The 144,179-nt window shown below is 41.1% G+C and overlaps 1 protein-coding gene across 1 annotated transcript; it reads right to left on the bottom strand.

Moving 5' to 3' along the window:
• Window positions 1-83,784: 83,784 nt before the first annotated feature.
• TUBA1A (tubulin alpha 1a) lies at window positions 83,785-135,236 on the bottom strand. The gene is made up of 4 exons (XM_044083777.1): window positions 135,096-135,236; window positions 118,981-119,203; window positions 114,521-114,669; window positions 83,785-84,981 (listed from the first exon to the last, which is right to left on the bottom strand). Exons 1-4 carry the CDS (start codon window positions 135,096-135,098, stop codon window positions 84,001-84,003), a joined length of 1,356 nt encoding a protein of 451 aa, XP_043939712.1. The 5' UTR covers window positions 135,099-135,236; the 3' UTR covers window positions 83,785-84,000.
• Between the last annotated feature and the right edge of the window lie 8,943 nt (window positions 135,237-144,179).

Below are 144,179 nucleotides of genomic sequence, written 5' to 3'. Positions count from 1 at the left end.
TAAATAATGCTGGTGGTAACAGTACCAAAGCAACAAGGCACAATTGTGCACTATTAATTAAACTTAGTACCATTACAATCAACAAATCAAAAGTGAATAGCAGTACAATACCAACACAGAGCAGAAGTGCAATGCTATTTAAACTCAGCAGCACAACTGCAGAACAAAAGTACTAATTTCAGCGATGTGTTCATGAGAAGTGCAGTTAATATGTTAGAGACAATGATTTCCCTGTATGAAAAAAGGCAGTATAAAACTCAGTCACAGTAGTACAAGAAGGCTATGAAAAAGAAGGCACTGAAATTTATATAACTTAGAACAAAGATAAGAGGTTCCCTTCCATGTTGTAGACTAGGCTCTCTTGTTAGATAACTAATAGGATGAAGACAGGCACATGCTCCCCTAAACCTGAGGTGGCCATGTTTAAGCACAGACCATCATTCTGTCCAGGTCAAGATACTATCTGATGGCTCAGACCCACTTATCAGTGTATGCTATGGAGCTGCCTGTCCCCAAGCAGTTATTACCAATCTGCTAAACTGGTAAGTGTGTTCACTCCTGTTTTTGTGGATGTACCACATAATCAGGGTGTTGTCTGATATTAGTTGGAGGGTTCCTTGCTGTAGAACTGACTGGAGAGATTTCAAAGCCAGATGAATTGCCATCACTTATTTTTTTTTTACATATTTTTTCTTTTGTATAATCAGTCCTTAAAGTTGGACTCCAACTGTAATCTGAAGCATCCATGGTTAGCATTTGATCTGAGACAGTAAATAAGAATGGAAAATCTCGGTTCAGAGATGACAAATGGGTCCACTAGAGGAACTCTTTCACCAGAGAAGACAATAGAGGAGGGATGTAATCTATTGGCTGTGACTTCTGATTTCATAAATTCGTCAAGTACCACTGAATCCTTCTCATAGTATCTTGTGTGCAAAACCATTTGGAGTGAAGAAGACACCAATCCCAGTGCCTTCAGAAACATTCTGGATTTTAAATGTTTTTTTTTTTTTTTTAAATATTTGATTGAAATAGTTAATCATCATTTGAAATTTGCCCAGAGAAAAGGAGACTACACAAAATTTTGTATCCCAACTTTTCCCTAGAAACTGTTTTTTGGGGAGGATCTGTAGATTTGATTTTTGGGGTCTGGGGGCTATGCCTAAGTTTTAAGAAAAGCAGAGTCTGTTGCAAGGCTGACACAAGTGTCTCTGTTGAGGTTACTTGACTGGGCAGTTTTGCAGACAAAGTTAAATATGAATAGGTGCTCAAATATTGGAACTAGGCACCTCGTAAAGACTCCTGAGTGAGGCTCTGAGTGCAGTAGAAAGGCCAAAAAGCAAAACAGCAAATTGAAAATGGGATGCCCTACCAGAAAATTTTTCCTCTCTTAGATTCCAATTCCCAGTTTGAGGGACATGATTTAGACTGTTTCTCAAATTGCTTTTCCACAAAATGGGTAATCTGATTCTGAAAAAAAAAATTTCTTTAGATTCCCCGCTTGAAGAATTGTCCTTTTCTGATATTATTGCCAGAATGGACTTATTTCAGTGGGAACAAAAGAAAATACCAGAATCCCAGCAAAGATATTCTGTTTTGCTGCAGATGGATTTTCTTCAACCTACAGCTGTTCCTCCTGTTTTGTCAGGTTTAGGGGATGCTTTCTTTACAGCCATCAAATTGTCTTACAGTTAGCTATCTGCTCCCACAAAGTCTGATAAATTATATAATGTGCCCCAGTCCCACAGTTACTTTTTCCCAGCCCCAGGTCAGATCCTGTGGTAATTTCTCTGTCAAACCAACTTCTGGCAAAGTCCTTACAGCAGCTAGCCCTATTCCTTTTAACAAGCTTAAAAAAGTCTTTGATAGGTTTGGGAAGAAAATTAATACTCCCGCCACCTTAGCCTTCGGAATATTGAACTGGCAGCCTTACATGTCCAAGTTTCTGCTGACTTCCTTTGACAGTATGAGAAAGTTAATTGCTGACCTCTTTTCTTTACATACTAAGGCATCTCTGAATTTATTGGTATCCCCTGTCTCAGGGAGCCAAACATTCTTTAAAACATGCTTATAACACTGTTGATGCTGTTTCTAGAGCAGCCGCCACTAGGTCCATGATTAGAAGATTTGCCTGGCTACATTCTCAGAATTTACCAGAGAATTTCAAACCTGAGATCCTGTATGCTCCCCAGTCCTTCCTCTGCTGACATTCTTATAAGGTTTGATGAAAGGGAGAAAGTTAATTTTGGTGGTGGTAGTGGAGGGGTAACCCAAATGTTTCAACTTCCTGCCAAAATATAATAGAAACATTTCTTCTGATTTAGATTGCTTTTTCATGAAACAGAATAAGCATTCCCACGAATGCCAATAGGGATGACTGCAAGTATGGGTACAGAAAATAGGCAAGAGGGGGCTGGAATTTATGGGAGAAACCAAGCAAAGGAACTAAAATATTGGGAACAAATAACTCAAGCAGGAAAGTTGATAGAGAGGGATGAGGCCAAGAAGACATTTGGATTGCAGGCTAGATACTACGTTCCCTGCTAGGGCTTGATCTCAGAGTACAGGAAAAGAGAAAGGGATGGGAAAATGTTAAGTGAAAGACCTGCTCTGGTAGAGTTTTAAGTTGAATCTAGAACTGAAGCAGCTGTTAAAAAAAGGGATAATTAGTAGGGCATATACAATATTTCATGATGACTATAAGAATCAATCAGAGGAGATTATAAAATATTGGGGAGGGAGACTGGCAAAGCAATTTACAAAAAAAGTAATGGGAAGACATATGCATGGCTCTCAAGTATGCAGCCAAGTTCAGAAGGTTTAGGATCTTTGCTTGAAAATGTTTTCATAAGTATTGTTATACCCCAAGCAGACTTCAATGGATCTTTCCTCAGGTAGATAGCAAATGTTGGAGATGTGATGGAGAAAAAAAAGAGGTAACTGGGAACATATGTTGTGGGAGTATAATAAATTGGCATATTTTAAAAATTCCCTACAGAGTACTCTATCAGATATATTGGCTGAGCAAATGGCTTTAAGTAAGGAAATTATTCTCTTGAGCTGGGATACGGGATCTTAATTGCTAGACATAGTAAGGCCTTATTAAGTTTAATTCTGTTGGCTGCCAAAAAAACAATTACTGGAAAATGGAAATTAAAGTCCACACCAACTGTATTTGAGGCACTGAATATTATAAAATAGGTAAAAGAACTGGAAGAGGGATCTTTAGAAGAGCAAAGGAGCAAGTTACATAGAAGTAAATGGAAATTGTGGGAACAGTTGTTGGAACAGTACATGCAAAATAATGTTCAGGAGAAGGAGTGAGGTTTAAGGGAAGGCTGGAATTCAGCAATTTCTTTGTAAAGCTGGACTGATGATGGTAGAAATGAAACTATATGTGATGCACATAGCATCAGTATAGAAAATCGTTAAAATGGTTTGTTTGCTTTTCTGTTGATTTATGTTTGCCTATATCTTAAGCGATAATTTAATAAAGATATTTAGCTGACAAGGTTATCCCACTACCTATTTGATCCCTCAGATGGGTCACCACATTTTTTTATACTGCTTGAGAACAGAAAAATTATTTACGTTTCAAAGCTCTAACACCTTAAGCCACTTTCATCTCTTCTGAGGTATCCAGTTGTGATGGTAATGCTAAGTACTGTATTTCTCACTGTACATCCCTCTGTTTAAGATTTTTCATAATTTGCTTTGTCTTTTTTTCTGTTACCCTTATTTTATCACAACCTGTATCTTTTCTCCTTGTTTTATTACTTCCTATACCTATAATCCTTTGAGCTATATATTGGGCCACATTCCATAAGAGTTGCTCTCATAGGTTCATAGGATGATACTAGGCTATTCCAGAAGCCCTTGTAAACCTACCCAAGAATTTCACCCATGTTCCACAAAGTCAGCACCTGTTTCCCGTGTCCAACAGGGACACAGGTGGGATTCCAGGGGTGTATTTTCTGTTTCCCATCCAATCATCCAGGTTCTACTTAAAGAGGGCTAGAGAGGTACTCTATTACAGCCGAGTGACATCTCCAGGCGTTTCTGCAGTTACCTCCTACTGCTCCTCTAGACGTCAAATATTGCCTGTTCATATTTGCATTAATAATTCCAAAACCATGCTACACACAGGGCATCAGACTATTTTATCTTGAAGCATATACGATGGCAAACAAAATTGTATTGATATATGACCTCTGTCAATAAGTATTTGTTAGAACTGTAAGCTGAAGCCACACACACTGGGAGTTAAAGGTACACACTCAAAATAGCTCTACTGGAGGGAATGAGTTGGAGAGGGAATCTATTCCACAGAGGGAGGAGTCTCTGGGACAGAAATCTATCCCACCAACAAGTTCTATTAATGTCACAGACCAGGTTAAGGCCTTGTGTGCGGGTTGCCCAGGTGGATTTTGACTTATGGATATGCAGCAACTCCATGAAGGCTGGGTCTGAGATGGCCTTGTATGCCAGACACAGGTCACCTCTGAGCAGTCTGTAGGAGACTGAGTAGAGGGACAGGGCTTATAGCTTATGTGTATAGGACAGGTGTTTGAGACCCTGGATTTTCCTGGTTAGGAACCTCTGTGGTCTCTCCAGTTGCTGCATGTGACTGGCAAGGTACATGCCGAAGGGGGCACTGTACTTGATAATGGGTCTGATAAGGGAGGAGTACAGGGATGTTATGACCTCCCTTTTCCTGGATGACATACCCTTACTTATGAGGTGGGCCATGTAGAAAGCCCTCCATAAAACAGAGGCAACGTGGTGGTCAGAAGTAAGGTTGCTGTCAACCTGGGTGCCCAAGTCCTTCACGACTGATTGCATGCTTAGTACATTGTTATTAATGTGATAATTAGTGGGGACACCATTTTCCCCAAAGGGGATAATGATGCATTTCTTGGCATCCAGTTTGAGGCCATGCTCCTGGTACCAATCATGAGTTTGGGTAAGACCCTCTTGGAGGATATTCACATATCTAGGGGAATTTAAGACAGCTCATTGTCATCTGAAAACATGGTCAACCACAGACTACTGGTTTGGCTTGCACCTCAGAAAAGTATATCCTAAACAACAGAGGCCCCAAGACCGATCCTTGGGGTACACCACTTGTTATGGGTCTACTACTAGATGTGGCTTCCCCTATTTTGACTGAGTGGGTTCTACCAGTGAAGCAGTTAGCTACCCATCTGGTAACATACAGGTTGAGAAATGGCTGAAAGAGTCTATCTGTTATACCTGAGGAATAGCGTTGAGGCTTTGGCTAGGTCAAGGTAGGCAGTGTGCACCGTCTTCCTTTTGTCCATGGCTTTGGTGACTGTTTTGAAGAAGTTGACCAAGTTTAATAGGCATGATCTCCCTTTGACAAAACCAAACTGTGTGGGGGTCAAGCGTATGGAGGTTGCCAATGTCCTTGTTTATAAGGTACATGATAATGCATTCCATGGCCTTGCAGATCAGGCTAGTTAGGCTGATGGGCCTATAATTGCCTGGGTCAGTGGACACTCCAGGTTTGTGTAGAGGGATGACAGTGGCTGTCCTCCATTTGGCTGGGATGAAGCCAGTGCTCAGGCTTTGATTGAATAGGGTGCCTAACGGAGCTGAGAGCTCATGCCTGAGTTCATGTAGGATGCAGCTAGGGATGTTGTCTGATCCCATGGAGACTGTATTTTTTTGCCTTTGAGAGGGCATTAAAAACCTGTTCCCTGGTGATGATGGTCATTGCTAGTCTGCCCTGATTCTGAAGGACCTGCTCTCAGTGTGACCTACTTTGATGTAAGGCCTGTCTATAAACAGGATTTCAAAAGTATCCAGGTTGCAAAACACCTGTTTTTAGCCTGCTCTTAGTGTAAGTGGCCACTTACACTGAGAACAAGTCTTTTGGAATCAAGGCCACTGTTGCAACCAACTTCCTAAAGACCATTTAAGTGTATTCCAAACTGCCATACCTACAATTCCTTTCTTACCCTTAACTCTGTAGAATATATCACATTGCTTTTGCATCCTCAGCTTAAATTTCTCAACTTTATGAAATGTCAAATTCATCCTCCATTATTGTTCCGCAATATGAAATTAGACTTAAGGGTCTATATGACTGTAGGTTTGTCTTACTCCCCTTTCCCCTTAAAGACAGGTTTAATGAGTGCATGTCTCCAGTCTTAAGTAACCTCCTCATATTTATATGACCTAGTAAATAATAGATATAATGGTACTGTAGCTTTTTGTTGAAGTGTTTTCGGGTCATTATTACTAATTCCACCTCCTTCCTGTGCTTTGTTAGATCCAATTTGCATAGTTCTTCAGTATAATCTAATTTGATTTCAGTATCTGAGATTACCTGAATGTCACTAGGACAACTTATCACCCCTTTTTGTGGAGCCAAACTGCTTTGCATAAGATTTTGTAAATATAGCTATAATTTGTTGTGTCTGAGAATAAATTTTAGAATCTACACACAGTTTATCAAGTTCTATGTCTTTACTCCTTTATCTATAAAATGGTTTCCTATTATGCTCAATATCTTTTTATAAATGTTCTTCAAAATTTGTCTTGATCATGTCTTACACTATGCTTAATTTTTGTCCGGCTTGTTTATTTCAGTTTTGAAAGCTATAGCTTAACCCCTTTTCCATTTCTTATATTTTTTGTCTATCACCCTAATCAGGTATCTTGTTCTTATGGAAATATATGTTGTGTGCCTAGATCCTGATGTTAAACATTTTTTTTGGTACTCAAACAAAGTTCCATTTAAAAACTCACATTCCTTCTGTGATTTTTCCTCTGAAAGCATCACTCCAATTAGTTTTAGATAATGGCTGTTTTGTTTCCATATAATCTACAATACATCTTCTGTGCATTGCTTTAGATTTCAGTTTGGCAGAATTATCTAGCAACAAATTAACCTTTATAACCCATTGATCACTGCTCATCAATGGTGGCAAAACTTGACATGAAGTACAGTAATTTCTTCAGGAACACAAACAAAATGTCTGGTATGTTCCATTCCCTTGTAGTTTTTTAACAATCTGAAGCAAATGTTGTCCCTGAACGGGTCTACCTGACAACACCAACGCACTACAACACCGACAACGAAATCACCGACATCAGATAACCGAAAGTTCACAAACATGAAACCTCACATGCCCGACACACCATAATCCCGACAATCAACAAACAAAACAAATCCCCTGTCCAAAAAGCGCACGCACAACACAAGCACACCAAAATCCTTACAAACCCACACTAAACCTTACATACACAACTATCTACAACCTTAACCCAAACCCTAACCCTAAGGTCCGTCACTATCGCACACTCACCTAACCCGCGCCCTAACCCTAACTCACTTAACCCACCCCTAACCCTAAAGACTGTCACTATCGCACACTCACCTAACCCGCGCCCTAACCCTAACTCACTTAACCCACCCTTATCCCTAGAGTCCATCAATATCGCACACTTACCTTACTCGCACCCTAACCCTAACGTCCGTCACTACCGCATACTTTCACAGTCTTTTCACATGTCGGTGTTCTCAGCGTTGGGGTTTTCATCCATCGGTCATCTCAGTTTTCGATCTTCTGGTGTCGGTGTTCTCATCGTCGGCATTGTCAGCTTTCGGCATTGTCAGGTAGACCCCCCTGAACATACATTGTGAATAATTTCCTTACTAATGTTGTTGAATCAATATTATTCCTGTCTGCTTATGGTAAATTTAAGTCCCCAGCCACTATTGTTCTTCCCCCTGTTCATGCAAGAAATGTATGAATTCCTCTAGCTCATCAGCACTTGACTTTGGTGGTCTATACACTCCAATATATCTTATATGTTCCAGGGTTGTCATTATTGTCACGGTTACACAATCTATGGTATTGGTGTTATCATTGAACATGTAATAATGACAGGTCTCATAACTATCTTTAATCCCCATCATAACACCTTCGTCTGATTTTTTGTTAGAATGTTGGTTACGGTGAAAACATTTATATACTGACAGAACTGGTTTCCAGTCATTGTTCTTTAATTATGTTTCGCAAACAAAAACAACATCAATCTTATGGGAACATAGCACATTTTCCAATAAAAAACTTTATTATTAATGCTCCTAGAATTAATAACCATCAGAGATGCTTCAAATGTTGCTATCTGTAAACTTTTGACCTGCAAAAATCCTGCCTTGTGTATGTCAAATATTGCAAAATATCTGCTGCAAAAATTCCCTTCTCTGATCTTGATAAATTTTTATGATACTATCTGAAAACACGTGTGCCCAAAATTAAGCTTGGATGCTCCACACACTTCTGTTTTTTTAAATGAGACATTTTTTTCATGTCGGTGTTTACCCAAAAAATCTTTTCATTCAGAGTGACCTGACTCTCCTTTCTATATGTGATGTGTGAAAAATATGTCCTAGCACCTGCATAAGCTATGCTCTCTAAGAGGGCTGTAAGTTCCCTGCTAACGGTCAAAGAGTTCTTGCAGATGTACCAACATGAATAAAAACAGATCCATACTTCCTTACATTAAGGCATCCTCTATTTTTGCTCCTGGCAAGCATAACATTATGCGATATTAATTACCTTCACTGCAAATGTAAGTATACGTTCCTCTAATAATTGAATTTCCAATTACAAGAACACCTTTTCTGACCAGATCTGAAGAATCTTCAACTTCTAATTCAGTAATATCTGTTCTATCAATAATTACAAAGTAATGATCATTAGTGCAGTTAGTCTTATTAATTTCACTGTTTTCACTGTGTATTACATTTCCAAGTATACCGTTTTCATCCATCTGGCTTTGTACAGCCTAGGCTTGAGCCATGTTGTCAATGCCTGTCTTTCTCATCTTTTTTCTTACAGAATTGTTCTTCAATCCTTCCATGCTCAATTTCGATTTCTTCCTTTTCACCCGCACCTTGCCTCTGTTTCTACCTTGTCTTTTGAAAAAGAAATGCTTTTTTTTGTAGATTGAAGGTCTTCTGGTAGAAAAATATTACTATTCCATGTAATCTGTGTGTTACATAACAAAGCACTGTCCTTTTTAGTATGTATTCTCTTTATTTTACAGACATTTGTCAATTTCTTTTTCTTCCTTAACTGTTGTGAACTTCTTCCTTCCTTTTTTTTTTTCATTTCCTTCTAAATGCTCTGAATCTTCACATTGCTGAATACTTGTATCCAGAATTTTAAAGTTGTCAGGGACTTTGTCTTGTTTCATAGGGGTTGAGTGATCTTTACAGACAATAGACACATCATTTCCTAAATGTGTTCTATTTGCTCTTTGTCTAACATTATTTGTCACTAGTCCAGTGATTAATATATGTAACAACAGATCTCTAAGCCATGCTAATTGCACAAGCGCAATCGTCATCAGTAAATCTAAATTTACGACAAATAATGCTAAGCAAATCATCCAACTTTTGACATAAGGAACACAGATCACTAGTGTTACCTAAATATTCATTTTATTATACTGTACAAGATATTTGTGCTTTAACAAATCATTAATGGTGTACTCATTTATGGAATCCATGTTCAGCTGCAAATGAATACAAAAATTCTAATAGAAAAGAATAAGCAAAATCAGTTACTACAGAATTCAAAGAGAACTTAAATAAACTTTTATGAGAAAAATCACACAAACAGTATGCAACTAAATACTAAATGAAGTACGGTAAAGTTGTTGCTCGGACCGTACAACTTCTGATATTCACACAAAAGCTGGAATTCCTTTACATTGTGTGTGAATGTGTGCAGTAGCTTCTGCTCGCTATCACTTGCAGTCGCACCTCTTTTTAACACTAAAGATTAATAAATCACAAACCAGCACTGGATTGTTTAGATAAGCTCAGGATTCATTGCCATGTTCTATCCCCCCGCTATTATTGTGCAACTTTCCCCAAAACCCATATATTATTTACACAAAAGGGAAACAGTTTTCCTACTTGACCCAGAGGGATATACATTTAGTACTGTAACCTAAAAACAACCCAATCACCCTTTCCACATCATATATCTGCCATGATTATCATCCATGTTGTCCTGGTTGGCAAATGGTATGCCCTTGCAAAGTAATATATACACACTCCTCTCCCCTTCCTGTTGTCACTACATGTATAGTATAACTCATTATAACCAAACTTAGGGTACTTATTTTGTTCACTTTGATTTAAATGTGTTTCTTGAAGCAGTAGGGAGGTGAGTTTCTTCTGCCTTATATATGCAAATCTAGCACGCTTAGCAGAAGTCAGCCTGTTAGCATTCCAACACATGATAGTATATTGCTTATAGAATATGGGAAGCTTATATAAAATAACTGATTAAATATAAGGAAATCTTACATAGAATAACTGCTCTTTTGTTGTAACCCTTTCAAGCGTACTCAACTTTTCACCTCTCAGATACAAAACATAAAATTCCCTTCCTTTATCTACTGTTTCATTTCCTTGCAACTGACCATAGATTAAACAAAAATAGAACAATTTCAGTTAACAAACTCTACTCTTTATGTACAATGGCTTTCAAGAAGAGGCAAACCAACTTTTCTAGGAGAAGTGCTTTTCTTGTACCATACATTTAACCCATATAATACAAATCAGTTTCCAACTACTCTTAAGGTCTTCAACTCCTTAATGATTGTCGGTAGGCTTCTCTCTCTTGAAATTTTTTATCCTCTAAAAGAGTCATGTATCATACTGTCCTGCTCAAACACTGTATTCAAATTATCATGGAACGAGCTTTTATAAACGTTACTGCATTGCTATTGTTTCATCATCTTTCTGTGAAGCAAGAAACCCTTTTTTCTGTTGAAAGACCCTTATTACTTCACACCCATTTCTGTTACACTATGAGTAAAATACATGCATGGTGCCAGGGAACTAGTCCATCGGCAGTTATCCTCATATCTCCTTGCTCTGTTCCAACAATGTAGTTAAGCTATAAATTTCAGATTGACCCATTACCAATGGCTACACTGTAACATTTTAGTCCTGCTTATACTTTTCATTCTTTCAAACTTTTTGTTTATAATATAAAAAACTTAGAATAATAACTTTCAAATCTGACAAGCCGAAAACTCTTAAAACAACAATATATAAACCATCGAAAAGTATACGGAAAAATTTAGTGTCCATCATTAAATATCACTGGTTTCCAGTTCAAGAGTACAATGCAGTTTAAAAATCTAAGTTACTGAAGAAGCAATGTGTCTCAGACATCCTATAATAGTAAAAAGATGGAAGCAATGTGTGGAATTAATGGAAAAGCTATCTAGTGATATTGTGTAACAACAACTCCTCACCCACTCGAAATTACTTGGTAACCAAAGTATTAAGCAATTGTGAACCAGGAATATAAGATATTTGGTATTAAGAGAGGAAGGATTAACCTGACAATATTTTATACTCCAAGTATAATTTAAGATAAATGACAATAAAGTGAAAGAAAGTAATCTATACATAAGCTGAAATAGAACAATAGAGTGGTCACCCCTAAGAATCAAGTTATTTGTGATATAATTATTAGTTAGAACAATGTGTATATGACAGCTGGAAACATATGTGGATGTAAAGGAAGGCTTAATTTTGTTCACTCTGTGCTGGTAAATGAACAACATTCAATAAAGTTGTTATGCAAAAAAAAAATTATCTAAATTCCAAATACTTCTCTCATTGCTTATTTGTAATGGTCAGCCAGGGGTTCTATCTTTCTGATTGCCTCCTCAGACCCTTAGGAGTTCCTGTCTCTTATTCCCTTCTTATCTCCTCCACAGTATGAATAGTCTCATGTCTTAATGGGCTCTCCTGTTTCCATGATTTGCTTATTCCTTTTTGCCTACTAGTACTCTAGCATCTAACAGTTCCATTAACCTCTGAAATAATCCCCCTTGATCTTTTCACAGCCCTAGGAAATAATTGTCAGTTATCCTGCCCTCTTGACCTATTATTTCCTGAATTATTTCCTTCAGTTCAGCCCTTGATCTTTGTAGTTTTCTGTAGTACCAAAACATGTGCTGCCAGTCCCCAGGCTCCCCCTCCTCATATCTCCAACAACATCCTTCTATCAAGTGGAAGGTTCTGGTGTTCCTATGTGGCATATGAAAATACTTGTGCAGACATTTCAATGCAAAGATTATGAACTTCCTGCTTACTATGGTCTTATTCAGGATTAAATGATGTATTACTATCCAGTTTTCAACTTCTTCCTGTAATAGCCTTCCCCACCCTTCTATAATATTTGTACTTACCTCCATTTGATTTTATTGATGCAATTGTATCATCTGAATTATCTGTCTCCTGTTGGTTAGGTTCCCTTCTCCTATTTGAATTATTTATTTTAGCATTTCTGGCAATTCCATTTCATCACCGAGAAACTAAATTGTTCCCTCCAATTCCAAACTCAGTCTATGATATTCACCTTCAAGTCAGTGTCTTAAATCAAATCTCACTTGGATTTCTCCCTGTGTTAGTACTATACCATTGTCCTTCATTTGGTCCCAAAATCTAAGGTTGGTTCTCCTTTTGTACCAGTTCCCAGCAACAGTTCTCTCTTTCAGGTCCATCTGCCCAGCCCCTATGGGAAGAATGGGGTCCAAATGGAGAGATGAAAAGTCAGCAAGCAAGGGAGAGTAGTAGTGCTGAAATTGAATTCACCCTCAAGTCTTGGTGAGTACCTTCATAAGGTGGACCCTGTTTTTCACAAAATCTCACCAAGGCAACACTGATATATAGACTATATTTTTATAGCATATATCATGGACAGAAGTAAGTTAAAAGTTAAAAAAGACAGCTGGGTGCACAAGACCCAGGATAAAAAAGTGCCCAATCTTGCTAGGCACACTGGTGCCAGGACTGGAAAAGATGACAGTGTAGAATCCTCAAAATATGGAAACATTCCTACAATGGGGTAAGGCCAGGCCCAGGGGGGAAGAAAGCCCCCTGTTGGAGAAGGAAGTAGTAGTCCACAAAAGTCACAAAAACGGATAGACCAAATAAGAACCATAAAAACGATAAAGTAGACTATTGAGAATAAGAAAGAAATTATGTATTGTTACTATTATGCAAAAAGCCCAGAATTTCCAGACACAAGATATACAAAATGATTAAGAGAGAAATTAGAGGAAAGAAAAATACTTCCACAAGAAAAACTGTCAGAAGCTTCAAAAAAAATTGTATTCATTAATAAGATTTGTGAAAAACAATATAAAGATCAAGAAACTTTGATCTGTTTGGAAAAAGAAGCATCTGAGGAAGTGCAAAAATATAAACAACAAAACCTAGAGATTTTTGAAAAGTATAAAAAAGAAATATGGACACGAGAAAGAAAGAGGGATTTGATATGGTGCAATATTTATGCAAAGAAGAAAGCAAAATAAAGAAGGCAGCCCCAAAGATATTCAAAGAAAAATACAGGCAAAGGCATCCAGATACAGAAAATTTCACAATAAAAAAAATCACAAAGAGGGAATGTAGAAAAGAAGATTAGTAAAGTAGAAGTTAAAAAAATAGAAGTTGAAGTTATGGAGTACCTGTGACGTGAAGGATTTGGTGTAGAAGGTCTAATACAGGTTACATCACAGCATGATGGAGTGAGTCACCAAAGTAAGGAGAAGCAGGAAGAGCAGGAGACATCTGAAGAAGAAATATGGACATGGGAAAGAAAAAGAGATTTGATATGGTGTACTGTTTATGCAAAGGAGAAAGTAAAGCTAACCAATATAAAAAGAGCAACACCAAAGGTATCTGAAGAGAAATACAGGCAAAGGAATCTGGACATGGGAAATTTTACAATATAAAAAATAAGAGGACAAAGAAGAAAATTAGAAAAGCAGATTAGTAATGGAGAAGTTAAAGAAATAGATAGTGAGATTATGGAGTACCTGTGAAGTGAAGGATTCAGTGTAGAAAATCTAATTCATAAAGCATCACAACAGGATAGAGCAATGGATATCCAAATTAAGGGGAAACCAGTGGAACGGGAAGCAATTGGTCAGGTGTAGGGTTGCCACCTTTTGTTGAGGCTACAACCTGAGTAAGGCCACACTCCTCGCATCACCCATAACCTCACCCATTCCCGCCGCTCTCCCGCCCGTGATCCACCCATTTTGTGACATCACTATGACATCATCGGGTTGGAATGCCTTCTTTTTCTGTTCCTGATACCTGCTTTCAGCCGATTTACTATGCTTTTCTGTAAAAAATCATAGTAAATCAGCCGATTTAACAAACTCTGGTAGTCTGTTTCCCTTTTTGAAACAGAATACCTGAGTTTGTACAGTGTTTTCTGAACTACCAGAGAGTCAATTTGATTTCTGGATAGCCTGGAAAAAAAAAAGGATAGGTGGCAAACCTGGTCGATTGCCATATGAAGATATTTTGGAGCTTTTCACAGGAAACCAGTTTAAGTGTTCACTTGAAGCTGGACAGCAAGGGAAGGAACAGGAATCTGTGGAAACCCTGATGCAGTCAATGTTGAGGAGTGATAGGCCAGTGAGTTCCCATATGACAGCGCAATGGATGGCACAGGATGAAATTGAAGAGAATGTGCCACAGGAAGATGCTATAGAACTTTCTAAAGAATACTTGCAGGAAATGGAAAACAAAAAATGTGCCTTTATTTAGAAAAAATGAGTTAACAGAAGAGTTGCTTGATTTAATAGACATAGATAGACATATTAAGATCAATGAAAGAAATAGACTGCAGAAGGTTGATAAAACTCAAAATGTCAGAAGTTTGATAAAACAAATGAACACAGTGATTAGGACTGTCCATAGAGATCCATGCGATATAATAGAAGTAAACAGGATATATTACTGTGCAGCTAAATTAATAGCTGATAAGTTTCTACCACAAGAACACAGGATAGTGAGGGAAAGGAAGGGGAGAAATCGAATCCCATCATGGAAGTATCGAATAGAGAAAACTATAAAGCAATTAAGACAAGAAGAGTCACTGTTAGAGGAATACAGAAGAGGGAAAAGATCAACAAAAATACTAAGAAAGACAGATGTGATAAAAGCAATGCGGAGTATTAGAACAGCTCAGGATCTATCATGCACTATCACAAATAAACTAAAAATTTCAGCAGAGGCAGAAAAACTTAGAAGATACATAGAAAAATATAAAGGCAAAGTACAAAATAAGCAATTTATTGATGACCCAAAAATATTTTATAGAGAACTGGGAAACAAAGTAAAAGGAATTGAAAGACTGTCAAAAAAGAAGAAATAGATACATTTTGGAGAAAATAGCTGCGGTGGTGGTGCTGCGGCAGCGTTGTCGCCTCACAGTAAGATGTTGTCCTGTTCAATTCTCAGCTAAAGCGTCTTCTGTGTGGGAGACATGCGTGAATGGGCGTACCTTTGTTGAAGGTTGTGCATCAGGCCTGGCAAGTCAGTACGTAAAAATCTACTGCCAATCATTAGCGGACCGGAGTTCCACTGTGGCGACCCCTAACCGGGAAAAGCCGAAATATACAACAACAACAATCTATGAAGATCCTGTGGAACATAACAAAGATGCTAAATGGATCGAAGAAGTAAAAGAAAGAATAAGAAGTTTAAAAATACTGTATATGAAATGGGATGAAGTAACAGCCAGAGAGATTGAAACAAAGTTAAGAAAAGCCTCTAATTAGAAAACCCCAGGCTCAGATACAGTACCTAACTTTTGGCTAAAAGTATTAACATCTTTGCATGAAAATTTAGCCATGAGTAAGAACTATTTATATGTGTACCCTGAACAGACACCATCCTGGCTAACAACAGGAAAAACAATGTTCCTACTTGAGAGTGAACCTGCAAGCTACCCTAAAAATTATAGACCAATAACTTGCCTTCTGACAACGTATAAACTACACAGGAATTGATGCCGACAGAGTTTATAGTCATTTAGAAGAAAACTCAATTATGGCAGTAGAACAAAAAGGCAATAAAAGAAAATCATATGGAACAAAGGATCATTTGTTGTTAAATAAAGTTATAATGGAGAACTGTAAAAAGGGGAAGAATCTAAGTATGGCGTGGATTGACTACAAAAAAGCATTTGATAGCATCCCACATTCATGGATAAAAGAGTGCTTAAAAATGTATAAGATACATCCTACTCTGATTGACTACATTACAGTGACTATGAAACAGTGGCAGACTACTTTGCAATTAAGCCATGATAAAGGGCAAATTATTTTCCCGGGGATAAAAATTCAAAGGGGGATATTCCAGGGTGACTCTCAGTCACCGCTACTATTCTGCCTTGCCCTTAACCCATTAAGCTGTCTACTTAAACAGCTTAAGCCATGGCTATAATTTGGCTCCTAGAAAACAACAAAGTGTAAAGACTTCTCATCTTCTCTTTGTCAATGATTTAAAACTGTATAGCTCATCAGATGAGGAACTGAAAGCACAACTGCAAGTTATCAAAACTTTTTCAGATGATATAAGAATGTCATTTGGTCTTGATAAATGTGCAAAAGCAACCTTTGAAGCAGGAAAATTAGAGCACCAGGAAAACATCAGTTTTTGACAAGAATGTGATATAAAAGAACTTGAGCAAGAGGGACTGTATAAATATTTGGGAATTGATGAAGGATCAACAATAAAACATGAACAAATGTAAATAAAACGTAGTAAGGAATACTTTAGAAGACTTAAATTAATCATGAAAACAGTGTTGACATCTAGGAACAAAATTCAAGCTATAAATCTATTTGCTCTTCCTGTACTAACATACAGTTTTGGAGTGATTGACTGGCCCCAAAACGTGTTGGATAGATTAGATAGGAAAACAAGAAGGATGCTTCATGCTCACCAAATGATTTATAAAAATCAGTGTATACCAAGATTATATATTCTCCATTCTGAAGGAGGGGTGGGCCTCCTTGAAAGTGATTACATGTATAGATCTGCAATCGTGGGACTCCACACATATCTGCTGACCTGACAAGACCCAAACGTAGTGCAAGTTTTGAAACATGAGGAGAATAAATCTAAGATTACTTCTCTGCTTAATCTAGTAGATGCATATTGGCGTCAAGCAGGAATGTAAGTCAAATCAGAAGTAGATAAAAATCAGGCAGCAACTGAGTGTGCCAAAAAACAAAACAAAAGAAAGAATGCATGTGAAGGACCAGATGAGCAGGGAAGAAATGTGGAAAATGCATAAATATAGTTGCAAGTATAAAAAACTTTTGGAAGAACCTCATGTTGATCAGGAACAAATGCAGGAATGGCTATGGTTAATATTGGCGGCACAAGATAGTGGGATATCTACTCATTAGTTTACAAAGTCCATTGAACATGTGGGAGAAACAGACAAATGTTGGTTTTGTAAAACCGAATTGGAAACAGTTGCACACCTCGTTGCTGGGTGTGACATACTAATGGCAGAAGGACTGTATACTGAAAGGCATAATATTGTGGCAAGACTGTTGCACTGGTGATTGTGCAAACATTATGGTACTGAAGTGGCTGAAAAACATTGGAAACATGAGCCACAAAGCATCATAGAAAATTATGGTTTACATCACATGGGATCATCCATTACCAACAGTTCAAAAGATAGATGCTAGAAAACTGGATATAGTGGTCCATGAAATGAAGACAAAAGTAGCAGTGACTACAGTGTCTTGCATACAGAGAGACATAAAGTCAGAAAATACCAGGATCTGCAGGCAGAAATGAGAGCAATGTGGAAGAAAGATAGCCAGATAGTTCCAATAGTAGTAGGAACAACGGGGCTTATAAAAAAGAATTTAAAATCATATTTAGATATGTTACCAATACATGTAACCCTGTATGAATTGAAGAAGGGAGTCATTATTGGGCACATTGTGGGTGCTGCGAAGAGCATTTCTGGCTGACGTCAAAGATTGAAACAATGCTAATTTCATGAACTTTAATCGTACTTTGACTTAGGAATGGGGTGCATTCCCATCATGGTATTAGAAACTCAAAAGACGTGGAGAAATTAAAAAAAAAGGAAGAATGTCCTGCTTCCAATTAGCTAAAGCTGCCTGCTTAAAATCCTTATTTACTTCTCTCCTGAGAGTCACCAATAGCAGGTGAGTAATGTTTTCTCTACACCCCCCCCCCAAAATACTTCCAGTATGTCTTTTTGACCTAACCATGTGCTTCTTTCTGTTAGCATTTCCTTCCACACCATTGGTATTTGCTATTCTGACATTGTACTAACATTGCCCATTGTATCACTCTGAGATACTTCGCTAAGTCCAGTGCTCCCAAAGTCCTTGGGAAGTGTTACCTTTTCCCGTGCCACATTTTGAGGTAATCTCACCTGGAAAAACTCTCTTATCCATTTTTTATTCTTACTAAGATGTTAACTCCAAGTGTGGATTGGAAGTATTGCCCTAAATATAACACGTGTTACAGCATGTCATTTTAACACCTGCACCTTTTGATTTACACTTGTACCAAGATGTTTCCACTTTTTAACAGGTTTCTTAGTTTTTATAATATTTTTTGGTAAGTTTGTGTCTTGGATTCTTCATATGAAGTTTTTAACCATACACCAAGGCATCTCATGCCAGTTTGTGCCCACAGATTTAGTTTTTTTGCTCGGAAGATCTGGACTGTCCCTCACATTAATATCTGTCACCATTAATTTATCCAGGTTTATTTTATAACCTGACATTTTCCCATATTTTCCCAGTTGAATCAATAGTCTCTCAGTATCTTCCCCTGGATTACTCAAAGTTAGAATTGTGTCATCTGCATATAAGGCTGTTTTAACTACCTTGGCCCCACCAATGCTCTTTAATATTTAGCATTCATATATGTACCCCTAAAGACTATAGATATATAGGTTCATAGGTAGGTACTAGGCTATCTGCCCAAAGGCATTTATAAGCCTAGCTAGAATGTGTTGGCTTTCGCCGCCCCCTTAGATTAGTTCCCTGTGCCTCTGTCCAGCAGAGCCATTGAAGTGATCCCCGGGGTAAACTTTCTGTTTCCCATCCACTCGTCAAGGTTTCTCTTGAAGAGGGTTAGCGAGGAGCTCTGCCTAATGCAGATTGGAATCTTGTTCCAGAGCATGGGAAGTCTCTGGGACAGGAATCTATCCCTCCAGCATGTCCTATTTATTGTTGTGGTGAGGTTTAGATCCCTGGAGCGTGTGGCTCGAGGGGATATGGTTTTCTTTAGGTGGAGCATGTCCATCAATTCTAGGTTGGACATGGCCTTGTATGTCAGGCAGAGATCACCTCTGAGTAGGCGGTATGCAACCGAGTACAGCTGGAGTTTCTTCAGTCGAGCTGCATAGGGCATCTGCTTGAGGCCAGTGATCCTGTTGGTGAGGAACTGCTGTGGTCTTTCCAGTTGTTGTAGGTGTCTTGTAAGGTACATCCCAAATGGGGCATTGTACTCTATGATGGGTCTGATGAGTGATGCGTAGAGCGGCCTAATGACCTCTTTTGATCTGGATGCAAACACTTTTTTGATTAGGTGGGCCACATAGAAGGATTTTCTAACCACTTTGGCAATGTGATTATCAAAGGAGAGGTTACTATCTGTCCCCAGATCCCTTATTACGACTTCCGTATTTAAGGGGCTACCACCTATGTGGTAGTTTGTGGGTACTTTTTTTTTTCCAAAGGGGATGACTATGCACTTTTTGGCATTTAGCTTGAGGCCATGGTTTTGACACCAGGTATCTGTCTCAGTGAGACCCTTTTGGAGGATGTCTGTGTCATCCGGAGAGTCAGTTATAGCCCCTAGTTTGCAGTAGTCTGCGGACTTGTCAGCCATATTCCTCCTGTGCTTGCCTGTACCTCTGAGAAGTATATGCCGAACAGGAGGGGTCCTAGGACTGAGCCCTGGGGAACGCCACTTGTAACCGGTTTAGAGTCAGCCCTAGCTCCCACAAGTCTTACCATGTGGGTTCTGTCCGCGAGCCAGTTGGCAACCCATGTCGTGATGTAGGGGTTTATGTTCAGGCTGATGAGCTTGTCTATAATACCTGAGTGGGGGATGGTGTCAAAGGCCTTTGCGAGGTCTAGGTAGGCTGTGTGGACCACCTTTCCCTCGTCTATAGCCTTGTTAACTGTCTCAAAGAAGTCCATCAGGTTTAGGAGGCATGATCTTCCCTTAACAAAGCCGAACTGGGTAGGGTCCAGTGTTTGGAGGTTTCCAATGTCTCTGTTATTGTATTAATGAGATCCATTATGATGCGCTCCATAGCTTTGCAGACCAAGCTAGTCAGGCTTATAGGGCGATAGTTCCCAGGGTCCGTTGTGGCTCCACCTTTGTGGAGCAGAATAACCATTGCTGTGCGCCACCCTGTGGGCATGTAGCCTGTGGAGAGGCTGAGTTTAAACAGTGTGTTTAGGTGAGCGGTTAGTTCATCTTTGAGCTCATGTAGGACGCAGCCTGGGACACCATCCGGTCCCATTGATGATGTGTTTTTGGCTTTGGAGAGGGCTGTTTTAACCTGAGTGTCTGTGATTTCAGGGGAACTACATTCTTCTGGTATAGTTATGGACCCTTTTGGGGGTGAGAGGAGGGTGAAGTTTGCACTGAATCTGTCTGCCAGGATGTTGGCTATATTGGTCGGTTCAATGTATTTTTTGCCATTCTGCATTAACTCCGAGCAGATCTGAGAATTGCCACTTAGATTCTTGACATAGCTAAAGAATGCCTTGTGGTTATCTTTGGAGTCCATGGCAATTTTTCTTTCATAGTTAGCCTTGGATGATTTTATGAGGGAATGTAGTTTCTTGCTGATACTGATCAGGGATGTCTTCCCTTCTTGGGATTTTACTCAAGAGTGAGTCTTGGTTTTGTTTGGAATATCACGATCCATGCATTCTTCTAGGTGTCCGTAGAGTGCATTAGTAAAGGATTTTGCAGCTTGGACAGCGTTATCCTTTAGCATGGGGGCTTTGAAACTTCCCACCTCGGTCTCAAGTAACGTGAAGTTTGCTTTTGAAAAGTTTTTCATGGTATTTTCTTTGACTGGGGGTGGTGGCAGAATGTGGATATCCAGAGTGATTATTTTATGGTCAGATCTCACCAGCGTGGGGTTGACCTCCAGTGTGGAACACCAGTTACCCATGTTGGTGATGACCAGGTCCAATATGTTGTCACCTCTGGTGGGGGTGTTGACCAGTTGATCCAGGGCATTTGAGTTTATAAATTCTAGGAAATGTTGGGCAATGGAGTTCGTACTTGAGTAGTTCTCCCAGTTAATGTTTGGGTAATTGAAATCACCCAATATAAGGGTGTTTGGTAGGACCTTTATGTTTCCCAGTGTTTCCAGGAGTGCAGAGTGGGGGTCCTGGGACATGATGGGTGACCTATAGTAAGCTATAATTTGAATAGCAGTTTTGTCCTTTGTTAGTTGCATGTGGATGATCTCTGAAGCATCGTGCTGTGCCGCTAACCTGGAGGTGTGGGTATCCTTGATGAATATGGATACTCCCCCGCCTTTTGTATTTCAGTCTGGGTTTTGTGGCCGAAATGTATGGTATGAATTGTAGCCTGGTAGTGCTGGGGTGTTCTCTGGAGCCTTAAACCAGGTTTCTGTTACTGCACATATATCGATTTTCTCCATACTGAGGAGTGCCTCGAGTGCGTGCAATTTGAGGTTTAGACTTCTGGCACTGAGCAGCATTACCTTCAGTTTTTTGTTATTTCTGCTATTTACGGCAGTCGGTTTGTCTTTTGAGCCTTGCCTAAAAAAGGCACTATGGGGGTGGCAAGAGCTTTGGCCAGTATTCAAAAGCCTAAGGGTGACAGGTGCAAGCTGTCTCTAGTGAAGCAGCGTGGCTTGTCGAGCATGTCATCCCAGGCTGACAGACACTGGATCCCCTTTGAATGACACCAGAAGCTTAGCCAATTGTTGAACTTGATATTTTTTTTCTCTATACCGTGGTATCATTCTTGGAGAGGGCAGGATGCTACTCAGGGTCAGGGTTATACCGGCCTTGGCTATGTGATCAGAGAGCTCCTCCATGTCTCTTTTCATGTAGTCCAGGGAGGTACGGCTCAGGTCATTTACACCAACATGGACAATGACAGAGTCATATTTGTACTTGTTCTGGAGTGACCTGAGTGCTTGTGTTATGTGGTGGATCCTGGCACCTGACAGGCAGATAACAGTAACCTTCTCCTTGTTTAACCTAATGAGTGGGATGTCAGTGTGCCTGACTATAGAGTCACCTATTACTAGTGTGTTGGGTATGTTATTCTGCCTTAAGGGCTGTGATTGTGTGGCACACTGGTTTTGTGAAGTATGTGCTTCAAGGTTTGTGTTGGGGGGTGGAGGTTGCTTGGATGTCTGCTTTGGAGGTCTCTGTTGCTTTTAGAGATTTTTATTTAGAGCCTCCGAATATGTTTTTGTGTATTTATGTGTGTTTTTTGCCAGTGCTGGTTTCATAGGTCTATGTGAGACTGGTGGTGTGATGCAAGTAATTCCAGTCTTGGGTTGAGAGAGCTTAGCCTCCAGTTTGGCTGTATAACTGCATCTCTCGCATGTATTAGTGTTTGGTGGAAGGAGGAGAGGGTCGTCTGTGTACATGAGGCAATTGTAACATTGCCTCAAAATGCCCAGATTCATCAGTTGGACTGGAGAGTACACCTGAAACTGCCCTTTGGACATGCCTGGATAGGTACAGTGAACTGTTTTACTGATTGGCTGGTAAGGTTGAATAGAGAGCCTTGTCCTTCTCTACAGTATAGGGGGGGTCTAGTGCTAAGGTTTATTAGTGCTTGCTATGAGTTTTGGGCAAGTGCCTGGATGAGAAGTGAATGATTTGAGTGCTTAAGTTGAAAGTTTGTCTAGTTCCAAGGGAAAAATTGAAGAGTAGACTTTGTGGAGCTGGGAATAGTTATACCCTAGATAACTGGCACGCAAAACCGTGCAAATGCAGGTTTTATAGCAGGGAAATGAAAGACAGAGAAATTAGCCCAAAATGGCCAATAAACTACTAATTTCTGGGCTGAAACTACTCCTCCAGGGACAGATAGGCTGCTCAAAGCTCTCTCTCTCACAGTGAACAGTAAGGTATGGGCAAGCACAGAAACTTGTAACACAGCCCTAAATTCAGCACTAAACTGAAAACTGGACTAAACTAGCTTAGAAAGGTGGGAAAACAAGTTTTTTTTTTTTTTTTTTTTTTTTTTTCAGAAAATAAAGCAGATACAATTAAAAAACACTTTAAATGCACAGAAATGGCTATCACACTTGAGTGTGTAGCCTACAACAGTTAAACAGGTAATTTAAACACAAAAACAACTTTGTTAAAGTGCAGGCAGTAAAATAAGTACAATATGTAGCTGAAACAAGCTTTTTAAATCACAAAAACTGTGAGTACAATTGACAGCATTGCCTTGTTCCCTTAGTTACTAGGAATTTTTGTGACAACCCTACCATAGCCTTTACCTATGCACTTGAGCCCCAATAAAAGCGTCTTAGTAGATCTATAAATTGTTTTGGAGTGTCACTCTCTTATAATACTTCTAACAAAAATCCCCACTATAATGTCAGTCAAAGGCCTTCTCTATGTCTAAGCTTAACACTGCTACTAGATTCCCATTTCCATTAACATCATGTATAATAATTTGAGTCCTTGGTATACTGTCAGATATTCTCTACCCCCTATAAAGCTGCAGTGATTGTCATGTATAATTTTTGAGATTATTCTAGTGGCCATAACTGTTATACATATGTTATAATTACGATTTAGAATGGTTATATGTCTCCATGAGTGGGGGGTCTCTCAAATCCCTCCCCTGCTTTGGGGGTGCCACTATAATTCCCCTTCCTTAATTCTGACACTATTCTCTGTTCTAGAACCGTATTCATTCATTTTTCCCATATGTACACTAATGTGACTCCCCCTGTCTTCCAGACTTTAACTGTAATTTCATTGAGTCCCAGAAAGGTATTTAAAGCAAGCCTCCTTATTGCTTGACTAATCTCAGGGTCTTGTAACCTCCTGGTTACCTAGTCCTTATGACCTTCTTGCAACTCTGGGATTGGAAACAGTCCCAGGCATGCCTTCATAGAATCCCCAGTTTCTCCCATTACTGGCCCCTGTAACTGTAAGTTGAGATCATATTGCAGCACCTTCCTGGCAGTTTATAATATTCCTGTTTGTCTAACAGTGTTTCCTGCATAGCTCCTACAGCTGCATTTTCTGTTCAGAGATGGTTGATTATTCTGTCCCTTTTTTACTTGATTTGTCAAACCATTGACATTCCAGCTCATCACTTGTAGATTACTCATACCCAATCTTGTTTTAACTTTTCCTCAGTCAAATCGTAGCATACGTTATATTGTCCTTTTTGCTTTGAGATTAGTGCATGCCTACTATTGTGTCCTTTCAGTATTTGATGCATACTCTGTTTCTTTTCTTTTCCTTTTTCACACCACACCGCCTGTCACCTTCCTGTAGCCTTCACCTCACCACCGATCAGGTCCATGATTCTAACGTAAACTGCCTGCTTATTATAACAAATTAGAAACAACAAAAATGATCCTCTCTCTATAGATACATTAGACCTAGTATAAACAATGAAAATGATCCTCTCTCTATAGATACATTAGACCTAGTATAAACAATGAAAATGATCCTCTCTATAGATACATTAGACCTAGTATAAACAATGAAAATGATCCTCTCTATATAGATACATTCGACCTAGTATAAACAATGAAAATGATCCTCTCTATAGATACATTAGACCTAGTATAAACAATGAAAATGATCCTCTCTATAGATACATTAGAACTAGTTTAAACAAAGAAAATGATACCCTCTATATAGATACATTAGACCTAGTATAAACAATGAAAATGATCCTCTCTATAGATACATTAGACCTAGTATAAACAATGAAAATGATCCTCTCTCTATAGATACATTAGACCTAGTATAAACAATGAAAATGATCCTCTATAGATACATTAGACCTAGTATAAACAATGAAAATGATCCTCTCTCTATAGATACATTAGACCTAGTATAAACAATGAAAATGATCCTCTCTCTATAGATACATTAGACCTAGTATAAACAATGAAAATGATCCTCTCTATAGATACATTAGACCTAGTATAAACAATGAAAATGATCCTCTCTCTATAGATACATTAGACCTAGTATAAACAATGAAAATGATCCTCTCTCTATAGATACATTAGACCTAGTATAAACAATGAAAATGATCCTCTCTATAGATACATTAGACCTAGTATAAACAATGAAAATGATCCTCTCTCTATAGATACATTAGACCTAGTATTACTTCCTGGGGGCATTTGCCCTGGGTTAGGCATGAAATCTATGCCTCATCTCTACTCATTATCGAGATGTCTGCAACCTATAAAGGTTATTGAGACATATAGGAAACAGCACTGGCTGAGCAAGCAAGCCTCCCTTTTTCCCTTCTCTTGCCACTATACTTTCAGCCCAGTTTCCTTTGTGCCTGGCTTTGCATGCATATAATATTACTACCATTTCAGTGACTGTGCTTTTCAAACTTTCCTACTTCATGTTCCTTGCACCCTTTAATCTCCCCTACAACTCACCTAGCTGTGACCCTTGCTTCATTTTCACATTTTTTTTTTAAATTCTGTTATCTTCTTCTCTGCACAGTTTCAGTCCTAGAATAAAAAAAAAACGAGTCCAGAATACAGGCAAGTGCAGCAAAAAATGTGCAAAAAATAGAAATATGAACTGCACATAGACTTACAAAGCAGAAACTTTAATAAAACAACAAAAGAACAGAGGTAAGCGTCTTCACGACTCACAGGTCGCTTCTTCAGACAATTTTACTTGCTAAAGACATTCATAGTATCATTAACCAATTAACTGAGCTAATAATTTAATAGAATACTAAAAAAGAGAAGGAAAAATATGAGAAACTTTTATAAAAAACATCTTAAAAACATATGGTATGTTAAAAATAAAAATAAAAACTAATTATAAAGTAGTGTGTAACTACTTATGTTTAAGAGGGCGTGCTTTCAAAAGGGGTTTTAAAGAAAACATATTGTTCAACCCAGGATGTTTTTCTGCATTTAATAAGAGGATCCACTTTTGCTCAGCAGCCTCTGTTTGGTTCTCTATATCACCCCCTCTATTGGAACAAATAAGAACTTGTAGAATTAAAAACTTGAAACTATGTGTCAAGTCTGTATTCATAACATGTACTGCCAATGCATTTGTTTCCTTTTTGTTTCTAATGTCTCTGATATGTTCTAAAACTCTGTCTTTGAAGGTTCTATTTGTTTTTCCAACATAATAAGCATGCCATTTTTGGCAGAAAACAAAATAAACAACATTCTCAGTTCTGCAATCTGCATAGTGATGTAAAGAGATTTTAAAATGACATGAAGGATGTATATACAATGCTTGACTATAAATGAACTTACAAGCAGAACAATTTCTACATGGGAAAGTACCTATCCTCGTGGACTTAGGTGCATGTGGATGCGTTGATTTGTAGCACAGATGTTTTAATGATTTATTGTTTTTAAAAGAGAATGAAGGTGTCTCACCAAACATTTCCATAAAACCTGGGATGTCACGTAAAATATTCCAATTTTTCTTGATAATATTGCAATAATTATCAATGTCATTAGAATATTGCAGTACAAATCTAAAATTTTTTGAAGTGCTACCAGATGATGTAGATGGAAGCGATTCATCACTAGAAAAATTAAAAAATGGTTTGCACCTAGTGGATCTCTGTGTCCATGCTTCCTTAATAAACAGGTCCACTTCTGATTCAGAATAGCCTCTTTCTAAAAATTCTGATTTTAGCTCTGTAAGGGCATTGCTAGCATCCACATCATTATTATGCAACCTTAAAGTTCTATAAATTTGACCTTTAACCATATTTTTAGTAACATGTTTGGGATGCATGCTCCTTTTGTGTAGAAGGATATTTTTTCTAGTTGGCTTCTTATAAATAATACTATTAACCTTCTGTAAGTCAGATTTATCAAGAGAGACATCTAAAAATTCTATATGGTTATATGAATGTTGATACGTGAACTTGAGGAAACTGGTAGTATCATGTAAAAAAACAACAAAACAATCTAATTCAATAGTGTTACCTTTCCACAACATAAAAACATCATCAACAAAGTGTACATACCAGAGTATGTTGTAAAAAAACTCATTAACAGGTGGGAAAATGGCTGTATGCTCCCAATGTGCTAAAACAAGATTGGCATAGCTATTGGCACAAGCTGTGCCCATAGCCACGCCAGTCTTTTGAAGAAAAATATAATTTTCAAAAATGAAAACATTATTTTCGAGAAGTATTTCTAACAGAGCACAAAGTAGTGTGACTTTATTACTAGGAAAACACTTATTAGTTATGAGAAAATCTCTAATCATCTCTATACCCATATCATTGGGAATACAAGTAAAAATGACTCAACATCTAATGTAACAAAAATAAATTCACTGTTGATAGTTGAGAGATGATTACACAGTCTCTCTAAGAAAGACTTAGTATATTTTAAGATAGTGTGAGAAGTATCTAAAATTGGATGCAAATTATTCTCTAAAAAAATGGAGAGTGGTTCCATGCACCAGCCTTTGCCGGCCACAATAGGTCTCATAGGTGGGATTGTTTTATTTTTGTGTATTTTGGGCGGTCCATATATAGATGGAATAAGAGGATGAGCTATGTTAAAGAAATCAAATAATTCTTCAGTTATAAGCGTGGTCTTCAACAAATCGAAAACTAAGAAAGAAACTTTTTCCATAACACCATTTGCAGTAAATTTCATTATATGTTGGTAAGTACTTGAATCATTTAACAGCAACAGCATTTGATTAATGTAAAGAACTTTATCTAAAATCACTATTCCCCCACTTTTGTCAGCAGGTTTAATAACAATTGACTGTAGATCTTTAAGTTCATTCAAAGTTGTGATGTCATCACTAGACATATTATAAAAATTACAATGTGTTCCTGCCCTGAAAAGCTGTCTAAATTCATATTCACACACATTTATAAAAGATTGGACTACTGCATCAAAATTAGGGCTAAAAGTACTAGGTTTTTTTATAAGGATGAATATTTCTATTTCTGTCTCCAGTAAAAATAGTTTTAAGCATTAAGCTTCTCCCTAAAAGTCTCAGGTGTTTGAGCATCTCCGCATGATCTGCTCTCTTAGAGGAAGTAAAGGATGAGCCATTGTTCAAGAATGTTAATTGCTCGATAGTAAGTTCAATAGATGAAATATTAAAAATAGCACCTGTATCTACTGGCGTCTTCTTTTCACCATTGGTTGGTTTCTGTCCGTACTCACAGGCCATTGTGAGCTTCCCTTTCTTGTGATGCTCCTCGATCGACTTTTCATGGGTAAAGGGCTTGCCAGTAAAAAAACGCTGGTAAAGCTATTGTTCTTCGGTCTAACCGAAACACTGCTACCTTTAGTAGCTCCATTTGGAACAGATGATTTTGTAATATTTAAATTACAATTACTTTAGAAGGTGTAACTGTTTTGTTAGAGTCATTAGAAGCACTACTATTCAGTAAAGGGGGTGCTTGTTCCATAACAGAAGTTGTTGCTAAACAGCGTTCCTTATTAGTAGTACTATTAATGAGTGCACTTTTGTGCCACTGATTCATAGCAATGTCCGTTCATTCTAAAGATGTGGGCGTTGGCATTGCATTAGTATTATGATCAGTATCAGTGGGAGTGATAAGCATTAGGTAACTTGTCTACCACCTAAGTAGTGGTTCTGGCCCAGAATTTGCAGTTATTGGCCGTTTGGGCAATCTCTTCCATCTCTCTCAACTTTCTGATTTGAAAGCCTGTATTTGCACTTGTTTCTGTCCTGTAACTCATCTAGTGCAGATACAGATTCTTGGTTTTAGCACTTAAATAGTACTTAAATTTGCTTGTTCATGCTCATGCACTTGTTCAGAACTTGTAAGCACTAAATAAGCTACTAATTACTATAGCACTCTATCTTCCTCATTACCTAGAGGAAAACAGTTTTTGTACTTACTTTTCTCATTTGCTTAGAGAAAAACCTCAGGGCTCTATCCTGGGGCCCCTCCTGTTTGGCATATACTTCTCAGAAGTACAGGCAAGCATGGAAGGGCTGTGGCTGACTAAGTTTGCACTGCAAACTGGGTGCTATAATAGAGTCTCCGGCTGACATGGAGATCCTCCAGAAGGGCCTAAATGAGACTGATGCATGGTGTCAAAGCCATGGTCTCAAGCTAAATGCAAAAAAAAATGCATAGTTATCCCCTTTGGAAAAACAGAGTACCCGCAAACTACAACATAGGAGGTAATCCCCTGAAATCTGAAGAAGAAATAAGGGATCTAGGGACCCAAGTAGATAGTCAGCTTTCCTTTGATAACCATGTTGCCAAAGTGGTTAGAAAATCCTTCTATGTGACCCATCTGATCACGAAAGGGTTCGCATCAAGATCTAAGGATGTAATGGTGCCCCTCTACTCTTCCCTCATCAGACCCATTATTGAGTACAATGCACCAATTGGAATGTACCAGGCTAGGCATCTCCAGCAGCTGGAGAGACCACAAAGGTACCTAACCAAGAGGATTACTGGCCTCAAACAGTTGCCCTATGCAGCACGATTGAAAAATCTAAGACTGTTCTCTGTTGCATACCGCTTTCTCAGAGGCGATCTCTGTCTAACGTACAGAGCCATGTCCAACCCAAAATTGTTGAACATGCTCCATCTTAGCAAAACCAAATCTACTTGAGCTACACGCTCTAGGGATATAAACTTCAACACAACAATGAATAGAACATGCTGGAGGGATAGATTTCCTTCGCAGAGACTTCCCTTACTGTGGAACAGGGTCCTGATCTACATAAGACAGAGCCCCTCACTATCACTCTTCAGGAGGAACCTTGATGAGTGGATGGGTAACTGAAAGTTCACACCGGGGAACACACCAACAGCACTACTAGATAGGGGCCAAGGGTACTAGCTGCTAGTACAAGGGTCTAGGGAACTACTAAAGGGGCGGTGAATACCCCACAATGTGGCTGGGCTAATATATGCCTTCGGGCAGATAGCCCAGTACCAACCTATGAACCTATGATTTAGCCTGTGTGATTGGTTCTCTTGTTGATTGACAGAATTTAACGGTTGTCTGCTGTTAAAATCTCTGGGCCAAGTGAACACATGCTGATTCTGAAAATCTTTATGATCTCTCCAGCTTTTTAACTTTTGTAAGCTGCAGCCGTTTTTCATATGAGACAATATTATCTTGCAAAACATCCAATTTGTCACCCATAACACTAGAAGTGAATCATTTAAAAATTGTATCTTGACATGTAAGAATTTCATCTCTAAGGTCATTTTCCATAGGAAGAAAGAAATTTATAAGTAGGTTAATGTATTGCACACTAAACTGTAAGTTTAGTTCCTGCCATCTGCGAAGTAGTTCAGGATACTCATTGCCATAGCTAGGCATATTTAGTACTTGTAGACCCCTAGGGATCACTTTATGTTGCAGGGAAGCTTGTAAATGCAGGCGTTCCCACTGCAACCATTTGTACTTAAAGAGTTTGTTTTCGAGGTCTTTGTAAATCTGTAAAAACTCTTGAGATAATTGCTCCTTTACTACCATTTCAGTGACTGCGCTTTTCAAACTTTCCTACTTCATGTTCCTTGCACCCTTTAATCTCCCCTTCAACGCACCTAGCTGTGACCCTTGCTTCATTTTCACATTTTTTAAATGTTGTTATCTTCTTCTCTGCACAGTTTCAGTCCTAACCTGATGTCCTGTGTGATCCGGAGCCCCTATTCTTTTTTACCAAATTCGCTTCAGACTTTCCTGTTTCCTCCTCTAAGAGACCACCTGCAAGCTCTACTGTTTCACTTTTCACGGAGATCCTATCCTCTTTAATTTCCCTTCTCTCCCAGAAATCCTTAACATTTGCACAATTGGTTGTCTTTTCCATTTCACAAAGTTTTCTCATAACCTTCCTCTAGCTAACTGCACCAGCTATCATAAAGCCCTATCATTCCCTCCTTCTTTTACACTACAGTTAGACTATTGCCTAAAAACTACGTTCCAGCGATTGTAGCACTGCCGTTTGATTTGGGACCAGTTGTACCCTGAATGTGCTTCCTTTATCAGCCTGCAGTTATATTAAGGCTGGTAACAAATACATTTACTCTCACGGAACCCTTACATTTTATGTAAGTTCTTCCATCTGTACTCCTTGGTCATAGCTCCATCTTTTCTTTCCTTCTCTTCCTGCTTTAATCCCACCTAAATATATTACATATGGTGGCATTTATCTCTGGTATTTATACATTACAGCTATAATCCCTGGTTTAAGCTAGTTTTAGTCACACTCATCTCTTCCCAGAAAACATCCTGCAAACTGTAACATTCTATCATTGTCAGGGTTCCATCCTCCACTCAAAGTACTTATATCTCACTCTTTTTTTTACTATTCTTTATACACTTTATTTAAGTCTTAGATTTAAAGTGCCCTTCATAGAGCACCCTACTTGCAGATTTTCACCTATGGTACATGACACTGACACACCTTTCCGCCAAGGTTTTGGGCCTCAGAATAAGCAGCTTTTTCACTGAAGCAATATAAACCTTGTAAGAGCTCATTCTATAAAAAGTCTTTCGGCTTTTCCTGGTTAGGGGTCGCCACAGTCTGCTAATGATTGGCAGTAGATTTTTACGGTGCTGAGTTGCCAGCCCGACGCCCAACCTTAAAAGAAGGCACACCCATTCATGCACCTACCTGCATGTCTTTACGTCACTCAACCATGGGAAGGACATGCAGACTCCACACAGAAGGTGCTCCAGCCGAGAATTGAACGGGAGAACCTCTTGTTGTGAGGCGACAATGCTAATCGCTGCAGCACCGCGGCCATGTAAGAGCTCATTCTATATTCGTGTTAATTTTATACCTCACTATTTTCTCCCATTTGAACCCCCACCAGCCTTGGTTTTCTGTTTACTATCCTTTTTTTATTCCTATATACAGTCAGTAGGCTTTTATTCCAAAATACCCCTCTACAAATAATTAAACTTAGCCAATTAATGCTTTCTTTTCAAATTTCAATAAACATACACCCTTAGAGTAATGTAAAAAAGTGAAATGTTCCATATATTATTAATCATCCCTAATTCATAAGGTTACTGGATGACTCAGCTCAGAAGATGCTATCCCCTACATATGTACTACTACCACAGTTGTCTAACCCTATAAGTAAATAAGCTTGATGTTAGAACAGTGTATTATGAATGTGTACAAATTCCTGAAACAAAAAGTTCAGAGGTCACTTTTAATACTCTAGAAGCTTCAGTTTTGAAAAAAATAGCTCTTTCTTAACTCATTCACTCCCATGGAGCTCAGGAAATTTGCACTGTAACTTCCAATGGGCCGAGCCTAAGCCTTTTGACAGACTCAAATTATGTCCTCACATTTCAAACAAATGTTCATATCTCGGGAACCATAGCAGTTATGAAAGAAGTATAAATGGAAAACTCTTCAGCACAAACTGGTAGTATTCTTTAGGTTCTAGGTCTTAAACCAAATTTTATAAGTCACAGTAAACGATAACTGTTACATTTGTAATATTTTATACACAACTTACAATATCTCTGCAACCACTCAAGTTACACACATACTGTAAGCAACATTTTATTCATCTAGCTGAGACCTTTCATATGAGGCTAAGGAGTCCTGTCTGTGTTACTTGGTTGTTGAATATTTAGAAAAAAGCTCTCTCCAGCCAAGATTGTGCTAGACAGTCAAGAGGAGAAGGTTAACACCTGCACTACACCTCAAGCAACACAGAGCCCTTCAAAACCCATATCATCAACACTCACACATAGCAACACTAAACCCACATATGTGGAGGCCCTTAACAATAAACTTCCCAAGCAACAAGGACCTCCGAAGCTGAAACGCAAACAAACACCAGTCACAACCAAAGTGACACATAGCTCACAACACCAGTGTGCCACCCAATAACAGCCCCTAAGGCAAGACAACGTACCCAACACTTTAGTCATATGTGACTCTATAGTCAGGCACACTGATGTCCCACTCACCAGGCTGAACAAGGAGAAAATTACAGTCAGCTGCCTGTCGGGTGCCAGGATCCGCCACATAACTCATGCACTTAAGTCACGCCACAACAAGTACAGATATGACTCTGTCATTGTCCATGTTGGAGTGAATGACTTGAGAGGTACCTCCCTGGACTACATGAAAAGAGACATGTAAGAGCTCTCGGATCATGTGGCCCAGGCAGGTATGACCCTAGCCCTGAGTAGCATCCTGCCTTCACCCAGAATGATACCACAGTATAAGGACAAAATGATTGACTTCAACAATTGGCTAAGCTTTTGGTGTCATTCAAAGGGGATCCAGTATCTGTCTGCCTGGGACGACATGATCGACAAACCACAATGCTTTGCCAGAGATGGTCTACACCTGTCACCACTGGGATTCAGGTTACTGGCTAAAGCTTTTGCCACCCCTATAGTGCCTTTTTAGGCAAGGTTCAAACGTCAAAACCACCACCGTAACAGATACAAGCATACATCTGAAGGTAATACTACTCAATACTAGAAGTCTAAACCTCAAAATGCACTCTCTCGAGGCACTCCTAAAAATGCAGAGCATCAGTATCTGTGAAATAACTGAGACCTGGTTCAAGGGTCCAAAGAGCACCCCTGCAATACCAGGCTACAACTCTTACCACACTTTTCGGCCACCAAACCAAGACCGAACACTAAAGGTGGAGGAGTGTCCATATTCACCAAGGATATTCACACCTCCAGGCTAGTTGCCCAACACAATGCACCTGAAATTCTCCAGGTGCAACTAACACTAGGTAAGACTGCAATCCAAATTGTAGCTTGCTACAGATCCCCCACCATGCCCCAAGATTCTCATTACACCTTTCTAAACATACTGGAAAATATTAAGATACAACCAAACACCCTAATACTGCGTGATTTCAACTACCCTGCCATTAACTGGGAAAACTAATCGGGTACCAGCACCTTTTCCCAATGGTTCTTGGAATTCATAAATTCCAACGCCCTGGATCAACTAATCCATTGTCCCACCAGGGGCTCCAATATCCTAGACCTGGTCATTACCAACATGGGAGATAGATGCTCCAGACCAGTGGTCACCCCCCCCCCTTATTGGTCAGGTCTGACCATAAGCAAATCCCCCTTGACATCCACATCCCACCCCCACCCCCCAGTAAGGAAACCCCTGTAAAAAAACTTTTCCAAAGCCAACTTCATGCTACTCAAGTCTGAAGTGACAATCTTCATGACACCCATGCAGACAGGAGCTGAAAGTTCGATTGCTGAATCCTACACTAAGGCACTGTTCAAGCACATCCACTCATGCATGTATCGTGCCATCCCAAATAGAACCAAGACACTCTCCTTCAAAAAAAGGAAGCCAATCTGGTGGTCTCCTGCCATAAACAAACTATACAAACGAAAGAAAGAAACTGTTGCAGAAAAGAGGAAAATGCCAGGATGCAAAAAACTCCCTTACCAGCCTTAGTAAGAAGCTGAGATCCCTCATAAAATCCTCCAAAGCTAGTTACGAAAATAAAATTGCCAAAGATTCCAAAGACAACCACAAGGCATTCTATAGTTATGTCAAGAATCTAAATGGCAATGCTCAGATATGCTCTGAGCTACAACAGAATGGCATTAAATATACAGATCCCAAGGATAATGCCAATATCCTGGCAGATCGATTTAGTGCCAACTTCACTCCCCCCTCACCCCCTAAAAGGCCCATCTCAATACCAAAAGATTGTCAAATTCTGGTAATCATGGCCACATAGGTAGAAACCACACTCTCCAAAGCTAAGAATACAGCATCCATGGGACCAGATGACATCCCGGGCTGTGTGCTACATGAACTACAAAATGAACTGGCACCTCACCTAAGTGTCATGTTTACTCATAGCCTCACCTCAGGCTTCGTGCCCACTGAGTGGTGCACAGCTACAGTTATCCCACTCCACAACACCTTTAGTGTTCGGTCTGATGAGCCTGACTTTCAAGGGCATGGAACGCATTATCATGGAACTTATAAACAAAGACATTGGCAACCTTCAAACACTGGACCTCAACCAGTTTGGGTTCGTGAAGGGCCGATCTTGTCTCCTGAATCTGATTGACTTCTTCGAATCAGTCTCCAGAGCTGTGGATGAGGGTAAGGCGGTCCACACAGTCTATCTGGACCTCGCCAAGGCTTTTGACACCATCCCCCACTCTGGAATCATAGATAAACTTATTAAGCTGGGCATAAATCCCTATGTCACTCAATGGATTGCCAACTGGCTTACAGACAGAACCCAGACTGTAAAAGTAGCCGACTCCAAATCCAGCTCCAGACAAGTGACAACTGGAGTACCTCAGGGTTCAGTCCTGGGACCGCTCTTGTTTGGCATCTACTTCTCTGAAGTACAGGCCAACACTAAGGAACAAAGTTCGCAGATGACTGCAAACTGGGAGCCATTATTGAATCCCCAAATTATGTGGATATTCTACAGAAACAGATGCTTGGTGCCAGAGTCATGGGCTCAAGCTTAATGCCAAGAAATGTATAGTTATCCCCTTTGGGAAAAACCATGTACCCATGAATTACCACATAGTTGGCAGTACACTAAACACCAAAAGTGTGATGAGAGACTTAGGGACACAGGTGGACAAGTGGTCTCACCTTTGATAACCACATTGCCACAACAGTCAGGAAATCCTTCTATGTGGCACACCTCATCACTAAGGGCTTTTCATCCAAAAAAAAGGAGGTCATTGTCCCACTGTACGCATCCCTCATTAGACCCATTATAGAGTACAATGCCCCGTTTGCTATGTACCTCAGAAGACATCTGCAACAGCTGGAAAGGCCGCAGAAATACCTCACTAAAAGAATCATAGGCCTAAAGCAGATGCCCTATGCTGACCGTCTAAAAAAACTCCAGCTATACTCTGTGGCATATCGTCTACTCAGAGACGATCTCTGCTTAACATACAAGGCCATGTCAAACTCTGAGCTGTTGGACATGCTCCACTTAAAGAAATCACAATCCCTCAGAGCCATACGCTCCTGGGATCTAAACCTTGTCATCACAATGAACAAAACATGCTGGAGGGATAGGTTCCTGACCCAGAGACTCCCCATGCTCTGGAATAGACTGCCCATACATGTCAAGCAGAGCGCCTCCTTGGCCCTCTTCAAAAGGAACCTTGACAATTGGATGGGAGATAGGAAATTCACCCCGGGGATCACGTCAGTCACCCTGCTAGACAGGGGTCCAGGGAAGTAAATATTGTGGGAAGAAATATCCAGGGAATTGTTATGGCTAGACTTGTATAGGCCCTAGGGCCGATAGCCTAGTACCAGCCTATAAACCTATGAACCTATTATATCTATATAAATTAATATCATAAAAACAACAGTTAATATCTGTTTATCTACACTAGACAAAGGTGAAATATTAATGCCGTTGAGTTTGCCATTGTGTAAGATTTAAGAAGAAATATTTTAAAACCGTGTACATAGCATAGTTTTAGAATTACTGATGCAAATATGAACAAGCAATATTTGACACCTAGAAGCATCAGTAGGAGTTAACTACAGATGCACCTGGAGGCGTCACTCGGATGTAATGAGTTAACATACAAGACTTATAACAGGCAACTTCTTTATAAAATGACCTTACTAAATCTTATACCTTTTATTTGTGTGTGGCCTTTCCCTTCTTCCATTGAAATTGCTTTTGCCAGCAAATCCTGAACATTAAGAATTAAAGTTTAACTCTGTCTTTATCAGTACCTCCTATCACTACTCACTCACCAGATACAATCCCCTTAAACCCCCCACCCTACCCCTTACCACTACTAACCCCTCCAGACACATAGTCACATCCCCAGCCATCTATAACCAACCACTCATCCAACTCACCTCACCTATTTATTATGTCTCACAATCCAAAAAACAACCAAGTGTCAGATTCCACTCCCTAATAATGTTATACCTTAAAACTATTACTAACATAGCAGCCTAGTTACTACTAGGAGGTTATATCCACCCCAACCCCAGCCCAACAACAATCTCAAATAACACATGCAACTCCAACCTTCCATTTAAACATAAACCCATCGACTTACTAACACTCAGCCTGAATATTCACAGTTTTATGAACAAAATAGAATTGCATTCCAATATCCCTTATATAACCTCAATGTAATGCTTATTACAGAGACATGGCTTAGCCTCATATCAAGGATAACTCTATGACCCCACCCAGATATAACATTCAAAGGGTGGACAGAGTTCACAAAAGAGGTGGTGGCATTGCCCTGCTTTACAAAACTAACTTAAAACTCCAGCTCCTAGGAAAATAATCCCCAGACTTTAAAAATGCAGAAACTATATTTGCAAAACTCCTCTTAAACCAGCACGAGTATCTAAACTTACTCAGGATTTATATACCCCCAGGTGACAACCTGACCACCCTAGAGTCAGTACTTCACTGGACCTCCCACTGCCTTCCCCAAGAAACTATACTGCTAGGCGATGTCAACATCGACTGGAAATCTATCGTCTCCAGCACCCACCAACCATATTAACCTATATAACTTCACCCAACTAATACAATCACACCCACACGTATTGATAAGTCCACGAAAAAGGAATCCATATTAGACTGGATCCACACAAACCAGCCCAACACCGCCCATCAGTGTGGAACACTGCCCAACTCTCTCAGTGACCACAATCCCGCTTTTTATCCTTAGACACAAACTTAGATCCAGTAACCTCCCCTCCCTGCTTCAAACCCATTCTCACAAAAATTTCCCCACAGATCAATTCTTGGAAGCTTTAAAATCCTGTAACTGGTCTCCCATCAAAATCCTCCCTCTAGACAAGGCAGTTGAATACTTTAACTTCACATATCTAAACATCCTCAACTACTTAGCCCCAATCAGAACAATTAGGATGCGTAGTAACCCTACCCCCTGGCTACAGAAAACCACAAGGGCCTTACTTAAAGACAGGGATAAAGCTTGGAAAACCTGGCGCCAATATAAAACGCCCACAACTAGGCAAGCCTTTTTCTTAATTAGAAATAAGGCAAAAAACAAATTCAGATTGGCAAACAAAATCACTACATTTCCCTATAAAGGAAACACGGTACCAACCCACAAAACTTCTTGGCAGCAGTGAATAACATCCTCCAGCCTAGAAAAACCACTACACCCCTACCCAATATAGAAGGTACAAACTCAGACATAGCCTCCAGCTTCAACAACTATTTTACCTCCTCTGTACTTAAATTCATAAACAATACAAGTCCCACCAACCTCCCACAATCCCCTAAGGCCCAAAAAACACTATCCCCTTTCCACTCAAGTCAGTTCCAGTGTCAACCATCCAAAAACTCCTAGCTAAACTCAAACCAACCACCCTCGCCACTGACAATCTTCCCACTGAATGCCTCCAACTTGCATCCCGGGCTATAACTTACCCCATCTCATTACTAATAAACAGATCCATTACTGAGGACACATCTCCATCCTTGTAGAAAACCTCATTCATTATTCCCCTTCACAAGGGTGGCCCCAGTATTGACCTATCAAATTACCAACCCATTGCGATCCTGTCACCTTTATCAAAGATTCTAGAAAAGTGCATTCATCACCAACTCCTCACCCACCTTCTCTCCAACAACCTACTGTCCAAAACCCAACATGGCTTCCACTCATCCCATAGCACCACCACTGCCCTAATTAACTTTATCAGCACTATAAACTCATACAGGAACCAAGGCAAACTCGTCTCTGCAACTTTTCTAGACTTAGCTAAAGCATTCAATACAGTTTCCCACAATAAACTCTTAACCTGCCTCTCTGAACTCAACATCGTCACCCCCACTCTGTTCTGGTTCAGTAGTTATCTAAACAACTGCCAACAGTCTGTCAAATGGCTTAACTCTCTATCCCCCCAACTCCCTGTCACCCTAGGTATACCACAAGATTCGATTCTCGTTCCCCTTCTTTTTAACATCTTTACAAACCAATTTTACTTAGCAACCACCAAAGCTGAAATAGTCCAATACGCTGATAAAACCCCGATCTGCTCTGCATCCGACATCCAATTTCTCCAACAAAAAGCCCAAGAATCCTTCACAGAGATAGAAAATTGGCTAGATAAATCACAATTGATACTAAACCGAAAGAAAACACAACGTATGCTGTTCCACCCAACAAAGACTAATGTCCTCTCCTTCTCCATATTCTCATCCAACAAGACCCTGATCATCCCAGTCCCAGAGGCCAAATTACTAGGACTTACAATTGACCAGCAAGTAAAATACAACAAACATATATCCCTAACTATCTCCAAAGTCCACAAAAAGCTAGGGGCCCTCTACCACTGCAAAAGGTATCTAACTTCCAAGTCTAGAATTGCTGTAGCAAGGACTTATCTCTTATCAACTTTACTTTATGCATCCCAGCACTAACAAACATAAATAAAACTGACCTTAACAAACTCTCCATGTGCTACAACAAAATCGTCAGGTTTGCAACCAATGCCAAATTGCGCTCCTTCCACTGCCAATCCCTACATATGTTACACTGGCTAGAATTTCCCAATCTATTATGATACCACCAACTCAACCTAGCACACCAAATGCTATACTATCCTGAGAAAACCCCTGCCCTGACTGGCCTTCTAAACTTCTACAATTCAAATAGACAACTATGATCCTGCAACAAAACTCTGATTGAAAATATCCCATGCGAAAACAGTTCTGGGGAATCTCTTTTCCCTCATAAAGTTGCTAAAACATGGAACACCCTGCCTCCTGACCTCAGATTACAAAATTGTACCTCCATTTTCAAAAACCTCCTTAAATCATACCTTTACACCAACCATTTATGTAACTGCAACGGACCTCCCTGAAGCCTCGCCCTGCTGTAGGTTCTTATTTCCTTATGCTTCTGCTGAATACTAATATTGTCCTCTACTGATGCGCATTGTACAGATTGTAAATTTTGTACATATCTTCTTACTATGAAGATGCCTTGCACAAATATTGAACCCATGCTTACTCCATGATAGTGCTATGCTCACATATTTGTACTTATGTTTTGTACTTCTAACTTGTTAAACTTTTCTGTACCATTTTTCTAACTGTTGTTATTTTTTACACTTTGTTACCTTAAATTGTTACCATGAGTTACTCTTTATTCTTTAACTGTATGGATTTTTTCTCCCCAGGATTCCACTGAAAATGGACACTAGCTTTCCAGTCGGATTATCCTGGTAAACAAATGTTAAATAAATAAAATAATAAATAAATAACTTAATTTTAATGTAATATTTCACACAATAGGATCACAGGTTCATAAACATTATAAGCCTAATCAGTCTAAAGACTGTATATGCTTTTCTAAGTGCCATTCCTTATACCTTAACTTCTTCCCCAAGTAGAATGAGGCCAGTTAGTCCTGAGGTAAATCTGAGGGTACCCATCCAATCATTCTGTTTTTATGTGAATGAGGATAAGGTGTCACAGTGAAGGGAATTTATGTTCCAGATCTTGGGGAAATGCTTGGCGTTGTACCTACCCCTCTAGTGTGTCTTGGTTATTTACTGATGTAGGTTGAGGTATGTGGCTCTATTGCTAACTGCACTGTTTAAGCTACTGAGAAAAAGGGGGTTGAGGATAACAGGATCTCTTATGGCACTAAAGGCAAGGTACAAACCCCTCAGAAGTCTTTAGAACACTGAGTATAGAAACAGAAACAAGGCTTCCAGCCTTTCCTGGTAACTAAGGTTTTGGGGTCCAGAGATCTTTTTTGCCAGGAACCTTTGAGGCTTTTCAAGTTTTTTTGATTTGTCTAGAGAGGTACATACCAAAGGGGAGTACTGTATGACAAGAGACGAATATAGGGAATTGTCGTGGCTTTGGATGTGGATGAAATACTCTTTGCAGTTAGTTGCAATAAATGAAAGTATCTATGTACTACAGTTGCTACATGGTGATCAAAAGATATGGAACAGTCCACCCAGGTGCTCATGTTTCTGACCACTTTTTCTTCAAAGGGTGTTGTCAATACTGTAAGCTGTAGAGAATTTTTGTTATCCAAAGGATACAATACTGCATTTCTTGGCATTTAGTCTCAGCTCATTGTCCAAATTGCAGGTGTTTACTAATATAAGCTCTTTCATAAGGGTATTTACATCTTCAGCGTTCTGACAATTATAACCAGTTTGTAATTGTCAGGAAATTTAGTCAGCCAAATATTTTAGTTTTAAGGATGGAAAACAAGAGAGGACCCATTAAAAATCCCCGAGGAGCACCACTGGTCACTTTAGCTCTGTTTGAAGAGGCACCCACTATACAAATTATCTGCATTAAGTCTGTAAGCCAGTTGGCTATTCATCTTACCACATAAGGATCAATATTTAAAGCTGAATGCTTCTTGAAATTTTAAACATGTTGTTTGGTATCAAACATCTTGGTGAGATCAAGAAATGCAGTACGTACAGCAAGACCACCATCTACTGCTTGCATGAACTTCTCAAAGAAATTCACCAGGTTTAACAGGCATCATCTACCCATAGCCGGCATTAGGCACCCACGAAACCCGTGGCTGCGGGGATCCCCAGATTATTTCCCCCATGAACAAGGGCCCCCATGCAGCAGCCGTGGGTTTCACCATTTCCTCCCATAGATGATAGTCTATGAAACAGTATTGGACGGGATTTCTGTTTAATCCAGTGTATTCAAAAGGATTCAAGGGAAACAAATATCAAAGCACTTCATCGATTTCCTGATTTTGTTTTAATCCGATCTGTATTACCTGTATCAGGGGGATTTACGTGCTGTTCTTACTTAGGGAAATGAAAGTTCGGGCTGCGATATTACCATCTGCAAACTGTAGAAACAAAACTAACTACCTCAGTAAAGTCTGATGTTGATAACGATTTATTACCTAAAACATATTACGGAATCCTGATGGCTAGAGGATGAACTTCAGGTTAAAATTTTGTTACAAACCTTCTGAGAGTGCTGGACCATTCGCTGTCCGATGTGTCCCCAACTGTTGAGCTCAGCTGAAGATATATTGTATTTGTAACCATCATGATCTAGAAAGTGTGTAAGTACTGGTTATGAGTGTTTAACCAGAATGACAGTGTGTGTCTGTCTCTTGGAGGTTTATTACACAGTTATATTTTTAACTAAGTTTAAAATAAAAAATGATAAATACGCGTTTTGTGGAGTCCGATGAAAAGTATATCTTACGGCATTGGGCAGTAAATTGACCATATTAATTCTCCTTTCTTCTTCCACTAAATCTGTTGCTGTTTACTAGCAGTCAATTTATTAACATTCCCACTCGGATTTGAAGTTGTTAAACACAATATTAACTATTAGCAGTCTTGTCTGTGGAAACACTGCTCCTCTTATGATTCATTGACTGTTGTGTAGTTTTGTAATTACCTGTCCTATCTTTTATAGAGCTGTTGATCTGAGCTTCTGTAGGTATAGGTGTCTGTGAATATGTGTGTCAGTGGCAGCTCCAGGTTCCCTTTGTTGGTGAGGCACAATATGGACACATTAGCTAGCTGGTGGGGCACATGAAGAACAAATAAAAAGGAAAATGTGTGGAGGATGCAGAAGCAATATGCATATAGTCCTGTAACCGAATGAAATATTAGAGTAACGTTTCAGTAATTGTAATGACTCTCGGCAACTACACAATGTCCTTTGTCAAACATTACATCTTACTTGACTGCACGGGGAAATCATTCAGAACCTCACACTTGACTTTTCTTGATCTATATTTGTGCATGCATATAACCCTCAGAATTATTGTGAGAAAACTCTTTTGTCCATACCCGTAACAAATCATTCCCTTACTGCCACCAATAGACAAAGGTAAACTAACTGTTTACACGTTAAAATCACTACGGTTGCATAAACCATCTGCAGTTATTTGGTATCCACATGACAACCCATCACAAGTCAGCAAATTATTTAAACAGCAGAATCTTTATACAATGAAAAATTCACAAGGCAATCTCTACACAGGTACATGGAGTTCCTGAAGGCTACTGAAACAAGAGATGTCAGCAACATCGGTCTACTAATTTAAAACACTATACAACTTTACAGCATGATGTTGTAATCTCCACCAGCTTCCCTGCTCTTGGTCAGGTGTAAACTGGACAAGGTTTAAGCTGGTCAAGTACACTTCCCTGAGCTGCAACCAGGGTTGCCAGACGTCCCTATTTGGGCGGGACTGTCCTGAGATCAGCAGCCTGAGCCCGAGTCCCGCCCTGCCGGTTTGAATCCCGGCTAGCCTCCGTTTTTTTTTTTTTTTTTTTTTTTTTTTTTGATTGGCCCGTATACCTGGCATACAGGCCAATCAAAAATCACTAAACACGGAGCTTCTTGTGTTCTGCATTAAACAGACGTAGCTCCGTGTTTAGCGATTTTTGATTGGCCCGTGTGCCGGTATATGGGCTAATCAAAAATCGCTAAACACGGAGCTACTTTTGTTGAATGCGGAACTGCAATGTTCCGCATTAAACACGAGAAGCTCCGTGTTTAGTGCAGATCTTTAATGTGGAACTCTGTTCTACATTAAAGACCTTTTTTTTTTTTTTTTTGCTCACTGTTTTCAGTTGAGAATCACTGCCTGCACAGTTTGTATTAGTTTCAGTGGTAAGCTTGGAATTTATATATATATATATATATATAAGTAAAAAGAGTGTGGCAGACAAATCTCCCACACAGAGGGTGCAGAGGCTCCTACTTTTGCCCCTATGTAAGAAGACGTTTCTCTTGTCATCTGGTTGAAGCTTCATCAAATGATTTGTCTTATCTAGCTAAAGTTAAAACTAATGTAGACTAAGCCAGATGTGGTGGAACCATCTCTGTCAATATAGTGGACTGTGATGATGTAAAAACCAAGGGTGACTACAAGTTGCATGAGCTTTTACAAAATACTTTCAATAAATAGGCAATGAAAAAAGTTAATTTAGTCTGTGTGTATCATTCTGAGAACATACTAAACAAGAAGTTGAAGTAGCTGTCATTCTTCAGTTATTTATTTATTCATTTGTTTATTGTCTTTTGTTTATTGGGAAATCTGACTGGGCACAAGTCCCATTTTCAGCAGAGGCCCGGGGAGAAAAGTTCTACATAAATACATATTTACAATGAGTAACAATAAAAATTAAACAGTTAAGCATTACTTTGCAGGTAGTGTTGAGACAAATACTAAAAACATTTCTTATATACTTTAGAAGTTATATCATTTTACATAAGTCAAAAACATATTGACATGTAATAGCTGGAGATACAAGAGCAATGATAATGCACGTAGGTTCAGTGTATGTACATTAGGATCATACGATCATAGGAAGTTACTAGGCTATTCGCCCTGAGGCCCTTACAAGCCTATCCAAGAATTTAGCCCATGTTCTGACAAGCCTGCACCCAATGCTGGAATCCCAGGGGTGTATTTTCTGTTCCCCATCCAGTTATCCAGGTTCCACTTAAAAAGGGTTAATGAGGTACTCTGCTTGACATAGAAACGGAGTCTATTCCACAGAAGGGGGAGTCTCTGGGACACAAACCTGTCCCACCAACAAGCCTTGTTGATGTCACAGGATTGGATGAGGTTGCACATGCAAGTTACTTGAGTGGAGCTAGACTTGCAGATATGCAGCAGACTCATCAATGTGGGATCTGAGATTGCTTTATATGCCACACAGAGGTCACCTCTGAGGAGTTTGTATGTGATTGAGTAGAGGGACAGGGCTTTTAGCCTAACTATGTAGGGCAGGTATTTGAGAACCTGTATTCTTCTGGGGAGAAACCTCTGTGGTCTCTCCAGCTACTGCTTGTGCTTTGTGAGGTATATACTGAAAGGGGCATTGCACTCAATGATGGGTCTTATAAGGGAAGAATACAGGGAGGTTATGACCTCCTTGTCCCTGAATGAGATACCCTTATTAATGAGGTGGGCCATGTAGAAAGCTTTCCATACAACTGGGGCAATATGGTGGTCAAAAGTCAGTTTACTATCAACCTAGGTGCCCAAGTCCTTCACGACTGATTGCGTGTTTAGGACCTTGTTGTCCCCTCAAAGGGGATGATGATACATTTTTTGGCATCTTTAGGTTTGCAATGCATTTTGAAATTACTTTAAATAGGGAAAGGGAACATTAAAAGATACAACAAGAGCAAAGTATGAAGAAGTATGGGCAGAAGTGAAAAGAAGAAATGAGTTAAAGTTAAGAAAAATGAGAGATTAGTGAGTGAAATAAAAAATAAAATAATGGAAAATTGATGTAGCTAAAGTTGAACAACAGAGGAGAATTTCATATGAAGTAATCATGGAAAAGACTTTTTATAGTGACCAGTGAGATACTATTAAAGTTAAGGGTGCAATAAAAGAAAGAAAGAGAAAGTGTGTGAGATGGGAAGAAGGACAAGATTTTATATGCAGGCTTATAATAAAAGTGCCAGTGAAGAAAGACATGAAATATAAACTTGCAAATTAGAGGAATTGCATAAAGTGTAGTAAAGAAGAAATCAAATGACATTTTTTTTGTCAGAATCCTAAGAATGATGAAATTATGAAAGAAATAAAAAATATGGGTTTACAAACATTTAAATGAAGTAGAAATAGAAAACATTGTGCATGCCCTTCTTAACACTGTGGAGACATGGTGATCAAAGGTAAGGTTGCATCAACCTGTGTGTTCAGGTCTCTCACCACAGAGTACATACTTAGGGTGTTGCTATTGATGTGGTAGTTAGCAGGAACATTGCTATTGATGTGGTAGTTAGCAGGAACATTGCTCTAACTGAAAGAGATGATAATACATTTTTTGCATTGAGTTTAAGGCCATGACTTTGGCACCAAATCATTTGTTTGTGTAAGACCCTCTTGTAGGATGTTGACTTCATATGGAGATTCTATGACCACTCCCAGTTTGCAGTCAGCAAACTTTGTCAGCTACGGACCTTTAGTTTTTGCTTGTACTTCTGAGAAATAGATTCCAAACAGTAGAGGTCCCAGGACTGATCCCTGTGGAACACCACTGGTTACAGGTCTGCTGTTGGAAGTATATTCCCTGTTTTGAGTATATGTGTTCTATTAGTGAGCCAGTTAGTGACCCATTTAACGATATAAGGGTTGACACCCAGCTGCGTGAGTTTGTCAATGATGCCTGAGTGGGGGAGAGTGTCAAAAGCCTTAGCTAAGTCTAGGTAGGCTGTATGCACAGATTTCCCCTCATCTAGGGCCTTGGCGACTTTCTTGAAGAAGTCTACCAGGTTTAACAGGCATGATCTCCCTTTGACATATCCAAACTGAGTAGGGTCAAGTGTTTGGAGATTACCTATATCTTTGTTTATAAAGTCCATGATGATTTGCTCCATGGCCTTGCAGATAAGGCTAGTCAGGCTAATAAGTCTATAATTCTCAGGGTCAGTGGAACCACCACCTTTGTGCAAGGGCATAACGGTGGCCATTTTCCATTCAGCTGGGACAAAGCCAGTGCTTGGACTGATTGAAGAGGGTACCCAGTGGTGTTGCTAATGCTTGTTGGAGGGCATGTAGGATGTCACCTGGGATGTCAGGTCCCACAGATGTTGTGTTCTTGGCCTTAGAGAGGGCATTTATGACCTGTTCTTTAGAAATACAATGTAAGGGACAGGTGGTAGGGATGTCATGCGGTACGTGCAGCTGTGACAGGGGAGTGAAGTTGTTTGGGGGACTGGCGATTGTACCTAATCATGTTTTTGTTTTATAGTTGCAGTGTATTCCATATGTAGCATTTCTAAAAAAGCTGGGTCAGACATGGCTTTGTAAGTCAAGCAGGTTGTATAAAAAGAAAAAAATAAAATGTGGTTCAAAGCATATAGAAAAACATGGATCCTTGAAAAAGATGAAGAGTAAGGCAAAATGTGAGAAAAGGGAGAAAAAAGTAATGTGCATAATGTGGTGAGCTGGGAGGGCAGCAGATGGGAGTACTGGAGCCCACGGGATGCATGTGTGTGTGTGTGTGGGGGGGCAGTAGGCAGTGCTTAGGGCACCATTTCACCTAAGTCCAGCCCCACATATGGAGTTGTTGTAATGTGTCATTGCTACAACTAAATTCCATTAACTGTGAATGTCCTTCTGTGACATGAGCCAACATAGTGGGGTACACAGGCCTCTCATAATGTAAGAGCACTGCAACTACAGTTCAGTCTGTGTATATTGCCTCTAAAACACTACAGCATGAACTAAAAGGTTGCATAGAAGGGGTGGTAGTAACAGGGTGATACTTAGACTGGAAGTGTCCAAGGGGCCCCCAACTTGACATTTGCTGAGGGCCCCCAAAATGCTAACACCAGCCCTGATCTACCTTTAATGAAGCAAAATTGTTGTGGATCAAGTCTATCGAGGTTTTTGAAATCATAGTTAATGAGATTGGTTATAAGATGTTTCATAGCTTTACAGACAAGATTAGTAAGGCTGATGGGCTTGTAATTACCAGAGTCAGTACACAGCTGTATGCCAGGATTTGGGAACATAGCCTGTAGCCAAGCTTACGTTGAACAGTTTAAGGAGAGGTTCAGATAGTTCATGTTTGATACTGTATATTAAGCAACCTGGTATGTTATCTGTACCCATAAAGTAAGTATTTTTGGTTTCAGAGAGCACCTTAAGAGCATGTTCCTTCATAATGGAAGGGGGTGTATGGGATTCTAGGATATAGGGGTAGTGATAGGGGGTTTGGGGAAGATGTTAGCAGAAAACTGATCTGCTAGTATGTTTGCAATGTCAATGGGATTTGAGTCGGGGTCCCCGTTATGGAAAAGGTTAGTGTTGAATGCCATTTCTTAGTTTCTTCTCATAGCCAAAGAAGGACTTGAGGTTGTCCCTTGTCTTGGAAAATAGTCTCTGTTTATGTTCTTGTTATTTTGGTGAATTCTTTTATATTATTCTTGGTATAGTGAATTTGATTCTTACTGTATGTCTTTAAGGTTTCTTTTTTCTTGTTGTAAACATGGGGGGTTGTTTTTTAATTTCTCATTATACTTGGCTCTAGTAGTCACTGCTAGATCATTGCATTTATCTAAATGGATATAAAAGTAATTTGCATAGTTGGCAGCAGACTTAGGGCTGACTGTGGAAATGTCTTGGGAAGTTTTTGAGATTTCTCCATATAACTGAACAATGTTTATCTTTTGTAGTCTTTTAAAAGAGAGATTTTGGTTATAAATGGATTGGAATTTTTGAGAGAAAATGTCACAGGCTGGCAATATGACTTAACTGGAGGGGGGAGACTACAGGGATGGAACAGGTTGAGGCTATAATATTAGTGAGGACTGGATCAAGAATGTTTCATCCTGTATTGGCTCAATGATGAATTTGATCCATGGAGGTTTTGTTCACCTAGTCCAAAAATCTCCAAGCATACCCTAAGAGTTCCAGTCTATAGAGATGTAATTGAAGTCACCAAGAATGTCATAGATTTTGCATGTAATAATTACATATAAAGCTACCAGAAATTTTTCATTATCAACTGGGATCTTAGAAGGAAATCTATTACAGGCTAGAAGTTGTAAACTGATGGTTTAGTTCCAAGAGATCCCTCCTGGGGTCTTTATGTATCTTCTTAAATGGATTGTGGTCCCCTGGAAAATATGGAGATGAGGTTGGTAGGTATAGAACCCATAGGAGTATATATATTAATAATTAGTAGATTTTCTATTCAGTTAACAGCTACTAATATTTCCCTTCTATTTTATTACTATGATTGTCACTGCTGAAGTGACACTCTGACCCCATATGCAAAAAATGGGAAAAAGAGGTTGTGGATGGATGGATGGATGGATGGATGGATGGATGGATGGATGGATGGATGAACGGATGGATCTGTATTTATTGACTGGGGTACAATACTGTTTCAAAGCTACCTTTTTCAGCCACAACCCCAGAGCATTGGATGGTTAACTGACTTACTCAACTCAGATTTACATAGTAGGAAAGTAGCTGCTGAGGGAATAAAATACTGAAATGCAGGAAACAGCTTGCTACCAACTTGTAGCCTGAGTCCTCTGCACTAACTGACAGACTAAACTCAAGGTACCTAGGTTACAATATTATTCTCTTTTAAAACATGTGAAGCTAACTAATCTTAAGTAAAACGATTTTAGAAAGACTAACAGTCTTGACCAAATGATATGTCATTTTTCACTAGGTTAATTAGAATCTAGTAAAAAAAAAAAAAAGCAAAGAACAAAACAAAACAAAAAAAAAAAAAGCAGCCAGATGCTATTTTAATGAAATCAGACACATTACACTCGATACTTATAAGGTGATGTTCACAAATAACAGTTAAGGAAACTGTATTTTCATTCTTTAGTCCTGATGAAGTACTGCTGTCAAGTGAAAAAAGACAGTGCTAAGACTGTTAGTGTCCACTTATTTCATTACAGAGGAACACCCTTCTAAGCCGTACTCTCTTGTAAACAACACTTATTTGTATTTTTCAATGTCAAATAATAGACTGGTCATTCCATAAATGGCCATAGGTCCCCTTTAACTAAAAAAAATAATAATAATGATGAAAAAGCTCTTTAATGTTCATAGTTCAGCTATTTACTAGTCATCAGTTCAAATAAATTTTTTTTCTTCATTCAGTGTGTCAAAAAATTAAGAAAATAACATATTTCAACTGCCCTTTAACTCTTACTTGCTTTTATTATTAGACTTAAAGCCCTCAGAGATATTGTGGTCATTTTGCATTGCTTCAATCTATTTTCAAGCAATGGAAAGGGCTTCATTTCTTGTGACTGTCTCTACACACCAGATGAGTTGGAGGGGGAACTCCTGGCAATGGCCCTTGCTGTTGTGCAAACCTCTATTTTAATGGGAGTAATCTGACCAATGCAAAACTGGATTAAGACCAAATTGGGCCTGATGCTGCAGTGCAAAGAGGGCCTATTTTTTCTTGGCATTGGTGCATGTGCATTCGACACTCACCGTACATGCGCACTCAGACCGACCAAGAAGTCTTAACTGCTTGCGACGCAACCAGCCAGCCTTTATTGAACATGAATAATAATAATGATGTATCGAAGTATTATCGTAACAACTCGAGATTAACATCAAACTGTGTAACATCAACACTCAATAGCAATTGTCTGAAAAGTGCACTTAATGCAGAAAAGGCTAAACCAGATCAACTTAATCTAGCCTACCTAGGCATATCGTCACTTTTACTACTGCGCTAGTGCTGCTTACTTATATTGCTGTTTTTCGAGCCTTAGCAAGAGCGACTTCTTCGATCATGTCAGTGAAGTCAAGGCTGTGCAGCAGCTCATGCTCAATGCTCATAAGCACCAGCATGCTTAGCCTTTCCTGCCCCTTTGAGGACCGCAGCTCTCCTTTGACTATTCCCAACTTTGAGAAGCTCTGCTCGCCGGAGGCATTGGACACCATCATGCACAGATAGATGTCCAACCCAATCTTGACATTTGGAAATGTCTGAGAAAGATTCAACGATGACAAAAGCTTGTACATGGTAAGCTCTGCTGATTCGTTTACAGTCACCAGTTTCTGAGTGCGCATAAATGCAGCAAACTGCATCAGCTCAGCCACCAGTGTGTCTTCCAAGTCATCTGGATACAAGGAAATGAGATTATTAGCTTTGTCCTCTATCTGCTCAATGCTGTTAGCTCTGAGAAAAATCCGAATGTTTTACAAATATCATCATACACCTTCATTCGCTTTTCCAATTCAGCTAACAGACTGTCGATAATGACCAGATACATCTGAGTTTTGAATGTTTCACTTGGGCTCAGGTCTGCTTTGTTTGCAGCTCCTTCATCAGGCATTCGCTTTCGCTTATGGCCTCAACACTGCTCAGCCTTGTATTCACCATGTTGAACCTTTTCGGTCGCCATCTGCTCATACACATCAAATCTGTCCCATGCAAACTAAAGCATGTCGACCAGTGATACCATCAAGCCAGTTGCCGTATTCAGGCTGAATATAGGATCTTGGAGGCTAATGCTCGTACTGTTGAGACGGCCAAGGATATCATTCCAGGCAGTCACCATAACTGCTGTCTCAAGTTCGTCCATCCTGCATGAAAATCCCTTGGCCTGATTTCTCGTATCTGCCTTCTGCTCCTTATCTACCGCAAGCTCACCCAGGACTTCCTGAATGCTCTTCCACCCTTCTACCAGCGTTTTGACAGCATCTGCACATTCACACTATCGGGTTCCAGGCAAACCCTTGAATATCAGCGTGCACCAATTCTTTAGTCGCTGCCAGCGATATGTTGAGTCAGACAAGAATACATATAGTCCATTGACAAAATCGAAAAACCTGGTGCAGCCACCACAACTTTCAACAGCCTGATCTCCTACCAGGTTTAGGCTGTGGTTGCAGCATGGAATAAAACCAGCGTATTTACATTCTCGCTTCACAATTGCCTGGACACCATTGTACCGTCTTGACATTTTTGATGCTTTGTCATACGCCTGGTCTCTGCAGTTAGCAATATCCAAGCCTTTTTCCTTCAGAAAGTTCAGAAGTATGCTAGCCATCTACTCCGTCGTGTGTCTCATCATCATAGACATGAATGTCAGGAACCGTTCAACTGGGCCCGATGGCAGAATGTACTGGAAAACAATTGTTAGCTGATCGAGGTGTGATACGTCAGGTGTCAAGTCAATCAAGACAGAGAAATACTTTGCCTCCTTGGCTTCTTTCAGAATGGTGTCCTGCACCTTTTGTCCCATGAGCTTCACCAGTTCCTCGCAAATTGTGGATGACAAATAGGAAATGTGACCTTTCCTGTGGTTTGCATACTTTCTAATATGGCTAGCCAGCAAAGTATCATACTCCGCCAACAGCTCAATGATGCCAAGGTAGTTACCATTATGAGTGGAACCTATGATCTCATCCATGCCCCTTATAGCAAGACCACACTCAGCTAGGAATATCAGAATGTTGATGAGCTGCTTCAGAATCTGGTGCCAGTAATACCGCTCCTCCTCAACCTGTTTGGCAGCTAGGTAGTCAACACGACCGACCTCCCTCTGTCGGCTCACAAAGGACAACATAGCCTCATGATGACCATCGCTGCTTTTATGCATTTTTATTCTGGATTTGCCTGCCCTCCAGTTGTCAAAACTGCCAGAAACTAACTTGGTCGCTTGAACAGCACTGCCGCTGACCAACTTGCATGCAAAGCAGAACACCTTCCCTGTCGAAGGCGAGTAGCACAACCATTGTCTACAGGAGTTTTCACCATTGAGCAGATGCTTATGCACGAAGAGGGTCTTTGTGCATTGACGTTGGAACCACTCGCCTGGTATTGTCTGGCACTCTCTTCAAACTTCGATTCAGTGTGTTGGCAGACTTTTGGACCTTTCTTGGCCCAATATCCTCAAGTGTCAGGGTCAATTTCACCCCACTGTCCCAAATCATTGGTGAAAACCTCCAACATCGACGCTAGTGCTTCAGTAATAGCATCTCCTTTCACCTCTTCTCTCTCCGCTGAACTTTCCCGCTCTATATTCTCTCTTGCCTCCACAGGTTCATCTTGCTTGGCCTGGTCTTCAAGAGCACTCGCACTCGCAGTCGCATCCGACGCAGACGATTGAGAAGAAGATGCTCATACTCCAAAGTATGAACTCAATTTTGGAATTTTCGCCCAAAGCTTTTCTTGTTCTGCTGCTTCTTTCCTTTTCTTTTTCGCTTTATCCCATCCACTGAGTTGAGACGCCATAGCAAGCATGCGCAAAGCAGTAAAAAAGATATCACAAAGTAAACTGTTTAACGTAAAATTGATAGCATTAACATGAAATCTTCAGTTAACAATAAACACAATGACGTTATAGTTACATCACAGCGCAAAGAATAATAGTAACTGTATAATAAGTAACGCTGTGTATAGGCGTCCGAAAGTCAGACTCCAAATGTCATTCTAAGAATTATTTTGAGATTAATATAGCAAAGGAAAACTGTTCAGCTTCTGGAAAATTCTCATCTGTTTTTATCTGGGCCTATTTCAGGAATGAGTCCAATGCTGCAGCATCAATAGCACCCACCTTAATCCGAACCTGGACCAATGTGAAACCACCACACACTCTTTCCTGGACTGAAGAGCTGCAAGCCATTCATTTCCCATCCTTCCCCACCCAGATTTTTCAGTGCCTGAGCTGCTACTCAGACTTGAGTTGTTTGGGCCAAAGCCAAGGCTACATCTTTCTGTGCCACTAAGCTGAGCCTTATCATCCCTTCTTTTGACAAATACTTTCCTAATATATTTTCGTTTGCCTTATAGGTCCCTGTAACAAGAGAATCTCCTAAACGTTTCACTTTGTTGGAGTAAGTGTTTAGTCTAATAGTTGGAAGCTGTCTGTCTGAAGAAAAGTTAAATGTTGGGCAATGTGATCCTTCTTGGAGCATTTGAGCAGATTGCTTACGATATCCCTATAACTTAAGTGATTTGTTTAACTGGAGGTGGGAAACCAGTATCTCACAGAATAATTTGTGAGAAGGCAGGGGAGGGTTATTGCTTTTGCTATATTATGCTTTTGATGACCCCATATAGCTGTGCAAGGAAAAACATGCCTTATGTCTAAGCATGTACTCCTACAGTAAGAATGTGTTGGCATGTCTTTGTCAGCGAAGTCAAGCTGAAGAAACAGCTGGAAGAGGTTGTGGTTGCTAACTCATAGGATCATAGGAAGTTACTAGGCTATTGGCCCTGAGACCCTTATAAGCCTAGCCAAGAGTTTAGCCCATGTTTAGACAAGTCCGTACGCAAAGCCCCTGTCCAGCAGGAACACAGATGGAATTCCAGGGGTGTATTTTCTGTTTCCCATCCAGTTATCCTGGTTGCGCTTAAAAAGGGTTAATAAGGTACTGTGCTTGATGTGGAGAGGGAGTCTGTTCCACAGATGGGGGAGTCTCTGGGACACAAATCTGTCCTGCCAACAAGTCCTATTGATGTCACAAACCAGATTGAGGTCGCGTGTGCGGGTTACTTGAGTGGAGCTTGATTTGCGGATATGCAGCAGTCCCATCAAGGTGGAGTCTAAGACTGCTTTGTCTGCCAGGGAGAGGTCACCTCTGAAGACTCTGTATGAAACTGAGTAGAGGGACAGAGTTTTTAGCCTAACTGTGTAGGGTGGATGTTTGAGGCCCTGAATTATCTTGGTGAGGAACCTCTGTGGTCTCTCCAGCTGCTGCATGTGCTTTGAGAGGTACATGCTGAAAGGGGCATTGTACTCAATAATGGGCCTTATAAGGGAAGTATACAGGGATGTTATGACCTCCTTGTCCCTGGATGAGATACCCTTACTTATGAGGTGGGCCATGTAGAAAGCTTTCCGTACAATGGAAGCAACATGGTGGTCTAAAGTCAGGTTGCTATCAACCTGGGTGCCCAAATCCCTCACGACTGATTTCATGTTTAGGACATTGTTATTAATTTGATAATATGCGGTGACGTCACTCTCCCCAAAGGGGGTGATGATGCATTTTTTTGGCATTCAGCTTGAGGCCATGTTTCTGGCACCAATCATTTGTTTGGATGAGACCCTGTTGAAGGACGTCCACATCACTTGGGGAATTGATGACCATGCCCAGCTTGCAGTCATCTGCAAACTTACTTGGTCAGCCATGGCCCACTGGTTTTGGATTGCACCTCAGAGGAGTATATCCCAAATAACAGAGGCCCCAAGACCGATCCCTGGGGTACCCTGCTCTTTACGGGTCTAATGCTTGAGGTGGCTTCCCCTATTTTGATTAGGTGGGTTCTATCAGTGAGCCAGTTTGCTACCCATCTAGTAACATACAGATTGATGCCTAGCTGAGAGAGTTTATCTATTATGCCTGAGTGTGGAATACTGTCGAAGGCTTTAGCCAGGTCAAGGTAGGCGGTGTGCACCATCTTCCCTTCATCCATGGCTTTGCTGACTGTCTCAAAGAAGTCGACCAGATTTAACAGACATGACCTCCCCTTGACAAAGCCAAACTTTGAGGGGTTGAGTGTTTGGAGGTTGCCAATGTCTCAGTTAATGAGGTTCATGATAATCCATTCCATGGTCTTCCCAATCAGGCTAGTTAGGCTGATGAATCTATCATTTCCCAGATCGGTGGACACTCCACCTTTGTGTAAAGGGTTGACAAGTGGCTGTCCTCCACTCAGCTGGGACAAAGCTGGTACTCAGGCTTTGGTTGAAGAGGGTGCCTAATGGTGCTACAAGTTCATACCTAAGTTCATGTAGGATACAGCCTGGGATGTTATCGGGTCCCATGGAGGCTGTATTTTTTGCCTTTGAGAGGGCAGTGATGACTTGTTCCCTAGAGATAAGGGGAAGGGAGCAGGTAATGGGGATGTCCTGATTTACTGATGTGGGGACAGAGGGGTGAAGTTTTCACTGAATCTGTCAACCAGTAGGTTGGCTATATCTACAGCATTTGTGTATGTAGTGTCCTTGTCCACCAGTTTTGAACAGATCTGGGTGCTTCCTTTAAGATTGTGGACATATGTGAAGGCCTTATGATTGTCTCTAGTAGATGTGGCCAATTTGGACTTGAAGTTGGCTTTAGAAGATTTCACTAGTGCTCTTATTTTCTTGTTCAGGCTAAGGAGACATTGCTTCCAATTGGGCACCTGCTCCTTGGTCCTGGACAGCAATTTTTTCCTTTTGTTATATAGTTTATTTATTGCAGATGTCCACCAGACAGGTTTACTTTTCCTTCCTGAGGATGATTTTGTCCTGTCAGGTATTCCTGTTTCTATGCATCTATATAAATGCTTGTATAGTACTTTGGTGTAGATTTGCACATTGGTGCCAATTCCTACAGAGGGGGAGGGGGCTGTGAAGCTGTTTATACCATCCCTCAGGAGCTTGTAATCAGCTTTGGAGAAGTTTTTTTTGTTTGACCCTAGCCGGGGGGGGGGGGGGGGTCAGGGGAGAAGCTGGCTTTGAAAGTGACCGCTTTATGGTTGGATCTTACCAGGGAGGATGAATCTGTAGGGGTGCTGCAGTGGTTACTCATGTTGGTTAATACCAAGTCCAAGATATTATCACCTCTTGTGGGGGTATTGACTAGCTGTTCCAAGGCATTTGCATTGATAAAATTTAGGAATCTCTGGGCATTTGTGTTTTGGCATGAGTAGTTTTTCCAATCTATGATTGGGTAGTTAAAGTCACCCAGGATCAGGGTAAAGGGTTGAATCTTGATATATTTGAAGAGGTCCAGATTGGTGGAGTGGGCATCTTCAGTCACATTTGGGGGCCTATAGCTAGCTATGATTTAAACAGGGGTCTTATCAGTGGTTAACTGCACCTGGAGTGTCTTCTGTGCGTCATACTGTTTGATCAGCCTGAAGGTGTGTGTATCTTTAATATATATTGAAACTCTGCCTCCTTTGGCTTGATGTCCACAGTTTGGGGTCTGAATGTATGATAGGATGAGTATGCAATAAGGCTAGAGTGCTCTCCACAGCTTTGAACCAGGTTTATGTGACTGCACAAATGTCAGCATCTTCCAGGATTAAGAATGCTTGCAACAAGTGCAGTTTCATGTTTAGACTCCTAGTGTTTAGCAACATGACCTTTAATTTGCATTTTGTTGAAATATTTATGTTGGTTGTATCAACCTCATGACTTTTCCTAAAAAAGGCATTAAGGGGAGGCATGGGCCTTTGCCAGAAGCCTGAAGCCCAAGTGAGACAGATACAGGCCATCTCTAGCAAAGCATCATGGTCTGTCGATCATATCTTCCCAGGCTGTCAGGCACTGGATCCTCCTGGAATGACACCAGAAACTAAGCCAATTGTTAAAGTCAATAGCCACCACCTTCTCTCCTTAGCTAGGTACAGTCTGCTGAACTGCCTAATGATGCATCCTACAGCAACCTTTGGCTTGTTGGTATTTTTGCCTTGTAAATCGTACCACAAGGAATGCTTCATGGAACACTTTATTACAGCAAATATGCATTTGGACTGGAATAACACTGCAAAAGAATGCAAACACCTGAACTCCAAATACAGAAGATTGGCTTATTTATTAAACTTTTTCAGGTCCACATAACAATAACATACATATTTTTGTCAATCTTCTTTGCATAAGTGATTCACAATAAGATTCAGTGGCAGCAGATGATGAATACAAAATACATACAGTTGGTCCATCTCTGTGTAAGTGAGGAATAAAGTTCTGGCTATGAACCAGATGATCCAATATCGCTGGAGCAGCTGGGTGGTGGAGGATGGGAGTGAGGAGCTGATGCTGGCTCACCCATCTGGGGAGAGGGAGGTGGTCTTGATCACTGCAATGCCAAAACCTGCTGTAGTGTGAGAGTTGTAGAGGATGCACCACCAGAAGTTAGGATGATGGTTGACTCTGCCAAGTGTGCCTTCATGTTAGCCTCCATGGCTCATGGATAGTTTTCTTCTTCTTTTGACTTTTCCCGGTTAGGGGTCGCCACAGCGGATCGCCTGTCCATTCATGATTGGCAGTGGAGTTTTACAGTGTCGAGTTGCCAGCCCGGCACCTAACCTTCCACAGAAGGTACACACATGCACTCACGCCTAGGGCCAATTTTTAGAGTGTCCAATCCGCCTACAGCACATCTTTGGGATGTGGGCGGAAACCGGAACACCCTGAGTAAACCCACAAGACCACAGGGAGGACATGCAGACTCTGCACAGAAGGCACCCCAGCCGAGGATCGAACCAGAGAACCTCTTGCTGTGAGGCGGCAATGCTAACCACTGCACCACTGTGGCTACATACAGGGCAGGGTGTAGGATACCTTCTTGTGGTGGAGTTAGGGCTCTAATCAGACCCCCATAATAGCTGCCTTAATGATGGTCTCTGTGAACAGCTGTCACCTTACAGGAATGAATTAGCTGAATAATCGCAGAGCGTCGATGGTCATCACTTGGCCAGGGGGAGGGGAAGGGTAAAAAGTAAATAAAAAAAATACATACAGTTGTAGTGTACTGTGGACAAAACAGTCCTTACACCAGCCACCAAGCCCTTACAATTCATAAACTTTGTAATGACAATATCAAGTGTAGTCTGATTCTATGAAGCTTCATTTCTCTGAATTGTTGCATATCACAGAAACATTGAGCAAATGTAGTTCACTGGAAAAAGTATACAAACCACTATTTCCTTAAAACAGGAAAAAGAACAAATAAATTTAACAAGGCGGCAAAGATTCCAATGCCACCCATGTAGGTTCTACATGGTTGCTGGATCTATATCTGGCCTGCATGCCCTGCTTTTCTAGACAACTGTATTTCCACTCAGTTTTATTTTAGTCTGTCATCTGGGTGCCTATTCTGGAATTTACTATTTTTACATTTATGTGACTTTATCTCTGTTTGTTGTCTGTACCCATTTGTATGTTTTTCTGTTGGTAAAACCTACTGATTGAAGCTGTATAGAAATGATACGTAAATTTGGTTAGTGCTTACTATAAAACATTATCGTGCAGTGTAATCAGTGTGTAAAGCAAGAGTCAGTCATGATTTATCCAATGTGAAAGAGGCTGCTTAGAAATATACTTTCCCCTTTGTGCCATATGCAAAATGGATTGATGGGAAGAAGTAATTTTGGCACTTATGAATTATGATTTTGCAACTTGGCATATGTTTGAACAACTATTACTAAGCAGTACTCAAACACTACCTTACAGAGAAATTTCAGGTTACTGAGCAGTATGACTGTATAAAAATAAAAAAATATGCTATTCATAGCATGTGTTTATGTATTGGCATTTGACTGACATGTCATGACATGACATAACCTTGCTGAACCTCTTTAAGTTGCTAAACTGACTAGTAGCAATCAGAAATATCATTAATACAGTGTGCAGGTTTATGAGGAATTAAAAGAATGTAGATTAATATACTCCAGAGTAAAATCTGTGGTCATAAAATGTAGAGTTAAATAACAGAATATTTCCTCCCATTCGTCGATTTAAAGAAAGCTTAAATGACAGACAAATGTACTTAATAACATTCAAATAGTGAAACTCCAGCTCTAAGACAGAAAAAGGTGGTATTGTCCAGGACGAAGTATGTGAGGTGCCAAAGGACAACATCATACTATTTTGAGTAGCAAAAATGCAAAAGACTCATGTCTGTCAGTAACTCTTTTATCTACCAGGGTCATGTATGCCCTTTGCTAGTTCATTGTCAGAGGAAAGTGTGTGTGTGTGTGTGTGTGTGTGTGTGTGTGTGTGTGTGTGTGTGTGTGTGTGTGTGTGTGTGAGTGTGTGTGAGTGTGTGTGTGTGTGTGTGAGTGTGTGTGTGTGTGAGTATGAGTGTGTGTGTGTGTGTGTGTGTGTGTGTGTGTGTGTGTGAGTGTTTTATCAGAAAAGCACTAGAATTACGACTGCTTCTACTCTTTGCTCACAGAAACATGTAACTGGCTGGGTGTGGGACAGAAGTACTGCAAAATGTGTTTCCCAATTTTCTCCAAAATTTTCAAAACTGCCTGCATAAAATCTCCTATATCTTGTAGTTCATCACATTAACTTTTGACTACAATTGCAGAACACATTAACATGTTCAAGTAAAATTAAAGAAAGATGATGACATTTTAACAAAAATGACTGTTTGAACCCTGAATTAAAACAGCTAGCCAGAGCTTTATTCACTGACATGAAGAAGTAAACAATAGGTTTGAGATGAGGTGATAATTTCCCCATTCACTGTGATGAAGCAGTGACCACAAAGCTTTGTGCTGTATTGCTGTATGAGGAGAGGTGATAATTTTCCCAGTCATTGTTAGGAGGCAGAGTCCATGAACTGTTTTGTATCACTGGAAGACTTTAGAGAAAATGCTCAGTAATGAAAATATTTTAAGTTAAATATGTGACAAGCTTAGATGGTTTGGTAATCTAAAGTAAAAACTGAATATAAACAGCCACTTTTGTTTTTCAGTTTATTCTTCATTTAACTATATATATTCAGAGTTACAGAGGAACCAGAGCTTATCCAAACACACTACTAGGCAAAAGACAGAGGAACTAAATATTGAAGGACACATACGTACACACACACACACACACACACACACACACACACACACTCACACACACACACACACACACACACACACACACACACACACACACACACACACACACACACACACACACACCTATTAACAAATTACAGAGACACAATTTCACATATGGTATGTCACTGGGACATGGGAAGGAATCAAGACTAGCCAGCAAAGCCCACAAGGACGCAGGGAGGATGTACAGAGTCCTCAATGAAGGCACCACAGCTAAGAACCAAGCACTGAGACGTAGCAACTCTTATCTCTGTGCCATTGTACTATCCCAAATACACAAAAATAAAGGTAGCTTAGTAAAGTTACTGCAGATAAAGTATGATAAAATTACTATGAGTTGTGTTGGTTGCAGTTTAAAGGTTCTGGAACTGTGATACTGTGATAACTGATACTCTGTATATACATATACACACACACACACACACACACACACACACACATATATATATATATATATATATATATATATATATATATATATATATATATATATTACCATTTTCCTCACTGTAGTGCTGTCTTGGATTTGGTACATTTATTTAGCATGGGAAGGTGGTGCGGGGGGGGGGGGGGGCTTGCCTCCCTACAAAAATGTAATACAATTTTTTTTTTTGCTATGGTCTACCCTCCTTTTTGCCCCTCCCACTTCTCCTGCACTCATCTCATATCTCTGATGGCTACTGTCCTCTGTGGACCAGATCTCCATTCAGAGAATGCACAGATGAAAATATCCCTCCTCCTGAGACAGGCCTGCCCATCCCTTCCTGCCAGCACATCAGATGCCTGAGCTGCTAATCGAACCAAGGTTACCTGGACTATAGTGAGGGCTTTACCCCCTTGACTCCATGGTAGGGGCTTAAGCAGTAATGTTTTTGATCTCTTGGTGTACTTATGGTTAGTATTATTAAGTAGAGTATTACAGAAGTTACTCTTCAAAAGAAACTCCATGTTTGTTCCAGATTTGCTTTTTAAAACATAGCAACGTTATGCTAGCATAGTACAAGGTGAAAAGAGGGATGTATCCAAATGGCTGAGCCAACAGACGGGCAACCAGTGGAGAAACAGCTTACAAATTAGGGAAGGTATCCACAACATATCATATGAGCTCTTGAACAATGAAATCTACATTTGGCTGTAGCTGTGGATTTGTTATAGGTTTATAATTACTAGGCTAATGACTTAAGAGCCCTTACATGCCTAGCCAATATAACCTGATTTTACCAAATACATGGCCTCTAGGGGCCAGATAATGGCATGGATTTGTGCCTGTGCTGTGAGCATCTCACAGATTGACCCTGTCCATAATGGAAACAGGCACTACCCCAGGTGTGAATTTGTGATTCCCCATCCATTGATCCAAATTGCATTCGAAGAGGGCCAGGGAAGAGCTCTGCTTAATCTGAATAGGAAGCCTGTTCCAAAGAAGGGACAATCTGTGAGACACATATCTGTCTCTCCAGCATGTTTTGTTTGAGTCGCTGACTAAATTTGAATCCCCTAGATTGGTTGACCCTCATGCTGTTTGACTTGCGGATGTCTAGCAGCTCCATCAGGGCTGGATTTGTGAGTGTCTTGTAGGTCAGGCATAGGTCACTCCTTAATAATCAATAGGAAACAGAGTAAAGGGAAAGGGCTTTCAGTCTATCCACATAGGACATGTTGTTATCACCCTGTTTTTTCTTAGTGAGGAACCCTTGAGGTCACTCCAGCTGCTGTAAGTGCCTAGTCAACTACATGACAAATGGTGCTTTGTACTCTATTATTGGTCTAAAGAAGGCTGAGTACAGCGGGATTAGAATTTCCTTGGATCAGGATGCCGTACCTTTACTTATCACTTATGCCATACAGAAGGACTTCCTCACCATTGTGGACACATGGCAGTCAAAATTCAGGCTACTATCTATTTGTGTACCTAGATCTCTCACCTCTGAGTCTACTCTTAAGGGTGTGCTGTTGATGCTGTAATTTGCTGGGGTATTCTATTTCCCAAACTGAATGATAATGCATTTTTTCACATTCAGTTTTAGGTCATGGTTCTAGCACCAATCATTTGTCTGATCTAGACCCTCCTGAAGGATCTTTACATCAATGGAGGAATTCAATGATTGCCCCCAGCTTGCAGTTGTTGGCAAACCTTGTCATCCAGAGGCCTTCCACATTAGCTTTAATTTCAGAGAAGTATATTCCAAACAGGAGTTGTCCCTGCACTTAGCCTTGTGGCACACTACTAGTAATTGGTCTCTTGCTGGATCTGGATTCACCCACTTTAACCACATAGGATCACAGTAGGTTACTAGGCTAATGCCCCTGGGGCCGTTACAAGCCTAGCCAAGAGTTTATCTCCAAAAAGAAACCTGTTAGCACCTGTGCCCTTGTCAGTGAGGGACACAGGTGGAACCCCTAGGACAAATTTGTGTTTTCCCATCCACTCATCATAGTTGCACTTGAAGAGGATCAGCAAGGTGCTCTATTTGATGTATATGGGAAGACTATTCCAGAGACAGGGCAGCCTCTGGGAGACAAACCTGTCTCTCCAGCAGGTTTTGTTTATGGTGCATATTAGATTCAGGCTTTTCGAGCGGGTAATGCTTGAGGAGTTAGACTTACGAATATGCATTTCTAGTAGGGCAGGGTCCGAGATTGCCTTGTAGGCAGCTACAGATCACCTCTGAGCAATCTGTATGATACCAACTAGAGTGACAGTGATTTGAGCCTGTCCACATAGGACAGGTTTTGGAGGCCATGGATTCTCTTTGTGAGGTATTTCTGTGGCCTTTCTAGTTGGTGCAGATGCTTGGAGAGGTACATACCGAATGGGGTGTTATATTCAATTATTGGTTTAATGAGGGAGGAATATAGAAAGGTAATAACTTCCTTTTTTTCTGGATGCAATCCCTTTACTTATGAGATGAACCAAGTAAAAGGCTTTTCTGACCACTGCTGCTATATGATGATTGAATGTGAGATTGTTATGAACCTGAGTACCCAGGTCTCTCACCACAGGTTGTGTGCTTAGGGAGTTGCTTTTGATGTGATAATCAGCAGGGGATATATTTTTGCCAAATGGTATGATGACACTTTTTTTTTTCATTTAGCTTGAGGCCATGACTTTGGCACCAGTCATTAGTTGATTTGAGACCCTCTTGAAGTATGTTAGCATTATTTGGAGAGTCAGTGACAGTACCCAACTTAAAGTTGTCCACAAACTTGGTCAGCCACAGGCCTTCTGTCTTTTCCTGGACCTCTGAGAAGTAGATGCCAAACAGTAGGGGTCCCAGGACAGATCCCTGGGGAACTCCACTAGTGACAGGTCTGCTAACAGAGGTGGAGGTGCCTATTTTGTCATTGAGGGTCCTGTCAGTGAGCCAGTTGGCCATCCACATGATGAGATAGGGATTTACACCAAGTTGTGTTAGCTTCTCAATGATGCCCAAGTGGGGGATTGTGTCAAAGACCTTGGCCAAGTCAAGGTAAGCTGTATGTACTGACTTTCCCTCATCCAGAGCCTTGGTGACAGTCTCAAAGTCAACCAGGTTCAACAGGCAAGATCTGCCCTTGACGAATCTGAACTGGGTGGGGTCAAGTGCTTGGAAATTGCCTATGTCTTTGTTTATGAGATCCATAATAATACACTCCACGGCTTTACAGATCAGACTTGTCAAGCTAATAAGTGCCCTGTCCTTAAGCCAACTGGCTATCCATCTGGTAACGTAGGGATTTATGCCCAGTTTTGTGGGTTAATTTATAATATCCAAGTGGGGAATTGTGTCAAATGCCTTGGCCAAGTTGAGGTAAGCAGCATGTACTGTTTTACACTCATCTATTGCCTTAGTGACTTTCTCAAAGAAATACATCAGATTCAGTAGGCATGACCTGCCCTTGACAAAGCTGAACTGGGTCTGATCCAGTGTTTGGAGGTTTCCTATGGCATTATTTTACAGTCCATGATTATTCTTTCCATGGCCTTACATAGACTATTCAGATTTATGGGTTTGTAATTTCCCACGTTAGTAGATGGTCCCCCTTTATTCAGAAGGATAACTGTTGATGTCCTCCACTCTAACAGGACAAAGCCAGTTCAGAGGTTGTTGTTAAATAGAGATTCTAATAGGCCTGATAAGTCCTGATTTAAGCAGTTTAAGAGGTGACCTGGTGTATCGCCAGGCCCAATTGAAGCCATGTTTGTAGCTTTAGAAAGTAGAGTGACAACGTATTCTTTGGTGATAACTGGTGGTGGAGTGATGAAGGGTACTTCTTTGGGGGAGAACTGGGGGTGATGTGGAGGTGAAATTTGAGCTGAATTGTTAAGCCAGGAGATTTGCTATACCTTTTGGCTGAGTATAGGTGATGCCATCAACAAACAATTCCACACATTGTTGGGGGTTTCCCTTAAGACTGCGAACATAACCAAAAAAATGTATTATTGTTAACCTTAGATTTGGAGGCTAGTTTTACCTCAAAGTCTAATTTTAGAGACTCCACTAGTTCCAAGATTCGCTTGTGTAGACTAATGAGGGACTTTTTGCTCTGTTGTGCACATTCACTGTTATTTCGGCAGGATTTTCTTTCTTTTGTCGTACAACCTATTAATGCCAGGGGTCCACCAGGGTGAATTGTTTTTGCAGTTTGACCAGGGTTTATTTCAGTCTGGCACTGCCATTTCTATGCAGTAGTTTATATGGTCGTACAGGGCTTTTGTGTACAACTCTGCATAGATTTATGTGTTTTCTGGATTTGGAGGAGCTTGGAAACTAGCTATGCCTTCTCTTAATATGGATAATTTACCTTAGAGAAGTTCTTAAAGATTTGGGTTTAGGTGGTGGGACCAGTTTTACCTTTATTTCAAGGGAGTCCACTTTGTGATCTGATCTTACCATTGAGGGTGCACTCTGTCATATTTGTGAGTACCAGAGCTAGGATATTTGTTCCCCTAGTGGGACTGCAGACTAGCTGCTCCAGAGCATTTGAATTAACAAAGTAAAAAAATCTTTGGGCTTGCATGTTGGTGGTCCTGTATGCCTCCAAATTAATAGAGGAGTACTTGAAATCACCCATGTGTATGGTATAGGGCTGGATGGTGAGTGATTTTAATAACTTTAGATATGATGTATGGATTTCCTGGTTTATGGTGGAGGACCTGTAGAGAGAAAGAATATGGTAATAGATTTTTTTTCCATGGTTAGTTGGACATGGAGTAGCTCAAGCATGTCATATTGTTTGACCAGCCTTGAGGTGTGCTTATCCTTTATGTAGAAAGACATACCTCCACCTTTTGCTCTTTTATGTTCAGTGGGAGGTTGGAAGGTATGAAAGGCATTATGGCCATGCACTGCTGGGGTGCTTTCTGTGGTTTTGAGCCACACTTTTGTAACTGCAGAGATGTCAGGATTCTCCAGGGTGAGGAAAGCTTCCAGGGAGGGCAGTTTCTTTTTGAGGCTCTTAACATTGAGCAGTAACACCTTTAACTTGTCCTGAGTAGCTTTTGTTATGTTGGAAGGTTTGTCTGTTTGGTTGTGCCTAAAAAAGGCACTGTAGAAGTGGATAATGTTTTGGTTAATATCGGAAATCCTGTAGGTGACAGGTGAAGACCATCCATGGCAAAACAACGTGGCCTGTTAACCATGTCCTCCCAGGCTGAAAAGTATTGGGTCCCTTTGGAATGACACTGATAACTAAGCCAATTGTTAAAGCCAATCATTTTCTGCTGGTATTGTGGCATCATCCTTGGAGATGGTAGAATGCTGCTCAATGCTATGCTCATACCTGCCTGTGATGGGTTTATGTCACATAAGTGAACCACACTTTGCTGAAACTCTTTTCGTAGGGACGAAAAGAGTGAATGTTCAAATAAGTGAAAAATACCACAGGGAAAGGAAGCACTTTGCCACCTTAGGAATGACACACACATCACAATATGTCAAACTCACCCAGGTGGGGGGCTGCACCTCCCCCCAACTATATATATATATATATATATATATATATATATATATATATATATATATATATATATATATATATATATATATACCAACACTGAGATTGCACTGCAGTGGGGAAATAGCCTTCAAAGCTAGGCAGTTTCCTAACATTGGCCAACTGCTTCCTTTCCCTGTGGAGTTTTTCCTTGATGTGAATATTTGCTTTATTGAACGTTTGCCCTTTTTGTCTCTATGTAAAGAGTTTCGGTGAAGTCTGGTTCGGTTATGTGAAGTAGAAACCCTGTAACACATTCTGTAAGCTTAATCATGTCTCTGTTCATATAGTCTGAGGAGGTGCATCTCATATCAGTCATGACTACATTTTTTTTATTTTACATTTGTTTACTGGGTTAGTACGACTGAGCTGAGTGGCCTGTTCTCAGCAGAGACCTGGGGAGAAAAGTTCCACAGTGAAATACAATTTTTATAAAAAGAAGTAGCAATCATAATCATAACTATACAGTGAATATTTATATATTTATTTATAAAAAGAAGCAGATAAAAAGTAATCATAATTATACAATGAATATGTACAATGTGAGTTTAGATTTTTACAAGTAGTTGGTATGGCGGTAGTGATAAGAGTAAACATAATGCCAGTACAAAGAAAAACAAAGCATTATTGATAAATAGCAATGTTACAAAACTAGTTTGTTGTCATTTTGGCATATATTGATTCTGTAGAGGAGAAAGATAAACAAATGAGGAGCTGAGAGGCAGATTGATGCCAAAAATAGAGGTTAAAAGACTAATAAAAGATTGGACGTTACAATAAAATGCACAAAGAAAGGTGGCTAGTGAGAGTATGCAGGAAGAAATGTATTAGTGAGATGGGAGGAGGTAATAAGAGTATTAGATGAAAGGGAGAGTAGTTAAGGAGGATGGGTACAGTGGCAAGTCCAGTGATTTTTTTAGGTATTCTCTAGTGGATGTTTTGAAATTTTGGGGGGTTTTGAGGGATCTAATTTCTAAGGGGAGTTTGTTCCAGAATACAGAGTTGAAGCTGTAGAGGTTGCAACCAGTTTTGATCTTGGGTTTATATATTGGTAGCAGGTCTTGATCTGAGCTCCGTAGAGACCTAGTTGCGGAATATTTAGAGATTATAGGAGCAAGGCTAGGGCAGAAAAAATGTTGGTATATAACAGAGTGAATTATCTGTAGTTGAGAGAAGAGGAGACGGTGCAGTAATTCTAGCCAGTCTGTTTTAGAGAGAGACAGTGGTGAGTCTTATAAGTACGGTGTGCAGCGAATCTAGCTACCTTGTTGTAGGTTGATTCAAGTTTAGCTAATAGTGAGGAGTTCAGATTAGTAACAATGTGACAGCTATACATTAAGGTAGGAAGAAGGTATGCATGAGAGAGGGTTATTTTTGCATTGTTTGTTAAGAATCTTTTTTTGTGGTAAAGGAGTCCAAGCTTTTGGTGTGTCTTTTTAATACAGTTAAGCCAATGTAAATCAAACTTTAGTTGGTCATCAGTTGTTACCCCTAATAGTTTTGTGCTGGAGTCAACAGTGATAGATGTGTTATTGAGGGACAGTATAGTAAAAGCTGTTTTGAGATTATTGAGGTTTTTAGGAAGAAAGAGTAAGAGTTTAGTTTTCTTTGGGTTGAGAATTAGTTTGTTGTGTGGGAGCCAGGATTCTACAGAGTTAAGGGATGCTTGGGTAGCAGAGTAGAGGTCAGAGGGAGCGTCTGAGATGGTGATGACCATAGAGTCATCTGCATATTGTATAATGGATGACTGGAGACAAGAGGTATATAGTAAATTAGTGAAAATATTAAAAAGTAGTGGCCCGAGGATAGATCCTTGGTGGACTCCCATTTTTGCTAGGAGGGGAGGGGGATAGAGCTGAGAGCCATTTGACAGATTGCAGATGAACAGAGAGAGAGCCAGAAAAACAGGTAATAGAAGAAGAAGAGAAATTTAGGTGTGTTAGTTTGGACAGAAGAAGAGGATGGGAGACTGTGTCAAAGGCCTTGGAGTGGTCCAGGAATAGACAGGAGACTAGTTTATTGTTATCACGAGCAAGAGAGACAGTATTTATGAAAGATATTAGTACTATTGTGGTACTATGTTTAGGGCGAAAGCCATGTTGGGTAGGTGTGAGTAAGTTTTCCTCAAGTAGGTATTGCATAACTTGTTTGTGGATACATTTTTCCAATATTTTTGAGAAAGGAGACAGTATTGCAATTGGTCTGAAGTTAATGATGTCAGAGGATTTCCCACCTTTATGTATAGGTAAAGTATAGATTTTTTTCCATAAGGAGGAGACATAAGATTCAGAGATGGAGTGATTAATAAAGATAGATACAGGGAAAGCGAGACATTCTGCTACAACCTGCAGGAAATAAGGGGGTAGATTGTGAGCAGAAGGAGAACAGGGTTTAAGTTTGGAGAGTAAAGATTTTATATAGGTGGTAGGTACAGTTTTAAGGGTGAAAGAGTTAGGGGGAGAGGGTGAAGAAGTAGAACTGGAGAAGTTAGCATCATTAGAGGAGGGGAAGGAGTTAATCATTTTAGATATAGATTCAATAAAGTGAGTATTGAATAAGTCATTTGTTTCTTCAGGTGTGTTATTAGGGCAAAGGTTTGGACAGGAAGGGTTTCCAGAATGCAATATGTGATTTAAAGAGTTCCATAAATTTTTTTGGGTCTAACCTTAGGGCTGTGGGGAGGTTGGTATAAAAGTCCCTTTTGTCTTTGTACATATCTTTTTTGGCCTGGTTTCTGAGTTATTTGTATTTTTGTGAGTGGGGAACTTTCCACATCCTATCTCTGTTCTTCATTAGGCTACGGGTAAGATTTGTTAACCATGGAGATATATTAGATTTGATCCTGACTGTGCGGAGAGAAGAAAGAGAGTTTAAGATGTTTAGGAAGGTAGAGTTGAAAGAATGGACAGCTTCATCAAGGGGGAGAAAGGTTAGATGTGACCAGTTTATTCTGTAGAGATGGTCTTTGAAGGTCTCAGAGCAGAAGGAGGAAAGTTTGCTGGAGGTTATGTATCTGTGGGGCTTAGTGAAGTGTGAAGTATATCTGATGACGCTCATGGGGGAATGATTGCTTAGGGCATTGGGTAGGGTCTCAGGATTATGGTATTTGTGGGGGTGGGAGACTAAACTCTAATCAAGGAGAGAGCTAGGGAGATGAGATTTGTTGGTATGAGTGAGTGTACAGATAAGTTGCACAAAGCTATGCAAGTTGATGAATGAAGCAGTGTTGGGTGCCTGAAGAGTAAGCCAGTTAATATTTAGATCCCAGAGAAGGATAGTTTCATTATGAATGTTTTAGGAAAGGTGGGATAGAATGTTTTCCAGGATGTTAATTTGGTCTTCAGGGGGAATATAGATACCGACAATGGTTATGGTGGTGTAATTGTTTAAAGGTGGCCATCAGGAGTTCAGCGGGTGAGAAGGAGGGAGTTGATTTGTTTGGGCTAGATGGGGTAAGATGGTCAGAATAGACAATGGCCACTCCACCACCTTTTTTCTTTTGTCTATCGAGTCTAAGGATGTTATATCCAGGTGGGAGGATATCACTATTTTGATTGTGTTTCAACCATGTTTCGGTCAGGGTTATTATATCAGGTGTGTAGTTGGCCATCAAGGCATGGAATTCACTAACTTTGTTGAGAACACTTCTAAGATTTAGAGAGTAGAAGGATACCTGATTTCATTAAAGGAGTGTAGCTAATAGGGTTAGGGGAGTTAATATTATTGACAGGAGAGGTGTGGTAGGGACCAGGGTTAGGGTGAATGTCACCTGACAGAAGTAGAAATATTTGGAGGAGGAATTGTTTGATTAGGAGGAGCTTTATTTTTTCAAGTGAGGTAGAACTGTAAGGAGGTACTTTGATTTTAGGGAGGGGAGTGTTTAGAGGAAAGATAGAAGAGGATATGTGGATGTATTGCTGGGGTTGTATGAAAGAATTGTCCTTTAAATTAGTTGGGTAGAAATGTGGTGGTGTCAGGTAGCAGTGATAGGATGTGAGGGTGTATGGAAGGAGTAGAGCAGGTAACAACAGAAAAATTTGTTTTTGAAAAGCATAATGGCAGGAGACGTAGTAAACAAGAGAGAGGTTGAGGTTAGAGAGGATGTGTGAGGGAGAGATGAGGGGGTAGCAAATGGGTAGGATGGCAGTGATGAGGTATCAGGATTAGAAGTTGTCAGAGTTGATAGTTAGATGTAAGATCAGTGTGGGAGTGGCTGGGAGGGAGGTGTAAGGAGAGGGGTTTTCAGATGGGATAGGTATAAAGGAAATGATATAGGGGTGGGAACTGGGAATGGGGTGGGAGGGGAGCAAAGTAAGCCCGAGCATAGTGAGGGCAAATGGAGCGGGGCTACACACTCAGGTTGCAGTACCTTGTTTGAATGTAAAGACAAACAATCAGAATATTGCCTTGGAAGTAAGCAATAACTAGGGCTGCCAGTAAGCTTATAAACTCAAGATACTATTGGGAAGAAAAAAAATAAAATAGTCAGGTTAGAGAGACAGGCCGGGGGGCTGGGATGCACACTAGAAAGACAGGGTCTAATTGTGTAGGTCTAAGAATTAGGAAATGGCTGGCTTTCCTGGCAACGTGCTCACAAGGTGGTATCAGCTTAGAATGCCACAGTGCAGCAACTCTAACAGCAAGAGGTAGTTTGCGTACTTTGCTTTAGGTTTTCCTTATAGTGGCTGGAGACTGTCCTTATTTGAGTAGAAAAAGGACTCGCAGTGCCAGTAGACCACTTATGCAGAGTCTCAGCTGCATCCCGCTCTGAGACTCTGCATAAGTGGTCTACCCGCAGTGCCAGTAGACCACTTATGCAGAGTCTCAGAGCGGGATGCAGCTGGGAAATGGCTGGGCAGGAAGCTAAAAAGAGAAAAATAAGAATGGAGAGGGAGGAAAAAAATAAGTACAAAACAAAGAGACTCAGAAAGGTCACTTACTCTAAAAATATATCTAATAACAGTATATAAAACACTCAATCAAAAGCTACAGTTTTCAGGGGATCCTAGATCGTGATTAACGCATAGCAGGAAGATAAGGACCGAGAACACCTTTGCATAGTAAAAGCGGTTGTCCAGTCCTTCTAGTAATAGCTCTGTTTTAGTACTGCCTGAAAATCTTTATTAAACAGGTTTGTTCTTACTAGCTAAGAACTCACAGCAGAGACTTAATAGACTCAGCTCAAAGTAACAGTATAGGCACATATTAGAATGCAAAAACAGAGATATGTTAGCTGTATCTGATTAAAACATTGTAGGCCTTCTAAATAGTACAGGGTAGAGATTCCCAAACAAAATACACTAATCAATCATTATGATTGCTTGCAGATACGAGCAGGCAACAACTAGGGCCGACCAAAACTGTTTTGGGGCATGCAGGTGAAATACCGTCTCAGTAAGCAATAAATGACACAATGCAAAGTCCATATCACAAAATGGAGCTAACAATGATTAAAACGCTTTAAACAGTTACATTATTGTTAAAAGTGCAGAGTATTTCATCAGAAAATCTTGTAATCCAGGGTGGGTTCAATTAGGCAATGGCTTAACACAATGTAAAAAGAAAGCCAAATACATAGCATTTACAGTAGTATATGTTGTAGTTAGGACCTTACGAGCATGCTACCTCAGGGGAACGCACGGCATGGGGATATTTCAAATATGGTGCCCTTAGCTACAGGACACATATATAGATTTACTACAGGTAAAAGGGGGCAGGAAAAAGGCAAGGGAAAAGCGAGGGGCTACACTCAGGTCGCAGTACCTCATTTGAATGTAACGACAAACAGTCAGATATTGCCTTGGAAGTAAGCAATAACTAGGGCTGCCAGTAAGCTTATAAACTCAAGATACTATTGGAAGACTATGACCCAGTCATGCTGGTACTTAGGGGTAAGTGACCTGAGTGCTTGTGTGATCTGGCAAATTCCGGCCTCTGACAGGCAACTAACAGTAACCTTCTCCTTATCCAGCCTGGTAAGAGGGACATCAGTGTGTCTCACAATGGAGTCTCCTATGACCAAAATATTGGGTTGTGGAGTGTTTTGCTTGATGGCTTGGTAGTTGAGACACAATGGAGATGTGGTTTATGTGCTATGATGGGAATTGTCTTATTTGCTTGCATGCAGAGTTTGAGGACTGCACCTGAGAGGCCTTTGAGGTTTGGGTAAGTAACATGTGAGCACCTCCACATATGTGGAGTTGTGTGTGGCCTTCTGTGGGTGCAGTGAGTGATGTGTGTGAGTCACCAACAACCTGTTTGCTGCTTTTTGTGTCTGTATGAGAGTCTAGCCTCCAGTGTCAATGTGTAACTGCATCTCTCACATACTGTCATTGTACAGACGGCAATTGTTACATAGCCTTATGATGATGCCCATGTCCACCTAACTGAATGCAGAGATAGTATGAGAGTGCCCATCCATAGTTACAGGTCCCAATGTGTACTTGCAAGGGATAGGAGTGGAGGATGTTTGTAACAGGATGAGGGAAGGGTGTTTACTTGGTGTAATCTGCAGCTAATCTTCCCAGCACCCAAACCAGATGCTCTTTGAGCAGCAATAGTTCTGGGTGCTATAATAAGGTAAAGTAGATCTAAACAATCGTAACTAAATGTTTAAACGCTGCTCACTGTGCAACCTAGTTGCCCCATGAGTAATGTGAAACTGAGGTAAAGTTCTGAGGTGGTTTTAAAAGGGATATTTCAACTTCTGGCAATTGTGTATATACAAGGTACCAGTAACCACCACTGCATGAAGAGCAACTTCTCGCAAACTTGAGGCATATATGATCACAAAAAAGCAAGTTTTACACTAACTATGCCCAAAGGTGAATCAGGTAAGCACACAATGAGCTTTCCACCAGAAATTTCTAACTCAGATAGGTGAAATCAGCCCTCTACTACCACAGGAGTGTAGACTTTGACCTTCCTAAAGTAAAATGACTGATTTGGAACCCAAGTGTTAATGAACATCAAACAGATGTATTTCAGTGCATAATAAGAAGTTATGTACCTACCATAATGTTCCATGTTAGTTGTCTTCTTCTCACCTTCTTTCTTGCTGGTTGGGTTCGGAGCTGATACTCGACTCCGACTCGGCCATCTTCAAAAGCTCAAGAGCTGCTTACTGGCTCGAGGCCCCCCCTATATCCCATGATGCCTGGTGCTAGATACCCAGATCTCGTTTGGTAAACTTAACTACAGACATAATAACAATTATAATAATAATAATACAGTAAACTGTAGTAGGATGCATGAACCTACTGGAGAGACTTATAGTGAGAAGTAATAGCCAGAGAAGACTCAGCCAGTGATAAAAAAAAACATAAGGAACTCTTCTCGGTCTACTAGGATAGGGGGATGGAGGGCGGGACGCAAGAAAAAAGGCGAGAAGAAGACAACTAACATGGAACGTTATGGTAGGTACATAACTTCTTAATGTTAAGTTGTCTATCTCGCCTTCATTCTTGCTGGTTGGGACAGCGTCCCTAGGACCTCAATTCTGGGTGGCTCATCGGAACAGACTCTTCAGAACAGTGGAACCAAAATCAGCTCTGCTCCTGGAGGCCACATCCAGCTTATAATGTGAAATGAAGGTATGAGGATTGACCCATGTAGCTGCCACACAAATAGTTTCCATTGGCAATCTTGCCTGAAAGGCCACTGAAGTAGCTAGAGCTCTAGTAGAGTGACCTTTTGGTTTAGCAGGAAGCTCTTTATTCCTTAACTGATATATAAATGTAATAATAGATGTCAACCACCTAGATAAGGTTACTTTCGACACCGGTATACCTTGTTTACCCTCAGCATAGGACAGGAACAGCTGGTCTGATATTCTGATTTGCTTGGTTCTATGCAAGTAAAAGCGTAATTGTCTATGAACGTCCAACTGATTTAATTTGTATTCCACTTTGTTGGAATAATTTGGAAAAAACACTGGTAGGTCAATGGACTGATTCAAATTATTATCAGAAGCAACCTTTGGAAAAAAGGAAGGGTTAGTCTGAAGAGAAACTCTATCATTGTGAAAAAATAGGTAAGGAGGACGAACACAAAGAGCATGAAGTTCAGAAACTCTTCTAGCCGACGTAATTGCAACCAGAAGGGTTTTCCAAGAAAGAAACTTCAAAGAACAAGAAGCTGCAGGTTCAAAGGGGGGCAGTATCAGGGAAGCTGAAATCAAATTCAGATCCCACGGAGGCGGGGGGGGGGTCTCTTACTGGGGGCCTGAGTAGAGTGGTCCCTTTAAGAAAGGCTTTACAAAGCTTATGGGACATGATGCTTGTATCAGCTAGGCCCGTATGAAAGTTTGAAATTGCAGCTAGCTGAACTCTAATCGTGGCAGAAAAGGATCCAGCTCGAAAAAGTTCAGCTAGAAATTCTAAAATATGTGCACGGGGGCTGAAAAGGGATCTATATTCCTGGTCTCTGCCCATAAGGAAAAACGTTTCCACTTACTAGCATAAGTTTTTCTAGTGGTAGACTTATGCGAGGATAAGATGATTTCACGCACCGAGTGGGAGATGTTCGGAAGCCTGGCTAAGGTCGGAAGTGGAGCAACCAAGCTGGAGAGATTGAAGAGATTGGTGCAGCCCACCCGATTGATGGATCAGGAGGTCTGGAAGTGGGTCCAGGGTCCAGGGCTGCTCCAGAAGGTGATGATGCAGGAACGGGAACCAAATTTGTTGAGGCCAGTAAGGGGCAATGAGGATCATCTTGCATCCCAATGTGGTAGCTTTCTGTATTAGTTTGGGAATCAGGGGAAAAGGAGGGAATGCATAAAGAAGTCCCTGAGGCCAATCGTGAACTAGAGCGTCTCTGGGGAAGTGTCCGGGAAGAGGGAGGAGAGAAAAGAAATTGTCGCACTTGCTGTTGAAGGGGGTGGCAAAAAGGTCGCAGCAAGGCTGACTCCATTTGCGGAAGATTTTGTCCGCCACAGTCTGATTGAGAGACCACTCATGAGGCATGAGAATTGCTCTGCTCAGCCTGCCTGCTATAACGTTGGACTTCCCAGGGATGTGCGCTGCTATCAGAAACCGTTGGGAAGAGATCGCCCACTGCCAAAGTCTGAGTGCTTATCGACATAAGGGGTAGGACTTGGTTCCGCCCTGCTTGTTGATGTACCATACTACTGACATATTGTCTGTTTGAATTGCAATGGTCCCGGTGGGAAGAGAGTTCTGAAGAGCTTGCAACACTAAAAGCATGGCCCTCATTTCCAAGACATTGATATGCAGATGATAGTCGTGAGGCTGCCACGTGCCTTGGACTGTTTTGCCCTGAAAATGCCCCCCCTCCCGATCAGGGAGGCATCTGTGGTCACCGTAGCTACTGGAGGAGGAAGAACAAATGGTCTGCCCTGGTGTAATGATGAGGAAACCATCCACCAAACAAGTTGGTTTTTGCATGACTATGTGATCATTATCATGTGAGACATTGGGAGTTGCTGGAAGGACCATTGTGTGAACAGCATCCACTGAAGAATCCTCATGTGAAAACGTGCGAGGGGAACTAGTATGATAGCCACTGCCATGAGACCCAATGTTCTTAGGACGAATCTGGCCTGAATTGTTTTGCATCTTAATAAGACCTGCACCTGTCGTCGAATGTCTAACAATCTGTCTACTGGAAGTCTCGCTGTCATGTCCTTTGTATTTAAGTTTGCGCCTATAAAGGTGATAGATTGACAAGGCGACAATGCAGACTTTTCGAAATTTATTGTGATGCCTAGTTTGGAGCAAGTTTGGATGGTGTAGTCTCTGGCTCGCAGCAGGTGATGCCTGGTGGTTGCAGTAAGGAGCCAGTCGTCCAAATATGGAAACACCTGGAATCCTTGCCGTCTCAGGTGAGCGGTAACTACTGCCAAACATTTGGTGAACACCCTGGGGGCTGTGGTGAGACCAAAGGGCAGAGCTCTGAACTGATAATGACTGGCTCCCAGCCGGAAGCGGACGAATCTTCTGGAGCGTCTGTCCATTTTGATATGGTAGTACACGTCCTGAAGATCTATGGAGCACATCCAATTGTCCTGACCCAGAAAGGGTAAAATGGACTGTAGCGTGACCATCTGGAACTTCGTTCTTTGAACAGACCTGTTTAGTCTGCTGAGATCCAGAATGGGTCTCCAGTCCCCTGTCTTTTTTGGTACCAAAAAGAACCTTGAGTAAATTCCGGATCCTTGCTGGTCTGCTGGGACTGACTGGATGGCTCTTTTTCTTAGCAGTTTTGAAATTTCTTGAACTGCTTGATCCCTTAGATTGGGTGGAACATCTGGAAGGGATTTGTTGGGAATGTATGGAGTGCGAAGGAAGGGGATTTTGTAGCCTTCGGATATGATAGACAGTACCCATTTGTCTTGTGTTATACTTTGCCAGGCTTTTGGGTACAGCGATAATCTTCCCCCAACTGCCTCCAAAGGTGGACAGCCAGGCAGCACTTCAGGGATGCTGGAAGGGCTTGTCAGAGAAAGATTCTCTTTGGCCCTGATTTTGCGGACCCCCTCTGCCCCTAGGGCAGCGTCTATTGTTCCCTCCTCTGCCCCTGGAGGGGAACTCTCCACATGTGTCAGGCATGGCTCCCTGGGGTTTCTGGAACCACATTTTTCCACTCTTCTGACCCCTAGGATACGGTCTTGAAGGAGTGGAAAAACGGACTCCCACAGCAGAGAGAGTCTTGCCTTCCTGTTCACACCTGGTAAGGGTATCTTTTACCTGTGGTCCAAACAGAGCAGAACCATCAAAGGGGGTGTTGGTGAAAGACGCCCTGAAGGGTTCCGCAAAGTTGCATAACCACATCCAAGCATGCCTCCTCAAAGCCACGCCAGTGCCTGCGGCCCTACTCATGCCATCGGCTGCATAAGAGATGTGCCGCATGGAGGAGTTTACTACTGAGTTAAGAGTCGCCAGCTGGGAGGCAACCTTAGCCTGGGCCCCAGCAGCTGATAGATCTTGAAGGGTATCTAGATCCCTTTGAAGGCGGGTAAAGTGGAACAAATAGTTCAGCGACCTCATGGAGAAGGTCGCTGAGGAAAACATCCGCTTCCTATATCTGTCCATTGTCCTAGATTCCTTATTAGGGGGATGGACAGACGAATAGGTTTCAGCCAACTACATTTTTTGGCCGCTGCTACCACCATGGCATCAACGGGAACACCCTTGGTCAGAAATTGCTTGTCTTGTGGGGCAGTAATAAATTTTGTGGGCCTGCGGGGAGTTGGTTCCATTGTGTCTGGAGCTGACCACGCCTTTCGAGTCACCACAGACATCAGTGGATTGAAAGGCGGAGACACCCAGGAGGTGGAGGGTCGGGATCCAAACGCGTCCAGGAATACCGACTCATCCTAGGAAGGGTTAAGGGTAGTCCAGTTCCCCCTCTGCCTAAGAATCTCAAGGATGTCTGAGTAAGAGAAGTCCTCAGAGGGGGATCTCGGGGACCCTTCCGACTCCTCCAAGTCGGTATCTGAAGTGACAGACTCGGGAGTCAACATGCTTCCTCTTGCATTTTCTCTTTCGAGGGGGCTCCTCTGACTGAATGGGGAGGCCTCGGAAGAGGAAGATACACCCAATGGGGTGCCCTGGAGTGCTTGTTCCACACGCTTGGGGTCTGGAGGAGGGGCAGAGGCAGGAGCAGGCAACATAGGGGGAGGAGCCGATGAGGCTGACCATGAGGCTGACTCAGATGCCAGCACACTCCTCATGACCTCGAAGGCGCCTCTTCCCGATATCAGAGAAGGCTCTGGCCCTGAAGAGACTGGAATCCTTCCCGGCACCGAGAGAGACGGCTCCGAAGCCGATGTAGGAGCCGAACTCACCTGTGCCGAAGCTCTGAGAGGGAGAACGGGGTCAGACAAGGGTCCGATGCCACTCGCCCCCTCGGAGCCGAAGAGGGAGTCCCAGCGCCCAGATCCCTCCAAGGACGGCACCATGGAAGAGATCGGAGCCGACGACGGCACTGAAAGGGGAGGTATCGGTGCCGACGGTCCCACAATCCCAGCCTCAGCATGCTCTGGCTCCAGGGATGAGTCGAAGGAGGAACTACTGCAGATACAGGTAGAGCCGAACCCTGATGAAGGGGGCTGGATAGCATTTTAGACAGGGCTGCAATTTTAAAAGCCTGCTCACCACTCTCTCCAAATTATGGTCAGATAGTCTAGACGACCAAGAAGAGTGGGATCGATGACTTCTCTCCGATTGCAGCAAGGGCAACCCCGGAGCCGAATGTATCGACTCTAAGGATGGCGATCTGGAGCGTTTTCGACTCCCTGACGGTTCTGACAGAAGAGTCGTGGCTGACTGGGAGATAGGTACTTCGGCTCCAGTTGGAGTCGAAGTTGGCTTGGAGATAGGTACTTCGGTTCCAGCCAGAACCGAAGTTGAAGCAGATGCCACACCCGACAACGGCTCTGAACTGGGAGCCGGCGGCTTTGATGGCTTGGAAGGTTTCACTGACTGAGCCTTGGCCGGTGATCCTTCAGGTTTAAGCAAACCCCTAAGGATAAGCTTATTCCTATGCTCCTGCAGGACTCTTGGACTAAAGGCGTGACACACCGAACAAGAGTCCTGCAGGTGTAGGGCACCCAACCAATAGACACAAGAAGTGTGACCATCTGTCAGTGATATTTTCTGACAGCATGAGTCACACTTCTTGAATCCAGACACTTTCGTGTCTTTAGACATTCCTGTAAAGGAAAAATCAAATTACAAAGAGTACAAAGGGAAGTAGGTAACTAGAAAAAAAACACACAGTCCACACAAGTTACCACACCCTAACAGCACACACACACTTTATAATATAAGAAAGGCTAAACGGACCTACCAGCTACCACAATTTCTAATGAAAAAAATTTTTACTACCTTAAAAAAGGAAACAAAGATAAGCCTCTAACTGAAACGGCTTACCTTAAAGAGGAAAATGGGAGTGGGGGAGGGAGGGGAAAACTCTCTAAGAAGAAAACGAGTTTTCAAGGGGGGATTAAACACTAACAAATACCTACAATAACTAATTATTCTAACTAATAATATCCAACAACTTCTAAATATATATATCAATAAATTGAAAAAATACGACTTGAGCCAACCTCGTAGCAGAAGCGGCAAATGAGATCTGAGTATCTAGTGCCAGGCATCATGGGATATAGGGGGGGCCTCGAGCCAGTAAGCAGCTCTTGAGCTTTTGAAGATGGCCGAGTCGGAGCCGAGGATCGGCTCCGAACCCAACCAGCAAGAATGAAGGCGAGATAGACAACTTATCAGCAGCCCTTACAGCAGTATGAAAATGCAACTTTAAATGTTAAGGACGTGCAAAAAAAAAAAAAATAATAATAATAATAAATAGCACGATAAACTTGTAGCCCTCCAGCCAATAAAACAACTATATGCAGGAATGTCTAGTGTGTTTCCCAGGATCTACTTCACTTGACCTAAAACACATTTGACTGACAACTCATTTGACCTGACTCACACTTCACCGGCAGCTTACAATGCGGAATTTCAATATACTAAATCTTAAACCATAGACAAGCACATTTAGAACACCAATAACTAACCTTTTTCCGAACTTAAAAAACTACTTACCCTTTTAACGGAAACGGGACAATGTACAACCCCTAACTGTATATACCAACTCCAGGATCGCACTACAGTAGGGAAAGGGCATATACCTTTAACTTGCCTTACAGTACTCTACACACTGCCACTACTGCTGGGAATGCACAAATAATTTGCCAAATTACTTTAGATACTTCCCATAAAAATATAAACAGACAAACCCACATTTAGAAACACTACAACACTACTTTCTACATGACTATCAGAATTCTAACAGTCGCACTGTAAGTAAGTAACGTAAGTTGCAGTAATTCTTTCTATCACAAGCAAGTCACAGGTGAAGGAAAACCCACAACAAGTCTATGTCTTAAATGTTAGTGAAATGGGTCTCTGTCAGTCAAATGGAATTTAGGTCAATTGGGTGTGGGTCAAATGGGTGTCAGTCAAATCAGTTTTAGGTCAAGTGAAGTAGATCCGTTTCCCAGCCTATACAGACTAGGCTACCACTCACTGCCACTAAATGGAAAATCCTGTGTCTTCTTGATGTACAAATCACAGAAAAGAGCTTGCTAGAGTGTAAAAGTATACTACTTTATCCAACAGCTAGCTAGATAATGAATTCAGAGCAAGTAAATCAGTAGAACAGACAATGAAAATAAATATATATTTTTTCAAAATAAGCACAAGGAAAGGCAAATAAATAAGTCAATATATAAACATCAGTGTAGAAAGGGTGGAGCTTATAAAGCTTGATTTACAGCAAGGGTGGGTAGTTTAAAATCACCAAGTTTAAAAAGTAGATCAAGAAATGAGAGGGTGGGTGGGAAAAATAGCCATCAGGGAGTGACCAACAGTGCTTGTAGTTTTTATAGGCCTTGAGTCTTATCAGAAAAGACAGATACATAGAGAATATCTGTGACTTTAAGTATCACTCAATAAACAAATTAACAAATGGAAAACAAAAAGTGAAATGTAATTTAAGTGTCTATGTGCCACATAGAACAAATATCTCAAACTAGCAGTTCAAGAAGATATATTTAAGCAGAACTACATTGTACACTTGGGATCACCCCTTTGTAAATACATACATATAGGAAATACAATGTCCAGAAGTCACTTTTATGTCTAACAGTACCCTGCTACAGTATTTAATTACAATTTTGTGGCAATGTGAGACATGGGGAGAAGCTTTCATACCCAACAGTGTCAGAATTAACCTACAAAGGCAGTGAGACCTTTCTTTTAATTTCCACTTTGTACAACGTCAAGACCTTTAGCACCATAAAATGTGTAGCTCTGAGACTTATAACACAAGGAAAGATAGTGGTATATGCAGGGGTCAGTTGGCAGTTGCACTTCTGATTCACTTTCATGAAGGCACAATGTCACTGAAGGGGTGGGTAATGTGGAATACAAAACCAACTTTCTCTCCCTCAGAGGTATTTTACAGGTTTGCTGAATAGCACTATAATTTTAAAAGAATTACAGTGTACCTACAATTAAAGCTACAACTGTGGTACATCCACCACTCTTGGATCTGATGTTCACTATGCCATGTTTCCAGACCGCATTACTGTAAGCGAATCACAAAACCACTCAGTGCTCCTATTTCATCCAAGAATAAAGCTCTTCTTAGCAGGTCTTTTAAAAAATGAAATATTCTATTCCACTTGGTCCAGCACATATTTTTCAGTTGCATTTTATGCATTGCTCACCAACCCAGAAGATATTTAAATGGCCTGTTTCATTCCTTCCCTCCCCCACATTTTTTGTTCTGTTCCTGTAGGAAGAAAACTGTCTTTCTTTTGTTATCTCATTTACAGTGACAGATGAGAATTTTGTCAGAAATAGAAGACTGATATGCGTTGCAGAATCTGTTTTATAGAAGCTTTTTTTGCAAAGGCAGAACTAACACAAAGTAGAATTGCCTATTGGCTTCATTACAACTTCTTTGGTTTGCTCCTAGCCGTCATTCTTATATTAACCTCACTGCCATTATAAAGCGCATACTTGTATTCCATAGTCAATGTTTTTACAGACTGAATGTGATCATAATGTAGTTTCCATAATGGGCATGGCTCACATAATGCAGTTATGAAACATGTGGGATTCATAAACATTGTATGCAACTGCACAGGTCTGGTACATGGTAAAAACAGACACCAGAGGCCCTCAATTCACAAAACCCTTAAACACATGCAGAACTCTTGGTACACAGTTGTGAATCAGGGGGCCAGTAATGCTATAGTCATGCAGTTTAGTCGGTGGACACAATCCATAAAAACATGTCTACTGGGTACTGACAGTCTCAACCCACAGAAACTGCTGGTTAACAAGTGCAGACTAGCTGCATCACAAAGCACACCATGACACCCAAATGTGCAGAACAGCTAATGTGTTGATCAGCACAACATGATTCACCAACATCTTCTGCTGTCAAGAAAAGTAAATTTCTGCAATTAAAAAAATGAGAAGCTGAACCTAGGTGCTGCACAATATTCATAATAACATACATGCAAAATGTGACATCACAACCTAGCACACACCACACCTTCCGCAATGTCACACCTACCACAGCAACGTCAGCCATCCCAGTGCCAATTAGAAGTGACAAATGACTAAATCCCTTATGAATGACATTCAAAGCAACTGTTCTGCATGCATGACCCATATGTGAAAAACAATTTTGAATTGCTCTTACCTTACACCTACTTCTGTCTACTGTCTGCAATAACTACTTCTTTTCACAAGTAGGTTGTACAATACATTGTGCAGTATTTCTGCCTTTATGTTTGCATGATGTTTTTAGTCTGCACACACCATTTAGGCTGTCTTTATCTTGATAATATACCCTGATAACTGTCCTCCTGTACTGTTCCTGGAAATAGGCACTTGGTTCTCCTGGAAAACCAAAATATAAATTTATTTTGCAATAGGTATGTTAGGGATATCACAAGTACAGATGTGCTGCTTTAATATATTTAACTGATAGTGCTTGATCATTTCACCCTCAGGCAGAAGCCCAGCCATTGTATGAATTCACTACCCACACTGCTATAATGTAGTGACACTTAACTGTTGTGCTGGATGCACTTGCATCCTTATAACAGTGTCTCAGTGGCACCATTAGTAAAGCTACATTCAGCAGCGTTGACGCAATCCTTTCATCCTCAGCTGTGGATCAGGTATGAGGTGCATGCATAATTGTTTACACCAGTACTAGTAACAGGGACTATAGATGCATGATTGGATATTAGCACGTCTCTTCCCTGAATCATGTTAATGTCTGGCCCACATACAGACAATAGCATGTGCAGAGCTTGCATGCCATTGTGTGCAATGTTTATTAATACCCTGACGTTTGTGTGTTTGTGTGTATGTGCCACGTCTGTGAGCAAATGTAACTGCAAATGCTTAATTTTTTCCCCAGATGCTTTATTTTTCAAACATGGAGTTCATTTGCTGACCCTCTTTTCACCACTGCAAAGGGTCCATGTCAAAGTTGTTGCTTGACTTTCCTAATGCAGATGCAGTACTTCATTGCATGATTTAGTGTGTTGCTTGTATTTCGACCCATCCAAGTCCAAAGACAAGGGGGTGAATTAATTAGAAGTGATGGGAGTGCATTATACTTTTATTTGACTTGATGGCTTATATCATGTTTAAGCGTTTGCCTTCCCATTGAAATGGAATATCATCATCCTGTTGAGTAAAGCACATCTTTATGAAGTATAATTCAAAAAGTACACCCCATTGTCCTAAAAGGATGAGGGAAAACCTGAAAAGACACACTGGTGTGATTTCTTTATAAATACAGCTTTGAATCACGAAATTAGAAGCAACTTCTTAACGTTAACATATATAGCAGAAGGTCTTCTTTACAACTTAAGCACACCATTCTCGCCCTCCTTCCTTTTGACTGATTTTCTAACAGCACACTTCTGAATTTAGATCCCTGGTTGAAGGAGTTAGACTATACACTTTCTTTGCAATATCACTTGTTTTTACTATACAGTCACACCATATGCTATTTTTAAACATATCAGGCAGGTACTCTAATTGCAGCATGTGTCCATTAATAAAGACAAGACAAAGAAAGTTAGATGCAGGGAATGTTTTTATTCATACCCCCTGTATACATGGAATGGATGTTTTTTCAGCACTGAAGCATAACTTACTCAACATACAGAAAAGCATAGTATCAGATATGCATACAGTGCCAAATTAAAAAAAGAAGAGACCAGAATTTACTGAAGTATAGGATCATTTCAAAAAGTGTTTGACATCTGTGAAAAAAACTCCAAGTGGAAAGACTTTAATACTCTTCACCCTCTTCTTCCCCTTCACCTTCCACAGAGTCAACACCAACCTCCTCATAATCTTTCTCTAAAGCAGCCATATCCTCACGGGCTTCTGAAAACTCTCCTTCTTCCATACCCTCTCCTACATACCAATGGACAAAAGCACGTTTGGCATACATTAAATCAAACTTGTGGTCCAAACGAGCCCAGGCTTCGGCTATGGCAGTGGTGTTGCTCAACATACACACAGCACGCTGCACCTTAGCCAGATCACCCCCTGGTACCACAGTAGGAGGCTGATAGTTAATACCAACCTTGAAACCAGTTGGGCACCAGTCCACAAACTGGATAGTACGTTTGGTCTTAATGGTGGCAATAGCAGCATTTACATCTTTGGGCACCACATCACCACGGTACAGCAGGCAACAAGCCATGTACTTGCCATGGCGAGGGTCACACTTCACCATCTGATTAGCTGGTTCAAAACAGGCATTTGTAATCTCAGCTACAGAAAGCTGCTCATGATATGCCTTCTCAGCAGAGATAACAGGAGCATATGTGGCAAGAGGGAAGTGGATACGTGGGTAGGGCACCAAGTTTGTTTGGAATTCTGTCAGATCTACATTTAGGGCACCATCAAATCGAAGGGAGGCTGTGATAGAGGACACAATCTGGCCAATTAGCCTGTTCAAGTTGGTGTAGGTTGGACGCTCAATGTCTAGGTTTCTACGACAGATGTCATAAATAGCCTCATTATCTACCATGAAGGCACAGTCTGAGTGCTCTAGAGTGGTGTGTGTGGTCAGGATGGAGTTGTAAGGCTCAACCACAGCTGTGGAAACCTGAGGAGCTGGGTAGATGGAGAATTCCAACTTAGACTTCTTGCCATAATCAACTGATAGACGTTCCATCAACAGAGATGTGAAGCCAGAACCTGTGCCACCACCGAAGCTGTGAAAGACCAAGAATCCTTGTAAGCCTGTACATTGGTCAGCCTAAAAAAAAACAAAAATGAAATGTAAATCACTAACTGTCATGGTCATAGACCTTTATAGTAGAACAGACTGCTTTTAACTATAAACTAGACCCTAAGGTAAAAAATATAACAACTAAAACAGTTTTAATAAGGCAGTAACTGGTATACTTCTTAACAGTGAAAAAACTTAATACTGTTAATCTTAATATGCTCTATATGGATAACTTATTTATTCTTGACTTTTTGCTAACTTAGTAGATGTATTAATCACAACTGAACCTTTCCAAAGACAACCCTGCTAAAAACATATAAGCAATCTTAATATTTGGCATGACTCACAAGACAGGAAACCATAACACATGAAGTAAAGAAATATGGTATATGTCAGGGCACAAGGTACTTGAGTTTATTTTTTTGTGCTCTGTTTATGAAGACAGTACAGCAATGTGCATCATTCAATGTACAGATGAATGGCCACAGTATTGCATTCCTATGCACAACAACACGGGGGTTAGAGAACAAGACCAATCCTGTTTATTTTTACTTTGCAAAAAGATTCTACATTAACACGTCCATCATTCACCTGCCAGGTCATTTACCAACAATATTTCAGAACTGTTTTTCAGTCGTAGAGGGAAAGCCGCTCTCCCCATTCGCCCCTAATCATTATTATCTCCAAGGCTGCAGTACAGAAACATGTGGGCAAAAGGTATGGAAGAAAGCACTTGTCGCAGTGAAAAGAACTGGTGGTTAAAAAATTGTTCTGCTACATTAATCAAGGCTTTATAAAACAGCAAATAACTGATGTAAAATAAAAAAAGATAATGAGAACCAGAAAGTATATAAACAGGAAATATGAACTGCTGAAGTGATCTCTTAGCATGCAGTATGATGGAATATGATAACTACTCATCAAAATACTCTCCTTGTTTTAAGATATTACTTATATGACAATCATTGCTAAATTATGTGTGTACATGCAATTACTGAAATATGACAATTGAGTACAGAGTATGCCTGCGACTACATAATTTGCACATCAACCCAAAATACATAAACAGTACTGAAAAATTGCTTTTACTATCTATATTTGATGGAGTAAATTGTATGCATATTTGCCCATGATACATCACAGACCAGAAAGTATGAAGTGATATTATCCATCCAGAGCATTTCCTTGTTACCTTGGCTGTTCCTACAAATAAACCAACTTAAACAGCAAAAACAATCCAGCAGCATAAATGACTTGCAATGTCAGGAAGCCGTGAGGTTCCACATGGAGTTATTAATATCAGGCAATATAACTGTGACTTGCCTATGAACATTTTAGTCAAAGACACCAGGATGAGTTATGTCTGCCCACTGTATACCACAGACTGGATAACACTAATTAATTTTATGAAGTCTAAACACTTCTTTCTTAGTCTGGTACTACTTACAATTAAAAACAGCTTATGTAACAACAATCTACTAAGGATAAATTATTAATATCATGAAGCTATGAGGAATGATATAAGCATTTAAATTTAAGAGAATAGACTTCATTGTCTAACAAGAAATTTGCTGTTTTACAGAGCTTTACTTGAAAAGCAAATTAAAAAAGTTCAAACAAGTCTATCTATACATCTGACTGTTCATAATTAAAACAGTAAATGAACACACACACACACACACACACACACACACACACACACACACACACACACACACACACACACACACACACACACACACACAATTACCAATGGTACAGTGTAGACATTCTGCTCCTTTACTGCACTATAATTCAAAGAAAACATTAATTTCATTGGTAAGGTATGTGTGTGTGTGTGTGGGGGGGGGGTGCATGATGTGCTCCCCTTACACATGATGAACGTTTTGAGGTAGCATAGCATGTGCAATTTTCAACCTTCCATGAAGCTAAACTAAGTCCATAATGCTCATATCCTGTTCATTCACTCAGTCCCATCTGACATATGGGTCAGAATCCCAAGCTACAATTCTTCCTGGGTGGTCACATCACAGGAGACCTTTTAGAATAGTAGAAACAAAGGAAGCCCTAGGTCTAGAGACGTAGTGCAACTTTTAATTGCTGATAAAGGTATGGATAGTGGACTAAGTAGCAGCATCACAAAAATCACCAATCTAAGAGGATCTAAAGAAGACAGTGAAAGTAGTTATGGCTCTAGTGGAGTATGCCTCATGTTTATTAGATAAGGCTTCTTTTTGGTTAACACAAATAAAGGCAATAGAATCTGACAGCCAGCTAAAAAGGGAGACTTTGGATACCTTATGTCCCAACTTATTAGAGATACAGGAAACAGAGTTGAGCATAGTTCCGCAATTGTACGGTTCTGTGAAAGTAAAAGCTCACCAGTCTGTGTATGTCTGGAGTATGCAAAATGTATTTGTCCTTAACAGTACAATTTGGGAAGAAAATGGGCAGATGAATAGGTTGGAACAGACTGGACTCAGTAGTTACTTTTGGAACAAAGAAAGGATTTGTTCTGATGCACCCTCTGTCTTTATGAAAAAAATTATGTAGGGAGATGAAGATAAGGTCTGCATCTCTGACATTCTCACACTGAAGCAATGGCTACCAAAAACAGTGCCTTCCCAGAGAAGAACCTCAGCTGAGCAGTATAAGATGGCGCGAATAGAGCTTTTATTAGAGCTTCTAGTACCAAACTCAGATCACAGCGATACAGGATCTTTGACAGGAGGTCTAAGGAGGAAGATCCCTTTCAGGAAGACCTTACACAATTTATGTGAGGTTAGAGAATGGTCCACAAACCCAACATGAAAGCTAGAAATAGCACTTCCGTTTACTTCGATAGATCTTGTGAACAGAATCCTTCTGGGAAGCCCTAAATATTTTGACCTCTTCTCTGGAGAGATGATTTCTGGTCATTATCAGAACTGGAGAAACCAAGCAGTTAGCTTAACATTTATATTGTCCTGGTGAGGTTTGCCAGAAGGGTAAGTGACTAGATCCATGATAGAATCCAGAAGTCAGGCAGACTTCAGAAGATAAGATTTCAGAAGATGGAACCAGATATGTCTGGGCCAGAAGAGGGCTATAAGAATGACAGTTGCCTTGTACCTTATTACTTTTTGAATGAATTAGGAAATTGATAAGAGAAGGGGATAGGTGTAAAGTAGCCCTGAGGCCATTGCTGAGACACAGCATCCCTTGGTGACTGTCCCAGAGGGGGAAATTAAGGCAAAGAACCTGCTTGGTTTTCTGGGGAGAGGTGAACAGATCTCAGCAAGGGGTGCTCCAGTGATGAAAGATCTGGTTTGCCACCACTGGACTGAGGGTCCACTCATGAGGTGTAAGGAGAGACCTGCTGAGCCTATTTACTTGACACTGGCTGACTCCTGGGGTGTGTGTTCAAAAAGAATGAATGGAGGCCATAGCCCACTGCCATACTTTCACTGCTTTCCAACAAAGTGGATCCTCCCTGTTTGCTGATATAACAAACTACAGTCATTGTCTTTTTGGTTGGAAATCGCACTCTGGGGAAGGTGGTCCTTAAGTTCCTGTAACACAAGGATGACAGCCCTCAACTCAAGTATATTTATGTGAAGGGTAGTGTCTAGGTCCGACCACTAACCTTGAACTAACCACCCTTCATAATGGCTCCCCCACCACAAGGAGGCCACATCAGTGGTCATTGTAGCCACCAGAGCAGGAGTTACACATGGTTTTCCTGCAGATACCAGAGGAGATTTGAGCCACCATCTCAGATGGGACCTGCAAGAATCCATTATGAGAATAATCTTGGAAAGAGGATGAAGACATTGGCACCCTGAGGTTGTAATAGACTTTGTAGGATTCTTACGTAAAAGCGACAAAAGTGAAGCAACAGAAACGATGAAGCCATGAGACCCACTGCCTTCAACACCACAACTGCAGGAGGGGTGGGACTGAGAAAGGAGGTGGGAGATTGGCATAATGGTTAAGGTGTTTACCTTGCAAACACGCGACAAAAGTGAAGCAACAGAAACGATGAAGCCATGAGACCCACTGCCTTCAACACCACAACTGCAGGAGGGGTGGGACTGAGAAAGGAGGTGTGAGATTGGCATAATGGTTAAGGTGTTTACCTTGCAAACACAAGGTGCAGGGTTTGATTCTTACATGGGGTAATTGGCTAGGCTTAAAATGGCCCACAACGGCAATTAGCCTAGTACTAAGCTATGAACCTAGGACTGTATCCTCGCCTTCAGTGAATGTATTCTTTCTTGTGTAAGAGATTATGCATGGAGTAGTACCAATCTGCACCCTATGAACATGGTAGTCTGGGAAGGAATCATGTTTGATTTCTGAAGGTTGATCAATATCCTTAAGAAGAACCAGAGGTTAAGAAGGTAATCCTTGGCTTAAATCAGAGACTCTATCAAGGGGGCAGCAAGGAGCTAATTTCATCTTCAGAAATATCTTGAATTCTAGGAGTCGTAGATGGGCAGCCAAGAAATCCATTTAGTGAACATCCAATGGCAGGATTCTGAAGGCAAGTCAAACATCTGGCATTTATACTTTGGGAACAAGTGTAAACAAGGCCCTTTTTTAGTTCCTGCTAGACATTCTTTGTGGGGCCTTGAACTTTATTCCAATGGCAGATACCATCTTACCATCCTGCTCGCACTTTTGCATCTTTTCTTTCATAGATGGTTCCAACAGAGATGAACCATCATATGGGGCATTCGTGAAAGTCACCTTGAAGTTGTCTGCAAAGTCGCACAGGAGCAGCAAACTGTGACATCTAATGGCAATGCCTGAACTAGCTGCCCTAGCTGTTCCAGCCACCATTTTGTGCAAAGACGCATAAAGAAGTTACAGATGTTCAACATAGCAGAAATGACTGTATCCAGTTGCTTACTAATATTGGCTGTCAGTGGATTCCTCGGAGCAGACAGGGCATGTTAAGCCAAATCCCTCTGGAATCTTTTCATATGGGTGGGAATAGTTCAGGGCCCACAAAGCAAAACTGCCTGAAGTGTACACCCATGTCCCTAAACTATCCATCTCCCTGGACTCTTTATCAGGTGGGTGGATGGAATAAGATTCTTTCAAGATTTCTCTCTTCACAGATGACACAATGATAGAGTCCACCATTAGAGATTTAACCCAAAACTGTCAGTCTTTGGGAGACCTGAGTACCCTGTCGGCTTTCTCCTGGGGACTGTCTCAGAACTGTCTGATTCCTGCCACGACCTCAGAGCTGCCAGATCTATAAGCTTGCCTGCCAGAGGAGCCATCCAGAATGAAGATGGTGCCAAACTGTAAGCTAAGATGACAGCAGTCTCCATCCTGAGTGGGGTGGGGGGAGGGCTATGGGTCAAACTCCCTTCTGGTGCACAAACTCCAGGATATTGCAAAATGAGGTATCTTCCAGAGGGAGTAGTGGGAAAGCCTCTTGATCCTTCAAATGAGAATCTGAGATGGGAGACTCCGGTGGGAAGCCTAGGTGCTTCCTTTTGCATGTCTTCTTTTGGTATATCGGGGGTGGCTTCATCTGACTCCTCAGAAAACTGAAGCTGTTGCTGAGCAGAGGGTCCAAGACTCATTATTCGGCACCTGAAGAGAAAGTGGTGGCAAGATGGGAAAGGAATCCCTGGGTGGATCTGATTTTGGGGCTGACTGTGCATTCTAGCTGGGGAAACAATCATCCTCCCCACCTGAAAAGCCAATCTTGGAATGTAGCAATTTTTCCTCAGGCCTCCACCGAAAAGGGATTTTATGACCAGTTGGACCTTCCTAATAAACAAAATATTTATGTATAAAACTCAGTGAAGGCACATGCCTCCAAAACAGATCAGTGAGAAATATTTCAGCACTCAGTAATAACACAAGATGTTCTTACCTTCTCTGATCCTTTCACTAGTACAGTTTTCCCCAAGAGTACTGATTGCTCACTTAAGACTATGTTAATATAGTGCTTAGTGGCACTACTTAATTTTATACCAAAATATTCAGATTAGATGTTGGTTTAAGCTTTCTTCATTTCTTGGCAAGGAACTTTACTTCACTTGAAAAGGATATTTGTAGCTGTGGACTGAGGATTTTATAAGACAAAACAATCCAACAGCATGAACTTTTCAGTAAAACAAAGCCTGTCACTACAAACAGTAACACATCTGGAGGTATACAGGGGAAGGAGTGAGGGAGGGTAACCTGCTGAAAAACTACTGTCTTGGAGATGAATTGTTAAGGTGAGTGGCTCACTTAATTATAATGTAATTCTTTAAAGTTAGTTTCTTACTCGTATATCTCTTCCTTTTTGTAAAATGATTGCTAACTGCAGTAAAGTACAAGGAACTTAGAGGAAGCTGCTACAGGCTAAGTCCAATGAATCTAATGATTTAAAATTCTGTATCACATGCAGTTTCCTACTCATGCTAAACATATGATGTGAAGTTGTTCAATCTCTCCGTTTATTCTTACACATGGGTTCAGAGCAGAGGCATCGGCTCCGAGTCGGCCGCTTTACTAGCTAAAGATCTCAGAATAGCTCGAGGCCAGGCCCCTATCCCATGATACTCTCCATCCTACCCCAGATCTAGTTTGCCACTGCAATTGATCGCAAGGTCTATGGAGAGCTTGGGTCAGTAGAATTTATTTCTTTATCTTTGACCTATTTTTTGGAAGTGTTTATCTAAAAAGTTTGATATTTAGCTTAGTGTACAGTTTTTAAAAGATTTTAGGCAGTTAGCCTCTATTTTCGTTAGTGTATAACTCCACGTTATTTACAGAGTGGTTTGCTCTAGGCCTTTGGCTGTTTTTTCATTTGTTAATTCTGCTGACAGTTAAAATTACAGAGTGGTTTGCTCTAGGCCTTTGGCCGTTTTTCATTATCAATACAGTTTGCATTTAAAATTACTGTTCTTTCCTTGTTTTTACTACACTATCCCTTTGAAATTCAATTAGTAGTAGTTAGTGTGTGTGCTATCATTGTTATATAATATATATATATATATATATATATATATATATATATATATATATATAGTGTGAAGTACTGAACTCTTATCCCTGGTTGTGCAGGGACTTTATATCTTTGTTTGTTTTGTGCAGATTACTGTTGTTTTTGTGCACTTGTTCTGATCGAAGTTGATCAGGGCTCTGACAACGTCTGTTGTTTCATAATATGGCAGATCAGAATGAAAAACAGAGGTCTGGCTTCAAGAAGTGCAATTGTGGGAAGAAGATGTCCATTACTGATGGGCATGTTAATTGTGTTTATTGTTTGGGGCCTGTACACCTCCAAGAAGATTGATCTGCCACTCCAGCAGTAGGGTCTTATTAGAATGGCGAAAGAAGTTGGTAGATATAGGCTTGTTGAAGCCTGACTTTCAAGATTCACTGGATAAGGCTGACCAGACCTCCAAGTCCTCGAAGGGGTCAAAGTCCTCGAAGGTGTCCCTGGAGCCCAGGTCATCGGCTCCTAGTTCTTCTGTGACAGCGCGGTCGCCGGCTCCACAGTCCTCGGAGCCATGCACCGAACAGATGCCTTGGAGCTGGTCCCCAGTCTTGCACCTGTCTCCGAGACTGATGTCTCCAACCCTTCGATACGTGGCGTCTTCAGTTTCTTCGACCTGTTCGTTGAGCACCCTTTCCGATGTTGATGTGGACTAGATGGTGCAGAGGCTTTTAGAGAACCGGGCATTGGCTAAATTACTATCGGCTTCATCCTAATTGGGTTCAAAGCCTAAAACTGTCCCACTGGCTGTGACTACTCCTCCAAGCCGAGCAGGTCCTTCGGAGCTGGAGGAGGAGGATCTAATGATTGCGGAGCCTTCGGAGCAGAGGTCTGTCCTAGTGCCTTTGGCTCCTTCAACCCTGACTTCTTTGGTTCTGCTGGAAGAGTCTCAGAGCCAACACTCTCTCATCGGCTCCGGGGGAGAGTCGAACCAATGCATCGGTTCTGACCCTTCCTCTCGGGGCTTCGGCGCAGATGAGCTCAGCTCCGTCCTCTGGTTCGGTGCCCGCTGTCTCAATGCCAGGGAGGCTGCCATCTTCCTCGGAACCGGCGGCTTCCTCAGGTCGAAGCAGCAGTGCCTTCGATGCCATGAGGAGGGTTATGTTGTTTAAGACACACACATCATCAGGTCCCTTCTCTTCCTCCCCTAAAGTGCCGAGTTCTGTCTCTACATCTCAAGTTCCTGTCAAGCAAAATTCCTTTGTCCTGTCCAAATAGTATCTCAACCTTCCACCTCCTGGGTGACTCCGCCCTTAGACGAACTAATGGATTTGGTCGCTCTAAGGGCGTGGGAGTCTCCTGATTCAATGGAACTGGTCCCTCGGAGGGCTAATAAATTTATCACCTCCCCCAAGACAAGAAGTTTCTCACTAACGGAGTCCCCATTGATGCAATGGTGGTGGTTGCGGCCACCAAGAAAGATGTCAGAAACCTCTTCCTCTGTCCATCCTCCTAACAGAGACCCTAGGACGATGGACAGATATGGGAAACGCATCTTTAGTTCTGCGACATTTGCCATGAGATCGCTTAACTATTTAACCCATTTCACCCGTCTTCAACGAGATCTCCTCAAAGAGCTTGGAGATATGCTGTCTCTGAGAAGGTGACGGCACAGCTTAACACCGTAAATTCTATTGTGAACTCATCCATGTGGCTCCTTTCTTATGCAGCCGATGGATCGAGCCAAGCAGCAGGTTCAGCGATAGCTCTGGGGAGACAATCTTGGATGTGCTTATGCTCCTTTGCAGAAGCCTTCAAGTCTTCCTTTGTCAACAGCCCATTTGATGGCTCTTCCCTGTTTGGGCTCAAAGTCAAGGAGACTCTCACTACGTTTGAGCAGGAGGGAAAGACTCTGCCATAGGAGTCTGTTTTTCCACCCCTACTAGACCATACCCCAAAGGGCAGAAAGGTGGGAAAATGTGGATCTGAAAGTCCCAAGAAGATTTCCAGAACACACGTAGAGAACCCCCCCCTCCAAGGGCAGAGGAGGGGCAATAACAGAAGATGCCACCCTGGCGGCAGAGGGGGTCCGCAGAACCACGCCGACAGGGAGCAGTTCCTTGGCAAGCCCTACCAGCGCTCCTAAGAGGAAGCCTGACTGTCCTGCTCTGGAGGCAGTCGGGGGTCACTTGGCTTTGTATCTGGATGCCTGGCTAGGAATTACAACAGATTATTGGGTACAAAGCATAGTTACCAGAGGATACTTCATTCCATTTCTACGAAGCCTGCCTGTCGGCACAAAAATCCCAGATGTTCCACCCAGTCTCAGGGATCAAGCAGCCATAGAAATCCAGAGGCTGCAGGAAAAGAGAGTCATCCAGCCAGTCCCAGCAGACCAGATAGGATCCGGAACTTACTCCAGATTCTTTTTAGTTCTAAAGAAGACGGGGGACTGGAGACCCATCTTGGATCTCAGCAGACTCAACACATTTGAAAAGGAGAAGTTCCAGATGGTCACACTTCAGTCTATCCTTCCATTCCTTGGAGTGGGTGATTGGATGTACTCCATAGATCTCAAGGATGCGTACTACCACATCAAAATGACCAGGCCATCCAGAGATCATCTGCGTTTCCGGCTGGGAGCCAGTCACTACCAATTCTGAGCACTGCCCTTTAGACTCACAACAGCCCCCAGAGTGTTTACCAAATGCATGGCAGTAGTTACAGCTCACTTGAGATGTCTAGGATTCCGAGTGTTTACATATATGGACGACTGGCTCCTTACTGCCACTTTCAGGCATCAACTAATTCTGTCCAGGGATCACACTCTCAATCTCTGCTCTCAGCTAGGCATCACTAACAATTTCAAAAAATCTGCGTTGTCGCCATCACAGCATATTTCTTTTATCAGAGCAGAACTAGACACTACTACCACCACCACAATAAAATTACCCCTGGGCAGAATAACCTCTTTACAGACTCAGGTCTCAGACATTCTGCAGAGGAAAAAAGTACTGGCCCATCAAGTTCTAAAACTCCTAGGCACCATGGCAGCTACACTTATAGCGGTTCCTTTGGGACTAATACACATGAGGATTCTCCAATGGTTACTATTCACCCAGTGGTCATACCAACAACCTCCCATGTCATCCTCATGATTACAGACTCTTGCAAGAAGGATCTTCGCTGGTGGTTGATCAGCCAACAACTTACGATGGGTCGTCCATTTGTTCTCCCCCCGCCGCTGGCCACGGTGATCACGGACACTTCCCTGATAGGGTGGGGGGGGGCTATTTCAGGGAAGGACTGCCTAAGGCACCTGGTCGGAGACAGAGTCGCAGTTGCACATCGATGTTCTGGAGCTGAGAGTGGTGCTTTTGGCATTGCAGCACATTCACAAATCTCTGCCTCTAGGGATGATTGCCATACAGACGGACAACATATCGGTTGTCTGGTACATCAGCAAACAAAGAGAAAACAGGTCTTACCCACTGTGTCGAGAGGCCTTGAGAATTTGGCAGTGGGCTGTGTCCACCGGGCGCTTTCTGATAGCAACTCATATCCCGGGGAAATCCAACATAATAGTGGGCAAATTGAGCAGAGCCAGTCTGTTACCTCACGAGTGGTCCCTCAAGAACGAAGTTGCGGAGAAGATTTTCCACAGATGGGGCCAGCCTTGCTGTGACCTGTTTGCAACCTCTATGAATGCCAAATGCAGAAGCTACTTTGCCCTAAATCCCCCACCGGGGGACAGTCCTAGGGACTCGCTCATACACGACTGGCCCCCGGGATTCCTGTATGCCTTCCCCTACTATTCCCCCGATTCCCGAGTTCTTACAAAAAGCAAAAGCTCCTGGGAGGATGGTAATCTTAATAGCTCCGCTTTGGCCTCGTCAGATTTGGTTCCCCTTTCTCTGTCTCTACCAACTGGAGGAACCTTGGATTCTGGACCCAGTTCTAGACCTTCTGACACATTCATCAGGGATCCTCCACCCCTCTCTTTGTTCCCTCAGACTGACAGCTTGGCTACTCCAATTCCCTTCCTTGCCAGGTCACATGACTTTTCTTCGGCGGTACAAAGCTTCTACCAGAAAGTTATATGCTAGTAAATGGATACGTTTTGCCATTTGGGCTTCTCGAAACAACGTTGATCCCTATGTGGTCCTTATTGCTAGTATTTTGGAATTTCTCTCTAAACTTTTTCAAGAAGGTGCTGCGGCTGCACAATTAGAGTACAATTGGCTGCCATCTCGAATTTTCATCTTGGAGCTGAAGGTTCTAACTTAATGTTGCACAAATTGTGTCGGGCCTTCCTTAAGGGCACCATTCATCTCAGGCCTCCTGTTAGACTGCCCTTTACTCTCTGGAATCTAAATTTTCTTCTGTCCTGCATTATTCTTCCTCCTTTTGAGCCTGCATCGTCTTGTCAATTGAAGTTCCTATCCTGGAAGATTATTTTCTTGGTGGCCATTACTTCAGCACGCAGGGTATCTGAGCTTCAAGCCCTTTCTGTCAAACCACCGTATTTGGTGTTTCATCTGGACAGGGTTTCACTGAGGACTAACCCTTCATTCCTGCCAAAAGTGTGCTCTGAGACCAATCTGATCCAAACTATTGAGCTTCCAACTTTTTTCCGTAATCATTCTAGTCAGTTGGAATACATGTTGCATAAACTTGATGTACACAGACAATTGAGATACTATTTGGACAGGACAAAGGAATTTCGAAGATCTGACCAACTTTTTGTATCTTATGCAGACGCCAAGAAAGGATTCTCAGTTTCTAAAGTTACCCTTTCCAAATGGTTAACTGACTGCATTAAATTTATCTACTCTTCTGCCAACCAAATGTTAGAATAAGGTGTGAAGGCCCATTCAACTAGAGCTGTCTCCACGTCTTCGGCTTATACGGCTCGTTTACCTTTGGATACTATATATGCAGCTGCCACTTGGTCTAAGCCTCATACCTTTATCACTCATTACAAAGTGGACAACGCCTCCAGGGACAGGGCTTCCTTTGGTTCCACTGTCCTCAGGAATATACTCCCATGAGCCACCCAGGATTAGGGTGCTTGGGACGCTACCCACATGTAAGAATAAACAGCGAGATTGCACAACTTCACATAAAGAAGTTATGTTCTTACCATAACGTTCCATGCGAGTTGTTCATCTCGCCTTTATTCTTACATTCCCACCCACCTTCCCCCTCCAGGGTCTCGAAGAACGGGTAGACTTGGGGTCTGGTAGTCTTTTCTGGGGTTCTTATTCCTGCAGTACTTTTGAGTTGCTTTTTTCTTGCTGCTTAGTTCAGCAAACTAGATCTGGGGTAGGACAGAGGGCATCATGGGATAGGGGCCTGGCCTCAATCTATTCTGAGATCTTTAGCTAGTAAAGCGCCGACGGCTCTGCTTCGAACCCACGTGTAAGAATAAAGGCGAGATGAACAACTCGCATGGAACGTTATGGTAAGAACATAACCTTTTTTTGCATTTCACATCCACTGATGGCTAAGCATTTACAATGCTAATAAGAAAGAGTGGCTCACATTTCAGCCTTTCACGCTCATTTCAGCAGAAAGAATTAGCTACATTATTTTTTTTTGTATGAGATGCAGTACAAAACTTGGGGGCAAACTAATATACCAACTGCATTTTTCAATAGCACATGCTTTAAAGGACATGTACATCTCAAGTTTATCACAAAGTGATTTTCCTCACTTTAATTCTAGCTTACAGTACTTCTAATGAAAACAATTTCATTACTGTTCTGTTATGTTTCCTGTAACTACCCGATTATGCAGTCTCTGTGCATACCATTTTCTTGTGGGAAGCCTCATATTATCTCCTTTCAGCATATCAGAACATGATACAAAAAGTAAACTTGATTAAAGTTTCCTGCTGAAAAAAAAAACACTAAAAGAGTGTTTAGGAACTTGCAACCAACAAAAATAACACAGAAGCATTAACATGATCTACTCACAATGTGTCAGGAGATAGTCAAAGAACTGCCAGTGAAAAGAGGATTAAATGGAAAGAAAAAGTGAAGCAATACCATGTGGCAGGGATAGAGAATGCATACTGGGTAGATAATTTGGAAGACAAACAAATCATGTTGTTATCAAAAACAACAGAAGAAAAGAAGGCAACAGCCAAAAAAACAACGCCAGTTCACAAAAAGATTTAATCCAGCTTAGCGCCTCGGCATAATAGCCTTCAATGAGTACAAGTTACAAATACACACCCACTCCAATATATATCACAATTAAACAATTACATAAATTAAATCAAAAAACAGAGTATTATTTAAAGAGAGAACTTCCAATATAAAAAAGGACTAACAGTACTAATAATACAAAACTTATAATAAACTTTTCCAGTTTACTTCTAAATTTAAACCATTAGGTGACAAAGTGTTATATTTCAGAATATAAATAGTTTCTTTAAATAACAAAATATTTTTAATTAATCTATCATCACCTTTCTTAATAAAAATATTTTCTAAAATACAACATTCAAACAGTTCAACATTACTATTATGACACTCCATAAAATGTAAAGCAATGGGACTAGTTAATGCTCTTTTTTTAATATCTCTAATACGTTCTTGCATTCTAGTTTTAAATTTTCTCTTTGTCTCACCGATATAATATAATTTACATGGGCATCTAACACAGTAAATAACCCCTACAGAGTTACATGAAAAATTATTATTAGGTCTAAATGAAATTCCATTAATATTATCAAAATATGGTTTTACAAATTTACATATATTGCACTGGCCGCAGACATTTGTACCTACTATAACTAAATTATGATATACCTTATCTAAAGGAGAAATATAATAAGTATTTATTAGTTTATCAGATAAATTTTGACCTCTTTTAAAAGATATTTTAGGAATAATTGGGAAAAATTTATAAAGATTTTTATCTGAAATCAAAAATTTCCAAAAATATTTGATAATATCCCAAATTTTGTCACTATATACATTGTAAACAGTAACAAAATAAATGTCTTGTATTTCCTGAGTAGAAACTGTTGAACATTTATTATTACCACTAATAGAACTAACCTTATTCACAAAAGGTAAAAAATTACTTTCTTCTCTATTATTACTAATCATCAATTTATTAACCTTTCCAAGATTTATTTTATCCATTAATTTATTGATACAAAAATCTAATATATCTATACTATATCCTCTTTTTAAGAACATAATAATACTATCATAAATATTCTTTTCTAAATCTAATTCATTATTACATAGTCTAGATAATCTAATAATTTCTCCATAAGGTACAGCAGACAAGGTATGTGGGGGATGACAGCTAGTTCCATAAAGAAACTGATTACCATCAGTAAACTTACGGTACACCGTGGTGTGAATCTGATCACCTACCACTCCAGTTAACATAATATCTAAATAATGAACTTCACTACCAAACTGTAGACCATCAAAATGTAAGTTATACCTATTATTATTGAGATCTGAAAAGAACTCATAAATATATTCACTACCACCGCTACAAAGAAAAATCAAATCATCTATGTAGCAGTAGTAACACAAAACATGATTTTTATAAAATGTATTGGTATATACATACTCCAACTCAAACTTACCCATAAAAAGGTTTGCATACATGGGGGCAAAAGATGCCCCCATAGCAGTGCCTTTTAATTGATGGTAGATAACTTGATTGAAACTGAAAAAATTATTAGAAAGACAAAACGAAGTTAGGTCCATTATGAAGTGGGTGGTAGGATTATCCCCTAAAAAATAAAATAATGCCTGCAAACCATCAAAATGATTAATGTTAGTGTAGAGACTGACAACATCTACACTAACCCAAAACATATTATCTGTCCAAGTAATATGACTTAATTTATCAATAAAGTCAAAAGAATCTCTAATATAGGATTCTAATTTTTGTACATAAGATAACAGATAATTATGAACAACTATACCCATATTCCGACAAAAATAATTACTGGCCGAGACAATAGGACGGCCAAGAGGGTTAATCATATTCTTATGAAGTTTGGGGAGACAGTAAAAAGTAGCTAAATTACAGTTCTCCAAACAGAATTTTTTATCAAGGTCATCCTTGGAAATATATCCCAATCTTACACCCTTATCTAATAAATTAGTACATTCTTTCATGGCTGCAATATATTTATCATAATCACTAATTTCATAAGTTAATGGGTCATTAAGATGTTCCATACACATGTCTAAATATTGCTTATTATTCAATATTACAATCTTATTTCCCTTATCAGACTTTTTAATGACAATATCATGTCTACTAGAAAGATTTTTCATAGCCTTCCATTCATTTTTGGTCATATTAAATAACCTTTGATCATTCCTGAGTAAATTAAACATTTCTTGTACAGAGAAATGAATCATTTCAGAAAAATGAATGATAGTAGAATTATTATATGGAGGAATAAACCTACTATGAAAATTAATACCCTCAGTATTAAGTGTAGAATAAGCTTGAGAATATAAAGAAGGAAAAGATTCATCAGAAAAACAAGAATAATAGCTGTCCATGCTAGTATCACTATCACTAACTTTTCTAAAAATATAGAAAATCAAAAACAACTAAGGAGAGAACTTCCAATATAAAAAAGGACTAACAGTACTAATAATACAAAACTTATAATAAACTTTTCCAGTTTACTTCTAAATTTAAACCATTAGGTGACAAAGTGTTATATTTCAGAATATAAATAGTTTCTTTAAATAACAAAATAATTTTAATTAATCTATCATCACCTTTCTTAATAAAAATATTTTCTAAAATACAACATTCAAACAGTTCAACATTACTATTATGACACTCCATAAAATGTAAAGCAATGGGACTAGTTAATGCTCTTTTTTAATATCTCTAATATGTTCTTGCATTCTAGTTTTAAATTTTCTCTTTGTCTCACCGATATAATATAATTTACATGGGCATCTAACACAGTAAATAACCCCTACAGAGTTACATGAAAAATTATTATTAGGTCTAAATGAAATTCCATTAATATTATCAAAATATGGTTTTACAAATTTACATATATTGCACTGGCCGCAGACATTTGTACCTACTATAACTAAATTATGATATACCTTATCTAAAGGAGAAATATAATAAGTATTTATTAGTTTATCAGATAAATTTTGACCTCTTTTAAAAGATATTTTAGGAATAATTGGGAAAATTTTATAAAGATTTTTATCTGAAATCAAAAATTTCCAAAAATATTTGATAATATCCCAAATTTTGTCACTATATACATTGTAAACAGTAACAAAATAAATGTCTTGTATTTCATGAGTAGAAACTGTTGAACATTTATTATTACCACTAATAGAACTAACCTTATTCACAAAAGGTGAAAAATTACTTTCTTCTCTATTATTACTAATCATCAATTTATTAACCTTTCCAAGATTTATTTTATCCATTAATTTATTGATACAAAAATCTAATATATCTATACTATCACTAACACTATATATCATATTAGAACCAGGCTCATCATATATAGAGACTTTTTTATCATTTGAAAAAAAATATCTCAAATGAAGCTTTCTAACAAATTTAAAAGTCTCTTGTTTCAGTATATGATGCCTAGGAAAGACAGTGGGAACAGATTTAAGACCCAACTGAAGTACAGATATTTCTTCATTAGAAATATTGCAGCCAGAAATGTTAACTACATTATTACCATTCAATAAAAGAGTGTTTAGGAACTTGCAACCAACAAAAATAACACAGAAGCATTAACATGATCTACTCACAATGTGTCAGGAGATAGTCAAAGAATTGCCAGTGGAAAAGAGGATTAAATGGAAAGAAAAAGTGAAGCAATACCATGTGGCAGGGATAGAGAATGCATACTGGGTAGATAATTTGGAAGACAAACAAATCATGTTGTTATGCCTGTTCCTGCCATACCAGTTTTGGGTAGAAATTATTTCTAGTTTCTGAGTTAAACAAAAGTTATCAGTACTACATAGAGGAACAAGTAAGGATCAAAAGCATATTTTAATCAGTCAATTAATATGTCAGTGTTCCCAGGTTGTTCCTGAAAGGGATAAGTGTGTCCAGTGGGATTACCTGGTCAACAAAACAAAACAAAAAAAAAAACAAACAAAAAAACACACGATTAAATGTGGGGATTGATCAGTGGACTGGTGCAGCAGTAGCAGTAAGTGTTGTACTAGACAGCAGCAGTGAAAGGAAAGTGAGAAAACTAAGAAATGAGATCCAGGATGCAGCTTTCAGTTTACAAGTGAATCTATGTCTCCATCCTCACCTATATTCATACACTTTGGATACTGATCATAAGAATGTGAAACAAGTGACAGAAATAACATATTCATCATATTGATCACTACTGCAGTAGCCACAGCTATTTGGGTTATATCCTGCCAAGAATATAACAGCCAGCCTACTTCCAAAGTTTCTGGACACCTTCCATGCGCCATGAGCTGACAACAAGACAAAGTTTGTGCACTAAGCCCTTCAGAGCTTTACTGCCACCGAAAAGTATGAGAATATGCTCCAAGGTTTTTGAGGATCGCTGGTCAGCTTTGTGCTTGCTGTTCCTTTGCTCAGCAGATAAGTTCCCTTCGGAGAACAATCCTCTATTTTCTAAATACTTTTTGTGTTTTATCATTTTTCTCTTCAGTAAAGTTAATTTGAAGCTAGGAGCTTTGTGTTTTAACAGACTGTTACAAGATGGACAGTATTGTACTTTAAACATGAGCGTTTTTTCCCATCAGTATAAAAGTTGTGTAAAGTAACCGAGAACCATTTTTCAGTGGTGAAACTGTTTGTTTTACTATTTGGGGGGGTTGGCAAAGTGTTTGGGGGGTTGGCAAAGTGTTTTAAAATGTTTTTTTACTGTGTTTTTCTAAGAAAAAAGTCACCTTTTTACTGTCATTTTCTGCTTGTCTTCCTTGGGAAAGAGGTACCATTTTTGGCTTGACCGTGGAACAAACTCCCAGTTTCACTCTTGGTCCTTCTTCCAGTCACAAAAAGAAAAAGTTAAGCAAACAGTCTTTGCTACCATAGCAGGCTAGCAATATTTGCTTCACAGCAGGCTAGCAATTTGCTTCAGCTGCAGGTGGGTGACTCTGCTGTGGCCATTTCTTGTACTTCGATATTTTACCCTAGATCCCTCTGGTGTAGCACCTACAGCCACTATGGACAGAGGGTTATCCACATCCTCTGCGGCTGTTGGAATCCCCTTAGTGGGCAAGGAAGAACCACTTTTGCTGGCCCTGGGAGAGGGAAGTATTTTCTTTTGTGTCAGAATGCTGTGCCTATCCCTGGGGAAGCTGCTTCCATTAGTAAGACGGCTGGTCTCATTTTCCCTTTCAAACATGAAAAAAATACTAAGCATGTGTCTACTCCTCCTCAATTTTCCTTACATAGGCGTAGTTTACTGGGTCTGGCTCAGGCTATTGATCATACTTGTAAAGTAGCTTCTGGTAAAAAGATGGATACTTCTTTTCCTGAAGAGGTTCAAGATTCTGAATCTGAACAGGAAGATGAAGGGACAGATACATTTTTTTCACCTTAGATTTCCGATTCAGACTTGGGAAAGCTCAGTTTCTGATTCTCTCTCTGTGTGAGGTTATTTTTCTCCAATACTACTGACAGAATATGCCAGTGTTTTTAGTGGTCTTTTTAGAGGTCTCTCAGTCTCTCTGAAAATACTACGAGTTGTTACAGAAGTAATTTCCAAAACTTACACCCATTCATTCTGACTTGTCTGCTTTAGAGGGTGTGAGTGTTACTGCCTACAATTTTCCTGATAGTCAATTTTCCCTAAAAAGACAGTTAGGATGTATAAAGTTGTCCAGTCTTTTATGTTTTTATACACTATTCTCAAACCTGACCTGCTAAACACTTTAAGTCCTACTATTATTGATATGTATGGGGAAAATGTATACTTCTGCAACTCTGATTTTTAGAATTTTGAATTGGTATATTAAAGTTGTTCTAATTGTGAAAGCAGGATGAATATTTTATCTGGCGTTTCTTCTTGTGAGGAAAAATAAACTTTAAACAATTTAGTTTCTTCTATTGCACAGATCACTACTCATTGTTTATAGTGTATGTATGACTCTTGAAACTTCTTCCAGGGCTATGGTGTCTGGTGTTTGAGAAGGCTTGCATGGCTACATTTCTACCATTTCCCATATGTTAAAAATAAGAAGTTATGTACTCACCATAACGTTTCATCTGAGTAGGTAAACTTCATTTATCAGCAACCTATGGGTATCGGATCCATATCGGATCTGAGCCGGCAGCTTCAAACAGCTAAGATACGAGCTCCAAGCTCCTCCCCTTTACCCATAACCCCCTGCTATCCCTTCCTGACCTCAGATCGAGTTTGCTTATCAGCATAAAAATATAGAACACCAAAGAACCACCTCCAAACTCTAACCTAAAGACAATCCGCAATGACAAGTGGGATTCCTTTGAGTATCCATATGGATCAGGGGGACGGAGGGGGGGTCGGTTGCTGACAAATGAAGTTTACCTCCTCAGATGGAACGTTATGGTGAGTACATAACTTCTTAATCTGAAGTAGTTAACTTCATTTGTGCATCAACCTATGGGACAGAGTCCCCAGCTACCTAATTCTTGGGAGGTCCTCATGGAAGGATATTCCGGAGCACTGCAGAGCCGAAGGATGCTCTCCCTCTACAGACAATATCCAATTTGTAATGGTTTATGAATGTATGAGGTGAAGCCCAAGTTGCTGCTGAACAAATGTCATCCAATGACACCCTAGATCGAAAAGCAGCAGAGGTAGAGATCGATCGAGTAGAATGGGCATGGACATCTTGAGGTGCAGACCGGCCAGAACTCTCATAAGCCAAAAGAATACATTGTGAGATCCATCTGGACAAAGTGACTTTTGATACAGGTTTTCCCAAAGTGGGTTTAGCAAAGGATACAAAAAGCTGGTCTGATTTCCTGTGATCAGCTGTCCTGTGCAAATAAAACCTCAGTTGTCTATGAACGTCTAGAGAGTGTAGCTTGTATTCACCTTTATTCTGGGAATTTGGAAAGAAGACTGGTAAATTAATAGATTGGTTGATATTAGACTCCGAAGAGACTCCGAAGCAATTTTGGGCAGAAAGGAGAGATTGGTCCGGAGTGAAACTCTATCTTTGTGAAATATTAAATATGGTGGTTTGACACAAAGGGCTTGAAGTTCTGAAACCCTTCTGGCTGAAGTGATGGCAACAAGAAAAACTGTCTTCCAAATAAGTATTTCAGATCCAGTGAAGTTGCAGGCTCAAAGGGAGGAGCTATCAGAGACTGAAGAACAAGGGTTAAGTCCCAAGGAGGGACTGCATGCTTAACCGGAGGCCTTAAAAGGAAAGTGCCTTTTAGGAAGGTCTTACATAATTTAGACGAAGTCTCAAAGGGCCAACATCACTCCTGACATGATAGTGAGAGATTGCAGCCAGCTGGACTTTGACCGTAGAAGAGCTAGCACCTTGGTCAAATAAGCCTGATAGAAAAACACTGCTGGCAGCGGAGCTGTAAAGGGATCTATGTTTTGACGCTCCGGAGCTGTAAAGGGATCTATGTTTTGATGCTCCGCCCAAATAGAAAAACGCTTCCATTTGCTATTATAAATCCTTCTTGTAGATGGCTTGTGAGCAGTTACTAGTATAGCCTTGACAGGGGACGAGATACCGGGAGTCCTAGCTATCAGTGGAACTAGATCAACCAAGCTGTCAGCTTGAGGTTGTCCAGGTTCGGAATTGACAGGCCTGATGGGTGAGAGATCAGATCCAGGATGGGATCTAGAATCCATGGGGGATTCACTAGATGAGACCATAGATATGGGAACCAAGGTTGACGAGGCCAGAATGGGGCAATGAGGATTATTCTGCTCCCCAACCATCGGGCTTTCTGTAAGAACTTTAGCATCAGGGGAAGAGGAGGGTAATCATAAAGTAGACCGGGTGGCCAAACATGCACCAGAGTGTCTCTGGGGGATTCCCCAGATGGGGGAATTAGAGTGAACTAGTCGCTGCACTTTGCATTAAAAGGCAAGGCGAAAAGATCGCAGCGAGGTTGACCCCACTTGGAGAAGATTAACTTCGCTACTCTGGGGTTCAGAGACCACTCATACGGTGAGAGAATGGTTCGACTCAGCCTGTCTGCCAAGATGTTGGACTGGCCCGGAATGTGCGTCGCTATGAGAAAGCGGTTGTTGGATATTGCCCATTCCCACACTCTCATGGCCTCCCGACAAAGTGGATAGGACCTGGTTCCCCCTTGTTTGTTGATATACCAGACAACCGACATATTGTCTGTCTGAATCACAATTGTCCCCAAGGGAAGAAGGCTGTGAAGTGCTTGCAATGCCAAAAGCACCGCTCTCATCTCTAGGACATTGATATGCAAAAAGGTCTCCAAATGGGTCCACGTGCCTTGGACAGTCTTGACCATGCAGTGCCACCCCACCTGAGGCGAGAAGCATCCGTGGTCACCATGGCTAGATGAGGGGACAGAGAAGGGGCACCCTTTCTGGAGGTCCGGGGACTGGAGCCACCATAAGAGGGCTTTCCTGCAGACCCTGCTGAGGGGAATGGGGAAGCTCAGGGGATGTCGCAGGAGGGACCACTGGACTTGCAAGGTCCATTGAAGAACTCTCATATTCAAGCATGCCAAGGGGAGAAGGTTGATAGTTACCGCCATAGAGCCTAACGCCCTCAGGACCAATTCCGCAGAGGGAGCTGGAGATTGAAGAAGGGCCAATATGTGGAGTTTTAGAGTTCGAAGCCGGTCCATAGTCAGGAAGGCTAGAAGCTGGTTTGTGTTCAATCTGGCACCAATGAAATCTAGGATTTGGGTTGGAAGAAGGGAAGATTTTTTGATGTTGATCGTGATCCCCAGCCAGGGAGCTAGATGGAGAAAGTAGTCTCTGGCTGCGCATAGTAGATGCCTGGTGGGGGTGGTCAGGAGCCATTCCTCCAGGTACGGAAAGACCTGAATTCCCTGGAGTCTCAGGTGGGCCGCTACAACTGTCAAGACCTTGGTGAACACCCTGGGGGCTGTGGTGAGACCAAAGGGAAGGACCCTGAACTGGTAATGCCTAGCTCCCAGCCGGAAGCGGAGAAACCTCCTGGATCGTCTGTCCATCAAAATGTGGTAGTACGTATCCTTGAGGTCTATGGAGCATATCCAGTCGTTCTCCTGCAGAAGTGGGAGAATGGATTGGAGAGTGACCATCCGGAACTTTTCTTTGGCTACTGACAGGTTTAGGAAGGAGAGGTCGAGGATTGGTCTTAAGTCCCCTGTCTTTTTTGGCACCAAGAAGAACCTGGAGTAAAAGCCTGATCCAGACTGCTCTGGGGGGACGTGCTGGATTGCTCTTTTTTCTAGCAGCTGGAGGATTTCCTCAGCTGCCACTTCCCTTTGATTGGATGGGACATCGGGAGGCTCCGGGGAGTGGGAGGGGGATTGAGAAAAGGGATCTTGTAGCCTCTAGATATGATCTGAAGCACCCAGCAATCTGTTGTAATGGACTCCCAAGCTGCTAGGTGCCTCGAGAAACGCCCCCCGACTGCCTCCAGAATGGAGCAGTCGGGTAACCCTTCGGGGTTGCTGCATGGGCCGATCAGGGAAAGGTTCTCTGGACGCAAAGTTCTTCGGACTCCCTCTGCCTCTAGGGCGGCGCCCACTCTGTCCTTCTCTGCCTCTGAAGGACGAGGGGTCCAGAGCGAAACGGGATTGTTGAGACTTCCGGAACCACATCTTCTTCTGTCCCTTTTGGTTCCTCAAGAAGGACCTCTGGGGAGCAGAGAAGTGGACTCCGACGGCAGACAACGTCTTCCCGTCTTTCTCACTCTGGACCAATGTGTCGCGAACGGTCTTGCCAAAAAGGGCAGAACCATCAAACGGGGAATTTGTGAATGGCGCCTTTGAAAGGTTCTGCAAAATCACAGTGGCAGAGCCACGCCTGTTGCCGTAGGACGACGCCCGCTCCGCTGGCTCTAGTGGCTCCTTCCGTGGCATGGGATAGTAACCCCATAGAGGTATTAAGAGATAGATTTGAGAGTGGCCATTTGAGTTGAGAACACTTTCTTATCCTCCCCCGACATGGACTCTGGGGGCGACCCAGCGTATTCTTTAATGAGATCCCGCTGGAGTCGTACCATGTGTGCCATATAATTCAGCAACCTCACAGAGAAGGTGGCTGAAGTGAACACCCACTTCCCCAGATGGTCCATCGTCCGAAACTCCTTGTCTGGAGGATGGACCGAGGAACTCTCCTGGGCCAGTTCCCTTTTGGTGGCGGCCACCACCAACATGGCATCTACCGGGGCTCCCTTGCTCCAACATGACTTATCCGCAGGGGGGGCTGAGGATTTTGTCAGGCCTCTTTGGAATGGGCTCCACAGTGTCCGGTTCCTTCCACGCCCTGGTAGTAATCAGGTCTACCAGGGGGTTGGCGGGAGAGGACACCCAAGAGGTAGATGGGCATGCGTCAAATGCCTCCAGAAACACATTCTCGTCAGAGGAAGGTTTTGGGGCTGACCACCCCCCTCTGATCCGAAGCATCTCCATGATGTCTCCGAAGGAGATGTCTTCAGGGGGTGACCTTGGGGAACCTTCCACTTCCTCTAAGTCTGTGTCCTCTGTCAAGGACTCAGGTGAGTCCAAGTGCCTCCTTTTGCACTTGCGTTTGTGAGGACCCTCCTCGGGGGGGGGCTGTCCAAGGAAGCCTCACCAACTACATCCTGTTCCGGCAAGGGAACAATCTGGGACATTTGCGCAGGCTGTCCCTGGGACCGGGTGATGGAAGGTAGACCCATCTGAGAGGGAGTGCAGGGTGGAGCCGTAGCCGAAGCCAGAGGCCTGGAGTCCCTAGACAATACCCTCTCCACAACATCGAACGAGAGCTGCTCCCTATTGGATCCGAGAGCAGACCCTCCCTCGGATCTGATGTGCAGATCGGGGCCGGCGCCGAGGCGGTCGGATCCGTAGGGCCAGCATGCTCCGACCGCGACGGAGCCGAAGTCATACTGACACCTCCGGATCCGAAGCTCAGGTCTCGGCTCCGAGAGCTCGGATCCGAAGAAAAGGGACCCGATAGACTCGAGAGTGCCATCGGAGCCAAAGTACTGGAGGCAGGAGCACTCCCATCTGCATCTGGGCCTGGAGGAACCTACGCATCATCCGGTCCAAGTCTGCATTGGAGATGCTACGGGTAGACCTCGACGAGGCCACCGACGTGGGCCGGGAATGCCGCCTCGATGACCGCGAAGGCAACCGGGTCTCCTCCTCCTCCGGCTCGAAACGGGGAGATCGGAGCCGGGAAGGAGAAGATCCGGAGGCCATAGGCGGAGAAGCTTGCTTTGATGGCGGCGCCGAGGAAGAGGTCTCAGCCCGCCTCTTGTGATGCTTCCACTTCTCCTTCCTAGCTTCCCTCTCCTCTTGGCCAAGGGTGGGAGGGTGAGTCCCGGCCAGAGGGAGAAAAGGTGGCGCTGCCGAAGCCTCGGCAGAAGCCACAGAGGGGCCGGAGGACGAAGCCGAGTCCAGGGGCAACAGTCCCGCCAGAATCAGCTTCGACCTCCTGTCCCTGATGGCCCTGGGGTTGAACACTGCACAAATAGTGCAGCCTGAAGTGAGATGTTCAACCCCAAGGCAAATAACGCACCAAGTGTGGCCATCCGCTGGGGACAGCTTATGGCCACACTCTGTACTTTTAGAAAAGAAAGATTTGGGCGCCTCAGACATATTGAACCCACACGCTAGGCCCCAAAAACGGACACACCTTAACACACACACACGGGGAGGGAATACACTAACACTGACTAACAAAACAGAGGTACACTAACCTAACTAGGAGAGCTAACACTCGCACAACAATTTTTTTTTTTGTAAAGAAAAAGATTTTTCTCACAAAACTCCTACGCTGCGCCTGGAAGCTCATTCAAAGCTGCTGTTGAGAACCGCGGCAAACGAGATTTGAGGTCAGGAAGGGATAGCAGGGGATTGTGGGTAAAGGGGAGGAGCTGGAGCTCAGATCTTAGCTGTTTGAAGCTGCCGGCTCGGATCCGATATGGATCCGATACCCATAGCTTGATGCACAAATGAAGTTAACTACTTCAGATTGAGATTTTGCATTCCTCTTTGCATAGAGATTTAGTTATCAGCCCCTCTGCTGCAGAGGTGATCAAAAAGTTTGATGAAAGGGGTACGCTAATACGGGGAATCTCTAAGATTTTTCAGTCCTTTTCCAAATTTTGTAAATGACTTTCTAATTTCTTATCCAGTTTTGGCAAAAAGCAAAATAAACAGTCTCAACATAATACAAGTAAGCAGACTTTTAAGAAGAAATGGCTACAATGTTCCAAAATGAAGCCTTGAACCTTCCAAAAACCAAGGACAGTCCAAGTCTGAATGACTATTCAAGAGACCTTATGACCTCCCCCCATCCTGACTTCTTTTTTCTTCAATAAAATCTGAGTCTCCATTTTTTACTTTGGCAACAGATAATTTCAGACAAATGAGTTCTGAAGATCATTCATCCAGGTTACACATGGCAGTGGGAAGAAATTCTGCCTTTCCAGGGGGTCATTCCCTGTCCACCAGATCAGACTCCTGTTTCAATCTGTTCTTCATTCCATGCTGTCTCAAGGAATGATAAAACCAGTTTCTCCTTCCCAGATGTGGAAGGGTTTTTATTAAAGGGTGTTCTTAGTGACAAAGAAAATGCTTGGAGAACAGATCTGGATCGTTCTTTCCTAAACCTGTTTGTGACAGTACCCAAATTCAAAATTATGTCACTTTACAAACTGTTACTTCTTCCTCTTTCAAGAGCCCTGGTAACACTAGACTTAAAAGATGCTTATTATCACATTCCTATTCTTCCAGACTTCAGACATTTTAAGGTTTTGTGGGTCTGGATCACATTGTCAGTTCTCTGCCTTACTCTTTGTACTATTAACTGCACAAAGAGTATCCACAAGGTGTCTAGGTCCAGTTATAATTCACTGCAGGCTAGAGGGTATCCACATTATTCCATATTTAGATAACTTGGTTATCTTTGCAGAATCTTTTTCAAAATGTTACGAATCTCTCTCTTGGGTGAGAGATCTCTTACACAAGCTGCGATTCCAACAGCACTTTGAAAAGTCTTCCTTGACACTTTCACACAGGATTGTGTTCCTGAGATGTCAACTAGACACCTCAATTCAAAGAGCTTTTTCTTCCATAGTTAAAAAAAAAAAAAAAGAAAAAATGGATCTATATGTAGATCTATTTTTAAGGTTTTCCACTCAAACATATGTCACCGAGTGGGAATACCTTAGGATTTTGGGTCTCATGGCTTCTATGATTTTTGCGATACCCCTGGCAAGACTCCACATGAGAAGGATTAATTGGTATCTGAAGTTTCTTTAGTCCCAGCACCAACAAATTTTGTCTTTTCAAATCCCAGTGCTGAGGTTTGTCAGAAGATAAATTGTTTGGTACAGAAAACAGATATCCTTAAATCCAGGTCTTCCCTTCTCCCTCCCTGTTCCAAAACAGTCAGTCACCATAGATGCTACAGACTTTGCTTGGGGAGCAGTTTTAGAAGAGAGAAAAGTGCAGGGTGTATGGGACCCCAAGGACAGACACAAGCACATAAATATCAAAGAGATACTTGCCCTGATCAAGGCACTCAACAATCTGAATTATGTTTTGTCCCTGGGAACTCTTCAAGTTGTTAAAGACAATGCCACAGTCATGTTGTACATCAACAAGCAGGTAGGAACCAGGTTGTACCCCCTTTGCACACTATGTTAGCTTGGGATATAACTTCACAGTACAGTTTCACTTAACAGGCATCCTACATTCCGATACAGCAAAACTGTGTGGTAGACAAGCTGAGCAGAACTAGTTCAGACCCTGGTGAACATCCAAGATTTGATCCACCTGTGGGGAGTTCCTCAAGTTGACTTCTTTCTTCAGAGAGGAGACAATCATCTGGCAAGATTCTGTTCCAGAACTCCATGAAAGAGAGCCAGAAAGCTAGATGCCCTTTTCTTTTCCTTGGACAGAAATGCTCCTGTATTCTTTTTCACCCTTTCCACCACTAATATCCAGGGTACTTCTGAAAGATCAGAACAAATCCCCCAAGATCATTGTGGTGACTCCCTTCTCACCCAGCCAGCCACGGTTCTCCCTTCTTTGGAAATGGTCTGGAGCACTTACCACAAACTTCTTCATAGATTAGATCTACTGACACAAGAACAGGGGTGTGTGATACACCCCAACATCAATCCACTTCAATTGACTGCCTGGATGATAGGGTCTTAATTCCTTTTAGGCACCTGCTTATTGAGGAAATACAGTAAGTGCTAATGGAGGCAAGAAATCCTGCTACTAGAAATCATATATCAGCAAATCGAAAATGTTTTCTAGTTGGTGCCAGCAACATAACCAGCACCCATTCAGGGATAGCTTCTTTCTAGTTTTACAATATTTGTATGATTTACTATCTTATGGCCTTTCTTATTCCTCTATCAAGGCTCATTTATTGGCAGTTTCAGCACATATGTCCATGGGTCTTCTTCCTTCAATGCAGTCTCATGTAAAAATGTTTATGAAAGGGGGTTAGTACAAGAGGCCAAGTAAACCGGTGGCCCCACCTTGGGATCTTAATTTTGTGTTAGAGAAGCTAACATTTGCTCCATTTGAAACAGCAAACCTGGCTGACCTGAGGTTCTTAACATGGAAAACAGTTTTATGGATTGCTCTGAGCTCTGCAAGAAGAGTATCTGAGCTGCACACTTATATGGTGACTCAGCCCTATCTCATTTTGCACAGGGACAGGGTTTCTTTGAGAACTAATATTTCTTTTATGCCTAAAGTGGTATTAGAGTTTATGTTAAGCCAAATATCCATCTCCACATTTTCTTTCCTGAACCTAAAAATGAAGGAGAAAGGTTACTCCATACCTTGAATGTCCACAGACAACTCAGGTACCATCCTAAAATAATTACATTTTTCAGAATTTCGGATCAATTGTTCATTTCTTGTGAAGGTAAGAAAGGACAACCTGTGTCAAAACAGACTATTTCAAAATGGTTGCCTAAGACTATTATGTTTTGTTACATTTACCAAAGCAAAACTATCACAGGCTTGGTCAGGGCCCACTTTACCTGGGCCTTGACTTCATCTATGATTTTTGGAAAGGGTTGGATTTCTGAAATATTCTAGAAGCTGCTACTTGGTCCTCTGTAAATAGTTTTGCAAAGCACTATAGCTTTGATTCCTTCTCTAGATCCAGGTCAGGCTTTGCCAGGACCATTCTCCAGGGGTCCCTGGACTCTTGTTCTCTCACCTTCCAAATGTAGTAAGCTAGGGCAATTTATCTGTACAGCTAAGGCTACTGCAGCATTGATCAATATGATGAACATAGTGTAAACGTACCATGACAGTAGATGCTTGATAACTGCTGCAGTATCTGCTCTCTCTCTCCACCACCCCTTGTTTTTTGGTTTGTTTTAATGCCACGGTGTGAACATTTATTTTTGGTGTTCCTAGCAGTGTCATTTCTGGGCTCAGCCTCCCTCTCTCTGTTGGCAGGAATACTCCACAGGGCTTGGCATCCAAACTTGTCTTTTAGTCAACTTAGCTCCAGCTGCCTGGCAATGTGAGCACACGGAAGGTGCCCTGAGGCTTTGGAAGCTGGATGACTGTTATATCCTTGGCAGGATATAATTCATATAGCTAAAGCTACTGCAGGAATGATCATCTGAACTACTACTGTTATGGTAAGTTTACTTACACAGCTGTACTTTCCGTAGGTATACTGGGCTCACTATTTGTGTAGAGTGAAAAGCACTGTAATCTAGAAGGATCTTTTGATGACGCCATTGCTCCTCCAGGACTGAAAGGAGTCAGTTGATGTGGCCATGGCTCTTAATGAGAATGCCCCAAGCACCTCTATGGGATGTGTAACAGGCACAGCTCACTGGAAGGTGGCCCCATGTCAGAACCAGAATAGGCTGGAATGATTATGTCTTTTATCTTGCCTAGGAATCCCACAGGTTGTGCCGAGGATTTCTGCTGGATTGTGGAGGTCTAGTCTGCACTGCTCAACTTACTAGCAGTACAACCCTCACCATGAATAAAAAGCAGTTTAGAGTTTAGAAAATGGATGGAGAGCTGTCTACTTCCATGGAAAAAAACCAGACCTCATGCATTATGACGTACTTAGTATTCCAAGTCCACAGTCCAACTTACGACCCTTTGCTTGCCATTCTGTATAATATCCCAGCCTGCCCCAGTCATCCTGAAGTATTAATTGTGGCCTGTAGGTTTTGCCCCATACAGCATAAACATCAAAACATCTAACTCCCAGTTTACCACAACCAGATCAGTTAAACATAGAAGACAGACTGAAGTAATAAACTGAGACTCCAGGGTTCAGCTTGGCTCTTCAGCATCAGAATGCACAGTTTAGCTTCATCTGAAAGGAAATTCTACATGCATAATCTTACATCTTTCAGAATACCACAGCAACCTACCTCAAATCCCAGAACTGCAGCTGATGAAATTTTTTTTGTAGATGTACTAGAATACTAAAACACTTACCAGCTTACGAATTCGGTCCAGAACCAGGTCAATGATCTCTTTGCCAATGGTGTAGTGGCCTCGGGCATAATTATTAGCAGCATCTTCTTTTCCTGTAATAAGCTGCTCAGGGTGGAACAGCTGGCGATAGGTACCAGTGCGTACCTCATCTGAAATAAGATTAGAAAAGGAAAAAAATACATTAAACCAGCAATAATGGTAAAACCTTTATCATACTGTAAATAATTGAATCTTCTTTGGATTGCCAATGAAGAGGGTATATATTTCTCTATAACCCTTTCCTCTGACCTAGTCTGACAGGAACCCACAAAGACTGACTCCAAAGAATATGTATTGTGTGTCCTGGAGGAATGGTCTGAGGCCTGCAGAATATCAGAACTCTCCTGCTAATGTAGTTTTAGCAATGCATTGCTTAAAATGTTTTTGGTCAGCAGACTGGGACCCTATCAACAAAAGGTTACTCTAAAGGATCCACTTGCTCCTTCCGGAATGCAGTACTTACACCTTCTCAGCCAGGGGGCAGTCAAATGATAAAAGAACAACTATCATTTCTTGAGGCAAGCCAAGGTTCCAAGGCTCCAAGGGTTGTATTTAGTTAAATAGTATTTCATAGTTTTATAGTTTGGTACTAGGCTATCTGCCCTGGGGCATTTATAAGCCTAGCCATAGTGATGTGGCTTTCGCCACCCCATGTAATGGTACAAAAGTGTACAGTATAGATTTAGAATACTGTGCCTCTGTCTAGTAGTGACACTGTGAAAACCCCCTTACATAATAGAATTAGTTTACTGTGCCTCTGTCTAGTAGTGACACAGAGATAACCCCCTGGGGTAAACCTACGATCTCCCATCCACTCGTCAAGATTTCTCTTGAAGAGAGTCAGTGAGGGGCTCTGCCTAACATGAACTGGGATTCTGTTCCAGAGTATGGGAAGCCTCTGAGTTATGAATCTGTCCCTCCAGCATGTCCTATTCATATTTGTGCTGAGGTTTAAATCTTTAGCTCTTGTGGTTCTGATGGATTTGGATTTTTTGAGGTGGAGCATGTCCATCAATTCCTGACTCGACATGGCCTTGTACGTCAGGCACAGATCACCTCTGAGCAGGCGGTATGCTACTGAATAGAGCTGGAGTTTCTTTAGTCTGGCAGCATATGACATATGTTAGAGACCCTTGATCCTCTTGGTGAGGTACTTTTGGGGTCACTCTAGCTGTTGCAAGTGCCGGGTGAGGTACATACCAAATGGGGCATTGTACTCAATCATGGGCCTGATAAGAGAGGAGTATAGAGGTACAATGACCTCCTTTGATCAGGATGTGAATCCCTTCATGATAAGGTGGGCAAGGTAGAAAGTCTTTCTAACCACTTTGGCAATGTGGGTGTCAAATGAGAGATCACTATCGACTTGGGTCCCCAGGTCTCTGATTACTTTTTCCGTACTCAGTGGGTTACTGTCTATGTAATAATTTGTGGGTACTTTGTTTTTCCCAAAGGGGATGACTATACATTTTTTGGCATTTAGTTTAAGGCCATGACTTCGGCACCAGTTGTCCATTTCAGTGAGGCCTTTCTGTAGGATGTATGTGTCAGCTGGTGTATCGACTATGGCGCCTAGTTTGCAGTCATCTGCGAACTTTGTCAGCCACAACCCTCCCATGTTTGCTTTCACATCTGAGAAATAAATGCCGAACAAGAGGGGTCCCAGGACAGAGCCCTGTGGGACACCACTTGTGACTGGCTTTGAGTCTGACATGGCTCCAGCGATTTTGACTTTATGGGTTCTATCCTTTAGCCAGTTTGCCACCCATCTTGTGACATATGGATTTACATTTAAGCTGTTGAGCTTGTCTATGATGCCAGAGTGGGGTATTGTGTCGAAAGCTTTAGCCAAGTCCAGGTAGGCTGTATGGACTGATTTGCCCTCATCAATGGCTCTAGTGACTGTTTCAAAAAAGTCAACCAGGTTCAAAAGGCAGGATCTGCCCTTTACAAAGCCGAACTGGGTGGGATCAAGTGTCTATAAGTCCCCAATGTCTCTGTTTATGAGTTCCATAATGATTCTTTCCATAGCTTTGCAGACCAGGCTGGTTAAGCTTATGGGGCGGTAGTTACCAGGGTCTGTAGAGGTGCCTTCTTTGTGGAGTGGGACTACTGTTGCTGTACGCCAGTGTTCAGGTACATATCCTGTAGTAAGGCTAAGGTTAAATAGCATTTTTACGTGCGGGTTTAGCTCCTCTTGGAGTTCACGTAGCACGCAACCCGGGATACCGTCAGGTCCCATTGATGCTGTGTTTTTAGCTTTGCTGAGGGCGGTTCTCACCTGGACATCTGAGATGACAGGGAGGTTACATTCAGGTGGGATAAGTATTTCTTCTTTTGGGGGTGAGGGAGGGGAGAAATTTGCACTGAACCTGTCTGCCAGAATGTTGGCAATATCTGTGGGTTCAGTGTATTTTTTTGTCATTGTGAACTAACTCTGAACATATCTGAGGGTTTCCGCCCAGGTTTCTAACATAGCTGAAGAAGGCCTTGTGGTTATCTTTACTGTCCATAGCGATTTTTCTCCCAAAGTTGGCCTTGGATGTTTTTATGAGAGAACGTAGCTTTCTACTAGTGCTGATCAGAGATGCCTTCTCTTTATGGGATTTTGCTCTGTCGTGCAGTAGCTTCCTTCTTTTGTTATACAATTTGTTTATGGCTGGGGTCCACCAGACAAGACGCCTGCCCTTGGTGGAGGGTCTTGGTTTTATTTGGGATTGCATGATCCATGCATTCTTGGAGATGTCCGTAGAAAGCATTTGTGAAGGATTCTGCATTGTGGGATGTGGTTTCCACTGGCCCAGTGGGCTTAAAGGATACCATCTCAGTTTTAAGAAGTGTAAAGTCGGCTTTTGAGAAGTTTTTCACTATAGTCTTTTGTGTTGGGGGTGGAGGTGGGATATGTATATCCAGGGTGATTAGTTTGTGGTCAGATCTCACTAGTGAGGGGTATACTTCCGGTGTGGAGCACTTTGTCCCCATGTTTGTGATGATCAGGTCTAGTATATTATCTCCCCTTGTAGGAGAGGTGACTAGCTGTTCCATTGCATTTGAATTTATGAATTCCAGGAACCTTTGGGCTAGGGTGTTTGGGCTAGAATAATGCACCCAGTCTATGTTAGGGTAGTTGAAGTCTCCCAATATGATGGTGTTTGGTGAGACATTCATATCCTCCAATGTCTTCAGGAAAGCTGAGTGGGGTTCCTGAGATTGGAAGGGTGGTAAAGTGGGCCCTGACCAAGCCTGTAATAGTTTTGCTATGGTAAATGTAACAAAACATAATAGTCTTAGGCAACCATTTTGAAATAGTCTGTTCTGACACAGGTTGTCCTTTCTTACCTTATTTTAGGATGTACAACTCCCAGATTCTCACAAATCTTAACTCAACACTCCTGACCAAACCCGAACCTACCTACAAGGTAGCTAGATTTGCTGACCAACAAACCTACAAATTCCATCACTGTCTCTCTCTAAAACACCTAAACTGGCTTGAATTATCCCCCCAGCTTCTTCTCTCAGCTCCAGATCATTCTTCTATTCTATACCAGCCTTCCTACTGCCCGACACTATCCCCTCTCATCTCACGCTATTCTCCCCCCCAGATCTCTGCGAAACTCTAACCAAGACCTACTACAAATCTACAAACCCAAGTCTAAATTTGGACACAACATGTACAGTTATCACCCCACTGTTGCCTGGAATAGGCTCCCACTAGAAATCAGGACCCTTACACATCCTAAACAATTTAAGACAGCCACCAAAGAGCACTTTAAAAGTCACTGGTCCTGCCACTGCACTCTCCCTCCTTAAACATTCCCTACTTCCCATACCTTAATCTACTTTTCTGCCCTTAACTCACTCTTCTCACTGGCTCTCGCTAATCTTCCTTGACTACTCTTTCAACCTGTCTTCTAAAACCTATTAAGCTAATCACCTCAGTGAAACATTCTATAGTAATTGTCTTTCCTTCATGCAACTACATTATGATAAAACTGGGTTTTTGTAATCACTTACCCCAAAAACTATATTCATCTTAATGACATATTTTCTTTTTTATACATCTTGAAAGAGCTTTGTTATACTCCTGATTGTCACCATATAACATTGTATTGCTACTTAATGTCTTGTAATAATCCTGTAACATTGATGTTTAATGCTGATTTATAATACAAATTGTATAATATGCTGGAGCTTTTCTCCCTGGGCCTCCGCTGAAAAAGGGCTCTTCACCTCAGTCGGACAACCCCAGTCAACAAATGCAAAATAAAAAAATAAAATCAATTTTCTTCCATGTCCTTCTCAGCCATCCCCTCACCCTTCTTCCTTTTCTTAATGTTTTTATTTGTTAGAACTGCGTGAGTATTTCCATCTCATTGAGAAATGTGTTTCATTATTCCACTAAGGCAGTAGTTCCTACTCACCAATAACTGTTGGTTCCAAGTCTACAAAGACTGCCCTGGGGACGTGCTTGCCAGCTCCAGTCTCGCTAAAAAAGGTATTGAATGAGTCATCTCCACCGCCGATGGTTTTGTCACTGGGCATCTGTCCATCAGGCTGGATACCATGTTCTAAACAGTACAGCTCCCAGCAGGCATTGCCAATCTGAACTCCAGCTTGGCCAACATGGATAGAGATGCATTCACGCTGGATGACAGACAGAAAGAGAAAAAGAGATATGAATTCATTTATTATCAACAAATTAAAGAAATACTTTATTTTCTTATAAAACTAAAAAGTGTTTGCAGATCTGTAAAAAAATAATGATTATTTGCCAAGTGCAAACTTCTCAAAATAATTGTATACAATATATAAAAGAAAATATTAGCACTATACAAGTCTGAATGCTAATAGACTGAAATACAAAAGTAGAAGCCTGAAACTGCACTCTTCTAAATAAAGCATAAGTTTCCCCAAGGTACTACAGTCATACAAGCAATTACTAGAAAATGGAAATCAAAGTCTAGACCTCCTTTACTAGAAGTAGTGAATATAGTAATAGACATAAAACAACTGGAACTGGGATCTTTAGAAAAGGGATGTAGCAAACTACATAGAAAAAAATGGGAACTGTGGGAACAATATATGCAGAGAAGGAATGAGGTTTAAGAGGCAGGATTTGAATGAGCCACATATAATGCTTGTCTGACAATGACTGAATGGATTATAAGGGATGTATAATGTTTACAACTACACTTGTTTCAATGGTGTCTGTGATGTATAATGTTTGCAACTAAAGTGGTGTCAATGTTGTTTGTTTTTCATTTATATAAATTTAAGATTGCCTATCTCATACGTGATGATTTTTAATAAAGATGTTTATTGAAAAAAGGGTACTACAGTCTTGGAAGAGGGCATGTTTACTTAAGGGGTTGAACTGAAGGTAAAGCCTTTTTCTACAATAGGGGATAGTTTTTCTGTTTGTCTTGCACTTTTATAGACTCACCATTTTGTCTTTCAATATTTGGTCTTATGCAGAATTACACAGAAAATGAGAAAAAGTAGAGTATCACATACACCATTTCAATCAGAATACTATGGATTAAAACTGATAATCATATGACTGTACTACAGACGGACAGGCAGGCAGAAAAATGACTGAACTGAATGAAGCATTTATTTTGAGGGGCTCTACCAAGCAGCTGTCATGGTAACTAGGGATGTACCACAGGAAGCAACAGCAGCAAAGTAGCAGTGAATCTCTACTCAGCAGCTGTCGTGGTAACTAGGGATGTACCACAGGAAGCAACAGTAACAAAGTGATAGTGAATCTCTACCCAGCAAATGTCATGGTAACTAGGGATGTACCACAGGAAGCAACAGTAACAAAGTGATAGGGAATCTCTACTCAGCAGCTGTCATGGTAACTAGGAATGTACCACATGAAGCAACAGCGGCAAAGTGATAATGAATCAAGAACTGAGACATTACCTGAAAATACAGATTAGGACTGTGTTTTGTATTTTCCTCAGTTCCATTTTAAGACACAATATATGATTTACCTTCTTACCACAGGTCAGTTTTACAGTCCAAATTATTACCACAGTGTCCTCCTGCATACTTCTCAAACATCTCTAGTTTTACTTCATAATTTTGCTCTGTCTCCTAAATTTTAATTTTGTAACAAAACAAGTATGCTCAGCAAATGATAGGCATTTAAAGTAAACATTTTTATTCTTCAGAAGAATCCTGTTATTCTTGCTATTTTCTAAAGAGACAGTACAGGTATTTAAAAAGCATCCCTGATTTGGAGCCTCCATCATCATCAGTGACTCTATGATTACTGGGGTAAGAAATACAGCTATGCTCATGTAATAGGTTTTTCCACCTTCTAACTACACATAGATGGGAGTTCAGGGGGTGGCCCCAAAGCAGCAAACTGTGGGGTAGGATTTCAGTCTTATGGTTGTATTTGTCAATTGCTATTTTTCTACACTGTGATGATTTGATTTTTTTGCAGTCTTGAAGTAGTGGTAATAATCATGGCGTGGTTCAGCTCCATTTGGGACTACATGTCATGATTTAATAATGGATAATAGGTAAATTGACAACAGAACCAATGCTGATTTGTAATTCTGTCTAAATTGTACTGTGGAGCTTTTCTCCCCAGGCCTCCGCTGAAAATGGGCTCGTACCCAGTCAGACTTTCCCGATAAACAAACGCCAAATAAATAAATAAAAACCATTCAGTAAGTGCTTTTGTCTATCATAAGCCTTCTTCAGACTGAATGATTCAAAAAAAAAAACTCCAACAATTTATACATCAACTGATAAAAAATTCTCACATCAATTAAATAATTTAACAATTAACTCTTGCCTGCATTAATGCCTAGGCTTTTTTCTTTTTAAATAAATCTTAAAATTTTTTTGTCATTTAGCCCTGGGGGTGGGGGGGGGGTGGGTGGGTGCTGGCATCTAATCTCAGCTGCCAACAATATTCTTGTTATCTGTTTTTTGGTTACCATGTTGTGTTTTTATACGACCTGTAAGCTACTTTTTTTAAGTAAATGGACAATAGACCAACAGGCTATAACAGGACACAGGGCTACACTTTAAAGAAGACACAGGCTAGCAGTGCCGTGCCATGATCTTGGAACTAGACCTTCTCAATATGCTCAGTGGTGAGATGGCAAAATGATCCAAGGCAGGATGGAGTGGCTGTGTAGCCACAACTCTCTGGACAGTGTAGATAGAGGCTTACAAAGTATAATTGGGTGATGATTTTTCAGTCATATAAAGAATAACATGATGCACCTAGCAAACCCATACATAACTGTCTAGATAAATAAGTAATGCACTGAAACAGGGGTTTAGCTGACATACTGATTTCATAACAGTATATTATAAATTTCTACAGGTCACAGATGAAGGTTCAAGTGGAATGCATGGCTTTATTCTTGAGTCCTCAAAAATAAGGAGGATAAAACAAGTTGGGGAGAAAACAACAAGATGGCCGACATCAGCTATGACCACTGTAGCTCAGCACAAAGTAATAAGCATGCATTTTATGAAGTTCAAATAAATGGAATATGACAAACCATGTTCTTTAAATTCATTCCCTCCAGTACAGCTCTTTTGACTGTGTACCTTTAACTCCTAGTGGGTGTGGCTTCAGCCTTTAAAAAATAAAGTTATCACCTTACAGTTCTAATAAATACTCATTGACAGAGGTCAAATATCAATTTAATTGTTTTTGCCATCATGTATGTTACAAGGCAAAATATTCTGGTGCATTGTATGTAGCATGGTTTTGGAATTATTAATGCAAATATAAACAAGAAATATTTGACGCCTAGAGGCGCAGTAGGAGTTAACTGCAGAAACACCTGGAGGCGTCACTCGGCTGTAATGATGGTTAGACTTTTGGCAGAGTGGTTGGATTTCTGTTTGCAAGGTTATCAATTTTGGTTGACTGACATACATTAGTCAAAGAAACAGTTGTAGAAAAAAGAATCAAGTGTTCTAGTGACAGCTCTCCTTCTCATACGTAAGACAACGTTTACAGCTCCATGCTCATAAGACTTCCTGGGAAGACTGGAGTTACAGTGATGAAACTAACTTGTGACTGACAGCAGCAGCCGAAATGTTATGGCCAGGCACAGAAACAAATCTAGACTAAGCAGCACATGCTACCCCATAACACTCTACTGCCAAATACATAACAATTCAAACAGGTATAACTGGGTGGATAAAATATCTTACTTTTCAGTGACCATTGCATATTTTTTTATTTTATACATTTGTTAGTCAGGTAAGTCCACCGGATACAAGTGTTCCTTTTCAGGTATGATATGGAAGCACTGTCTGATCCAAGTGACTTGTGATGATCTACAGTATTCTATACAACTGGAAGAGATACAGCTACTGAAAGAAAATGGGTCTATATTGGTTCATCGAAATACTGTTAGTTGCCTGTCGGGTGCCAGGATCCGCCACATAACACAAGCACTCAGGTCACTCCAGAACAAGTACAAATATGACTCTGTCATTGTCCATGTTGGTGTGAATGACCTGAGCCGTACCTCCCTGGACTACATGAAAAGAGACATGGAGGAGCTCTCTGATCACGTAGCCCAGGCTGGTATGACCCTGACCCTGAGTAGCATCCTGCCCTCACCAAGAATGATACCACAGTATAGAGAAAAAATTATCAATTTCAACAATTGGCTAAGCTTCTGGTGTCAGTCAAAGGGGATCCAGTGTCTGTCAGCTTGGGATGACATGCTCGACAAGCCACGCTGCTTTGCTAGAGACAGCTTGCACCTGTCACCCTTAGGCTTTCGAATACTGGCCAAGGCTCTTGCCACCCCCATAGTGCCTTTTTTAGGCAAGGCCCAAAAGACAAACCCACTGCCGTAACTAGCACAAGTAACGGCAGGGTAATGCTGCTCAATGCCAGAAGTCTAAACCTCAAAATGCACGCACTCGAGGCACTGCTCAGTATGGAGAAAATCGATATATGTGCAGTAATAGAAACCTGGTTTAAGGCTCCAGAGAGCACCCCAGCACTACCAGGCTACAACTCATACCATACATTTCAGCCACAAAACCGGACCGAAATACAAAAGATGGGGGAGTATCCATATTCATCAAGGATACCCACACCTCCAGGTTAGTGGCATAGCACGATGCTTCACAGATCATCCACGTGCAACTAACAACGGGCAAAACTGCTATTCAAATTACAGCTTGATACAGATCACCCACCATGTCCCAGGACCCCCACTCCGCATTCCTGGAAACACTGGGATACATAAAAGTCCTACCAAACACCCTGATATTGGGTGATTTCAATTATCCAAACATTAATTGGGAGAACTGCTCAAGTACGAACTCCCTGGCCCAACATTTCCTAGAATTTATAAACTCAAACACCCTAGATCAACTGGCTAACACCCCCACCACAGGTGACAACATATTGGACCTGGTCATCACCACCTTGGGCGACCGGTGTTCCACACCGGAGGTCAACCCCTCGCTGGTTAGATCTGACCATAAACTAATCACTCTGGATATCCACATTCCGCCACCACCCCCGGTCAAAGAAACCACCGTGTAAAACTTTTCAGAAGCAAACTTTACGTTACTTAAGACCGAGGTGGGAAGTTTCAAAGCCCCCATGCTAAAGGATAAAGCTGTCCAAGCTGCAAAATCCTTTACTAATGCACTCTACAGGCACCTACAAGAATGCATGGATCATGCTATTCCAAACAAAACCAAGACTCACTCCTCCAAGAAAAGGAAACCAGTCTGGTGGACCCCTGCCATAAACAAGCTATACAATAGAAGGAGGAAACTAGTACAGAAAAGAGTAAAATCCCAAGAAGGGAAGACATCCCTGATCAGTATCAGCAAGAAACTACGTTCCCTCATAAAATCATCCAAGGCTAGCTTCGAAAGAAAAATTGCCATGGACTCCAAAGATAACCACAAGGCATTCTTTAGCTATGTCAAGAATCTAAATGGCAATTCTCAGATCTGCTCGGAGTTAGTGCAGAATGGCACAAAATACACTGAACTGACTGATATAGCCAACATCCTGGCAGATAGGTTCAGTGCAAACTTCACCCCCCTCTCACCCCCAAAAGGGCCCATAACTATACCAGAAGAATGTAGTGCCCCTGAAATCACAGACACTCAGGTTAAAACAGCCCTTTCCAAAGCCAAAAACACAGCATCACTGGGACCGGATGGTGTCCCAGGCTGCATCCTACACAAGCTCAAAGATGAACTAACCTCTCACCTAAACACACTGTTTAAACTCAGCCTCTCCACAGGCTACGTGCACACAGAGTGACACACAGCAACGGTTATTCCGCTCCACAAAGGTGGAGCCACAACGGACCCCGGGAACTATCGCTCTACAAGCCTGACTAGCTTGGTCTGAAAAGCTATGGAGCACATCATCATGGATCTCATTAACAGAGACATTGGAAACCTCCTAACACTGGACCCAACCCAGTTCGGCTTTGTTAAGGGCAGATCATGCCTCCTAAACCTGTTGGACTTCTTTGAGACAGTTACCAAGGCTATAGACGAGGGAAAGGTGGTCCACATAGCCTACCTAGACCTCGTAAAGGCCTTTGACACTATCTCCACTCAGGTATTATAAACAAGCTCACCAGCCTAAACATAAACCCCCACGTCACGAGATGGATTGCCAGCTGGCTCACAGACAGAACCCACATGGTAAGAGTTGCAGGAGCTAGGTCTGACTCTAAACCTGTTACAAGTGGTGTTCCCCAGGGCTCAGTCCTAGGACCCCTCCTGTTCGGCATATACTTCTCAGAGGTACAGGCAAGCACAGGAGGACTATGGCTTACCAAGTTCACAGACGACTGCAAACTAGGGGCTATAACTGACTCTCCGGCTGAAACAGACATCCTTCAAAAGGGTCTCACTGAGACAGATACCTGGTGTCAAAGCCATGGTCTCAAGCTAAATGCCAAAAAGCACATAGTCATCCCCTTTGGAAAAAACAAAGTACCCACAAACTACCACATAGGTGGTAGCCCCCTAAATATGGAAGACGTAATAAGGGCTCTGGGGACCCAAGTAGATAGTAACCTCTCCTTTGATAATCACATTGCCAAAGTGATTAGAAAATCCTTCTATTTGGCCCACCTAATCACAAAAGGGCTTGCATCCAGATCAAAAGAGGTCATTGGGCCCCTCAACAAATCGCTCATCAGACCCATCATAGAGTACAATGCCCCATTTGGGATGTACCTTACAAGACACCTGCAACACTTGGAAAGACCACAGAAGTTCCTCACCAAGAGGATCACTGGCCTCAAGCAGATGCCCTATGCAGCTCGACTGAAGAAACTTCAGCTGTACTCGGTTGCATACCGCCTACTCAGAGGTGATCTCTGCCTGACATACAAGGCCATGTCCAACCCAGAATTGATGGACATGCTCCACCTAAAGAAAACCATATCCCCTCGAGCCACACGCTCCAGGGATCTAAACCTCACCACAACAATAAATAGGACATGCTGGAGGGATAGATTCCTGTCCCAGAGACTTCCCATGCTCTGGAACAAGATTCCAATCTGCATTAGGCAGAGCTCCTCGCTAACCCTCTTCAAGAGAAACCTTGACGAGTGGATGGGAAACAGAAAGTTTACCCCAGGGATCACTTCAATGGCTCTGCTGGACAGAGGCACAGGGAACTAATCTAAGGGGGTGGCGAAAGCCAACACATTCCAGCTAGGCTTATAAATGCCTTCGGGCTGATAGCCTACTACCTACCTATGAACCTATTTGAATATGTATTAACTGATGGCTAAACAGCAAAATTCATTACAGCGAAGCACAGAATTTTTCCCAGTGTTAAGAACCACTGGGCCATCAACACAACTTTGCCTTTTTCCCCACTGTAGTGCGATGTCGGGTTGGTATATATAGTGGTGGTGGTTGGTGTAGCCCCCCCCCCCCCACTTGGATGGGTTTGATTTAGTACGGTGTGTGTGTTCTGGAGTGGACTATTAATGCTGAAAATAATGCACTTTTGTGTTTCTCTGCACTACTGACAGTTCCAATGATTGTTTGCAGAACTTTTTTTTTTTACCTTCTACAACTGGCAGTATTCTTTGCAGGAATGTCCCAAGTCATTAGAAGACAATCTTTATACCACTTAGAGATGCTTAAGTGACTGCGGTGGTGGTGCTGAGGTAGCGTTGTCGCCTCACAGTAAGATGTTGTCCTGTTCGATTCTCAGCTAGAGTGACTTCTGCGTGGAGACATGCGTGAATAGGCGTACCTTCGTTGAAGGTTGTGCGTCAGGGCCGGCAACTCTGCACGTAAAAATCTACTGCCAATCATTAGCGGACCGGAGTTCCACTGTGGCGACCCCTAACCAGGAAAAGCCGAAAGACACAACAACAAGAGATGCTTAAGTGAGTTAATGGGTCCACAGACCACAATTAAAGTCTCTCCTTAAGGCTCAGATGCATTCCACTTTTCCACATATAATTAACACTGATAGGGGTGGCACTCAGTGCCCATACAATGTACCAATCATGTAAAACAAAAGAATTTCTGGGGAAATTATTTAACAGTTATCACTGAGGCTTTATGAAGCCATAACCTATGACAGCATTTGGGCCAATATTCATTCTGCTTCTGGATCACACACCTGTGATTATATCATAGTACATGAGGTCAGTACATCAAACAGCTGACTACTGATTTGAACCCCAGACCTGATGCCTATGGATATTTATCGTAAAAAGTGCCTTTGTTGTGTTGTACTACTGCCTCATGTTGTAGTAAGAAAACCAGCAGCAAGTTTTTTTTTTTTTTTTTTGGTAAGGACAGAAGTGATCTGCTCCTAGGGTGACATCATGAAGGATGTATACATCCCATTCAACTGTCAGGTGCTGCTCATCATTTACCCTTTTCAGAATAGGTAGAACAGGTAAGAAATTAAGCAAATGACTTGCCTGCTCTTCTATTGGGTTTGGCCTAGGAGTATTCCTCCAAGACGAATAAGAGACAGAGGACAGAACCATATGAATGGATGCAGCATGTCTTGACATAGTCATCTTTCCTGGATCTTCCTGAGGCACTTTGATCATCAAATTAAATATCCCTTCTCTAGGACTGGTATGTTCAGGAGATCCTAACCACAGAAGGGGGAGGGGATAAACCACTAGCTACAAACACTGAGAGGACATATAATTTGTGAGACTGTGAAAACATATGCTGTTTAGAGAAGGGAAAGATTCATTTAGTGACTGTGATTGTTTGGGTGGAAAGAAGGAAGTGCTAATTTTGTTAGATTTTATTTCATTTTACTAACATAGACCTTATGCTGAGGTGCTTAAAGAAATATTTCCAAACCTTAAAGGCCTCCTAAGCTGTCAAATGGCAACACCTATCCTCAGCAATCACTACAGCACACATCAAAAAGCAACACCTAACACCACACATAAGCCTACACCCAATGACCCCCCAAGAACAAAGCCCGTGAGGCAAGAAAGCACTTTATCTAGTACTTGTCATAGGGGATTCAATCGTACAACACAGAGATGCCTCTCTCACAAGAATGGACAAGGAGAAGATAGCAAGCATGCTCTCAAGTCACTGCATCAAAGGTGCCAATACGATTCTATCATAGTCCATGTGGGCATACATGACTTGGGACATACCTCACTGGACTATATGAAAAGAGACACTATGGATCTCTCTGAATGTGTCAGACAGCTATGTGTCTTCCACTGAGCAGCATTCTACTTTCACCAAGGCTGATGTCACAATATGAACAGAAAAATCACTGATTTTAATAACTGGTTTTAGTTTCTGGTATCACTCCAGGGGAATCGAATATGTATCAGCATGGCAGGACATGGATAACTGATCATGTTGCTTTGTCAAGAATGGTCTGCACCTGTGCCCCCTAAGCTTTCAGATATAAAAATTATCCACCCCCTTAGAGCCTTTTTAGGTAATGTCAGAATGACAATACCAATATATATTAAAAAAAACAAACAAAAAAAAAACCTCAAAGCAGCCTTAAGGTGTTTCTGCTCAATGCTAGGAGCAGAAACAATAAACTCTAAACCCTACAAGCTTTCTTCACTCTGGAGAATGTAGACATCTGTGCTGTTACAGAGAATTGGTTTAAAGCCATAGAAAGTACTCTGGCAGTGAAAGGTTACAGTACCTTCCACACATTTAAACCAACAGCAGTACAGACAGGGACTAAAACTGAAGTGTCTTTATCCACATTAACAACAAATACACTCCAGATTGGTTAAACAGGATGATGCCCTAGAGTTTATCCACGTCCAAGTCTCCATAGAAAAGTTTTCTTACCATGTCCTGGCTAGCTACAGGTCATCCTCTATGATTCATGAAGCTCACAACTCTTACCTAGACCTACTAGATGATCTCAAAATCCAAATAATCTATTCATGGGAGGCTTTAACTACTCCTCTATAGACTGGGAAATGTACATTATCTCTAACTCACAGATACAATGTTCTCTGGACTTTATCAGCACAAATACTCTGGGTCAGATAGTGTGCACTCTAGAGGATCAAACATATTTGGACCTAGTACTCACCAACATGGGAGAGCTTTGCACCCCCACCCATATCACATCCTCATTTGTGATGTTGGATCACAAAGCTGTCTCCCTCAAATAAAAATCAACTCAGAAAACCCAACTAAACCTGTAACAGGAACTATTCTATAGCAAACTACATCCTATAAAGTGACAATTTGTCAAAATTCACAGCTCCCACAAAACCTGAGATCACGGCTACCTGTGTAGAATTATTTATAGACGCTCTGTACAAACATGAAACTGGCTGCATTGAGGATGCTGTACCTACCAGAAGTAAGCCCAGATCTAAACACCAAAAACAGCCCCTACTGGTGGACTCTTTACCTTTAGAGGATATGTAACAAAAGACAAAATTAGAAACAGCAACTCTTAGAGACAAGAGCTCTCTGATTCAACTAAACAAGAAACAAAGAGGTTCAACGAGGCCGATTACAAGGTCAATATGGCCTCCCATGCTAAGGATAATCACAAGACCTTCTTCAGATAAGTCAGAAACCTTAACGGTAACACTCAGTGTGTAGAACTGGTGGTAAATGGCACAACCTTCACTGTCCAAGATGAAATAGGGAATCTAATGGCTGATAAATTTAGCTCTAGCTTCACCCCCCCCATTCCCCCCAACTACTTCCTGTGAAATCCCTTCTATCATTTCATACCCCCCAAACGATCAATGGGAAGCAGGTCCTGGTGATGCTCGCTAAGGCCAAAATCACTGCTTCAGTGGGCCCTGTTCATATCCCTGGTTGCCTCCTAAATAACCTAAAACATGATCTAGCAGGACCAGTTGTGGCACTCTTCAACTACAGCCTCAAAACAGGTTACACACCAGATGAATGGAGGCCAGTAGTTATCCCTCTTCAGAAGGAACGGCCATCAACCGACTCTGGGAACTACAGATCCATTGGTCTGACAAGTCTAATATGCAAAGCCATGGAACGAATTATCACAGAAATTATCAAAAAGGACATTGCAACCTGCAGACACTAGACCCATCCCAGTTGTTTGACTTTAAGGGAAGGACCTACCTATTCAATTTGGTAAACTTCTTCAATAGGGTCACCAAGGCTATGGATGAGGAGAAAATGGTTTATACAGTCTACCTTGACCTGGCCAAGGTATTCTATACAATACCCCAGTCACGTATTTTTTGACAAATTCTCAGATCTAAGCATAAATCCATACCCAACTCACTAGACTGTTGGCTGGCTCACAGATAGGACTCAAGAAGTTAGGATCGGTGAGATCACCTCCACCAGGAGACAGGTCATCAGCAAAGCACCCCAGGCTCCCTGTTGGAACTGCTCCTGTTTGGCATCTACTTTTCAGCAGCCAAGGCTAATGTCAAAGACTTCTAGCTTACCAAGTTCACAGATGACTGTAAACTGGGAGCTATCACAAAACCAACATCTTTCAAGAGGGTCTAACACAAACAAATGACTGGTGCCAAAGGCACAGATTAAAACTCAGTGTGAAGAAATGCACTGTAGTGCCCTTAGGGAAATCTATCCAAGCTAATTACTCCATCAATAAAACATCAGTAAGAGTTGACCCAATAGTTAGGGATCTGGGAACATATCTACACAGTAATCTGGCCTTTGACCAACACATAGCCAAGACAATAAGAAAATCATTCTATGTCTCCCAACTCATAATGATATGGCATCCAGGTCCAAGGAAGTTACAGTACCTCTCTACTCAGCTCTTATCAGACCCAGCACTGAGTTCAGTGCCCCCCATTGATATGTACCTAACCAGGCAATTGCATCAGCTGGAATGCCCAAAAAGATTCCTCACCAGGAGAATCCAAGGTATGAATACCTTGTCCTACAGAGAGGAAATCTATGGCTGGCATATAAGGCATCCCTAGATCCCCCTCTGATGGATCTCTTGTACATCAGCGAAACAAACAGCACCAGAAACTCTAGAGCAAAGGAACTGAACTTTGCATATGACATAAATCAAACATGCTGAAGAAAGTGACATGTCTCAAAGGATTCCAGCACTAGAGAATAAGCTCCTAAGTTACATGAAGCAGAGCTCATCCCTGACCCTATTCAAACAAAACCTTGATCAATGGATGGGAAATCTCAAATTCACCCCTGGTTTGGCCTCCATGTCTCTGATGGAGAGACATCAACAGTAAGTAACCCCCCCCTCCACATAACCCTTAGCAACCTCTTTACAAGCATACTCCACCATATGAGTGTGCAAGGAATTCGGGGACAAAACTGGGTTGGGTTGCAAAGCTAGGCTTGTAAAAACCACGATGGTGGTTAGCCTATTGTAAATCTATAAACCTGTTAAGTAGACTGGGCTGCAGGTGTCCATTTTCAGTCATGGCCTTATTTGACTTTATGACACAATGATCTGCTACAAGACAGAGAAATAGTTGCAGTTGCATCACATGAACAACAGGTGAAGATGACATTTAGCAGCTTTGTTATTTAGAACAACTACTGCATTTAAATATAGTAGTTGCAAGCTGTTTTAGAAGGTATAACAGTTAGATTTTTGGGTAAACAATGGCAGTAGTAAGTTCCAAAATCTAGTCTGGAAAAAAGATAGAAAATAAAATAGGGGAATGCAAAAATATTTCAATAGACAATGCTAATGAGATGTAAAAGAATGGCAAAAAAATAAAAATAGGGGAATAGAAAAATATTTCAATAGACAGTACTAATGAGGTGTAAAAGAAAGGCTTAGGAGCGTCAACATGTAAAACATTCTCTTCCTACTTTGGCTAATAATGTTAGGCAGTAAAACACAAGTAAAAGGAAAATACTGTTTCAGTCCTTTATCCTTAGTTTTTTCTTAACATTCCCCACTACTGCTGGATTAGAGGTTAGTACCAGTAATCGCAAACGTTTCAATGACTCCCTCTCTGCAGATCTCACATTTAACATAGCAATATTTAAAATAAATAAATAAATAAATAAATAAATAAATATATATAAATATTGTCTTACTAACTTTACATGCTTCTGCATTTTTATCTGATAAATAATACAATATGCATTTCAGAAAATTTCTTACATAGCCCTTCTACCTATCCATTTTATATATGAAGTAATGGATGTCTGCACTGTGTGAAAGAAAAATCAATATTTAATGACAGCTGAGAAAATATACTTCTGAAAAAACAGACTCCTCCCAATTTGCCCAGTGTGCTGCAGAACAAGACAAAAGATTACGGGTTCACATTCACATACTGCACATTGCAGAAAAAACATGGTATTTTCAGAAACCATAACAGCTACAGAATAATTAGAGGCTGGTTTAGTGGCTAGATGGTTTACATTATATGTTGTAAATGCTGCTTTCAGCTACTGGTGTCAGTTAGAATGGGCCACAAATGATAGCAAGCACGAGGCTGCAATTATACTGATTTCAAAGTCGACTAAGAAAATGATACAGAATTATAACTAAATGATACAATAGAAAACTAAAAAAAAAAGTACTGATTAGACTACTTGCATTCTTAATGATACGGAGGACAGAGTAAAAAAAAAAAAACACTGGCCAGAGTACAGAATATAAAAGCACTGGCTTGACTGCATATGTTATTAACAATGCAGAAAATAATTCAGAATAGTTACTAGCCAGAGTACATATTTCATGTACAGCAATAGCAGACATCTTTATGGCATCAGTCACTATTTTGGGAAGTAGATCAGGATAAAAAGGTTTCCTTTTGGGACAAGAGGACTTAGAATTGTTCCACTCATGTATTAAGGAGTGCATATAGGTCATAAACAAACCTTTTAAGCCTCACTTCACACACCATATACACCTGCATCCACACACACCAACACAAAATGCAACAGTTCTGATATCACATGGGTGGAAGTGATGGTTTCCTGGATCCTTTTGTTCTCAATGCAAGCAAATATTAAACACTGTAGTACTGAGTTTGGTACCCAGTTGACCACACCCATTGACATCATCATTTCCTGGTTAACACCACAGCAGACTGGTCGCTTCACATCCCATTTTCTTGTAAAGGTGCTGTGGAATAAATGAAAAGACCCCCCCCCCCAAAAAAAAAAAGTGTAATGACTTTATATTCTCAACTTAGAATATTTTCTTTTCTTCCTTCTTTTTTTGTGCGTGTAAACAGTGGACTGGTGCCACAAAAATGTTAACTAGGTTATTTAAAGGGATTACTTAGACCAGAAAAGAATAGGTAGAAAGAGCAGTCAGAGACCACTGCCCCACCCAGCAAAACTATAGTATTACACTTGATCCCCATCATCTAGACTAGAAAAAGCAACAACAAAGACTATATTCCACATCACAGCTGAGCTCTTAACTGCTATTTTTGGACTGCATGATCTCATCCTGCCACTAGCTGCCAGTATTCCTAACCCTTGTGGAATGAAATAACTGAAGGTAGCAGTGAACAAAGCCTTCCCACAACTCAAAAACAAAAAGCATCCTGCTTCAGTTTATGTGTATGGTTTAAGTTCCAAATTACAATTTCAAGCCTCCCAAAGAACTAAATTCCAATCCCCCTTACATAAATTTCCCTTGTTTAGAAAAACAGCTTTTAACATCTTGAATGATCTGTTCGCATTCCATCCTCTGAGACAAGCCCCTCCCATCGTCTGATCACAGAACTAAGGAAAGAAAGCTGCAAGCTGCTAACAAAGGGTAAGCAGAAAAAATCATGTTTTTTTTAAATTTGTCCGTGCCACTGTTTTATTCTTGTGAGACAAAGTCATAAGGGCATTCTGCAACTGGATGCTGGTTAATTTAGATCACGTCTGTTTAAAATAGTGGACTGTTGTTCTTCAAAAGCCAAAATCTGAACAAAGGTTGACCCTCCAAGTAGCATCCTGTGAAGTAGAATGTTTTCATCAAAAATCTCAGTGACTTTGTTACCTGCCAAATTCTTCATTTTAGCCTGCTTTTACTTACTGTGCCTTTGTGTCTAAATATTCCAAGACCCCACCCTTGTTCATGGACAGACATCAGACTACTTCCCCCTCTATTCACAAAAATGTGAAGCCACATCCAACCAAAAACACCATCTGCAACACATGTACTGAGTAACCCTCCACCGTTAAATGGATTTTTTGAATTCTGCAAAGACATAATAGACTAAGTTAGGCTCTATTCAGCTTCCCGTTCTTTTGTCCCTAGCATTCACAGAATTCCAAACGTCACCCCTTCCCATCAATAACTGTGGCAATCTGAAGTACACGCCTTTATTAAAATAAAGTATGCAAAATATCACTTTTATATTTAACAGGACTAAATTCAACAGCAACACATTAGCAAGAAGTCCTGAATATACATATAGTTATTTCATGAGGAATATATAAGGAAGCTAGCTGCAAGGTATTTAAAGTCAGCAGTCCAGAACTGATAATTGCACATCACCTTGTATTTTAAACTCTCAGCTACTTCATATTATAAGTTGCTATTATTCTGCATGACTTAACCAAACATACCATGGTTCAAACAGAATTCATAGCAAGTTAAAGAAAATAATTTTTTGAAACAAGAGACCCATCTGCTAGCTGGTGCTGTAATCCTTATTAACAAAACACGGGCAATTCCGTTATACAGGCTCTTTCTAAATCATAACTGGAATGTTTCAGAAATAGGCCTTACCTAGAACAGATTTCAATAGCAAGTTAGGAGGACGATGTTTTAAAGCATTTAAACAAAACGACTTCCTAAAATGACAAATGTGCGTAAACTATGGCTTAAATTAGACAATATACTGAATAAATATGAATATGGCAACAGTCATTAATTAGATCATTATTTCAGCAGAATCAGGACCCTTTTGGTGTGTGTGTGTGTGGGGGGGGGGGGGTCACCATACCCAGAGTAACGTCTTGAGTAGAAAAACTCATCTCAATCTTGTGTATACAGCTGCTCGACTTTCAGTGCTCTCGCCATCCCTCTGGATAAATGAGATACAGTAAAGATGCGGGCTGCGCCCAATGCACTTACCATGTTTGCTGGTTTACAATTGCTGCTGCTGGTTGCTCAAGAAAAAGAAAAGGGAGGACTGTGATCCCTTCTTACAGCGCGACTCTGTAATGCGGTCGATGTAAGAAAACCTGCTGAAGATGCAGTCCAAACTGTTCCATATATACAGTTATCATCACCAAGGCAACCGCCCGACCTCCGCTTCCAGTGATTGGACAAAGTACCAGTAGTTCTTTTTCTTGAACAAAAGGCGTAGTATCACATTTTGATTGGCGGACTTGGTATGCGATGAGCTAATCAATTGGTGTTCCTTGTGGATCGGGACAAAGAACGTTTTTGGTAGACAGTTATCCATCAATCAGGTCTTGCAGCTGGGAGGGTATCGCTCGCCGGCATGCTATGAAATATCAGACTAGATCACAGATATTAGAAAATATTGCTTGCTGTTATAGTTTCTCGACTCAGACTACACAGCTTTTGTTAAAATCCTTACTGCTCCACATGGTGAATTTACTACTCTTTGCTGAAACAATGGAAAGAGGATGACATTACACACCTCTGAGAATTTTAAAAAGGGTTGAAAAAGATACCCAGATCAAGTGTAGCTAGGCATACCTTGTGTAAGTTTTTTGAGAGCGTCTGTAAGAAACATTACACTTCTCTGAGAACAAAACATATCTCTAAATGCCTAAACTAACACCTTCAACACTGGTCTGCAAATTGATATGACTTCTCATCAAAAACAATACATTTCCAGTTGTGGGGCATAAGAAATTAAATGCACACCTTTTTATGACAATAAAAAGCGACACTGAGCGATATGTACACATTTCAATACATTATACCCCGAAAAAATGAGGACGTGGCCACAAAACTGAATTTTATGGGTACGCTCCTACCCAAAATAAGTAACAGGACAAATTTGTTTTTACTTTTTGTTGAAGCCTGATTACATTCTATCCATCCCTGTGTTTTTTTATTTTGTTTATTTAAATAGTTGCACTTCTAACTGCAATCTTTAACTTTATAGTGTCTCCACATATTGTATGTTTTGAATATTGTGGTGGCTAAATTAACTGTTCCATGTACTGCACTGGATGGGGTCTATAACATTCCGCAATTATTGTACAAAGCTATGGTTAACATAACGTATGAGTGTTTATTGCTTCACTTCCCGTATAATCATGCCCAGTTTATATCCTGTATTTCTTGTTTTATTCTTGGAGGACGCTATGTCTGAAAAGTGCACCTTAGGCTAATAAATTAATAAGATACTGCTAAGAAGTAATGACTTTACAGTTACAAGTGTATCCAGACATACTGTGCTCGGTGCCCTCGGCAGAGTACCTTTTTAGAGCATTTATTGGAAGCATTATGTCTCATAGTGCCTAGATCATGTAGAACTGTCTAATAATGTCTGTAACACCGCTCGGTACACAGCATGGTTAAAGACAGGAAGAGTATATATCTAAAATAGCCTTTTATGATGGTAATTAAATCAAAAGGTCCTTCAACAATGTATTAGTTTAAGGGTGTGCACGCTTATGCAGTCAGCTTATTGTACGTTATTTATTTATTTATTTTTTATATTTTTCCCCTAACAGATTTGTTTGTTTTTCAATTGACTTGTACAGGTTATAGGTCACATTAAAGGTGGGAAAAGTTTTTGAAATGATTTATTGTGGTCTATTTTTTTTTACATCACAAAAAGCCTGGCATTTTAACAGGGGTGTGTACACTTTTTATAGCCACTGTACATGCATTTAAATGTTAGATGAGAGGTTGGTGGCAACAGTATGAGGTACAAAACAGAAATATCTGGCTACTTCCTGTGAATAGCAGCAATTGGAATTTGAATGGTAATTATTTACATTAAGGAACAAGCCAAATATAATGATCATTAGTGCTGACGTTGATGAAATAACCTTGGTTCTCTCATTTAGTTCAGGCCACAAATTAATTGCTCATTTATCACTGAGGAAATATCTGTTTAGTCAAAATGAAAACAGGTAACCCTGGCTCTTATGCACAGAGGGATGAACCCCTGACTCTGACCCAGACAACCTAAGTTTGGATAGCAGCTCAGGTGATGAAGAGCTGGGTGGGGGAGGGTGGGAAAAAGTGGCTTCTAATGACTTGCCCATCCTGAGGGGGAAGGGATGATGGTTTTCTGATCTACCGATTTGCTCCCACTTCCACTTCACAGAGGACATAATAGGAAATCAAAGAATTGCCTCTCACAAGCTGGTGATGGTGGTCATCATATGTGTGTGTATGCAGGAGCACATAAACATTGGGGGAGGGCATAGGAGTCCCCTTTGATGATGAAGGGAACTCATGTCATCCTTCAGAGGATGAAGGTGGGAATACAAATAGTAAAATGCTTGACAGTTACTCAAATGATGGCTTCTGCAATTGGCTTTCACCTCACAGTGAGCAAATGGGCTGGGAACGGCTCTCACACTTTGAAGAAGAGTGGGCCAATAGATCATGAAATGGGATGAGTTTTTGTCCAGCATATTCTGTATTTTCAATGGCAAAGCAAAGCCCCTGCAAGAAGCTAAAACACCCTGTACCCAAGAGTCTTATTTCATTAAATGGAATAGGATTCTTCTTTAATGCCACAATTAACATTTGGTGGTTTATTGGATCAGTCTACTAGTGGTTTTGAGATATATGGCACAATTGCTGGGTCAGAAAATGTTGCACTCTTCCATTAAGGTACACCATTCCTCTTTGCTTGAATACTTGACATGGGAACCTGGCTTTAGTTTCTCTTCCTGTTGTGAAACTTCGCCTTGGGGCAATTTGTATGCTATACGTTTAGGAGGATCAGTGCTTCCAGAATTGGATGTCAGAATTTACATTGCATTTTCTTAATGGTAGGAGATTACCAGCCTATATAGCTTACACTTAAAGTGCATTTAGTATGCTACTTTCCCCTCCATCTCTTCCTCCTCACCTTTTTTACACCTTCCTCTGGAATGGCTTAGAGAATTCCCTCTCCCCAACCCATTCCAGTAATCCATTCCACATGCATATAGTACTCTTTATAAACCTTTGCATATCCAAGGGATAGGTGGACCTACATTCTCTCTATTCTGTTTTTCCTGTTCAGAGTGACCCATTCACATCTCATGGAATGTTCGTGTGCACCCAAATTATGCCTACCCACTTCTTGTCTCTACTGAAAAGAGCTTCTCTTCTCTGGCTTTTGGTTATATTTTTTTCTCTCCATAGGTTCGTAGTTGTATGCTATCCTAACTACCACTGGAGCCATTATAAGCCCACCCATACAAACCAAATAAGACCCACAAATGTGGTTTATATAGGGAGTGAGTTACTGACTGCCTGTGTCCATCACAGACATAGACGCCAGACCAGGGGTGAATTTCCGATTACCCATCCATTGGTCCAAACTGTGCTTAAATAGGGATAGGGAGAAACTCTGCTTCAGCTGGATGGGAAGCCTGTTCCAGAGAATAAGCATTCTCTGAGAAACATATCTGTATCTCCAACATGTCCAATTTAGGTTGCAAGCAAAATGTAGGTTGTTTAGTCTAGTAGTTCTGAGGTTATTTATTTTGTGGATTTGCAAAAGGTTCATCAAAACAGGGTCCAGGGATACCCTCTATGCCAGGCAAAGATCATCTCTCAGAAGTCTGCATAATACTGAGTAAAGATGCAGGGCTTTGAGGTGATCCGTGTAGGACACTGTGTTTACTCCCTGTATTATTTTTGTAAGGAAACTTTGTGAGCATTCGCATTATACTCCATGATGGGTCTGATGGGGGACATGTACAGTGACATGATGACCTCTCTGGACTTAGATGCCATGCCTTGGTTAGAATTTGAGCAACACAGAAGCATTTTCTTAAAACTTTGGACACATGTTGGTCAAAGGTTAGGGTACTATCTACATGAGTTCCCAGATCCCTGAATAGTGAATCAACTTTTAGGGGTGTTTTATTGATGATTTAGTTACCTCGGGTGGCCGACTTCCCAAAAGGTACTATAATGGGTTTCTTGGAACTGAGTTTTAAGCCATGGCTTTGGCACCAAGTGTTTGTCTTTGTTAAGCCTTCCTGAAGGGTTTTCACATCTTGGGAAGATTCAATGATCTGTGAACTTGGTTAACCAGAGGACTTTGACATTGACTTTGGCATCCAAAAAGTAGATGCCAAAGAAGAGTGAGTGTAGCACAGATCCCTTGGGGACTCCACTGGTGAACAGCCTCTTTATGGAAGTGGCCTCACCAATTCTAACCTCAAGGTCCTATCAGTGAGCCAGCCAACTATCCATCATGTTATAAAGGGATTTATACCTATTTTCATAAGTTTTTTGACAATGCCTGAATGGGGTATTGTATCAAATGCTCTTGCCAGATCTAGGTAGGCAAACTGCACCATTATATACTCATCCATTCTCTTAATGACCTTTTCAAAGAAGCCCCTCAGATTCAGTAAGCATGACTTTCCTTTGACAAAGCCAAACCGGGATGGATCCAGTATCCAGACGTCTCTTTTGTCCTTGCTGATAATTTTCATAGTAATTCTTACATAGCTTTGCAAATAAGGCTAGTTAGACTAATGGGTCTGTAGGATGACTGTCACAGTCCTCCATTCATGTGGCACAAAGCCTGTTTTAAGACTATAGTTAAATAATGACATCAGGGGTCCTGTTAAGTCATATTTTAGACTGTTCAGGAGGCATTCTGGGATGTTACTAGGGCCCATTGAAGTCTTATTCTTGTCTTTAGCGAGCATAGCCAGTAAGTGCTTCCTAGTTATAGCTGGAGAGGTTATGTTTGAGGGTAGTTTTTTGGGGGATTGTTGGGGGTGAGAAGGGGGTAAAGCTGGAACTAGATTCATTTGTTAACAGGTTCGCTATATCGCCAGGCTCCGTGAATGTGTCACCATTAACCACCAGTTCAGCACATTGCTGTGTGCTGTCCTTGAGGTTTCTGAATTAGCTGAAGAAGGCCTTATGGTTATCTTTCACTTGGGTGGCTGTGGTAACCTCAGAGTTGGCTTTGCTTGACCTAATTAGCCATCTTAGTTGCCCATTTAGTTTGATGAGAGGTTTTATCTTCATGGGAATTATCCTTCTTGATTTGCCATAATTTTTTTTTTTACTTTCGTTTTATATCCTCTTTAATTTGGGATGCCACCTGGGCTGTTTATTTCTGGGGTTAGTCCTGGGCTTACTTCTGGTAGGTACAGCAGCCTCTTGTAGCCATTGACATGGCTGTACAGAGGTTCTGGGAGCAATTCAGCATAAGCTTCTCAGGGTTTGGAGGGGCACTACATTTTGATAACCTGTCACTTTATAAAAAGTAATTTGCCTTGGAATAGTTCCTAATTGTTACTGGTTTTAATTGGATTACACAGTTGGTTTTGATTTCAAAGGAGACAGTTTTATTGTTGGACATTACCAGGGAGGGAAAAACACTGGGGGAAGGGTGCATCATTCTCCCATATCTGTGACCATGAGTTCCAGTATGTTGGAGCCTCTAGTGGGCATATTCACTATTTGGTCAAGGGTGTTTATATTTATGAAGTCCAGGATCTCCGTGTCTATAGATTTGAGGCCATGTAGAATTCCCAGTTTACTGAGGGGTAATTAAAGTCTGCCCTGAGTAGGGTGTTAGGTTGGATGTTAAGCAATTTCAGTAGGTCTAGGTATACATATTGAGCTTCTTGGGACATGGAGGGTGACCTATAGCTGGCTAGAATACGGTAAGGGATTTTGTTAGTGGTGATCTGTACATGGAGGAACTCCAGCACATCATCCTGTTTGACAACCCTAGAGGTGTGCTTGTTACTCATATACACTGAGACACCTCCACCTTTAGCCCTCGTCTGTACAGCTACTGGTCTAAAAGTGTGGAAGGAACTGAAACCTTGCACTGCCAGGGTACTCTCTAGCGCTTTAAACCATGTCTCAGTAACTGCACAGATATCTACATTCTTGAGTGTGAGGAGCGCTTGGAGGGAGTGTATTTTTTTATTTAGGCTCCTGGCCTTGAGCAGTAACACCTTGAGGTTCAGTTGAGTTGATTTTGCTATGTTGGTAGGTTTGTCAATTTGGCATTGCCTAAAAAAAACACTAAAAACACTATGGGGGAGGATAAAGTTTTAGCCTGTATTCGAAAGCCTAGAAGAGGAAGGTGCAGACTATTCTTGGAAAAGCAATGTGGTCTGTTAAACATGCCCTCCCAAGCTGACAAATATTGAATTTCCTTAGAAAAGACAGACAATTGTTAAAATCAATCATTTGTTTTTTGCTGATATTGTAAGATCATCTTCAGTGATGATGATACGCTGCTCAGTGCTGGGCTTATACCAGTCTGAGACAGATAGTCTGAAAGCTCCATAATGTTTCTCTTTGTATAGTCAGAGAGAAACATCTCAGGTCATTTACACCTACATGGACTGTGATGGAATAACAATATGTGTGATGTTATGTGGTGTTTTTTCTGAGTGACTTTGGGCTTGCTGAGCCATAGCTTTGACAAAGGCCAGTCAAGGCAATTTTTACTGTTTAGGAAGATTGTTTTTATGTGTCTCGGTATTTATCATTTTGGTGTTTTTTTCCCCCCTGGACTCCTTCCAGCTATCTGATGCCGCTTTCCTTTTATGGCCTCCAAAACTTCACACAATACTCAAAGTGTGGTTTGATCAAACATCAATAGAGCAGGATAATTATCACTTTGCTTCTCACATCTGTTCCATTGAGGCGGTACAATTACCTTTCTGTTTGCTGCTGCCAAGTCCCTGTTACATTTCTTCTGATTGTCCAATCAAGGTGTGGTCACTTGTTACATCTGAGTTAACATTCCTGGCCAATGTGCTTATGTCTTACTCTTTCTTTATACTTTGCTATTCCCAGATCCTTTTGCTGCTCTGCTGCAAACAGATCCGTTACCCCCAGGTGGTATTTCATAATAGGACTGAGGTGGCTGAAGTTCAGCATTTTGTATTTGTTTACAGTGAAGTTCAACTAACACATTTCTGTCCAGTTGGTTCCACTTGGCTTTTTTCCTTTGTTTATCCTTTCTTTGACTATTCCCCAATTTTCCAGTACTGCATCTTTCTTTGTGTCATCAATGAAGAGGTCGACCATGTTTCTGGTGTCGTTCCGGGGGATCCAGTACCTGACAGCTTGGAAAGATATGATCGACAGACCACAATGCTTTTCCAGAGATGGCGTGCATTTGTCTCACTAGGACTTCAGGCTTCTGGCAAAGGCTTTTGCCTTCCCCATAGTGCCACTTTTAGGAAAGGTCCCGTGGTTGATAAAACCAACATAAAAATTTAAACAAAATGTAAAGTAAAGGTCATGCTGCTAAACCCTAGGAGTCTAAACATGAAACTGCACTCATTGCAAGCATTCTTAACCCTGGAAAATGCTGACATCTATGCAGTCACAGAAACCTGGTTCAAAGCTGTGGAAAGCACCCCAGCCTCACCTGGTTACTCATCCTATCATACATCCAGACCCCAAACTGTGGGCAGAAAAGCCAAAGGAGGTGGAGTTTCAATATACATTAAAAACATACACACATCTGGGCTGGTCAAACAGGTCTATATTGAATATTCGACCATTCAAAATTTCGAGTCTCATATGGTCAACACCATATGATCGGATTTGTGAATGTTCGAACGTTGTAACGGAGATCTGTGTACAGCATGGAATGGGAAGATTTCCCTTTTCTGTAATGTAGTGCGATCTTGGAGTTCATATATTTAAATGTCGAGGGTGTGGGGGGAACGCAGCCCCCCCATATGGGGGGTGCAGGGGGGCTTGCTCCCTGCTTAAAATGTTCAGGTAGGTGTTTTGTGTAGTTTATTTTTTTTATTAGATATTCGAACTTTTGAAAGTTCGATCATATGTAGTCGACCATATGACAGTCGAACTTTCAAATGTTCGATTATCTAATATAGACCTGGTCAAACAGTATGACGCATGGGAGACACTCCAGGTGCAGTTAACAATTGACAAGACCCCTATTCAAATCATAGCTAGCTACCGGCCCCCAAATCTGACTCAAGATGTCCAATCCGCCTATTTGGACCTGATCGAATCTATCAAGATTCAACCCTTTACCCTGATTCTGGCTGACTTTAACTTCCCAAACATAGATTGGAAGAACTACTCATGCCAGAACACAAATGCCCAGAGATTCATTGATTTCGTCAGTACAAATGTCTTGGACCAGCTAGTCAATACCCACACAAGGGATGAAAATATCTTGGACTTGGTATTAACCAACATGAGTAACCACTGCAGCATCCCAATAGTATCATCCTCCCTGGTAAGATCAGACCATAAAGCGGTCACTTTCAAAGTCACCATCTCCCCTAATCTGCTTCTAGCTAGGATCAGACATAAAAACTTCTCCAAAGCTGATTACAGCATTCTGAAGGATGGTATAAACAGCTTCACAGCCCCCACCCCTCTGTAGGAACTGGCATGAATATCCAAAACTACACCAAAGCACCATACAAGTATTTATATAGATGCATGGAATCAGGACTACCTGACAGGACAAAATTATCCTCCTCAAGGAAGAGTAAACCTGTCTGGTGGACATCTGCAATAAATAAACTCTATAACAAAAGGAAAAAATTGCTGTTCAAGACCAAGAATGAACAGGTGCCCAATTGGAAGCAATGTCTCCTTAGCCTGAATAAGCAAATAAGAGCACTAGTGAAATCCTCCAAAGCAAACTTCAAGTCCAAATTGACCACATTTACTAGAGAGAATCATAAGGCCTTTTTCACATATGTCTGCAACCTCAAAGGAAGCACCCAGATCTGTTCAGAACTGGTGGTCAAGGACACCACATATGCAAATGCCGTAGATATAGCAAACTTGCTGGCTGATAGATTCAGTGAAAACTTCACCCCTCTGTCCCCCCCTCAGTAAATCAGGACATCCCCAGTACCTGCCCCCTTCCCCTCATATCTAAGGAACAGGTCATCACTGTTCTCTCAAAGGTAAAAAAAATACAGCCTCCATCGGACCTGATAACATACCAGACTGCATCCTACATGAACTCAGGCAGGAACTTGCAGCACCATTAGGCAACCTATTCAACCA

The sequence above is a fragment of the Protopterus annectens genome, chromosome 9.part0 (assembly GCF_019279795.1).
Source record: "Protopterus annectens isolate FY-2018-M chromosome 9.part0, PAN1.0, whole genome shotgun sequence".
Taxonomy (NCBI): domain Eukaryota; kingdom Metazoa; phylum Chordata; order Ceratodontiformes; family Protopteridae; genus Protopterus; species Protopterus annectens.
The sequence above is the reverse complement of the archived record's forward strand: the minus strand, read 5'-3'. Positions and strand labels throughout refer to the sequence as shown.

Excerpts from the sequence above, each read along its gene's own strand:
- TUBA1A (XM_044083777.1), bottom strand. Across the intron at positions 114,670-118,980 it reads CTTGGAACCAACAGTTATTG|ATGAGGTACGCACTGGTACC; the intron begins GTGAGTAGGAAC and ends ATCTTATTTCAG. Across the intron at positions 84,982-114,520 it reads TGGACCGAATTCGTAAGCTG|GCTGACCAATGTACAGGCTT; the intron begins GTAAGTGTTTTA and ends GTTTTTTTTTAG.